We start from the raw sequence: 144,179 nt of genomic DNA on the forward strand, positions 1-144,179 counted from the left end.
TATTGTCGGTATTCAGTCTTGAGTGATACATACTGAAGAAATATTAGGGATTTCTACATTTAAAATATTAAACAAAACAGATGTTGCAGTAACTTTTAATAGTTTTTGATATAAAAAAAGAATTAAATCCTTTCATTGCGCTGAAGTCAGTGGAAATTCAGATTATCTTCTGAAACGGGAGTATGGTTCGGTTTTTTGTTTGTTGTTTTGTTGTCGTTGTTGTTTGTTTGTTTTTGTTTTGTTTGTTTGTTTGTTTGTTTGTTTCCAACAGGATTAATGACACTTCTGCTGGGGATTAATTTCCTGAATCAAATCAAATCAAATAAAAATAATTTTGATAATGGCTTTCAAAAGACATAAATAGAGAAAGAAAATATGTTCTTATCTGTTGTCTTGGCATGTTAGCTTGTGTTTTTTCAAATCAGTCTGTGTCTCTCTCAGTGGTACTCCTCTTTAGTTCTCACAGTGCTTAACAGTTTTTAAGAAGCAGCAGAGGTTACTGAAGTGTTAACAGTATTTCACAAAAAAAGAAAAAAAAAAGAAAAAAAAACCAAAACAACGTGTAGAAAGGCAGAAAAGATACCAAAAGTGAGAAAATATTGAATAATTGTCCTCTATAAACACCTGCTCAACAGTTTTTTACTTGGTCAAGTTGTAAACATTCATTAAAAATCAATTATAAGATTGCTGTAATTCCAGAAAGCACTCTTCAGTTGTAGTCTTTATCTTCATCATGTAATGTGCCACTCAGCTTCCCACTGGTGCAATTTAATTTTCGGGAGACAGCAAACATATTCTTTAGTACTTTCCCAGTCACAATGATAGTATATATCCTCCATAATATGAGTTCATAATTGCACAATTTGAAAAATGCCTTCCAGATATTTTGCTTGTGTGAGATTATGCTTTGTATCTATGACACGCTGTGATCATTTCTTACCAAAGCAAGAAGGACCTAAGATATTATGTAGGTTTTTTGCTTGTTCTTTTGTTGTTGTTTTTGTTTACTTTCAGTGAGACGTAGAGCTGTCTGAAATAAAGCTGCGTATTTTCCAAGTTAAATTTGAAATTTATATCAAAGCAGGAATTATTTGAATGTTTTAAGCTGTATATTAACAGTGTACTCTATATGTGTACCTGTCTGTGTGCATGTGCATGAAGGTTTACAGAAGTAGACCAAACCTTTCCCAAACAGAATGCATCACATCCTTTATCCAGAGCCATGGACATGCCAGTGTCAAATTATTACAGCTCTATGCAAGTGCACCATAATGCTTTCATGAAAATACCTGAAATTCTGTATGAAGATGGTGACTGCAGAGACATTTGATTTCCTTTTTCCTGCAAAATTCAACTAATAAATCTAGAATATACTTCATTTGTTTGATTGATCTAAGATATGCAGATTGTGCATATTTCGATAAGCTCTAGCATGCTAATATTCAGAGAGTATAAATTATGACATTAGCTTGTACAGCCAGAGAAATGATACAGATCCAGGAAAAAATGCTGTTTAAGACTTAAAGACCAAAATATATGTTCTTCAAAAGTGTCGTCCTAAGGGCTTATTTAGATGAAGGAATAGCATAAAAAAAAACTGTAAGAAAAACTTGATCTCTGTATGCTTACTAAGAAAGTAAATTATTGCTAAGAATTACTTTGACAGCAGTGCCTTCAACATCTAACGTGTGACAGGTGACCAGGCATACAGGGCATTTTTCCTGCAAGCACCTATGGAAATTTTCAGTGGCACATTTGCATCCCCCAGGCACAATACTCTGCATCCTGGTCTCTTGGAATTTCCTCCCAGGACATCTTCATGAACATTAAAGAAGGGGAAAAGAATTGTCTGGGCAGAGTTCAATTTTTTTGATAAGTCTAAGCAATACATATTCAAAATTTATTAAACTTACTTTGTTCTTTTCTTTGTGAGTTTGGAACCAGCATTTGAATTCAGTGAGCTGGCTGGCCTCAGTTTCTGCTTAAAGGAGTTGGAGAAAGAAGTTAAATAATGATTTAAATGCTCTCCTTACTTGTATCAGAAGCAATAGTAAAAAAATATATATTTGTGGTTTTTTTTTGCAAAATCAGAAGTTATGTCCAGATTCTGACATAAAACCAGAGAATGTCAGGCATTAGTTCTCTTTACAGGAAGTGTTTTACCACTGGTCATATAGAAATTGAAGCCAAGAAACTAATAGGAAGAGTCTAAGCTCTGTGATATAAAAAATAACACTGTTAGGTGAACCTCTCTATCTTTGCAGTAACCAGGTTCTGCTTGCATAAGTGTAAGGCAGTATGTCAGAGCAGAGTGATGGTACTACAGAGAAATTTCTTTCTAGCATCTTCTTTGAGGATGACTTTCTTCTTCCTTGTTGTCTCTTTTTGTCTGAGACACAAATAAATTTCCATCATGATTGCTGTTTCCAAACTGAAGAAAATACAGTTCAGTGGATCATAAAGACCACAATGGACCAGAAAGAAAGTGATCATCCTATTCATAAGTCAGTCCAATTTTGCTGTTTTATAGTTTTTATCAAAATCTTATTCAATTTTTCTGTTTTTAAAAGGTGTCTTGAAAATAGCAATTCTGTAGTCTCATAAATGCAGTATTATCTCTCCTTTGAACAGTTTTGAAATGCTGTGTCCTTCCATTTTACTCCACATATGGGTGGGTGTTAACTCACATATCTTTAGGATGTTTAGGTTAGATATTAGGAAGAAATTCTTTGCACAGAGGGTGGTGAAGTATTGGAACAGGCTACCCAGAGAAACAGTGAGTGCCCCATCCCTAGAGGTGGTTGAGGCCAGGTTGGCCCTGGGCAGCCTGACCCTGTGAGTGGCAGCCAGCCCACAGCAGGGGGTTGGAGCTAGATGAGCTTTAATGTCCTTTCCAACCCTTAACATTCTATTGTTCTATGATCTTCCGAGTTTAGAATTGTAGTCTGATTTTGTGAATTTCATTTTTATGTTAAAAAGTGGATGTTACGTTCTCAAGTCTACTGTTAGGTATGCTTGTTAATTATTGGACCCTTTTCCTTTCTCACTCAACTGTATCTGCTTTGGTGAAGCTCTTCTCTGTTGTGTAAGTGCCTAGTGGTTATTCCCCTGGAAATTATGGAGACTGAAACTTAATTCCCTTCTTTATTGCTTGAACATAATGCATGCATTAGCAACTTGTTGGCTCTTCTACAGATAATGATCTCTTTATACTGCTAGTACCTTCTGTCAGTATCAGAATATACACATATGACCTCTTCCACCAAAATTAACTTCCCTCAGTCCTAGCCAATGAATATTAATTGTTTTATTTAAAGTAGAACAAATCAAATTTGAGGGAGAGATCTTCATCCATTTTTCCTTTGTTCCCAGAGAACACACATCACTAATATTGTAATTTAAGGGATTTGATCATCTTTGAAAATATGTATATTTTAAACGCTTATAATTTCTTATTTCAAAGGAGATACTGAATTTATACCAACATAAGATTAGACTTGAGGAATAACTGCTCTGTTATTTATACCCAGAACCTCAGCTACTATAAATCACTACAGCTACACTTACTGTGATGAAATTATAATGATTGAATACCTCTTGAACATTCATCTCTGAAAACTGTGGAACCAAGTGTGTTTCATTTGCATAAAAGAAATTTTGTAAAGCTGAATTCCATACATATCTACTGTTGATGTTATATATGTCACTGATCAGGATGCCTGCTAGGGAGATTGTGGGAGCTTAGTCCAAAAGCCACAGATACAAAGGCTGAAGGACTAAAATATTAAAAAAAAAAAGGATTTTAATCACTCAAGCTAACATAAAGAATCAACTCACTAGGAGCAAAGAAATATAATTTATTAGTTAGGTATAACTGATTATTTCAAAACCATCTGGGATGAAGTTCAAAAACTGAATAAGTCTGTTGACATCTTCATTTCTAGAGGTAGAGAATTGATGGAAGTGATATCTGATAGCATAGAAGAATTTGCTTCTTCCTAGAAATAACATAAAGAGATTTTAAAAATATGTATGTTAATTTTTAAAAATATTTTAATAATAAAAATATAATAATAAAATAAATAATAATTAATATTATAAAATAAATATATTAAGATAAAAATAATAATAAAAATATTTTATTCTATTCTATTTTATTTTTGAAGAGATTATTTGCATAATTAGATTTTATGTATATTTATACATATAGATTTTAATTGCTGAATGTCATCATGTGAAACATAATGCTAAATAATATTTTCTGATGAGACAATGAGGGGGTCCAGAAAAGATACAAAGAAGGAACGAAAACTGTTTTAAAGGAGTCTGCATTCCTGACCAATTAGTACCAAACTAATGTATGACACATTGTAGGAAAAATGTTTTCCAGTATTTCTGCTACCTAGGTCATTTTGATACCTATCTAGGTCATTTTGATCTTGTTTTCTCATTGAGGATGTGTACTGGAGAATTATAGTCATCCACAAATCACTGAGCGTTAGCAGCTGGATCTTAAATTCATGTCTATCCAATGTTTTTATAAAGTACTTGTAAATTTTCTGTTCCCGTAATGTTCAAGAAACATTTTTCCAGTAAAGAGACAGACACTCCACATGGAACATCAGGTTTCCAAAACAGATCAGTTATTCATAGAATCATAGAATCATAGAATGATTTGCACTGGAAGGGACCTTCAAGGTCATCAAGCTCCAATCCCCCTACTGTAGGCAAGGACATCTCCCACTGGACCAGGTTGCTCAAAGACCCATCCAGCCAATTGCTAGATTGCACACATCCTCTTCCTAACAAATGCTGGTGCTGTTCTCCCTGCTAATGAGGAAGACATATGATCAGGACTCAAGTTCAGTAGATCCACCTGGTAATGCCTATCTCACAAGGAGAAGGGCTGCACCCTCTGAATGATTGCACTTCAGCCTTGCCCTTATATTTCAATTTACTTCAACTACATTTACACATAGTCTGACATCATCACACTTGAAAAAATACTGTTCCTCACTTGTGGGAATCTGCAAGTATTGAAGGTAACAACTGATTTACAGAGGATGCTGTAAGCTGGGGACTGCAGTTCAGCAGGAAAATAAGGAAGTAAAAGCAGAAACACAACAGAAGAATTCATTAGTTTCTTACTAAATAGGTCTTCAAATGAGGAATTAGTGACTTAAGAAAAACTATATTAAATTATCATGGAATCAAATCAACATTAGGAAACAAAAAATTATGGATCTTATGAGAATAGCATCCACCCCTCATGGTGCCTTCATTTTGCCAAATATCACATTTTTGGAAGAAATTTAATTTTATTTCTCAGTCAGTTGGTTTAACTGATTAGCGTTGCAGTGGCACTGAAATAAAGTTAATGAGAATTATATTTCTTTTTCTGCAGAGATGCTTGTTTTTTTTTTCCATCTTTAATGAATAAAAAGAAAAATAAGAGGGAGAAAAGAGATCAGTTTTGTGGTTACCTCATGTACTGGCTTTAAGCTGTGGGAAAAAAAAAATTGTTGGTAAGAAGCAAAAATATTTCTGAATTTTTATTTGCTGTCCGAACTCTGTTCTCACAGATGTTAGCTCTGAGTTTGTCATAGTCTTCAGGGAAAGAATGACACTGAGAGATTTTGTTAATCCTATTTATAAGATTTCTTATTTCTGAAATATACTTTTATTCACCAGTGGTGGAGTTATGTGTGAGTAATCCTATAATGTTAACTGAATCACATAAAAATGTTATTTTTCATAATTTTCTCCTTAGGTAATATATCTTGAATTGACAATTTATCAATTTTTGACAGTTTTTTGAACTTCAAACTTATCATAGAATCAGAATCCTAGAATGGCTAAGATTGGAGGAGACTTTAAAGGTCGTCTTGTTCCAATTCCACCCTGCCATGGGCAGAGTTGCCACTCACAGATCAGGTTGCCAAGAGCCTCATCTAACATGGCCTTGAACACCACCAAATACTGGGCATCCACAGCTTCTCTAGACAGCTGTGTCAATGCCTCACCACTGACTTTTCTTGTAATTTCCTTCTAGTATCTAATCTAAATCTTCTGTTGTTTTTTGTTTGTTTCTTTAGTTTAAAACCATTCCCCCTTGTCCTACAACTATCTGCCCATGTAAAAATTTGATCCTCCTCCTTGTAAGTCCCCATGAAGTATTGGGAGGCCACACTGATTTCCCCAGATCCTTTCCTTCTCCAGACTGGACAAGGTCATCTCCATCAGCTTTTCATTGTACGAGAGATACTCCAGCCTTTTGATCATCACAGCGATCCTCCTCTGGATCTGCTCCAAAGCTTCACATCTCTCCTGTACTGGGGGATCTTCTGGAAGACTAGAAATAGCCTAAAATTATCCACTAAAATCTGAGGTTTTGTCCCTTCTTGAAATCTTCAGGGCCTGTTCACATGGGTAGAATTCTGGGAAATTCGAAGTCTATGTGCAGTTGAAACTGTAGGAGAGGATTAGATTAGGAAACACTTAAACAACCTGGAGATATGTAAATCCATGGGAGCTGACAGGTTGCACCCTTGAGTGCTGAGGGAACTGGCTGGTGTCACTGCGAGACCACTCTCAATGGTCTTTGAAAGTTCATGGAGATTAGAAGACCTTTCTCAAGACTGGAAGACATCAAATGTCACATTTATCTTCAAAAAGGGCAAGAAGTAGTACCTGCAAATTTACAGTCTCATTAGACTTCAACAACAGCGCAGGTAACAGAGCAACTAACCCTGGAAGCCATTTCCAAACGCACTAAAGAGAAGAAGTTGGCTGGGATTAGCCAGCATGTCATATAAAGACAAAATTCTGCCTGACCATTCTTGATAGCTCTTCATGATGAAATGACTGCCTTCTGGATAAGTAGAAAGTATCTGATATTTTTTACCTTGACCTCCATAGATCTTTCAAGGCTGTCTCTCATTCATCTTTAAAGAATGTCAAATACTTCAGTCTGATACAGGTAAGCAGTGGTGACATGGCTTGGAAACTGGCATAAGTAATGGACTGAAATGATTGTAAGCAGTAGCACAAAATTCATGGAAATCTTTTTCCAGTGTTTTACCCCAGAGGTGGATAGCAAGTGCAATGCCATTTAACATCATTAATGACATGGATGATGTGGAAGAGTGTACTCAAACAGGTATGTAGATGACACAGAACAAGAGGGAGTCGTTGGCATGATGATTCTGCTGCCATTCAGCACAATCTCATCGGAGTGGAGAAATGGGCTGACAGCAACCTCATACTGCTCAACAAGGGAAATACAAAGCCCTGTTATAGAAAAGGGATAATCAGCTGAAAAACATTTCTGAAAAGAATCCTGGTGGACAAAAAAGCAGAAGAGAAAAACAACATTCCCCAGGGCAGAATTCTGAAGTTTTCCAGGATGGTCAAGGGAGATGATGCTTCCCCACTTCTCACCACTGGTGTAATGCACTTGAAGTTCTGCAATCAGTTTTGTGCTTGTCTTCACAAGAATTACATGAACTTATTGCAGTGTGCCCAGTGAGCAGCCGCAGAGATGATGAAGGGACTGCAGCATCTGTCCTATGAGAAGAGACTGAAAAATCTGAATCTGTTCAGTGTAGAGGAAACACATGAGGACCTTATCAATATATATATATAAATACTAACCAGAGGTCAAGTATTAATAGGCCTGGCAGTCCAGACCAGTGCAGAGGAGCTCATTAAATAGGTTATGACTGGAGACAGTTTGGGGTGTACAGGCCATGCCCTGGTTGTGTTTGTGATCTCAAGGAATTCAGGTCTGACAAAGAGCAGAGACAGGTCCCTGAATTTCAAGAGAGGGAACTTTGAGCTGTTTGAGAAATTATTGGATGAAATCACTTGGGAAGCTGTCCTTAGGGAAAGAAGAACAGAATAGAGATGGTAAAATTTTAAGGACAACTTTGTTAGAACCAAAGTGGTCTTCATACCCATGGTAAGAAATCAAGCAGAGGGGCAGAAAACCAGGATGACTCAATAATAACCTGTTGGTCAACTGAGGACTACAAAGGAAATGAACAGGCAGTGGAAATGGGGATGTGTGGCCTGAGAAGAATACAGGAATGCCATCTGAACATGCAGCACTGAGATCAGGAAAACAAAGGTGCTGATGGAAGTGGACTTGGCAAGGGATATGAAAAATGACAAGAAGGGGTTTTGTAGATAAATTAGTGAAAAAGAAAGGCCAAGGAAATTATACCTCTTCTGATAAAGAGAGAAACTGGCAACAACAAACAAGGAGAAGATTAAGGTACTCAAAAAGTTCTTTGCCTAGAGGCAATAAGCACAATCTGGAATGAAACACATTTCACTGAAATATAATTGTAAACTGTTTTACTGGCAAGTGTTTGACCATCGAATGAGGTTGCCAAGGGCAGTTGCAAAGTCTCTATTCTTGAGGATACTCAAAATCTTACTGGACACAGACCTGAGAAATCTAATGTAGAAGTCCTCATTCTGAGCCGGGGATTAGAATAGTTGACCTCCAGGTGTTCCTTCCACTGTCAGCCATTCTGTGATTCTGTGCTTTCAGAATAATCTCTGGATCTTTATCTGAAGGATTATATAAAATAAAACAACTACCTGAAGTCTGTTTTAGTTCTAAAGATGTATCCTTAGTCAGGTAGTCTGTTTACTTTACCTTCTTTCCTTCAATCAAAGTGCATAGTAAATTCATTTAACACATATCTTGTTGAAATGGATTGTAAAACACAAAGCAAGCTTGTGATATTATATTTATGTAATGTATGCCTGTTCATTTTGATAAGAATCTATGTTGTCTGTTACACAACAAAGTGTTAAAAGTTGAAGTGTTGAGGCTAGTTATACCACACCCTTTACTCTCCTTAAAAAAGCTCTGGTGAATAAATGAGTTTAAGTGAAAAAATATTTGCTTTAATTACATTCTTCAGCTTTATTTACATTTACATTTAATATTCATGTCTTTGATGTCTTTAATTTCTATGCTTCTGCCTTGTCTGTAAGACAGTTATTTTTGTCTATTTGAGGATTAAGCATTGCATTAAGCATTCAACCGATAAGGCAGAAGAACACTTGGAGAAATGGCACACGCAATCCTGAATAGCGTTGATTAAAATGGAAAACTCAGTTCAGATCTCTCTGCTTTCTATTCTATATTGATGGATTGCCTTTAGGGATGTACGTGTTGCATTGTTTTCAAATGACTGGAATACATAATGTCTTTGTTAGGTGTTCTCCAGAATTTTCAAGCCGCTAATTTTGTTGCAAAAAAAGACTCCCATAGGATGCTTCTCCTTTGATTTAGCATAACTTTATTTGTCTAATAATCCCCTGCATGGACTATGAGAGGAGTCTCCACATGCAATATATATATTATCCTTGACTGTATACTGAATATTAACAGAGGAACAGGATTTTACAGTTCATCTTGTAGTCAGGGGTTAACACAAAGACTAGATTTCTCCTGGACTTGTGTAATTTGCTCTTTTTCTATTGCTATTTTACTTCTGCTAATAAAGCAACTAGAAATGCCATTCAGACAAGTTTCTACTCCTAAAACTTAGCCCTAGTTTAATATCTGCCTCACATATCTTTTTTTTCTTTTTCATGTATTTTAGTGGTGGAAATCTAGAGAATGAAAAAGTTACCCTTAAGTGTATCAGAATTAATACTTTTTTAAAAACACTGTAACAGAATCATATAACTTTCTTCAGATATTGAATCCTGTCTTGTATGTGTACACAAGAAGCAGAACTATAAAATTTAATCTACGTAATGTCTGCCTTTTTTCATGTATTAACTGATTACCAATGTATTACCCAAGAATGGTAGAGATTGACATGTAAAGGTAACCAGAGTAGAAGATTTTAGACTTAGAAATAATAAAAGGATTGAAAGTGAGAAACTGATCTTTTTATTTTCCCTCAACTTTTATGAAAATTAACTCAATTTTTCAGCCTGAAGTACTGTTTCGTTTCAAATATACTATTTCATTAGTGTTCCAGAGCTAACCTATGTCACAACGTTCTTTTGTACATTTTTCTTTCATTCATAATAATTCTGCAAACACAATAGTCTTTTAACTAACTCTGAAATTATTTGAAATTACTGGTGTTAATGATCACTATTTGCATCTGTAAGCTATAAACTTAAGATCAGACCTGCAGGCTTTTCCATCCATGACGAAAACTACTCAGCCTGTCACAAATTCTGTTCTAATAACTGCATGGTTCTGCTGATCCTACTGCTCAATCCCTGTTATGTCTTTAAACATTACCTGCCAAGGCTACATTTCTTTACTTTCCCTTTCTTAGGAGGCCGCTGAATTGCCATAATTGCCATTGTCACAGGTTTAGTTATAATAAAATTTCTTTTTTTGTGGTAATCATGTAAAGCCAATGTGCAACTGCCTGTTCAACTGTTCTGTTCAACAGTCTACACTGATTTTTTTTTTTTTTTTTTGTCTTACCTTTGCTAATACATTTTCTCATGATTTACTTTCAGATAAACTTACCTTAGGCCTACAGTAAATTATCAATTTAGTCTCAGACTTCCAACAATTGCAAGATACCTTGTAGGCTTTCAGACCATGACTCCTGTCCTATTCATTACTGGTTTGTTTTCTTCAGCTATTGCTTTCTTTCTGTGAGCACTGAGACTTCATGTAAATTCAGCTGTGCCATTCGTGGAACCACATGCACATAATTCTTTTTGCCTTTCTTACTCATTTTTCCTATATTATTTTTAATAATATATATTTTTTTCTTTATAATCTAGAGTTTGGACAGCATATTTATTTGTCTTCTTTTAATGCTCCTTGCCAAATGAGTTTTTATAAGTTAACTCAATGGCAGCATCTCCCTTGCAGAACTCTGAGTAAGGCTTCTTCTTCTTTTATCAGATTCAGTCAGTTGTATTCACATTTGGAGGCCTTGGAGCATTTTACGCTGCAAAATGAAATTATGGCAAACCATAAAATAGTGTGATGGCCTGCCACTCAAAGAAAGGCTTGTTGTTTGATGCTTTTAATGAGTGTTGATGTGAGCATAACAGAACTAATATCACTGTGAGATAAGTGTCAGGGGTGCTGCATTTTTTCTGATTCTTACTTCATTTAATCTTGCTGTGCCTTACTACTCCCTGACCGCCTCCCTGACTGAATGTGTAGCAAATTGTAGACAATTTAGACTGCCTCAATCTGGCACCTATCTCCTCACCAAAGAAAGAAATTCAGTAGTGTTATCTTAGCATCTCACCACCCTTCCTTACAGCCATTCTGGCATGATGTGTTTTGCTGTTATTACCACTCTCTGCCTGGGCATTTGCTTTTCTCTAATCCTAGACTCACACCAGTGGCACAGTATACCACTATAGACTGATTTCTAAAAAGAATTCCCTATAAGTATATTGAGAATCAGGGCTCTGTGTCATGGAAATACAGACTGAATCTCCTGTAGAATTGAACATTCTACATTTTTTGGAAAGATACTATGTCAAGAGAAGGCATGTAAAAAACACATAATTGCCTTCCAGGAATTATAAATGCATGGGGATAGGTATCACAGTGGTGAAAGTGTCCTAGCTATTGGAACTCTCTTTTCTGTGATCATCCGATTTCCTAGCAAACTTCCTTTCCAACGAGCCACTAAAATGTAAGGGGTCAGGGAGTTTAACATTAAATACAGTAAGTGGGAATTATTTACTGTGGTGGGGGGGAAGACTGTTTGGTTTTTGCTCGTTTGTTTTGTTTTGTTTTAGTTAATATTATTTTAAATAGCTACTGTATCTTTTAGTTGTTCTTAGAATAAAATCAAAACACTTGAGAGTTAAAAATGTGTGCTAACATTGATCATATTTCGTATCATTGGAGATACTTATGACTGAAATCTATAATTGGAGACACTCTATTCTGCTTTTTTTCTGCAAGATTCAACTCTACCAGGGCAATGTAACAGAATACTTGATAATTTATTATGTTTGCAGAAATATTTAATAATTATTCCTATGCAAAATATTTAAAAATCAATAAAACATATGTTGACAGACATCAAATTAATATTATATATATATATGAAAGTAGAAAAAAAAAGAGGAACACATTCCCCCTTATAAAGCCTTTAGAGTCTTCTTAACAAACATATATGCTCCCTGGGATACCAATGAACATTCTTGTTAGGTAGTGCAGAAAAGAATGGTAACTTAGTAGAAATTTCATCCTTTTACAGGATCATACATGGAGCAGGATGAATTATGTACTTAAAGTGATAAATTTGATGTGATATCTTATGTGTATAATGTGCAGTCACATGTCCAAAGCATATCTTTCTGTGCTCCTTGCTAACAAAATAGTGTCTCGCAGGACAGAGAAGGACAAAAAGCACACTGACATGCAGTGTGATAGTAACCAATAATGTCAAAGTCTTGCATTTTCTACAAAAAAAAAAAAAAAAAGGCACAAATTAGAAATTAAGAAATCATAATTTATTGCTTAAACAATTCTGTATCTCTGTATCTCTCTTTGTTTCATATTCCCTCATGAATCACACAGAGGTATGCAACAGAAACAAAACCCATTTTTATTTGAATGGTTCAGAGCATCATAACTTATTGGATGGCACTAGTTTATTTCTTATTTAGAATTTATTTGTTTATATAAGTTCATTTATTATTAAAGAATTTATTGAATGGGCCCCTAGTTATTCTAAGAAATCTTAATAACACAGAGACAGTTAAAAAAGTGATTAGTGATGTGATGGAAAAATTCAAATTATATCAACTCAGCAATGGTAATTTGTGTCCAAGGTATAGAAAGCAAGAAGGCCTGGTCAAAAAGAAGGTAATCTTGATGGCAGCAGGGACGCAGAGACAGAAGGACTTCATATCAGGGAGTCAGGTTTTCCTTGCTGATAAGACACTGGCAGGGCTCTGACTTGTAATATGATTCAGAGGAGTTCTAAGGGATACCCTCTGGACATCAAGGTTGGGTCACAGTTGGACACAACTCTGGGATGAAGTGCCCTACATTTATGCTCACAGGAGTGGTGCTCGGGCAACTGGGCATAAGGGCATATTTTTGTAGGCTCCATGTAGAACCTGTAATGGCAGGGGGATTCTGTCAATGTGGAACTGCTGGAGTGGGACCAGAGGAGAGCCACAAAGATGATCAGAGGGCTGGAGCACCTCTCCTATGAGGACAAAATGAAGTAGTTTGGCAAAACAGGAGGGAGACTGACTTTTCACACACCTGATGGTGATAGGGCAACAGTAAGTGGCTTTAAACAAAAAAGAGGGAATTTAGATCAGACATTAAGAGGAAAATCTTTCCTCAGAGGGCTGTGAGGCCCAGGCACAGCTGCCAGAGAAGCTGTGTGTACCCCATCCCTGGAGATGTCAGTTTGGATGGGTGCCCTAGGCAGGCTGAGCTGGTGGGTGGCAACCAGCCCACAGCAGGGAGGGTGGAACTTGACCCTTAAGGTCCGTTCCAACCTAAGCCATTCAATCATACAATTCATTCATTAAATACCATTAAAATTAAGTGCAAACATAAATTTCTCAACATTGTTTAAAGTTCATAAGTTTGTAATGATCTGTTTACAATTTAAAAAAGGTTAGAAAAGCAACTGGCTTTTTCTGTGTTAAGAGAACCTTTTGAATAGACAAAAACAAGTTTTTATAACCAAAGGAAGAGGAAAGCTGAACAGGCAGGGAGAGAGCAGCAAAAATTGAACAATTATTAATTTATTATAAAAATAATCACTTTAATAAGAGGCCATCCCCAGGCTAACACATGACTTCTTGTTAAAGATATTTTAAAATCTCCAAAATTTCAAAAGAAGAACACTTTTCAGGATATCAAATTCGATGTTTAATTCATGTCAGCATATAACATGGTAGAAGGTTTTGCAATCCACAGGTCAGATTCTTCTGTATCATGAACTGACAGATTCCACTCAAATATTGGTAGATTTCATCCTATGTGCCAAGTCCAACATAAACTAAGGATTAAATCTGTGCTCATTCTATATAAACATACATTTCTATTTATTTACTGTACATTTGTTATTTATAATTATTATAACTACAGCATGCAAACAGAAAACCTGATCGCTACTCAGTGTCCTATGTTAATCCTATTTTCTTTCATGTATTGAAATTTTTGCCAAGAACATTTGAGTGGATTCATATGTAGTTTTTTAAAGTGCTTTTTTTGCAAGTGGACAAAGTGTCAGGAGACTGTGTTAACCACATGCAATATTATTCACGGGCAATTTAGTCAGAAATGCTGCAAATGTAGAGAGTAGCTGCAAGCTGTGTGTGTAGATGGTAACGGGTCTATTCTTATGGAAACAACAGAAAATTCAGTGCTGCTAAATACTGGTGTCTGAAAAGTTCCTGAAATTCACATTGTTGGTTTACTGAGAAACAGTGACTAGCCCAGTTTTCCAGAGCAACCTTTTGTCAGTGTCACGGATTTGACCAGATCAATCGATGTCCGTGACAGGGGCGACAGTCCTCTGCCCTCCCCCCCCCACCCCAGTCCCACAAAAATGGGAAGGAAGGAAGGGAGGAAAAGAGCAGCGGCAACAATCTATGGAGGAAAACTTATTTTACTATAATATTGGAATACAAGATAACACAATAGATACAATTTAATTGCAATTGAGATTAATAAATCAGACAAGATGAGAGAGAGAGAGTTCCCGGGACTGATTCAAACCTGAAAAGCTTGGAACGGCTAGGAAAGCACCCTCCAGCACCCACTGTAAGGCAGCAAGAGAGCGCCCCCCCCACCCGGAAGGGCCAGATCCCGTGACTGCTGTAATGTACAGGGATAGGTAGCTGGGATTGGGGCAGTGACACTTTAATGCCCCGTACACTACATGATGTTTTGATGTGGAATACTGAAACCCAAAAACAAACAAAAAAAAAAACAAAAAACATGGAACCATGACAGTCAGTCAGTCCCAAATGCCAGTATGCCTGCCTAAATGAACCTTGGAAGCATTTTTCTGTGCTGTCTTCAGTTTGACACCTGCTTTCTTTACATGCACAACAGGAAACAAGCCCGCAAACACTGCTGGATCTCTGCCACACAAACAGATCTATAATTTCTTACCAGTTTTCTGTTCAAATTTCTGGAGAATTGTTTATGTGGGTACCACATATTAAAGCGTACTTTTCTTCTGTGATTTTTTTTTTAATGTTATCTGGATTGGTTCCCAGGTTTGAACTACTGATTTTTACAACTCAGTAAATTCTATTACCCCTGAGTACCTGCATTGTTTTATAACATAAGAATACATTCATTTCCCTCTGAGCTCTGATGATGTAATCTCAATTTGTCAGTTGCAAGTAGTGTAATAATGTTTCTCAGCAAGCTTTTTTCTCCTACAGATACATAGGAGATATGCATTTAGCATATCAGCCTGGGAGTTAGCTGATCTGATGCTGTATCCCCAGGTGGCTTTTAAGAAAATTGTTCTCTTTACAAATCTATTTATTGATTTATCTATTTATTTGCACAGTTATTTTCAGTCTAAATGTGCAAAATCCAAAAGGCATTTATAGAGTCTGAAGAAATACTCGGATGATAAACAGCTCAAGAAGGGATACATGTTGTTTTGGATATAAAATTTGGCATGGCTTGCACGGCTCTGATAAAGACATGTCACGAATGCTACAAAAGTAAATTAATGTGCAAGAGAAATGTAGTGTGATAACAAGATTGCAGACAATTTCCAGCATGTGCTTTGCTCTCAAAAGAAAACACACAAAACAAGCAGAAAAGGAAAGCCACTGTGACTGATGATTGTTTTTTCTTTTGGAAAATAAAAGCCATGGTCAAACTTTATACTGCATTTTTAATGCACTCATACACTATCACACAACCTTTATTTTCCTCAGTTTACAAACACACCATATGTCAGTTCATTAAAAACTTCAATAGATTTTTCCACTTTCACTTCCTGTGTTGCTGAAGCGAAGACATTTATGCTGTTTTCAATGTACAATTTTTTGTTCAAAGAATTCTTAAAACAACTGTAACAGTTTTCTGCAGTGCATCTTTATTTAACTCTTTCTAGGATTTATGTTTGTAAGAACTGATGAGATGTTAAGACCTGGATACCCCATTGGACAACAGGTTGACCATGACCCATCAGGGTGCCCTTGTGACCAAAAAGGCCAATAATATCCCAGAGTGCATCAAAAGAGTAAGGTCAGCAAGATAAGGGAGGTGATCATTACCCTCCCTTCTGTTCTAATGAGGCCACACCTGGAGTACTGCATCCATTTCTAAGCTCCCAAGCACACAGAATATAGGAAATTGCTGGAAAGAGTCCAGTGGAGGGCCACAAAGGTGATCAGGTGCATTTCCCTTATGAGAAAAGGCTGAGAGAACTTGGGCTCTTCAGTCTGGAGAAAAATGAGAAGCGATCTCATAACTGCTTATATATATATATATATAATGCATTAGTCAAATGGATGGGGGTGGACTCTTTTCCATGGACTGCAGCACCAGAACAAGGGGCAATGGGCAGAAAGTGGAACATAGGAAGTTCTATACCAATACAAAGATGAACCTCTTCACTGTCAATGACAGAGCACTGGAACAGGCTGCCCAGAGAGGCTGTGGAGTTTCCTTCTTAGAAGATATTAAGATTCACATGGATACTTTCCTGTGCAACCTGCTGTAGGAACTTTCTTTAGCAGAGGCATTGTACTGGATGATCTCCAAAGATCTCTTCCAACCTCTAAAATAATGTTATTCTGTGAAAAAATCTGTAATATTCAAATACTTTTTCTACTCTAATTTTGATCAACTTTGCATTTTAAAAACTTGTAGTAAACTCTAAAAATTTTAGAAATCTTCAATACTATCAGTTTTTGTAAACACATTCTTTTCCTAGTTAATCTAGCTGCTGAGAGGTAAAGGGAGGAGGAATGGGGTCATGTTCTGTTGAATCACTTCTTTTCAGATGCAAGACCTACAAAGAAATAATGTTAATGTGTATGACCCAGCTCCGTATGCTCCAGACTTTACAGTCTTCAAAATATAGATAGCTTAATTCCAGATATTGTTCTTAAATTGCATAACTAATTTACAGTTCAGTACCAACATTATTTAGACTCTTCTACTTTGACTTCAGTAATATCTTGCTTTTAAATGGTAAACATCTGATCTTCCCATTTTGTCACTGCTTAGGGACATTTGCCATAACAAAGCTAAAAGAAAATAACTTCTTTCAGCTGTTTGGTAGAAAAGAAAAATGTTTTGAAAACTCTAGTTTTTACAAGAAGAAAGCAATTAAGATATCCCACAGAGATAAGTACAGAAGTGAACCTCTTGTACACATTGCTGAAGTACTGTGTCAATCACCATATGTCAGCAGAAGAAAGACCACTCCTGGGAAGTCTGTCTGCTTTGATTCTGACTTAATGGGCCAAAAAAAAGGGAAGAAAAGTAAAGCACAAACTTTTCACTGAACTGAACTGCATATGGAAACAGAGGAAGTGATCATGGGTAAGGAAGATAAAGTCTGTCCAATACGACCTTAGCCTGGTGCTCAGGCAGAAAAGCACTCAATTGTCAGCATCTGTTAAATTCATTAGAAGTCAGGCAGGGGGTGCACTGCGAAAGGGAAAGTCTGTGCCTTTAAAACAGGGAAAAGGAATTATCTTCCTACATAAGTAGGAAATCAACTTGTGGAACTAATTCATTAACACAAGTGATCACTTTGGCTAAGGGCTTACTGGGATCAAAACCAGGAGCTGCAAATCTTTTTTAAGATAAAAACATCAGAAGTTGCATTAGCTTAAAGGGGTAAAGAAGGAGATCAGCAGAACTGTTTCACTCCAGGGGGATAACTTCCTGTAGAGCTTGGATATCTATAGCTCTAACCAGTAATCTCATAAGCAGTGCCCTGCACTTTATTCAATCATATCCAAAATACTGTCTATTGACAGAGGCACAATACTAGATAAGAAGCATCATCCATATGATATGCTATGGCAATTTCTGTTTTTCCCAGGCCCTGATTTTGCAATTATGCTAATTAATTGCTCATTATGTAGAAATCACAGAATTCCATATGAATAATTCAGTTTCAGGTTTCAGAATTGTAACATGCCCCATGTAATTTATCAGAAAGTGAAATATTTCTCCTAGAACTTGTCTCCCCTTCTCAGTTATAACTGCAAATTATTCACATAGTCTTTAAGGGTAACAAAGAGAATCAAAATTAGGGGTTGCCTCTTTATAGTTTGTCTTCGCAAAAATATTCTTTTCAAACATTTTGGTCCTTCTTGTTCTGCTCAATAGAATTAGCCCAATGTAATGAGGTTTTTGAGTTCAATAGGATTAGGTTGACAGGCCAGCCTCAGACTTTTTTCCTTCTTTTATTCTCCTTGTATGATGTAATGCAAGCTACTGCTCTTAGGAACAATAATTTTAAAGCATTAGCACAGAAGTATGATGCTGTACTTGAACTTGCAGGACGTCAGTATTGTGAGAAATAGGGATCATCTTCATACTATTCTTTAAAATCCAGAAATAAGCTTAAAAATCAGAAGTAATTCTAAAAAATAACAGTTTGGCAGGGGTTGAGAGCCAGTTATGTCATCAAGAAGTTTTTTGACTATGAAACCCACATTTGAAATCTCGTATGCAAGAAAATATTTAATGATTGAAAGTTTCATCTGAACAAAAAGGCTACTTTTTGCTCCACCTTCAAAGTCCATAAGACTTCCCTTATGGACTTGTTTCCCATTTGAATGCTCCAGTAAAGAATTTAGCAGGGTATGCTAAAATTCTCAGAATCTCTTTTTATACAAGCCTGCAGAAATGTCATCACTAAGCACTTTTGTAGTATGATTATATCCTTTAAATAATCGTGAAGGGTTAAAGTACAGGATTGGATTGCCTTGTGATTGCTAATAAAGTTTTATCAGGAAGTTTCTGTTGGTTTCCCTAAACATAAGTTAGAGCCGTACTCCAAAGCATGACAAAAAACTTCAATTCTGTTACACTGGTATACATGGCAGCATCCACTGTTTTCATAATTCATAGTAGTAAATTTAACTACTACAGACAAAACATTTATATGGAGATTTTTTTTTTTTATATTGACCAAAGTGCTGTGTTAGATTAGTGGATTAGTATTATATGTTAAAAATGTTATTATTTTCTTCCATTTTAAAGCAATGTTCTGTCATATAATAAGAATTAATTAATTACAAAGAATTCAGAAGAGCTGTACTTGCTGATTGAGAAAAGTGTATCTTTAATGTTAATTCTAAATTGAACAGAGCCAAGTGGTAATGTAGATCATGAACGTTATTTTAGTGTATGTTTGACTTGAAATAGAAAAAACAATAAATAATTAAAACCACCCGTGATAGCATATGCATAATGAGAAACTTATCCTTAAAAGCGAGGAGAAATTGACGTTCACTTTCAAACTGAGGATCAGAGTGACTTTTCTTATACATTAATGAAGACACTAGAAGCCTGCTTAGACCAGCATTAGAGGGATTTCTCTATGAATTGTCAAATGTTGATTGAAAACGTTTTCCAAACGTTCATTCTCGAGGATTTTTTTATGGATAATCTTTTACAAGGAGCTTTGTGAAGCTTTTCTATCCTTAACTTGTGCTTAAAGTATTTGTACACTAATTGCTCCTTTTTGACTGATCTCAAATATTACCAAAAATCTGGGGGCAAAGAAAGTAATCATTTCTGATCATTTGTGTTCTTATTTTGAATAATAGCTTTATTTTTGTTTCTGCCAGTGGAAAACTTTCTCTTTTTTTATTGTTTGCTTCAATCCTCAGGCCCACACTTGGGTTTCATATAACAGCAGAACCACGGAGTTGGAAGGCACCCACAAGGATCATTGAATCCAACTCAGCTCCACTCAGCACCACTCAAACCGAATTCCTGTGCCTGAGAGCAGTGCCCAAATGCTCCATGGGTTTCTGCAGCTCAGGGCTGTGCCCACTGCCTTATGGGGTAGAGCCTTTCTCTAACTGCACACCTTCTTCCCCCCAGCCCTCCCCTGACGCAGCCCTATGCCTTTCCCTCAGGCCCTGTTGCTGTCAGCAGAGAGCAGAGCTCAGCATCTTCTCCTCACTGATACAAAACCCTTACCTCCTTGTTGTCTCCCTTTGCCTCCAGGGCTAGGTGAAAAGCTTTAAAAAAAGCTTTTAAAAAAGGAAGGGAAGGGAAGGGAAGGGAAGGGAAGGGAAGGGAAGGGAAGGGAAGGGAAGGGAAGGGAAGGGAAGGGAAGGGAAGGGAAGGGAAGGGAAGGGAAGGGAAGGGAAGGGAAGGGAAGGGAAGGGAAGGGAAGGGAAGGGAAGGGAAGGGAAGGGAAGGGAAGGGAAGGGAAGGGAAGGGAAGGGAAGGGAAGGGAAGGGAAGGGAAGGGAAGGGAAGGGAAGGGAAGGGAAGGGAAGGGAAGGGAAGGGAAGGGAAGGGAAGGGAAGGGAAGGGAAGGGAAGGGAAGGGAAGGGAAGGGAAGGGAAGGGAAGGGAAGGGAAGGGAAGGGAAGGGAAGGGAAGGGAAGGGAAGGGAAGGGAAGGGAAGGGAAGGGAAGGGAAGGGAAGGGAAGGGAAGGGAAGGGAAGGGAAGGGAAGGGAAGGGAAGGGAAGGGAAGGGAAGGGAAGGGAAGGGAAGGGAAGGGAAGGGAAGGGAAGGGAAGGGAAGGGAAGGAAGGAAAGGAAAGGAAAGGAAAGGAAAGGAAAGGAAAGGAAAGGAAAGGAAAGGAAAGGAAAGGAAAGGAAAGGAAAGGAAAGGAAAGGAAAGGAAAGGAAAGGAAGAGAAAAGCTCTTGTGATAAGTCAAGGATGCAAATTGTTGATTTCTTGGTTTAAAAAAAAACAACAATAATTCTCATTTTGATGGTTTCTGCTTAGAGATGATGCTGTGTTCTTTTCAGTTCCAAACAACAGTAGAGCATCCCCTGAGAAGGTGTAGATTCCAGCCTCAGCAGGAAGCCTACCCTTGAGAGCACAATGGGAGTATACAAAACATGAGCAGCATTTTGCTTCCAAAGCACACCCTTCAAATTGCTGAGTGTGTACAGTGATTTAATTCTTTGCTTTAAAAACACATTCTTTTCTGTAGTGGAAGTCATCTCCACTTACAGGGAATAGTTTTCCATTCTTACCAATCCATGCACTACAATTTTTCTCTAGTATTATTCACAGAAGCTCAGGATAGCGAAGTCTACCACTTTTACAACAGTGCTGGCTGGGTCAAACCAGACTTTCTCATGGTTATTCAAAAGTAAACCAGCAACCTGTGATTCAGGCTGCTTTAACAATAGAAATCAGCATATGACTTTAAGGACAAATACGTTGCATTAGCAAAAGGAATCAATGAGCTGTAGTTCTAAAACTTTCTGCTGTAGCTTTGCTTGATGTATGAACAGCTTTGTTCTTCCAGCTTCACAAAAGCACTGAAGTCACAATAGAATAATTTTATTTTTGTATATTCCATGTGCAAGGACTTTTTTCTTGGATTTCACTTTCATTGTTTTGAGTTACACTGCACTACAATAGAAGGATGCTCATTATGGCCTAACAAGCTATGGAAATTTGCCAACTTGGGGAAAAAACAACTGAAAGTTGGACAAAAGTCACTGTGATGAAGCTGATGATGGAAAAATGAGGAGGAAGTGAGTGGACTAAAACTATCATACACCCCATTCATGCCCAGATGGACATTAGCAAATATTAATTTATTCTTGGAAAACAATGAGTATATATGATATTGTATTGCATATGTATGTCTTAACTGTTTAAATGTGAACTCTGAAAGCACACACTTGATTTGTCGCACCATCTAGTAAGTATCATGAGGCATAAAGGGATGACACTTTCTAACCTTGCATTGGAGCTAGAGAGTTTTCTTCCTTGATTTTGGATAATACCTGCAATGCAATATGTTTTCTCTTAGAACCCTCCACCATAGAGAGACTGGGAAGACAGTCTCTCTATGGAAAATTTGCAGGGCCTAACTTTTCCTAATCATAGCTGGGGAGTTATTTAGTGAACACTCGAAAAACAGAATTAAATCACAAAATTACCAAGGAAAGACTCTACAGGTAGAGAACACATCTTTTGTTCTGTCACTGAACTAAATCACTCCACAGCAGGGGTTTTAAGTGTGACCAAGTTCAGTGCTTAGAGAACTGCCCATGCCAAGAAAAGCAATTTCACAGAGATGGCCTTTTCATGCCTGCACTTTGGATGCCTTTTGCTAAATCTAATCTTCTAATTAGGCTCTGCATGACAATGAGGTATCTCTGCCAGGCTCTAACACTACTTCTTTTTGATGCTGCCTGTAACACACTATTGCCTCTCACCTGCCCAAGTCAGTGGGCTTAACCAGGAAGAATAAATGTTTAAAAATCCATTAATATCAGATGGAGGAGCTAAAAGTTGCAGTAGCTTCTCCTATGCATCCTCTTTTCATTTTGAGAAAGTACATTTGAGACGCCATAATGACAAAAGCTATGCATTCTACTGTCTTATGCAACCATCAAAAGCACAAATTCATCCAAGTCTTCTTATTTAGCAAATATATTTTTTCCTCATCCTCAACCGTTGAAAATTACACACACAAAATTTTGATAAATCAAGCTTGACATCTCCATCTGATTCACTGAAAAATTCATATTTCTGATTTATTTTTTCTCCTCATGATTAATGTTTTATAATCACATAGTGCTATGAAAATTAATGAGAAAACAGATGTATCTTAGATTTATACTACATTCCTTCCTATATTTAGAATTCCTGCAAGGAAGACATGATTACCACAGATTTCACAAGGTTTCTGATCTTTTCCTGTTCTGATTATTTTGAAATACTGGCTCTCATAGAACTTTTGCAGTAAACTAGTAAAAAGTAGAAAAATTCTAAACGTTCAGACTATTATAATTGCGATCAATCTTGTTCAAAAGAACAAGAACCAAAAAAAAAAATAAAATCGTTCTTTAACTAGTTGAACATAAGAAAGACAGAATTTAGGACTCATCATAAAGTAATTAGCTGCAACTTGCTTGTTGCTTCCCCAGTTACTTCTCAAAGGCTTTAGTTTACATTATACAAACAAAAATAAAGTCCTTAAGGTACTCTGACCTTCTCTCAGGCATCCTTTCATGGCTGCTTGATTTACAGATTTTCCTGTCAACACGTTCACCATTAACAGTTTCACTGTCAAGAAGTTCATCACTAACAAGCTCTCAGTCAAAACTCTTTGCAGGACTATCTCCTCCAATAAAGTCATCAGCCATTGGCCTGTAGACTCAGTGGTGGCTTCATTTTGCAGGTATTTGAGACCACTCTGGACATACCACATATAGCATGTTTTTCATTGGTGTGCTACAAATTATAAGGCTTTGTTTGTTGTTTGTTTTGTTTCAAACTTCCAGAAGATTTTCTTTAGTGAAACATTAAAAGGATGAAATAGGATGAAGTACAATTTTAGCACATTATATTGACCATAATATTTAAGATTGTAAGAAATGCATCCAGAATTATCCTCTCTTCTATAAGCAATAAAATGTCTGTTTTCTTTAAGAAGAGGTCCCTGGCAAAAAAAAAAAAAAAAAAAAAAAAAAAAAAAAAAAAAAAGCAAGCTCACTATTGCAAGTTGTCCACTCAAACATTGTACTCTAGTTCAGATCAAAAGTGCCTTGAGGATGATGTGGCTTGCACATTATTTCCAGGTTGGGCATGTTGGAAAAGGAAGAAAGCGTTTACAGAAGCCATCAACATGGTATTGCATATGTTGGCAATAAATCAATAACTCTTTTTTTTTATATATAACTCTTATAGTAGTTATATAGAGAAAATTCCTGTAATAGTTCTTTACAATTATATATATATATATATATATATACATATATATAAAAAACAGAAAACATACACACAAGAGATAAGCTGCATTTTACTAAAAAAGGACCAGTTGGGCTGAAGTTTGGCATAGAATTATTTTATCTGTGTTAGGCTGTGTTAGAATGTGAGATGAACAGTACAGGTAAGCATAATCTGACACCTACCAAACGAACAGTGGATGAATAAGGGTATCTGTCAGTAGAGAGATGAAGTAAGTTATTAATGTCCTTGTGACCCATTAGGACTATAAAGTGTAGAGACTTCTGTTTCTGTTGTAGTACACCTACAAATCTCCAATGATTTTCACTAACTTACTGTACTTATAAGCAAAATTTAAGTCATCCATTCTAACATCAAATCTTCAAAGTAGAGAGGTTTTTTGGAATTGGTTTATTCCCACTGAACAAACTGATCTAACACAAATGAACAGTGTTCCAGTTAAACTATTTAAACAATTAACATATCGCATAATTTAGATCCTAGTGACATTACAGTGCCTTGGTACTCATTTGTATCTTCTACCACTCAAAGATCTGATTTACAGCTTATACTTTTCTGCAGGACTGTGTTGAGAGTGCTTATACTTGATTTCCACTGGAGATTCCAAATGCATTTTCATATCATAATCTTTGTCCTTCTCGGGTATATGGTTGTGTGGAAATAAAATATGAATCAATCTGTGAGTTCAAATGAACAGGACTGTATCTATGTGTTGCATGTAACTTCCACTTGACATGTTGCATCAAACATGTAAATGATGATATGTCAGTGTGCTGCAAGTCTGAATCATTGAATCATGGAATCACAGAATGGTTTGGGTTGGAAGGGACCTTTAAGATCACCTGTTGTTAACCATCCTATGATGGTTTGATCCTATGATCAAGAAAGCCAGAATATTGCCAGTGGCACCAGCTTCTGAGCTACACATTGATTAGCTAGATCTTCCTGTTCCTTTCAGCACTGGTCTGGAACCATAGGGGAAAATACTACCCTTGATGCATTAATCAATCACTCTAAAGCCCTGAAGGCCCTTTGATTGCCCTTGGACTTCTTTTTGTAACCTCATCACAATCAAACCCAGTAACCTGTACTGGATGGTGTTGCAAAAGTTCTTCCTATTGCAGGCCGATTTTTGGTGTAATAATTGCAATATAGCTGTCTGGTTGTGTTTTTGTAGTTACATCTCTCTCCCACTCTCCCATTTAGCCTCTCAAATTTAGTTCCAGCCTTTCAACATGAAAGTATAGACCTTATCTGTGTTCATGAAAAGCATCAACGAGTGTTTCGTATGTTGTTTCAATACTGACTACACTACACTGTGTTTCCCCCTGAAATGGAAATATTTGGTAACTTTGTAAAAGTCGTTCATAGACTTCCTCTAGATAATTTTCTAATATTTCATCTTTGGTAAGACCTGATTTCTATATTAATTTTTACAAGATCCAAGCTGCCCCTGTTTTTCAACTGCTTTTTTTCATCAAGATGATAGAAATACTCTCATGGAATTTAATAGTTGCAGAAAGACAAGTGTAGGAGAAAGATTATGTTTAAAGGCAAAGACAATCTTATGTAGATATGAGATTTAGAAAGAGATCTCTGACAGAGACCTTAGGAAGATTCCTTAGAAAGAGATCTCTGACAGATAATGCTACACCCAGAATAAAACTAATAATAATAATAAAAAAATTCCTCTTATGTGCATTTTTCACATACTACAGTACTATCACTTGGAATCACACATGATCAGTCACTGTCTATGTTGTGCATTACACTTTGCAATTTACTAGCAGTGCTTTAAAGAAATTACTTACTAAGATACTCAGTTCTAATACACTTTTTGCTCTGTCACACAGGATGAGAATTACACAAATTGCATATCTTCCATTTCTACTTACAACGTAAGCTCAATTTTTATACATATAAATATATATTTGTACATATTTGGGAGGTTTTCTGCAACTTTTCTGGAGTCTCTCTGTGACTAGATGTCTTAATACATCATCAGAATCTCATCATCTCTGACTTGCAGACTGCTGGTTCCCAGCAGAAAGCCACAAGGCTGCAGTTCAGACTCTACAATACTGCCATTGCTGCTAACATTAGAGACTTACGTTGATTTCTCTTATTTGAGTGAATTCCTAAAGCTCTTTGCACAGAATAGGCTGTATATTTTCAGAAGTGTATGGAAAAAAAGGAGAAGTAAATCTTCATGCCTTCCTCTCATCGCCTGGCTAAGCAAAACCATTTCTGTCAGTTCTCAGATCATCCTTGTGATTCCATTTGGACATTCTCTATCAGATTCATGTTTCTGTTGTCAAGAGATACATGCTGTATTTTAAATGAACATCATGAGATTAGGGGGGGAATCACCTCCCTTGACCTGTTACCTATACTACTTTTGTTGCAGTCCATGGTACAACTGAATTTCTGGTCTGAAAGTGCATGCTGCCAACTTACATCCAATTTCTCATCCACCTTGCACTTGACTTTCTTGAACTTCATGAAGTTCATATGGGCCTACCTCTCAAATTAGACTAGGTTTCTCTGGATTACACCCATCCCTCTATCAACTGCACTACTCAGCTTGGTGACATTTGAAAATTTGCTGTGGGTATGCTCATTCCCACTGTCTGTCATTAATGACGATATTAAATAGTTTATGTGCCTACAATCACATCTTTGCACTTCTGTGCTTCGTATAACAGTGTGCTGTTACAGAATGAGATCTGACAGTGAGTCTAGGCCAAGGACCTCTCTTGTTCCATGCCCTGTCTGCACTGTGAAGGGGCATTCTGAGATTAGGATGATAACTCAAGTGAAGCTCAATGCTCACTCCTCTGGTACGCTGATCTTTGCAGTTTAAGTAAATTCTGGAGTCTTACTTGCATCATCTACTGACTGTGCTTGTGGTTACCTTTCAGAAGTGCTACTTCATAAACATGAAATATTTTCACAATTTTGCCCCAATCCTATCTTGAAATCATGGCCTTCGTAAAAAGGGACATTCTGTATTTATGTCATATCCAAAAAGACAGTTTAGCCATTGTCAATCTCACATGCAGTTTGTGAAAGCAGAGGAATATTTGCATTTCTGGGGCTTGTGCTGGTAGGAGATGTGAAAAAATATGCAACATCATAGAATCATAGACTAGTCTGGGTTGAAAAGGACCACAATGATCATTGAGCTTCAACCCCCCTGCTATGTGCACGCTCGCCAAGTACTATACCAGGCTGCTCAGAGCCACATGCAACTTAGAAGACATCTGCAGAAGAGTTAAAATACTTGGTACTGAAAATGAAATGTTTGTAAGGTGATTATTCTTCATTACAATTTTTAAATCACAATGTCTGAGTCACTGTCTACAGGATGCTTACCTACATATAGGAGGTACTTTTCAGAGTCATCTTCTTCATTTAGCCAGAAATACATGCCTCTTTTGTAGTATCTTGATGATTTTCCAAATTGCAAAACTGAAAAAAGATAACTCCATACTAATCTGCTATCCATATTATGCCTGGCTTTCATCACTATACAAACAAAGGGGGCTTCATGTAGATGTCACATTTAAGATGACAATTGCATAAAGGTTAAAATGCGTATAATTCCTGACGTTATAGGGAGATAAATGAGCATACCTTTTAAACTATCACACAGGAAGGAATCTAAAATACACTTTCTATCATGTCTTTATCTGTATTTCATTTATCTCTGAGTGATAGACGGGAAAGGCTTCTGCAGCTAATCACAGAATCACAGAATCACAAGGTTGGAAACGACCTGCAAGATCATCTAGTCCAACCACCCTCCCATTCCTATCAGTGCCACAAGCTACTAAACCAAAGACCTAACGAAAACAAACCTAAAAGGAGGTTTCTGTTGTATATCCGTATCAATTTGTCCCCTGGGAGACAATGTATTTTAATCTCTCTTTGGGTCTCCCTCCTGATCCAAAGCCCTAGTGGTAAAGTGGAAGAAGAGGTGCAAGATCAAAAGTGTTCCAGAGTGTAAACCATATGCTTTTCGTGAACTCTTAATCCATGATCAGACATCGTTCTGTTTTGCTTAAAAAGACTGGCTTGGGAAGGAACACTACTCAGCCTTTTTCTGCAGTAGATTTTCTCACAACATCTAGAATCTGATTTTTTTCTCACTTTGAGCATTGCTAGTCAGCGGGTTTGTTCAAACATTTTTGAATGAGGGCATATGTGATCGTTTTTACAAGATGATTTATCAGATATACATTTATTTATATATATATATATATATATATTTAATATTCCTTTTGAGAAACTGTGGCAATATTAGTATATTTTTTAATCACTTTTTTAATCAATTTCTTTCTTTCTACAACCCAAAGTAAAAGCTAGTTACTGCGTTTTTACTATTTGGCTGCAGTATATTCTGTATTTATTGCCTTGCTTAGTTAAGTAGGAACAGAAACATCTACATGCAAGTGGAGGAAAAGAGAAGAAGAAAAACAAAAACCACAAAGACATAAAAGCAGTAAGGAACTACTTCTCAAAATCTTCTTTGCAGAGAAGATTTTTGTAATTTTCCTATCAACCTTTCTTCTACAACTATTTCACTTAATATATTATGTAAAAGACTCAGGAGTTCACAATCAACATTCTAGCTGTTAGCTAGATGTATAAGATTTTTCTATGAAGGTATTAATATAAATATCAGTGAAATAGTGGAAATATGCTTACTTTTAAATTCCCATGTAATTACAGTTTATAATTCTTTATAAAGAAAGTCTGTATAGGACTGTTCATTGGTTCACAAGCTCTTCCAACACCAAATAACTTGACAGGGGAGTATTTTTGAATATGAAACCTTGTTTTGCTTTTGACTATTTTTTTCTCTATTGCACAGAAGAATGGATTTGGAGGAGACCTTGAATAAGCACTGACATCTTGTCAGAAGGAAGACCTATACTATACAGAGCAGGTGGAAAGAAACATTTGCCCTATGGATATCTCCCTTTCAAGTCCACTGTTCATATCTGGTCTCCTTGTTAAAAGCTATAATTTTTAATGTCCTGTAACCCATTTCCTTTCTAAACATATTTATTGATAATTGCAGTCTTCACTCATTACTTATGACAGCTCAAAAATGGATGACCTACAATACAATGGCATATTTACAAGATGAATTGCTGAACTCTCTGTTGAATTAGTTCTGTTTTGGAAACTGTGAAACATTTCCTTTCATTTTGCTGTTTAGATCTTTCACAGGCCACATACATGAAGTGTGAGGAATGTGTTTCTCTATTTGAAATTAAGCATAATATGAACTATGTTCCAACTGTGTTCTTCCAGATTATCTAATTTCTTTTTCCTTCTGTGTTCACTTTATCTCTTTTACCTGAAGGCCAGATGGGCTGTGTTAATAGAGAGTAATAATATGATCTCTATTTTGGCTAATTTGAAGTGTTGTGTATCTATATCTGAGGTTGTAGGATAATCACTGTCTGCTTCTAAACTTTCTCTTTGACAGTTTTTGTAAAGGAGTATCCTGCATTTAACAGAAACCTACTACTGCCACTTTTTTAAGCTTTTTACACTGACCCAAGTAGGCAAACACATTTGGCTTTTCTTGGTTTTTCCATTGCAACCTTCATATATAGACATTCATTTCTACTTCACTGTCATTGAGAAATAAAATCCATAAGATATATATATAACCTTCCCTTCAGCTTAAATATTTTTGCTCTTCATCCTGATTTTTCTCATATAAAGCTCCATTGTTTCATCTGAATGTTTCATTTCTTAGTCATGTCTCCATAGACAAGTTTTGTCTGCCTTATTTGTTCCGATCTCCATCTATTTTGGGTGAATAAGCTTTACTTGTTTTTTGGCACAAAGATAGATTTATTTCGAGAACGGACACACATTGATATTTTTAGTACTCCAAAACTGCATTTGTTCAGTTCACTGTTGCAAAAGGTAATCTATATGTGACATTAATGTTGTGTGACAAGTCTAACTCCTAGCGCTTCCTTTTCTTTTTTGTCTTCCTGTTTCTTTTCCATTCTGTCTTCCTTTCCTTTCCTTTCCTTTCCTTTCCTTTCCTTTCCTTTCCTTTCCTTTCCTTTCCTTTCCTTTCCTTTCCTTTCCTTTCCTTTCCTTTCCTTTCCTTTCCTTTCCTTTCCTTTCCTTTCCTTTCCTTTCCTTCCCTTCCCTTCCCTTCCCTTCCCTTCCCTTCCCTTCCCTTCCCTTCCCTTCCCTTCCCTTCCCTTCCCTTCCCTTCCCTTCCCTTCCCTTCCCTTCCCTTCCCTTCCCTTCCCTTCCCTTCCCTTCCCTTCCCTTCCCTTCCCTTCCCTTCCCTTCCCTTCCCTTCCCTTCCCTTCCCTTCCCTTCCCTTCCCTTCCCTTCCCTTCCCTTCCCTTCCCTTCCCTTCCCTTCCCTTCCCTTCCCTTCCCTTCCCTTCCCTTCCCTTCCCTTCCCTTTCCCTTCCCTTTCCCTTTCCCTTTCCCTTTCCCTTTCCCTTTCCCTTTCCCTTTCCCTTTCCCTTTCCCTTTCCCTTTCCCTTTCCCTTTCCCTTTCCCTTTCCCTTTCCCTTTCCCTCTCCTCTCCTCTCCTCTCCTCTCCTCTCCTCTCCTCTCCTCTCCTCTCCTTTCCTCTCCTCTCCTCTCCTCTCCTCTCCTCTCCTCTCCTCTCCTCTCCTCTCCTCTCCTCTCCTCTCCTCTCCTCTCCTCTCCTCTCCTCTCCTCTCCTCTCCTCTCCTCTCCTCTCCTTTTTCTGTGGAGAGATGGGTGTTGTTAATTTTTCAATTATGTGCCCCAGAAGTAAAGTCATAAAATTGTAGTAGCTTTAGTAATATTTGGAAGATATTTTTAATTTATGTAACTAGATATTTTTAATTTATGTAACTTCAGCTTTAATACTGAAAAGCTTATCTCATTGAAGAGAATGTTATCTTCTGACAGTTAACAATTGTCTATCAATTGTAACAGTCGTTATGCTCTGTTACACTCATATCATGAATTAGAAATCATTGCCATTAATGAACTTTTAATTGCAGTACCTTCTCAGACTAGACAGGGTATTAAATATGAAACACGGCAAATGTTTTCTGTAAGTATTATTCATAAGAAAGAAGTCATTTTTCACTGTTAAAACTTTTTCATGCCTTGTCATGACAAGAAAAGCAAGTCATTCATTCTGTGCTGTGCCAGTAAGAGTGACTAGAGACAACTGCACAGTTTCATACCAGCAGAGCAAATCCCATAAATGTATTGTCTTCTAAATCCTCAACAATTGGGAAAAAAAAAAGTAAACTCCATACACACACGCACAAAATATATATATATATATATATATACACACACATATATATACACACACATATATATATACACATATATATATATGCACATATATATATCAAGTTTCTGCTGCTCAAAAGAAAACAATTGTAGTTACTCAGGCCATTTAAATCAAGGTTTTAAAATAGACCTTACATAAAAAATCTTTAAAAATTTACCATTGGATGTAAGACTTCCTTGTTTCCAGTATGTTTTTGTTTTCATTTGATGTACTTTCATATTACTGAACAACAGAAACCATGCCCATCTTGCTGGGAGGCAAAGTAAAAGTTGTCAGTGATGTGAAGTAGTCTTAAGTACATCCCTTGACATTCCTCTTTAGGTCACTGTAAGAATAAGGAAGAGAGATGCATGGTTTCATTTTATTCATTGTTTCCATTTCTGGTTGACATATTCATTGACTGATTTTACCGAAACAAAAATGGCTTTTCAATGAAGAAATATAGTTTCATTAAATATTGTTGTCGAAGTTGTCAGAGCTTGAAAGTGCACACCTTTATTTTTTTACTTCGCAGACTTTCAATCAGATTTTTATTCCACATCCCCACATTCATTCTCCAACAAAGGGAAAAAACTGGAGGGAAGGCAGCCCAGCTACAGCCTAATGTGTACTATTCTGTGCACACCAGTGCTAGGTCTGAATTAAATGAGAGGAAAAACAACTCTCAAGCCATCTGTATCTTCATTTTATCACAGACCAATTTGTATCTGAAGGGGAAGGATTTGTGTGTGGATATGGTGGAGAAATTGTCTTATAATGTGGAACACAAGAAGTGGAGCTAGCAAATTGACTGAAAAAGAAAGTGAGTGGTCACAACTCAGACAGATAAACACAGAGAAATAAACATAGGCTCCAAAACTTCAGAGGTCCTTATTAAGGTTAAAAAAATGGTTAAAAGAACCATCAGCAAAACAGTAAAAAATTAAGGTATCTCTGGAAAAGAGAGAAAGCGGAAAACCGTAGGCCTGTCTCCTCAATTCTAGTTCTCAGTATGGAACTTTCAGTTATATGCTAACACCTGCAAACAAAAAACATACTCTAAGCAGAATGGGAAAAGAAGGAACGACAGGCAAAATGGTGCCACAAAGAGCAAGCTATGTGAGATGAATCTGATTTCCTTTTGTAGATAGGAGGAAAGCAGTGGATGTCATATCTTTACTTGTGTCAGGATTTCAGCTCTTTTAGACTTTACATTCTGACAGATTGCCTTGGAGAGCACAGTACAGAATGCATTATGTATAACACTGACTACAAAACCTGTTTGCAGAGATTAATTATTAGTGGATCATAATCAAAATGGAGGAGTGTAGTGAGTACTGATATTTAATATTTTTCATTAGTGCTCTGAAAAATGGATTGCAGATTGTTTGTTAAATTCACAAATAAAGCTAAGCAGGGAGAATTTGCAATCCCAGGCAGAGCTTCAGGCTCAGGCTGTTACCAAATTAAAAAGTGTCAGTTACTTACGTGAACACTTAACTGTAGGCTGGGGGAAAAGCTAGTTATACTAGTTCTACAGAGATATCTGAGATATCTGAACACAAACCAAACCAGAGGATGTGTGTTGTTGCAAAGCAGCTGGTCCTGTAAAAGATTATAGAGATAACTAGTCACTCTAAGACAAACTAAGCTAAATTTTTGCTTTACGGTGTTTCATGGTGTGTGCTGACATACTGCATGAAATCTGTATACTACAGCCTAAGAAATATGCTAAGTAATTGTAGAGCATCCAGAGGAAACACTAAGATTTAAAAAACGAGTTTTCTTAAGAAATATGCTAATTGCCATAAATATAATGGATGGCTGCAAAAGAGCAGTTCATTGTAATTTGGGATTTCAGATGAAAAAATGCATGTTCTTTCCTCTGTCTTACATGGTTTATGCAAGAAATAAAGTAATATAAAGGCAATTAAAACTGCATATAGCTTATTTGATGAACAGGAAGAACTACAGGATTTAAATATGAACCATTTTAGATCTAAGCATGTTTTTGGAAAAAAAAACAGACATTGCTAAAATTAATATTAAATTATATATATATATATATTTTCAGATGAAAAGAGAACTAGGAATGATAAACTCACTTTCATTTTAATTAATGAGAGCTCTACTCTGATTTTCACTCTGACTTGCTTTTATTTTGACAACAGTTATAAGAAAGTATTGATTTCACAGGAATACAGTGCATTTTCACAAATGTTTAAGGAGTTGTTAATTCTGTTGTTCATAAGCATTCTCCAGTATAAAGAATATATATATATTCTACCATTGTGATCGAGTAGCATCCTAGTTTGTGTATGAAATAAAATTGTTTAAAGGAAGCAATGATCCTAAGAAAGTAGTGTCCTTCAGGCTAGAAGAGAAAATCATCCATGCCATCTCACTTTTGTTATAACCAGGATTAAGAAGAGAAAACCTGAGTGGTAAGGAACTCTACCTATTCACCAGTATTGACGAATTTTGGAAATTAAATTTCTGTGTGAGAGGAAATAAAGATATCAGTGAATAATAGAACATTATAGTCAAAGAGAAATCTCTAAAGATCTTTTAGCCTAATTCTACACTGTCTGCTTTCTCCAGTTCAGCTGAAGTTGCTCAGGATCTTGTCCCAGTAAGCATTAGATACTTTCTTCAATGGTACATGACTGATTCATGGCTGATTTGTCATCTAAGAGGATCACAGGTCCTTGACCTTGGCCAAGGTCCAAGCTATTAATTAGGTCTGTAAGCAATACTTATCACAGCAACCACCAAAGGACAACAGTAAAAATAGTGGTCCTTAGCAGTATCTGATTTTGATGATTCAACCACTTTTCCACTCTTGCCATCCATTTACTCATTCTATATCTCCCCAGTTTTAGTGTGCAGGAATGCTGTGGACACCATACCACTTACCTTGTTAAAGACAAAGTGAGCAAGATCCTGTATCTTCCCTCATCCACTAAGCAAGTAATTTCACTATGGAATTCTGCCAGTGTCTTCAGACAGTGTAATTCTGGTCATTATAAAGCTTGGATGTAGCTTCTGGGAGAATTTGCTTCACAGTCATCCCAAGCACTGAGATGAAGCAGACTGGTGGGTAGTTCCCCAGTGCTTCTTGAAAATGAGCATGACATTTGCTGTTTTCCCATCATTTTTATCCTTGTACAAATGCAGTTCTATTTTGAAGATGACAGGGATTGGCCTGGTAAAGTTCTCAGTCATTTCACTGAACATCTTTTCAGCTTCATGTCTGCATATATCTAACTTAACTATGTGGTTCCTATCTCAACTTTTCTGCAGTCTTGATAATACTTTCTAGCTTTCAAAGGTGCAAAACACTTAAAACTGTAAACAATGATAGATGGTAGATAACTAGAGGGAGAGAGAGGAATACCTTGAGTATGTTAACATTTGAACTCTGAAAGTAGAAGATTGTTGCTTGTTAGCTGTAACCAGTACAAGATGGTGGAAAATTTTGATAACATCTGGACTGAGAAATCATGGCACATTCTGAGTGATCCAAATGATAAAAAGACAAGAGGCAGAAACGGCAACTGAAAGACCTATCATGAATTTTACTTCTGCATGATGAGCAACTATACTGTGAAACAGAAAGCTTAAATAAGAGTTCCAAAAAGAAGGAGAAAGGTCTGGAAAGAAAATGAAATTGAAGAGAGGGAGTTTGGGACAGAGGAAAGTGCCCTTGGCTGGAGTAAAGATGATAAAAGTAGGATCTGCTAACTGCAGTTCTGTCCACTCCATACTTTCTGGATTCATATTTTAAATCTCTAGTATATCTTGCTATCATATGTCCTATGGCATTACAAGAAAAATTTAGAATGCATGGTACTTAAAACATGACCAAGGGAGGTAATAATACCAATAAAATTAGTTTGAATTACTCTGAGATTGAAGCTAAGTTCAAATTTCTTACGAAAATCTCACTCAGCAGCACCTTGATGTGAGGTGTATTTGGAGTAAGGTTAGCACTTTTCTCAAGGTTTCTGAAACAAAACAAAAACGTTTATTTATTTCAGTCTTTCACTCAGTTCACTCAAGGATGAACACAGTTTTTGTACAACACAAACACATCAGCCCACAGCAAATGTATGGTGAATTTGAACTGATGGAACTCCAAATACAGGTGTTGTAAATGGAGTCCTCCAAAATATCTATTTCATATATTTCAGCACATCTTGTTTGTGTGTACAAATGTGTATACGTATGTTTAAAAATGAGAAGGTGAGAAATACTTTTTATTATTATTATCGCGATCTTCTAAACTATGTAGTTTTCCTTTCATACTTCTTTACAAGTGCTTGTTGAAAATGATTAAATGTGTTCTGTGAAAACCTTCATGAATTTTCGCAGTTTTTTTTTAGGAAACTTGTAGTTAGCAAAGCTGGACTCTGAACTGTCAGACAGAAAACTATCTGGGAGAAGTAATGACTTTTGAAAGAGATTCCCTTGCAGTGTAATGAAATTTGCAGATTTCTGTCACAGGATAGCTAGGAAAAGTTTGCAGAGATAGAGGGCTATGGTTTGCAGCTGAATCAAGGCTACCTACAGTAGAACTGGTAATAAATACCACAGTTTGTATTTTATAAAAATCAGTGTATCATCCTCCAAGCATAATCTTAACATTTCCCTCTAGACTAATATTACCATAAGCTAAAGCACATCAATGCAGTACTTTCTGACTCTAAAATAAAATGTTTAATATTAAGGACATACTTTAACAGCAGCCTTAGTGTCATGGCTATTTGTACCATGCTACAACTACTGAATTTCTGACAAAAATTATATTTAATGTGAATAAGAAAAAATATTTCAGGAAGATGTACTAAGAGAAAATACAGAGTACAGACTTTGTGTGCATGAGAAGGTATTCTTTAAAGCAGAAAAACATTACTTTTTTCTACAGTTGATAATGTTTAGAAATGTTTTACTTTGTTAAAACTATTCTATAAGATGTGGACATATGGAATTAATTTAAAAGAATGCATTGCATCAACCTGTCTGTGGCCCTTTGACTAAAATATATGTTTATTGCTTTTCAATTGTGTTAACACAAAGTTTTTCAATCAATTATCATTACGTATGTAATTCAGAAAATGATTAGCTCCTTCTAGGCTCAAAAATGGGTAAATGTGTAATCTACTGTTTTCTGGAGAGTCTACTAATTCTCCTAAATTATTTTTCAGGAGTCAAAACAGAAAGTGGCCACTTTTTTTTTTTTTTTTTTTTTTTTTTTTTCCTTATGCTTTTTATGTTCTGTGGTCATTCGAATATGTAGATCTTTGACTTTCAGCTGGATGATTTAGGGAGAATATTTGCTGTGTTGCTAATTACCAGGTGAATGCCTGAGCCTGCACCAACCCAAATCCATTCATCCATTTGCTGTGTATAGCTCAGAGCAGAAAAGCAGCCTATGTTGAATAACGTCCTGGTAGATTTGTTATGTCATGAGAGCATTCTGTGTTCAAAGACCATACAATTCCCAACCAAACTGGCCAAGCAGTTCTGTTATTTCACATCCTTCCTCACTGGGTGCTGATATCTGGCCTCTACAGAAAGCTTTTAAAGATAGGTTATCAAAATTAGTAGAATGATAGGCAGTAGGCAAATAAATATTACTTTTCTTGCAGGGGAAAAAAAAAAAGAAGGGCCATGTTATGAGCCATCTGTAGAGTAGGAAGGTTCTGGGGCAGGAAAGTGCATGGAATCTGTGGTTTGCATCCTGCATGAAAGACTCTATACCAACATTGGACAGGGAGGGTTAAGTAATATCTACATGATAATTAGTTTACCGAAAAAGCTGATTTTTTGTGGAATCCTATAAAATTCTCTTAATTGCTGAATAAAAAGATAACTAAAAGCAGTATGGTAGGCTACAAGCCTTACATATTTGGCCATATGTTACTTCCTTCACAAACTAATGCAGATTATATTTTTTTAATGGATGTGGATGTTATCTCAGGAAGTTTATGATGTTATGGTAAATTTTGCAATTAAAATGAGAATAAAACTTTGGAAATAATGAATATGCAATTGTTTCTTCTGTTCTTAGTATATGAATAAGAAAATGATCAAACTGATTGGGTATGGTTAATATAAACTCTTAAAGTGGTCTTAGAATCTTGATCAGACAAAGAGTAAATCTTCGGATCAGCAAGACAAGTTATATAATAAGAGAAAATACACAAGAACCAACTAAAGCAAATGCAAAGTTTCAGAATGTTTTTTTTTTTCTTAATTTCAAAAGAGCCGTACATCTACTGATATGTTTCTACAAGTCAATTTTTCTTTTGTATTTTATTGTACTCTGAAGCACAGAATTTTTTACTCATCTATCAGCAATTTAGAAAGCAGTCTGTTCTTGTATGCTGTGGAAGTAACCAGAATGCCATTTAGATAAGGTCAGAACAAAAGCAGTCTATTACTGTTGCTACAGGAAAGAACATAGAGCAAGAGCAGCAAACAGTCTCTGTCCAAACTGGGCAATTTCAGTGTTTATATACTATCTGGTTATATGTCTGGTTGTTTACAAAACTGTGCCAGGCAAGTAGGATGTGGTAAATAAGAAAAGTAACTGGAATACTTCTGATAAGAAGACTGGAAAGCTCATCCTTTTACAATTAATCCATTCCTTGATAATTAATTTGTGTTGACTGTCAAGCCATTGACTGAAAATATTTCTTATTTTGTGAGATTAGTTAAGTAACAGCCTATGCACCCTATGAGGTGTTAAGTATTTTGCTTCCGCATATCATTTTGTTGTATCTTCAATGCATTTAAAATATGCATTTAAATTCAATTAAACTTACTAAATCACACTACTTTGTTCTACAACAGGATTTAGAACAGGAGAAGAAGGAAATTTCAGGACAGATAGGTGCTAATGAGCTATCTGAACTCGTAACTTTAATATTTGAGGGCTGCTCCAGAATAAATATCTCTTAGTTTATTATGTTTTGGCTCATGACGTCAAAGTCAGATGTCTGTGGTATGGCAGTAGAAGATGAACCTTCCCATCAATATTCCACTACATATGACAGATGACAGAGGGGCAGTGTGAAGGAATGACGTCTGTCGAGGAAGCATGGATGAAGCAAGGGATTGTAATTGAATTCTCCCATGCAGAAAAAATTTCACCCACTGACATTCACAGATGTTTGCTGAGTGTTTACGGAGACCAACAGTGGATGTGGGCACAGTGAGGTGATGGGTGCTGTGTTCCAGCACTGGTGGCAGTGATAGTAGTCATCTTCATTGATGCAGACTATTATTAGCATGGCATGCAGACTCTTGTTCATCACCGGCGAAAATGGTAATAAAAATAAGATTTCAAAGCTGAGAATTTGCTCTATTCAACAATGTCATTTTGCTTGTTGTATTTGTTGGAGTTTCCATGGAAATAAGTAGGAGGCATTAGTTCTGGAGCAACCTACATACCTTAAATTGCCATGTATCCATATGCATTCACTAGATTTTATTTGCTTATATGATTGTATGGTCACCAGACAATTAAGAACATCCAAAGAATATTATCTTCTTGGTTTTCTGGTTTTTTTTAGTGACTACCTTGTTTCTGCAGATAAATTTGAACACAGGTGATGAAAAGGTCATGATCTGCCAGGAGTTAGCACTTTTATACAGATCTGTAAAGATAATCATATTTTATCTATATTTCTGGTATTTTTAGAAGACATTTTTTCCCTTGCCTGTTTATCCAGTCTGTGTTTTTTTGATTGCTTTTCCTTTTGCTGCTCCCTCTTCCTCTATTCTGATATTGTTAAACCTTAATTTCTGAGTAGATACTCTGCTGTGGCTCATATATATGCTCATAGCTTATATATATAATCTGTATGTACATTTTTTTTTACATCTGGAAAAGCAATTAGAAACCTGCACCTACTACAGCTCCATATTAAGAAAGAACTTGAACGGCTCTCCAGTTTTGAAGTAGTTAAAGGGCTGCTTCCTTTGTACCTGACTAGCACATGTCATTGAGAGAAGAAATTAGAAAGCGTAAAATGAAAGGCAAGCTTCATATACTATTCAGCTATGAAGAGCTGAAAAGCAAAGTGCTGTAGACAAATTATATAGATGTTAATCTCAGGTATCTTTCAGTGCTGCTTTGTGGAAAATATGTTTCTCTGGATAATTTTCATCTAAGCCACTTACTGCTGCCACGGTGATGCTCTGCTTTTGTTCCAGTAAGTACATATAATAACAGTTACATTAGTTTTTGAGGACAAAACACTAACATAATAAAAAGTTGGTTTAAATAGTGGATCTGGGTTAAAGCCCCCTCAAATCTGCGTCAGCTGTACTGGGCTTTAGATTAAGTGTGGAGCCATTTAGATAAATAATATTCAGACATTGTTAACCATGAATGCTTACTGTGAAACTGATAATTGGCAGCCACAGTTATAACAAGTTTGAAGCCCTGTTCTAATATGTTCCAGTCAACATAATAATACCTGTGGGGTAACTGACCACACATTAAAGGGTAATTATTATCCTTTAAAGTCTTTGTTAGAAAAGTACATTATGTTCCTACTCATTCCTTTGGCTTTGCATTTTTTTCTTTCTCTACTTCTGTCATTTTTACATGTACATTTAGCACTTTTTGAAGGCAAACAAGAAATTTTTTTCACTCCCCAATGATAACAATTAGGAATTGAAACAAAAACTGTAAAAAGTTTAGAGGGCTTACATAAGGTCTTCTGAGTGACTGAGAGACACTTGAGGATTTCTCTACTTCCTGCTGAAATAATTCTCTTATGTCACATTGATACCTCTGATAGCAAAGCATAATAAAAATTATTTGAGAAGCCTGATGATCACTGAAATTCTAAATTTTATTCAAATCAAGGTGCTCTTTTAAATCAATTAGTGACTATAATGTTACTTTACCATCAGTGTAAAAAAATGCTCAAGATTAGAAGCATTTTCCTGTGGATAACTTTAAAGGAATCTCATTAGTTTCTTTCATATCTGCTATCTTTAACTGTATGGAAACTCTGGTATACTACTGAGGCTACTTGTTAATGTGATTAAAGTGATTGTAGGTTCAGGTGATGACTGCAGGCTGATGAGAGATGACAACTTCTGATTTGAATATTTCCTTTCATTGAATTTTAAGTTTATTCTCTCTAATACATTCAAGTAAACACAGAAAATGATCTCTTAGAATCAGCCCCATTGTCTTTTCATTATTTAAAAAAAACAACAACACATTCTTCTTAGTCTTTCAGGATTGTTACACATGCACAGTCTTTCTTAAAGCCATGAAGTTTTTAAAAATACATGTCTGATAATCCACATACTCTGTAAAATAAAACAGAGTAATATTTGGTCTGCATCAGTATAACTCGTCCTCTTTATTTTAATTGGTGTCATTAGTATATCTGTCTGGTAGCAGGATTACCCCCACAGAAAGGTGTGACTGTCTAAACATGGTGAATTGATCAATGGCTCATGTGTTGTTTCCAGTACTAGATAGCAGAGAGTATTAGAGAAAAATCATGAAGTCTGGGGTGTGCAGAGAGCAATTTTGGTATTGGCATAGCCCGCCTCAGCTTTGTCAGACTAAGGCTTAGGGATTCCTTCCTATCAACTCCATCAAGACAATTGTATATAATGATTCTGCCCCTCATGATCATGCCTAATTCCTTTTCTGAAATATATATATACTTTTGGCTACATCATTGTATTACAGTTGGCTTTACAGTGTATGTATGTGTTACAGGCAAATATTCTCATCCTTTTTCTCAGCGAATACATAGAATGATTTCAACTTCTTATTTTGCCTTCTGATCAGGAAGAGTAAGAGGGATTTTTTGTTATTAAGATGGTATTCATCAGCAATGAGGACAAACTAATAAAGACATGGTATAGTATTGCTTGTCTGAAAATAAGACATATGAGCTGTTAACGATTTTAAAGGCAGAGTGGTAGAAGCACTATAGGAGAGTTTGTTAAGGCACAGTCTGATATACTGCCACCTAAACACGAAGCTTAATTTTATAACATACAGTCATATGATATCTGACTACAGTTTTTTGGAGATACCACAGTCAGCACACTTGTCTTCAGATTAGCTAAAATTAGATTTTAGATTTTCAGATTTTTGCAAAGATTTTCATTAATGTAACTTATGCATCTTCTAACCTACACAGTTTGTACTCAGAAACAAATAGAAAACTCAAAAGTCGAATATGGAAAAATGAATAGTACGACTGGATGTGTAAGATTTTTTGTGATTCATGATAAAACAATTACCGGTCCTTTTGTTATTTTTACAGAAAACACATTCTAACTTTTAGAAGTGATTTCAATTCTCATGCAGAGTCCACTGAGGACTACTTGTCTCTTCACTCAATAAATGGCTCAGTCAGGCATCATAGCTAATAAGCTGGCACTAAGTAATGGCCATGTTGCTATTAGATAAACACCAAATCAAATGCCCTCTTTTTTTTTTTTTTTCCTTTTTTTTTTTTTTTTTTGGGTGTGTGTGTTTTCAAGCTTCAATCTCTTCAGACATTTCATTTCACAAAGTGCAACAGAGGAACTGCCATATCTATCTATGAATCCCAGCTAGAGAAATTAAATAGTACTCTTTTCAGATATTTGTAACTGATTAGCCATCCTTCTCCTCTAAAAAAAAAAAAAAGTAAATAAAATCCAAGAACATTTGCTCTATTTTAAGATTTATACTTTTCATCTGGGAACATCTGTGAGTTGCACGAAACAGTTTCTTCAAGATGATATACTACCTGTAAATATTGTAAAGGAAAATTTACTCAGACTGCCAAAAGAAAGAAATTCAAAATTCCTACATGGAACAAATCTATCATGAAGACACTGTAAGGTGAAAACTGTAGAAGTTATTTTAATTAATGTATGACCTTTCTGTTTTCCTAAGTTGACTAGAAAAACTCATTAGGGGTTGGCTTGGCAACACTCTGAATATATAAAGCAATGCAGTAATAAATTATCACATAAATCAGGACTCTATAATTAACAGTTTAATAATTAAACCATTATTATTATTATATCTTCTTTTTTCTTTTCCTTTGTTTCTCCTTGGATGCTCAGCTCCTTTTGTAGGAATAATGGACAATTACCTGTATGTTCTAGTGATATTGTAAAAGTAATTTTTGAAGTTCTTTGTTAATATTTATCCAACTAAGTAATGACAAAATTATTACAACATATTGATGGCAGTTATCAATATTTAGAGGACGTAATTTTAAGGAATAAATAATTGCCAACTGTGCAACTGCCCAAAATGCACATCTGATGAATGCTTTCCAATCATGTAGAAAAAACAAACCTCTATGCTTCAAAAGCTTTCCTCTAAGCCTTGGCCATTGGTAAAAAAAAACACAGAAATCAATATTAATTCCATCTGCAGCTAAGTGGGAAGTAAACTTGCTGCTTATTTTCATCTATCTGAACTACACCCATATCTCTTTGCAGGTATAGAAGAAACTTTTAAAGGTGAGAATTGGACAGCACAGAGTTGCTGGGAAGTATATAGTGAATGGCAACTTCCTTCTGCATTCACTTTTGATATTTGAAATTGATGCTCAGGTAAATGCAAATTGAAATGGCAGCAGGTGGGGAGACAGTGAAAGGAAATTCCTCCTACTTTCTTCTATGGGAATTGGAATTGCGCTACTTGCAAACTGGGTGTTTTTTTGTTTGTTTGTTTGTTTGTTTCAAATATATAACCTAATGAACCTATGTAATCAGAAGTATTGGATCACTGATACTTGAAGGAATTTGGTATGCAGAGAGAAAGAGCAATAAGGATTGTTTTAAGTAAATATATGTGGTTCAAATGTGGAGCACACATAGGTTTCAGGCTCTGTATTGATACTTTTTATTATGTTTCTCAAATGTATGTTGCCAGATGACTAAAAAATAACCAGAAGATCTTTATAGTAATTTATATTCTCAAATCCTCCTCTCTCTTCATTTCACACTTTAATTGCAGAATATTACAATTAGTCAAGTAGTTATCATCGCTTTATTTTTGTAATAATGTTCTCATTGAACGATTACGTAGAAATTTTCAAGATGTAAATTATGTCATATATTACTTAGCTTGCCACTACTATTTTAGATTAAAACTCAAATAATTTAAAAGAACATTTATTATAACTATTAGTGCTGTTTGGTAACATGTTGTGTCTCACTCATTCTGGCTTTTGAGGCTGTGATTCATTGTCACGATATGCTAAAACACACATGTTCAAGGTTTCTGTTCTACAAGCTCTGCATAAACATATTATCCCAAAGCCTAATGTGTCTGTCTGAGTCAAGCATACACATGATTATGAGGTGATTGTGAAATTAATGAGCAGATTTTTAGAAAAGATGAATGATCAGTTGCTCAGCAGCTTAATTTTACATTTATTTCAATATATATGTATCTGCTTTATATATAAGTACATACAAACTTACATTTTAAATTGGATTTCTTGGCCATGCCAATTTCAAAATTTCTAGACATATATTATGCTGATAGTCTTCATGACTTTTCAAACTGCCAGTGCATCCAAAATGTAAAAATATTTACTAAAATTTTACACTCCTGTGATTGCAAAGTCACTCTATTAGATAGTCAAGGAAGTATCTGAGGAAAAAACTTATGCAGATCATTTGCACAGTTATAACTATATAAATTTCTCTTACAAAAATAGCAAATACTGCTCAGAATATCAAAGTGACCATCTGGTTTTCAAGAAAAAAGTAACATTTTAAACATCGAAGAGAAAAGTACTGAGCTAGTTGGAGAAGAAAGTGCAGTTTAGTAGTTTAGTGTCCTATTATAAAAATACACCCAGGGTCAGGTTTGCTACATAAAAAAAATATACAAGGTACAAAATATTTTTATTTAATAGCATAGAAGACTATCAATGTCTCTTGAAGGATACTATATGATTATTGGAAGGTAGCCACAAGAGAGGGATAGAACTGCATTCTTTCTTCATGGTTCCTACTGCTACGAAAATACACTTTTCTCAATACAAAAGCAAATCCAGAATTTTAAGTCTACATAAAGCAAATGGTATCTATGTACCAAAACTATTGTCAATATTCTCTATTCCAACTTCTCTAAGAATTTAACCAAACCTGTAACTGCCCAGCTCTAGAACAGATCCTCAAATAGTTGAACAGTAGGTTGCATGAAATACTCTTACAGTCATCTTTTGATCCACAATACTCTTTCTCCTTCTTTTTGTATTTTTAAAAGAATATTCTCAAAAAGGAAAAATGAACAAAAAAGAAAAATATCAAGAGAAAGAGCAGGAGAAAGAGCAGATAAAAAGGGTCTACAGGATTTTAAAAATTGAGTTTAAAAATCATGTGAATTAGGGGATATTTTTCATGAATCAACAATATTTAGAAATAAAAATGGACATTTTCCTAAAGAAATATTACAAGCTATCATTTTCATTTCTTTATTTCCCTGCATAAGCTGGCTTCCAAGACCAAATAATGTGCCTCACGTCTGTTTAGCATTAATCCTGTTGAAGTTATATAGTTAATAGCATCTTATGCAAATAAGCTTCTTTGTATTCTAGCAAACTACAGCAGGAGTGAAAGAATCATATAATGGAGACTGACAGCAAAGACTGCAACTACATCCTGGATGTACAAACTGAAAGACTGTATTCCTTTTATTTGTGGATTTAGTATCACACAGTGTAATTTTCACTTTTACAGCCCTATTTTAGATATGTAATACATAATTCCCTAATATGGCATGTAAGATATGTCACTAAATCCTTTATGGAAAGATAAAATGTATATGTATCATTTATAAAGTATATGAAGTTTATAAAAATGCAAATGCATATGCACAGTTTCATAACAGTTGGGTGAAAGATCTAAGTTTGTTTTGAGTAGAGCAGTAGAAACAACATCACTCTTCACATAAGCTAAACAAATATATACCACTCACTTTGGATCAAGAGTGCATATTTAACTGAATATCCTAATCATTCAGCTTGCTTTTCTGCAGGTCATATTATGCAGAGGTCTTGGAAAGAACATACTGGGGTATTGTAACTGGACTTGAGAAGGTTATTTTATTCACTCCAAAAGATGTTAGATGGAAGACCAGTTCCAAAGATTCCCCTGTTCCTCATTGTTCAGAAATGTGAAATTAACTTCTCTTCTTTGGAACAGGGGTTATTTTCTGTGACTACTCGACAGTGCGTGTCTTGTTCATAATGTTACAGACAGGAAATACTGCACCACATTTAGTGAAATGATGAAAAATGATGAAAAGAAATGATGGTCTCTGAGCAACATATGAATGTGAGATACATTTGGCTATCAGACTGCTGGACAATCTGTTGCTTATAAACAGGGGAAGGGTATTCAAATTGAATAAATAAGTTGTCCACCTGCCTTCCCCTTCTGAACTGTTCTGACTACTCATGGTTAATGGCACAATCTCTTTCATTCTGGAAGCTCAGTGTTAATGGATATTGAAGAAATGCACATGTTCTTCTTCACCAGGAACCTCCATTATTTATATTTTTTAGAGGTTTGGATGCGACAGATGACAGTTGACTCTTTTTTATAAGCTCTGTTTCCTGCATACAGGTTGAAATTGATTTATTGCAATCTTTGAAATTACTAGCACAGTACCACAAGGATGTTAATAATCAAGGAAATTTCTGAATAATTTGAATGCATTGAGCAGAGATAAAGATGTTAAAGTGCTTTATCCTTCTTTCTCTGGAAAGTTATTTATTTACGCCTTGTTCTGTTTTGTGCATTCATGTTTTATATGTTTAATAAGGTTTATCTAAGTGGTATCATAATGAAAACTCACATAACATTCTGGTCTGCTTAACGTGATAAAACATTACTGCAACTTTTGTCTTTCCTATTACAACTGTGACATGGTCAGGATCATTTTGAGATCTACTTGGCCTTACTTTGTGATCAAAGCCACAGAAAATGGCTTACCCAATATAAGAAATGATGAGATTCAAAGAGAGAGGAAGTACTAATAAATATTGCATGGTTTATGTGTATGAACATATAAATATGTATGTAGCCCTTGTTATGGAAAAAAATGCTACCATGAGCAATGGTACCAAATGACCACAGAAATGTTCATTTGACAGAGCTCTGAAAAATCTTGGTAGGTATACTGAAAGTCAAGAGTAAAGAGGGAAAGAGGGGAAAAAAAGAAAGTGGGCAAAACTAAATCCAGATTTTGCATAAATTAAGTCACAGCAGACAAGTCTGATGCTCTTCTAAAACGGTGACTAAATCCTTAGACACAGTTAATGGAGCTGAGGAAAATACCTCACATGAAACAATGTTTAGTTGTTCTAGAAGAAATTTCATTTTGGAACTGTAAGGAGAAATCAAGCTATCGCAAGAACTATTACAATGGGTTAAAATGTATCAGAATTCAAGAAGGTTAGGAATTGTCAGAGAAATAGTTATTAAAACAATCTTGTTTAATGCTTTTGTTAAATCTGGTGCTAGTGAAATTCATAATGATGCAACGTGTTGGAAGATAGCCAACATACCCAAGAAGACCAAATCAAACACAAAAAGACAGAATATTTTGCCAATTTCATTATTATTTCCTATTTTTCAGAGTTACTTCAACAGAAAATGTCACATAGAAGAGACTAAGAAGAGGAATTCACCAAAGAGCTTGGAATTCCTTAGATGGAGTACAAGATAAAGACAGGAACTCACATGCAAGTATCAGTAATGGGATGATTTCCCCAAGGAGAAGGAGATGATTTCCACAAGGAGGAAAAAGTGCCTTTTCTATGAAAAAGACAGTTAGTATTGTGCATATGTCTTCCTCCCTCCCTCCCTCCCTCCCTCCCTCCCTCCCTCCCTCCCTCCCTCCCTCCCTCCCTCCCTCCCTCCCTCCCTCCCTCCCTCCCTCCCTCCCTCTCTCCCTCTCTCCCTCTCTCCCTTCCTTCCTTCCTTCCTTCCTTCCTTCCTTCCTTCCTTCCTTCCTTCCTTCCTTCCTTCCTTCCTTCCTTCCTTCCTTCCTTCCTTCCTTCCTTCCTTCCTTCCTTCCTTCCTTCCTTCCTTCCTTCCTTCCTTCCTTCCTTCCTTCCTTCCTTCCTTCCTTCCTTCCTTCCTTCCTTCCTTCCTTCCTTCTTTCCATCCATCCATCCATCCATCCATCCATCCATCCATCCAAATGCCCCATGTATGAGGAGGCAAAGTAGTAACACAGTAGATGTGCAACTGACTTAAAACTGTTTGAATGTGTGTACAGCGTTTCAGGTAAAGTCTTCTGTTCTTTGATATTATCATTTATCATAATCACATCATGCATTTCCCCCCTTTTTTGTTGTTGTTTGATTCAGGAAAAATAAAACTACTATTAAATGAAAAGTTTTTCAGAGAAGGAAATAGTGTAATAATACAGGCTGACATCTGTTTTGGGAAGTTACATTTATTTATTTTTCTTTTGTCAGATTGCAGTCTATTCTGCACAAACACTCAATGGTATTAACTTTGGAAACTAGCTACATTTAGGTTCTGCAAGCTTTCAGTGATAACAAAAGCTGAAGATTGATAACTTGTTTCAGATGACTAACCTTTCTACTTTCAGTGTCTGGCCAATTTGTGTATTTTCTACTGGAGATAAGTATCAGCAGCCCATTCTGATTCATTTTCCTTGCTAGAAATCCAAATCCATAAATTCGCCTTGGACGCAGTCTGAGCAATTTCAGAGTACATCCTGAGCACAAGGAGTTACTTTTTTATTCCAGCAGAAGTTAGTGTGCAATAAAGAGAAACACAAAAATAATTAAACCATATGGTTCTTCCTGAAATGACAGTCTTCAAACATATTGTTGCAATCTTTTGATTTCTTTTCCTGAGCTTCTGTCTTCTGTAGTTTGACTAAAACTTTTTATGAGAATTTCTTTTTTATAGCAAAAGTTTTTATTTTATGTGGTATGGAATGTCTTAGCTACAAAGACCTATTGTGTGGTTTTCATGAGTTAAATTGTATGATAATGAAGAGTGAATCTGCAGCTCTATTGGAGTACATGTAAAACTTATTAGCAAGTGTGTTATGCAATAACATACATGTAGGGCCATTTTATTCACTCAAGCTCTGCAAATGCAACCATTAAATACTATAAGTATACATACGAATTCATACTGAAAGAATGGAAAACACTAAATGAGGAAAATTATATAAAAACAAATAATAAGCAGAGGAAAATTATGAGAGGGAGAAAAAAAAAAAACAGGCATGCTTCATGCAGCATGAAGCATGCTGCGTACATGCTTCAGAAATAACTCATAACAGTTCAGAGCTCTGAGGTATGAAAAAGATGACTAATGACACTGATAACATTGTTGAATCTTGCATTACTAAAAGTTAAGTTGCTGTTTTCTCACTCTGCTTTTGCTGTCAATTTATGAATACAACTGAATGCTTATTTAAGAGTTAAGAAACCAGGATCCCAGAATTGTCTCCTTTTCTCTAGTTTCAGTAGATTTTCTGACGTTTCAATGTCTTTACTTTTATTGTGAGTTACAGTTAATATCTCTACAACAGTTGTTTACAATGGTGGATAGTGATAGGACAGAGGAAAATGGTTTTAAACTAAGATAGGAGAGGTTTAGATTAGATACAAGGAGGAATTTTTTCATACAGAAGGTGGTGATGCACTGGCACAGGTTGCCCAACGAGGCTGTGGATGCCCCATCCCTGGAGGCATTCAAGGCCAGGCTGGATGTGGCTCTGGGCAGCCTGGTCTGCTGGTTGGTGATTCTGCACACAGCAGGGGGTTTGAAACTAGATGATCATTGTGATCCCTTTCACCCCAGGCCATTTTATGATTCTATTATTTCGAGCATTTTCAAGCTTTTTTTTAATAAAAAATACATTTATAGTATTCGATATAGAATCATAGAATCATATAACAACTTAGGTTGGAAAAGACCTTAAAGATTATCAAGTCCAACCACAGCCTAACCCTCCACTGAATCATGTCCCTGAACACCACATCCAAAAGGTTTTTAAACACATCCAGGGTTTCTAAACGCATGCAATATTAGCACACATCCTATTGAATGTATCTACATAAACAATCCAGAAAACCAAAAGATTACCAGAATTGTAGAATGCAGAATAGAATGATTTTGGCTGGAAGAGACCATGAAGATCTTCTAGTTCCCCATCTCCTGCAAGGGGCAGGATACCTGACTCTGGAAGATTATCATGCATTACCTAGCTATGATTGTAAGCTGTTTTCTTTTGGAAACAGAAATTTTGATTTTATTTTGATAAAACTATCTGTATGCAATCTTCCCATAGAAGTGCTCTTGGTTGGCATAATCCAGTTGCCATGGTTGTGATTCGTATTATATCTTGTTTATACTGTAAGTACTGAGCTTACATCTGGTTAGATTGGAAATGATTATTTTCTTTTATTTCAATGTATCAAAGCAAAAGGATTTTTCGCTCTAGTGTGTCACTCCATTTCAGATAAATAATTTCACAGCTAGAAGCGGTGCTAACATGAGCCAATTATGAGTTCATTGACCTGCCTTGGCACTAATTTACTTCATACAATGTGAACCACAAAAACAGTTTTCCTGCACATCTCATTTAGGGAAGTAATTCCTGCATAAATCTTTGAGCAGTGATCAATCAGATGTGATGATCTATCAAGAGGCAGAAGGGAGAACGAGTTTCCCCAATCAATCTTTTTAACATAATATCATTATGCTATTTTAGCTTATTTTCTGAGGGAAATAAAGAAAGAAAAAACAAATACAAAATATTAATAACAGAAAATTATAAATGAAAATTATCAGTTCAATTTAAACATATAGTGCCATTCCTGCAGTTGTATTCAGACACTTCCTTCTGCCTGTACACATGTCTATCAATGGGAGTGAAAAAAACATGATAAGACTAATGGAAGATAATAACTGAATGGAAAGGTTGGATACACTGCAGTATTGGTTTTATTGTTTTTATGATCCATGTGTTCTTTACGTTCTTCTTATAGTCTTTGTGACAGGAAAGGTTATTACCAGAAATAATCCAAATACTTAATTTGGAGACAAAAGAATAAAATATTTCTTATTCTCTTTTGCTTGTTTAATAAGAATCTGGACACATATGAATCAGCTTGCAGAAAGTAACTTGAAAGTACTTGTTCGGAAGGCTACTTTTTCAGTAGGTTTAATTTGAATTACAAATAAATATTAACCATTTTTCAGACTAAGCTCATAATTATTTATTCAAAAGCTCATTTTCTGCATATTTTTTTCTAAAATCTGTTATGTACAGCCACTACACACAGAAATTCTGACTAACACAATTCTCAAAAGGCAGCAAAATGAAGGATTTTGAATAAAATGATTTTGTGAATATAAAGTATTCAACATAAAGTACTTAATCTACGCCATAAATTTTGTTTTATTTGTTGTATGTGCTCATAAGGGAGCAGTTTTTTATAACTAAAATAAGACATTACCGTGTTTTCATGTATAAACCTGGACTTATTAGTTTCTTCTGGTTATGAAGAATAGCTTGAAATTTCAGTCTTTGAAATTTCTTCAATATTAAGAGACCTATCTAATAGCTTCCCTTAAAGCCTAAATAAAACAGCTGTCATATTGTTTTGTGAAACAGAACAAAACAAAAAAATTAGACTGCAGAGCAGCTGACTTTGTGTTCAGAAAGCTAATAGTTTATTTTACACTGGTAATATTGACAGTATGATAAGTGGAAAGCCTATGTGTAAGATTTCATTTTTAGACCAGAATTTTAGATAAATTCCCAAATTAGTCTACTATCCTGAATGGCATGAGAGAATGTATAAAAGATCAATTTGAAGCAAAACTGGGTCTGTTCTAAACTTTCATCTCTCTTCTTACTTCTGACTACAAGCTTTTCCTCTTGTTTTATTGATTTTAAGCAGAATCTGGCTTTTGTTTCCTAAAAGGGTTGCTTCAACTAAAACACTTTTGGCTTAAGTATCCATAATATCTAGATAAAATATTCTGCTTATGGATGCTAACCAGAGATCTGCTAGTGAGATGATTCCTCCAAAAGAATAGGTACATTTATGCTGTACTTTTCCCCTGTTTTCTCATTGACAGTAAACATTAAGCAATCTTCAGTTTTAGGACAAGGCTCTATTCTTTTCTCCTTCTCTGACATCATTGGCATATTCTTTTCTCCTTCTCTGAGAATGATATGATATGAGAGCTTTCATACCATAGAGACCACAAAAAAATGTAAGTATATAGAGAAAATAATTCAGTACATGTTTCTAGTTTGTGTTCCTTGTTTGTTTTTATTGTTGTTTTCCTTTTCAAAGCGAAGCTTCCCAGCTTATGTGTATATATTTATCAGAAGATAAGTATATAAGTTTTAAAAATTAATGTTCTTTTATTTTAGCCTTTGCAATATTATTTCAAGTTCAGCAGACAGGAATTTGAAAACAGCCGTGCTGAAACAGCCCTTCAGATAATAAGAACTGCACTGTCCCAGCTACATCAATGTAATGACCTGCATAATGACAGCTGCTTTTCTAGATCATAGTATCTCTTTCATAGAAGTTTTGTTGAAAGGACTCTAATATGATCCACCACCAGAAACTTCATGTTGCATAAAAAATTAATCAGAGTTAGTAATTGTATTCAAAGGCCCAAGATAGCTCTTGATTTTTAAACACTGCCAAGAATATACAATGTAAAGGATATTAAGGATATACATTCTATGAAAACAGAAAAAAATAATTAACAAAAAGTTTAAAGAATCATCAAATAACAATTTAAGAGATTTTATCTTCTATGGTGAATGAATATATTTGCCACATTCAATTCTTACTCATAGTATCACCTTTTCAACTACTTTCTATTGCTGATGCTGCATTAAAAATGTCTGCTTTGAAATACTGTGATTTTAAACTGTGCATACAGACCGATGAAACAGAGCTAGTAAAGTTTAGTCCCTTTTTGTGTTTTAATAACGAAATTTAAGAGACAGCATAAAAACAAACAAGTAGAGAAAGGTGCTCTGGACTTTGTGAATGAAATTAAATGACTTTTCAGTACAAACTGTACTTAACATCTGATACAGAAATGCGAACTGAGAGAATGTTTTGTCTAGTTGATGATTTAATCTTTTGTGGATGTCTCCAGGTTTGTCTGTTAGAAATCTGGATAAAATAAGTTCAAATCAGTTCTACTGACTACAGTAGATTTTGAATCGGTTGCACAATTTACATCTGCAGATGAAATGATGGCACATTAGCTGCCAGTGATATGAACAATACTGTGCTTGTGAGGATGTTTTGGTCTGGTTGAGAATGAGGTTCTGTCTGTGATGCAGTAGAATATAGCTGGCAACACCAGTTCTGTTTTCTATCCTACACAAGCACATCTTAGTTACTTCTGCACTGCACAGTGAAGTACCTGCACACTGTATAACAACTGTAAATGATGCTTGGTTCCTCATCACTGTCTTTCTACTGCCAGCAAACATTTTTTTTAAGAAAGTTGTTTTGTTTAAGAAAGTTGCTCTTTGCTAATAGTTACCTACCTTTTCTTTTTTTCTTCTTCATAGAACTATAGAACCATATAATGGCTTGGGTTGGAGGGGATCTCAAGGATCATCAAGCTCCAAACCCCCTGCCTCATCCAGGGCCACCAACCTCCATAACTCATACAAGAACAAGGCCTCTTCCAGATTTACATTTTCCAAAATTCTTAGTACCTTTGAGTATACCTGTCTTCTCTGCCAAATAGATTAACTTAGCTTTTTCTAAACCTTTTTTTAACCTGAAGCTGCAGAAGAATGTATCTTACCAAAAGCTATTAAAATGTGTTTAGGTTTAGGTGGATATACATATGGTGAATTTTATTGTATATATTTGTATACATATGTTGTAAAAATTGGGAAGCTATTCCAGAACCACTGCTTATGATTTGCTGTATGGATGTCTTGCCCTCGTGCCTTTAGGGAGCTTTCCATACACAGGAATATTGTAAGCAGGAGTAAATCTACTTGAGCTGATCTTTAATGTAATTGTTTGGCATTTGTTTTGGCAGACATCCTTTGGAGAAGAAAATTTTGAAAATCCACTCTTGGCACCCTAAGTTTACAAAGCATCAGTTGGGTATCTGGCCTTCTAAAAACTGTCTTGTATAGAGGAAACTATAACGTTTATAGTAGGAGGGCTCTCAGGATCTACAGTGTTGTAGTAACTATATTATTAGTGCACAAGCATGCATAATATGATGGACTCCGACCCAAAAAATTGATTCTTCTTTCCATATTTTACTTTTCTCAGCAAACATAACCTGAGGCAACACGTAAATATAACTCTCTGGAGAAACGTTTTCAAGACTTCCCCTGCTTCAAGATATGACTGGTCAAACCCGCACATCGCTCTCTGATGTGAGTGTGCTCCATGCAGGAGGCAGCACTGCAGACCTCCACAGCCTCTTCCAACCACAGCAACTTGATTATTTTATTTCCTATGGGCTAATCTCTGTATGGTAGGGAGTGGATCCAGTCTCCTGCTGCTATTATTTTAAGCTTGGTGCTGTCTGCTTGAGTGAGGGAGCATGTTAAAGACTGCTTCTTCACATGCAGGAGACCATGAAGGCAGCACAGCTTGAGGGCTGCTTGGGATGAACACAGCTTATTTCATGATTTAAGTAGAATAGTGACAAATGTGTAAGTTAAAATTTAAAATAAGTAGTTTCTTGTAAACATGTAGAATTATACTTAAATTTGTGAATTAACATGATGATTTTTAAATACTTCTGCTGGGATATAAAGACAACAAGAAGAAAAACAAGAACTATTTGCAACAGTGTGGTAACTGTGATAATTGTTACTGTGCAGGACAAAAATTTCAATTTTTTATGATTACTGTATAATGATTTGTAAAATTTTATAGTCTTCTTTTGTCTGATAATATCAAAATAGGAATCGAGATACATATTTGGTAAAAATATGGCTTTAATTTATATTTATTAATGAAGAAAGTGATTGCATATGTCATGAGGAAAAAAAAAATCTGATTTCAACATATTAAAAAGAATCTTGTAATTTTTCCCACTTCAGTTCCATTTTGATGTTATTTCCACGGAAGTGTTTCTTAATAATGAAATTTCCTATTGGAGCACAAATATGTCAGCAAATATGGTCAGAAGAGTTTTATAAGTTTTATTGCACTTTAAATTTTTTTTAAAAAAATCTTCCTTTTGTACTTCACCCTGTCTTTCAATCTACATTCAGATAACGTTAGACTTTAAAGCCATCCACACAAATTCTGTTCATGTATCATGACCACGAATACCTTTTCAGTGTAAATGTAACTATTTTCTGATGAATTACACCACTTTGGAATGATTTTTATAATTCTATCATTAGGATATGAGGCTAGTGACAGTAGCTGAATAGTATTTACATTTTTTTGTTTAGTCTTTTTCACAATCCTACACTGCAACAGTAGAAATTCAGAATGTTCTACAGTAATTTGCAAAGGCAGTAAAAGCAAATTCTGCATTTTCTTGCAAAAAGAAGTGGTAATTGGTGAGATGATTCTGAAAACAAATGTCTCAAATTAAAACTGAATATTCTTCCTTTGCATTTCATTTTTGCCTTCCTTTTGGAACTTTTGAACAATTGCATGTAACAAAGAAACTAAAGTAGAAGTATTACAGTTTACCAGTATGTGATGAGACAAAGAATATTAAAACATTAATTACCTTGTTGAAATTTTTACAGATTTATTGGGATGAATCAAGAAACACACTGAAATACAAGATTCTGTATCAAATACTTCAGAGTTTTTTCAACTCCTGTAGTAAAGTCATATGTTGCTTTTGCTCTGAAACAAAGATTAGGCACAATCTCCAGAATCCCAGAAGTCAATGAATAGACTTCACACTCCTGCAGAGGAATTGATCATACTTCCCCCTGATGGTTCCAGCTTACCTGATATTGCAGCCAAAGCCAGAGAGTTTACGTCAATGTAGGACGTTCTCTTCCTGCTCCCTGCCCATCAGCATAAGCCATCTGCTGTGCACAGCTACCTGGTGTTTGCTGCTCCACACAAGCTTCAGAAAAGATACACAGATACCATTCTGCTCTCATCAAAACAGCCATGGACAGAAATCTGAGACAGTGTGGTGCGAGGAACAGGAAAATGGCAAGGTGTTCAGAACTGTGCCCTACAGAAGAATTCAATTTATCCACTACCTTTTGCCATGGGGCAACATTTTGTAGTAAAGTTTTAAAATATAAAAGCAACAACAAAAAAATTGTTATGGTGAAAGGGCCATTAAAATCATTGCTGATCCTAAAAGAGCACATTCAGCTTCTTTTGGAGCCTCAACAAGTTCTTTATTGTCACAAGGTTTTCTACTGCTTTATCAATATTGCTCTCGCTGGTTTAAAACTACTTTATGTATACACCTGTCATCCTCATTACTTTTTTCTGTAAGGATGCTTTTGTGTAAGGAATTAGAAACATCTATGAATTTTCACACTATAGAATTAACTTTGTGTAGCCACAGAATAACTTCAGACTGTAGGAACCCCCAGTGGCTCCTGGTCAACAAGGCCATAATGCATCAAGTTGCTCAGGCCAGTCAAGTTTCCTATCTCTCTGAGGATGTAGAACACATAGCCTCTCTGAGAAACCTATTCATTACTTCCTACTCAATTTTCTTCCTCACTGAAAAGTAAAAGAGATAGAGCTGTTGTTATTTGTTTTCTTGATATCTTTTTTTCCTGAACACACAGTGCATCTTTCCAGTGACCTGGCTACCTGATTAGCAATCACTCTTGAAATACAAGAGAGACAGTAGAGTATTTCCTCCTCTTTTCCCTGAAGAGAAATACTCTGGTTTTTTTTTTGCATCTGAGCTTTTCGTTACAACAGCAACCTCAAATGTCACATTCCAGGTCATAATCCCTAAGCTAGTAATTATTTTTTTCCAGATGAAACCTCACACTCAAAATATACATAGGCCTAGGCCTCATGCAGTGAGATGTTGAAACACCTGAATTTTTTCCTACAGAAAGACTGGCTTTATGCTGAAGGAATATTAATACTCGTTTAAATAGAATAACACTGAACGTCTGATAAGTCTGATGATGCTGAAAGAAAATAATGTGTCCATGCCTTTTAATGTTCTGCTAGAGGAAGATGTAGTCAGCTTTGTGAAGGGGCACATGCCACTGCTTCTGTGTGTATGATAACCACTCACTTGATTTAAAGAAGTGTGTCTGGCCTCTTTCTTCCTCTAATCTTCCTCTCACCTCCCTTCTATTTTCTTTTCACTTATATATATATATCTATATATATAATCAACATCAAGTAACTATATATAATTTTTAGTATTTCTGTTTCTTGGCACTCCTTCTTTACACAAATCTTTGCATTTAAATATCACCAGCAAATTGATTTTGCATTACTATTCTCATCACTACATAACGGTTTTGGCGTGGTTAATTTTCTTCATAAAGGCTTACACAATATTGTGATCTGATTTAAGATTGTACATAGTTGTGATAACACTGCTTTGGTTGTTGCAGAGCAGTGCTTGCACAGAATGAAGAACCCTTCCACTTGTCATACGGCCTGAGGAGGCTGGAGGTGTACTAGAACCTGGCAAAGGACACAGCCAAGACAGTTGGTACAAATGAACCAAAGGGATATTACATACCAAATGGCATCATAATGAACAATAAAAGCTGGATGAAAGAAGGAGAGGCGGAATGTTCAGAGAGATAGTGCTTTATCTTCCCACGCTACATATGATAAAGCTTGCTTTCCTAGAAATGGATTAACACCTGCCTGCTGTTGAGAAGCAGAGAATGATTTCCTTGACTGGATTTGTTTGCATGCATAGTCTCTGCTTTACCTGTTTAACTGTCTTCATCTCATCCCATGAATTCTTGCATTTTGACCTTTCCAGTCCTCTCCTCTGCCCCACTTGGGGTCAGTGACCAGGTGGCCGTGTAGTGTTGAGCGGCTTTCTGGGGTTAAATCACAGCACACTTTAACACTTTTCCATGTGAAGTTTTAACTAAAGTATTTTAAGCCTCATTTTTCACATTTCTTTGTAACAATCACTCAGTAATTCGGTCTTGTCTTCTTGCTCCTGGAATTACTTCATACAATCTATCATTTATTTCTCGACTTACACCACTGAACTTCTCTTCTTGAACTCAAAGTTTTTCTTGTGCTTGCTATGACGCATATCACAATTCTTTTATTCTACTTCCCTTCAGTTCTGTCTTTCAGATACTTTTCCTCAGGATTTCTTCATTTATTTTCTTCTTTAGGTTTTCTATTTTCTCTTTTAGATTTGGTCTATTTTCTATTTTAGGTTTGGTTAGCATGCCTAATGTTTTACTGCCTTTGAACGTTGCATATAGGGTTGTTTGGCTTACAACAATTTTGTTTTCCAGTTCAAAATACATTTTGATAGGATGTGTGTGCTATTCATCCTTTGCTTTTTAGAAGTTATTTCATAAACTAACGTTATGTAATTTAGATTTTAGATGTCTAGAAAGATTTAAATTTATCACTTGAAAGTATATATATTCCTTTGATGAGGATGTTTTCAAAATCATAGCATTAGCCTTTCCTCTTTATGTGTCCTCTCAGATAGTTTTCAGTTCATTTTTGAAACGAGGCTTATATACAGCCTTTGCATTTACTACATAAACAGCTGCTATCATTTTAGCTGTGTCTACATTTCATTTTGTTCCTTAATCACCCACAAAAACTATCAATTGCCTTGAACAGGCGAATGCCATGACTTTCTAATGTTTTACCTTTGTCTCCTGGAATCTAGAGAATCTTTCAAGATGCACATGGAAGTGTAATTTCCTTTCAGACAGCAACAGTTTTTTCTGTCCAAAAATACATCAAATGCTTTTCACTAATGAAAGGGTGGAACAAAAAAACTGAGATAAATTCCTTGAAGTTCCACTTCCTTAAAGTGTACAGAGAACCTATGTTTACAGCAGCATGAAAAATTATTATAAAAAATTGGAAGTCCCTGATGATTGTCAGACAAACAAAATCAAACTGTGTGGCATTGGTGGTGCTATCAAAAGATCTCACTGAATATAAATCCTTACTCTGTCTCTAAAAACCTCTGACAGAGGGACATCCTTTTAATATCTGGATGGAAATTCTATTTCTTGATAGAGCCTTTTGGGTTTTTATAAAGTATTTTGATTCCAAAAGGGAAGCAGAAATTCAAAGCCCCTTTTGTATTTTGAGGCAAAATCAAAAACAAATAGTTCACAAGCAATACATTTTAAGCAAAGGGATGTCTGGGAGCTTAAAGTGTTACCATTGCTCTCAGCTTTTTTGTTCCACTTGCAGCTCTCCTGACAAGCTATGCTATGATTTTTGTAACCTCTGATTTTCTCATCTAACCATATTTTTGAAGCACTGTACCATTTTTAACGTTGCTTTCTAAATCTGTCATTGAATTTCTGATTAAGACACTTCCTTCCTTAGATGTTTATTTCATTTTCTCAACACTGTGATCTTGAATTATTTGACCTATATAATCACATAATCCAAAAAATCACATAACTTATAATCATCAGCAGGATAAATGGCAGTCTTTACTCTAAATGAAAGAATTAATTTTATATTTACACAGTATATATATCATAAATTATATTTTTACTTTCATGTCTCTTATCACACTAATTACTTTTAATCATTCATATTTATACGTTATGGCATGTATGTTTTTATCAAGTCATAAAAGCATTCTCTAATAGCTAGTGATGAAAACAGAATTCTGAATTTTTAGCCTTGAGGCAGAAAACAAACAACCCACTTCCACTGAAAGTTTGTTTGTGATAATTGCACTGCGGAAGCATACCTGATTTGAGATTTATAATCAGTTAGCTTCTGCCTAAATTGCTTCCTGAGTCTTGACTTATAACCTGTCAACGAGACAGCTAGTTAGGCTGCTTGTTTTAAGGACTGAAGAAGTGTGAAGAGTAAAGAAGGTATTTAGAATCCAGAATATTCCTGAAAATGACCTCCTTCTCTTGGGCAAGAGCTGAGTTGATAAGGATGCTGGTCTAAGATACTTGCATCCAAACACAAAATTCAAGCTCATTCTATGTCTGTGCATTAAAGAGTTGAGAAGTTCCCAGTGAGGACATAAGATTAAACCAAAAATGTGCAGGCTCCTCATTTCATCATCCATGACACTAAATATTTTTAAAGGTTGAATGAAAAAGATTTCCAAGCATATAGTTAGGGTACTGATTTCTTAAAGCTTAAATGCAATTAAACTTTCCTATTCAGACTCAGAATTTTTAAAGTGGAACTGCGAGAGATAAGATAATGAATTTTTGCAGTGTAGCTATTCTTTTAAACTTTTAAGCAGGATTTTTAAAAGGAAAAGAGTTCAATGTCCTGTATGACCCAGCAGAATCTCTAAATCTGTGACAATAAGAGTTTTAGTATGTATAAGTTTCATGCGAAAGCCTTTGACAAAATTACTGATATATGCTTGTTTTAAGAACAGAAGTCTCTTATCAGTGTTAGAGAAGCTGTGAAGAACAATTGTGTGTGTCTGAGGACACTGAACAGATACATATATATCTTTACAAATAAAATAGGGTTTCAGAGTATCACTCCATCTTTCTTTCTTTTGGAATGAGAAACTTTCACCAAATACAGATTCCTATAATGGTGGGATCTCTGAATAAGTCGGGACCTCAGGAAACCATACGGTGAAGAAGAGTCACAAAGGAGAAATAGGCAGGGTTTAGATGTCAGTGCTGACAGGGAAATGTGTGGAGAACAGAGCTGAGACAAATGATCTTAGCTACAGTTTTTCTTCTGCAGTTTTCTTAATTAGGAAGGCATAAATGACAACATGGGGTAAAAAAATGTATGATATATAAAACTACATTAAACCAGGTTTAATATGTGCAAGCATGACAACCTTCCATAGTTAGTTGGCCTTGATGAATGATGAATTGTGCTTACAATGGAAAGTGATAAGATCAACTGTTGAAAAAAAGAGGCGTAACTGTCTAGCAGTGTGAACTGCTATGATATGAAATGCCTTGCTGCTTGGTAACTAGGAGGCAAGTATCGTACCTGAAAGAGTAACAAAGCTCCAATTTCTTGTGTATTTACAGGAAAGAAAGGTCTTTTTCCATAACATGGAGAAAATTGTTACATAATAAACAGCAGGAAATAATTTTCCAACTATCTTGGAATACTTAGTACTTAAGTGAACATTAAAAAACACATCTAAAGGACTGTTCCAGACAGTTAAGCTGTAGGGCAGCTCAGTGTGATGTGTGCGTACACACATCCCTGCATATAGAACTTGACTGCCATCCTGAAAAGCTTTTTTGTCATACAAATGGGTTTGCTAAGGCAGTGTATTGATCTGACCACAAGTATAAATTAATTAAAGCAACCAAAGCAGATTTTACCTCTCTGTGTGTGTATATGGGGTTTTTACAGGCATCTTCATTCATGAGTTGCTGTTGTCTGCTATGGTGTGTAAATTATGTCTTACTACCTAGAAACACACATTACAACATGAAGGCAGAAATCACCATAGAAAAAGATTTGTGTAAATACAGCAGATTTTTCTTAATCATGTTTTGCCACAGACTCTTCTGAACCCAAACCAATCGTTTTTTATTTCCTGAAGAAACCTGAGTGAAATAATATCTCATGTTCTTATGAAAATTCAAATGCATTTTACTTCCTGTGATATTTATAGGAAACTGTGAAAAACTAGTTTCAAGCAAGCTGGGTTATCTTAGATATAAATTAAATTTGGACAGCTGACAAAATATCCTTGGAGAGCTCAGACATTTGCCAATAGGATTAAAGAAAATCTGCTTTCCATAGAAACTTAGCAAAGGAGATAAACTGATAAACAGGAGAAAAACTGTAAGTCTGAAAATGAAAAATAGATTCTGCTATAAGGAAAAAAAAAAAAAAAAGTCTGTTAACTTCCATTATTTCATTCCACATATTACAGTAATAGTGACTTATTTCAAGAAATAATGTCATTATTTTCACGTTGTGAAATTGATGAGCTATTAAAAGTGACATGGTTCTAAGTGAAAAATGTTCAGACTGCATGTCAGAACCTGAAATATCCCCAGTCCAGAGGCAATCTGCTTTGAAGTTTAGATACTGAGTACTCATATAATGAGTTATTGAAAGATGACTTTTTTTTTCATCTGTCTGTGACATTTGAAATCAGTTTTTAAACTGTTTCCTAGAGTTGTCAACTTGAATTATTTTATCTCCGATTTTTATTAATTTATTTTTTTATTTTTTTACGCAGGTAGATTAACCTTAATGATATCACTGTTACTAGCATTAGCTGAAAGTCAATAGCATTGAGAGCCACATTGCTGTGTACATACATTCTGAATAAAAATCTCTTGTCATATATGTAGCCCTCTCTCTTTACCCTTTCTCTGTTACTTATAGAAAACCCATATGCTGGAAAGACTAAGAGAAATAAAACAAGAACAAAAAGCTGCTGGTTTGAACTAGCCTCTGTTTTCTTTCCATGCATTGTATTTTCTCATAGGTAAGTGATAAACTGACTGTTTACTTTTTCACTGGGGTGTCCAGAGTTTAAAGGTGGATGCATACATCTGGTGATTCAAATAAGGCTGTGAAGATAAGAGTGCTGTAGGAAACAAGATTCAGTTTAGCCAGCTGCACAACACAGTTCAAAAGAAGAGGGGAAAACCAGGTCTACTCCTACACACAGATTGGGAAGAAAATTACAAGTCTTTGCTCCAGTACTCTTCCCTGGTGAAGGTATTTAAAGGAACGATGTTATGTACTTGTTTTTCCTAGGTTCTCCTGTAACTCCTAGGTCTGACCCAAAACACACACAGTCTGCTGACCTCTCTGAATATTTGTTTTACTTAGTGGAAACAGATATGTATAAAACATTTTCTCATGAAAATGCATAACCTCATTTTCAGCAACTCAAAATCAAAATGACTCCTAAAGCTGATGAAAATGCAAGCATCTAACATGAAAATAAGATAAAAATTAACTTTATTTTTTGTTTATTAATCTCTCACAAGGGAGGAAAGTCAGAAATAAGAAGAAATACGAATTGATCTGTTATGTATTAAAAATATACTTCAACATTTTCATATCGCCATCGTTTGATGTTAAAGGCAATCTGATGGCCTTTGTGTGTGGCAGGGGCAATAGCTCTGCTCATAGACCAAGTGAAAAAGAAGGGGGGAGATACATTAAATAGGAGAAATACAAACATCATCAGCTATTCATAAAGTAATTTATCCGTTTCATTATTTCTTAAAGACAGATAAAAGTGAAGATACAGAGCAATTATTTCAATACTAGGTATATAAGAGAGGTATTCAAGTTCAGAAAAATTACCATCTAGACTAAAGTCCTCTCCCTGCGTGTGCAGTGAAGAACATAAGAACAAGGGAAAAATTTCCTCACAGTGCTCTCCAATCTGCCGAGTGGTTTTCACTGATTTTATGAGACAAACTCAGGAGAGGGACTTTTACTCTGTAAGTCATCCACATGTTTTCCAAACCAATAACGTTTTCAGAATCACAGCCATCCTGGAGTCAACAGTTCAATAGATCAACATATTCTTATTGCAAGAACCACTTTATCAAATTTATTTTGAACGTGGAACCTGCAAAGACTCTCAGCTATGCACTCTGTTCAGGCATTGAAAATGGCAATGAGCAATCCTTCACTGACTGTCATCTGAATGCTGCGTTGCATTTTATTAGAAAGTATATTCTCTTGCTTACAATTTTAGAGGCTAGAGAGTCTTAATATTTTTAATTATATCTTTTCCTGACTGTCCTTCTGTACTTTGATCATTCTTTCCACCTCTCTTATGTTCCTCTTCCAAATATATGATATCCATTTAAGAGAGTGCAAGGCATGAAAGTACATGGAATTCTGCTTCAAGATAAAGGTACCCCCTATTTTTTGTTAGTTTTTGTTGATGTTGCCGTTGTTTTTCCTGTCTTCTTTCCATAGTAAACCCTAATATTTGTCAATGCTACTGAACAGGAAATGTAGGGTGTTTTTTTTCCTCAGAATTATCAATTCTAATGACAAGATCTCATTCTTGAGTAGTGATGAAGATCTTATCATTACGTGAAGTTTGAAGTTTTATTGTGGGGACAAGCCAGATGAACAGTGTGATTCAGTGTTAATTAATTTATAACGAATTTCAGTTCCCTTTTACTAGACTGCCACAACTTTGTGAGTTCTTTCTATTATATTTCACAGCAAATCCTACTCCTTGTTAATTTGAATTTCAGAAGTAAGCAAAGTTTGCTCCTTCATTTCCTTACCCTCTTTTCCAAATAATTTATGAATATCTAAGATACCCAAATCCACTCACAGATTCTTATACGATGCAGGTCTTAATTTCCTATTAAGGAACAAGAAGGAAGAAAAAAAAAAAAAAGGAATGTAGTCCAAGGAGAATGAAGTTAGTTCAAGAAATACAATTCCCAATATAGGACAGAAGTAAGTGATCATTTTTGTTGATTGATCTGAGTATGGAGAAATTATAGGCTTAGATTTTTTTTAGGCATTTGGTTTAATACAATGTAGTAGTCTATTTTTAAGCATCAATAGTTGAATGTAAATGTATTAAAACATGTAAGCAATATATATCAGCATAGTTCACTTGCTCTAGCAAACACTGCAGGGTTCAGTGCTAGATTTTGGCAGCGTAGCTTATTTATCAGTGGTCTTGGAGTAAATGTAAGCCTGAAACATCTACAATGATGCAAAATTTCACAGAATCACAAATACTTAACAAAACTGTATGATGCAATCCATCTAGCAAAGCAGGAGCATATAGAATCAAAGGCATTATTTGCTACTGCTGTTGTGATTAAGGATGATAGTGGTTGAAGTTAGGTATGGCATGACAGGGCTGGAACAGAAAATGAGTACCCATACTTGGCAACCACAACTTTAAAAAGTGTGTGGAGCCCCCAGTACAAAAAAGACAGGGAGTTGTTGGAGAGGGTCCAGAGGAGAGCCACGAAGATGATCAGGGAACGGGAGCACCTCCCCTATAAAGACAGGCTGAGGGAGCTGGGCTTGTTCAGTCTGGAGAAAAGAAGGCTGCGGGGTGACCTCATTGCAGCCTTTCAGTACCTAAAGGGAGCCTACAAACAGGAGGGGAATCAACTCTTTGAAAGGGTTGATAACTGCAGGACAAGGGGAAATGATTTTAAGCTTAGGGAGGTTAGATATAGGTTGGATGTCAGGGGAAAGTTCTTTACAGAGAGAGTGGTGAGGTGCTGGAACAGGCTGCCCAGAGAGGCTGTGGATGCCCCATCCCTGGAGGTGTTCAAGGCAGATTGGATGGGGCTCTGGACAGCCTGGTCTAGCATTAAATGGGGAGGTTGTTGGACTTGCATGTGGCAGGGGGGTTGGAGATCCATGATCCTTGAGATCCCTTCCAACCCTGGCCATTTTGTGATTCTGTGATTTGAAAAGGTGGTGGAAAATTAAGGAGATTGCCATGAAAGTCTACAAAATGATATGAAAACTGGAGAAAGAAAGAAAATAAGGGTCTGTAGTAAGACACTCAGAGCTTGTCCGCAGACTCTCTCTAGCAATGCTCTAGGCAGGAAGAGATTTATTTACTTTGTCAGTACTCCAAGCCCAGTAGCAGCAGTTGGCCTGATGATTAGCCAAGATAATAAGCCCTGCTGAGAAAAAAAATATATTCCCTGGCACTCTGTGCTATATTAATGCAGCCATATGTCTGCGGGTATTTCATTTTGTGTGCCTATCTTTTATTTACAATACTATGAACAGTTTGTAAAAGAGCATCTCAGAAATCAGAGCTTAAAATTCCTGAATGTGCATCCTATATCCTGCTTGTTTTATGAAATCTTGGTGTGAAGATTGGTATACAAGCTAGTCTACAAGTGGGTCATTAACTACTCATAAAACATTTTTTCTCCAAATGTGAAGGCCAGCATTGTTTTGATCTCTGCGTTTCTGTTTTTTGTATTTCACATCAGTTTTAAGTGTGTTTTAGTAAGTAAATAAAACTCAAATGAGTGCTGGAGATTAAAGGATTATGTTTTCATCATGTTAATTAATTTGATTCCCAATATATAATTGTTTCCTGTAATCATTCTTTTCTTGTGGTCTGTGTTCATTAAAAAAAAAGCTTTATTAATAAAAAGATTATCTTCAAATCCATGCATATTTTTCTAAGATTCTGAGAAAGTCCCTGAAGGTACATGTATTATAAGCTCAGGGAGAGAAATTCTGAAATAAGTGGCCCATATGGTACGAACAATCAGCTGCTGTGAGCCACTAGATGTTTCCTAAACCTCTGCGTAGCAATTCTTTAATTGACAGATTAGAGAGATTATTTCATTAATTGTTTTTCACAAGCTTTCCTAATTCTGTAATTTGGAGCTTAGGGACTTGCAACTTGCATTCTGGATTTTATATTCTGAAGTTTATATTCAGTCATTGCTGAGTTTGTTTCTATAAGATTTTCTAAAGGAAAGAGAAACTTAAGAGAAACATGGGAAAAACAAATAAACAAACAAAAAAAACCTCATTTCACATTCACATGTGCAATCCAGATACTTGAAAAGAATAAGCTGAAATGTAAGCAAATATGCATATTTGTACTTGAACATCAATTATGTTGGGTTTTTTGTTTGTTTGTTTTCTCTTGTATTGTAATGTGTTCTTCAAATAATAAAGGTAGTTGGAAATTATGCAAGCAAAGTTCAAACCCTCTCACAAAGTTATGTGAATGAGAAACCTCTGGGAATAATTTACAGAACTAGTCAAGAATGTCTTCTTAGGTGATGCTACTCCTTCCTGCTGTATCCCACCACAAAAACAATAGAAACTCTATTCTCTAATGACAGAGGTCAATTTCAAACTCCTTCAGTTGGACTCAGAAGCTTCTATGAAAAATTGTTAATATAAATGCATAATTACCTACCTAAATATCCTTTGACCAGTTGAATGGTTCAGGAAAGTGGTTGTCACCCTCTACTCCCCACTGGAGAATCTTCACTTTGAGCACCATGTGCACATTTGGGTGTCACAGTATAAACAGGATATAAAAATGCCCAAAGGATGGCCATGCAGATGGTGAAGAGTTGAGGGGCAAGGCTCCAATACTTCCCTTTGCCGGTGAAAAATTTAAATAGAACAAGTTTTCCTGCATCCTCAGATGTTTCCTACCATCTTATTGTAATAATTGATTCAAATATATCCTCAGGAGCAGCAGTAACAGCAGATGAGAAAAAAAATTTCCTCCCATCTATAGAAATTTCTAAGCAACCTTAATTCATGAAGCTGTGAAGAGATATTAAAACCAAAGACATGGTGACTCAGAGAAAATAATAATCCATATGAAGCCATGTTCCACTCAAGAGTACGTTCAAATTCTAGAGCAATATCAAGTTTCAAATGAAATGGCTCATTATATAGCAGTGCAAATTTAAACAATTAAAAAGGAGTAAATTTGCAGTACTGATCTGAAAACAATGATATTAGTTGAGGAAGCACTGAACAAAATCATCTAAAATATGTGTGTGTATTAAAGTTTGCTGTACATTTCTTACCGGTATCCTTAAAGCAGAAACAGTCTACTGACTGTTCATGTAATATAGTCATGAATTCCTCCTATTTAAGCTGGATAAGAGTTCATCATCAGTGAAAGGGCAGGCTTTGAGAGGGCAGGTAAACCCTTCCGCCATGGGCTTGTGCTACACTTCACAGTTGTTATCATTGCTCAAGTTTTAACTCTAACATTTGTTACAAACCTAGCAAAATGCTATTTTGAAGGTAATTTCAAACACCTTTTATTTGCACACATCTCAGCTGGTCTGAAAGTGTTCTTTATTGCAAAGGACTGCCATCATCTTCTTCTCTACCAAATGTCATCTGCAGCAGGGATGGAGAAAACACCTGAGTGAATATATATATATGCCTGTAGGGAATCAACAGGTTTTCTGTTTACATATTTCCATTTTCTGGAATATAATTTAAAGCTAAGAGAAATTGTTCTTTTGGGAATTGAGAAAATACTATTTGTTGTTTGAAAGAGGCTTAAAACAATAATGTTTACTAGGAATGTATCTGCCAGTTCATCCTCATTATCAGCTGTGCTATTTATGCTATTTGAAGTCTTAAGAACAGATTTAGACAGACATTAAAATCTGTTCATGCAGTAGCACTGAAAAGTAGGAAAATCTTTTTATTGTGACTCAAATCACCAGTGGAGCTCATGCCTCCGTTGGTGAAAAGCTACTTTCCAGACTGTTCAGTGATTAAGGAACACACTAGTTTCTAGTTAGGCAGTAAAAGTGATATGCATATTATGTGGACATATGCCAAGTAAACCCAAACAAACAGCTCAAAACTTAGTACAGCTGTTATTTTTTAGATGAGTTTATCTTGCAAACACAGTTAGTAATGCATTTTGTATACCTCCTAACTGTTTGGTTTTTGTGTGTTTTTGCAATTATGATATTTTTCAAGGACATGACATCTGGAAGCAAATGCAGAAGGTAGTCTGTTCTTTTAGGAAGAAGTTATGAGGCCTACGTGAGGTCTTGATAGAAACAAAACAAACTAAGGAATCTATGCTTAGGAAGCTGTAAACAGTGATAATGGCATCCCCATAAACAGTCAGGTGAACGGGGGGAAGGGAGATGATTATTTTCATTGAAAAACTGAATGCTCTAATAATGAAATGAAATTCAAAGTTTGAGCAATCTTGTTCAATCAATGGATTTTTCTGTCTATCGGAAATTTTTATAAGTAAATAAAATGAACTGGAATACAGTTATTTATGCTAAACAATGTTTTTTTTAATTTTCATCAGATTTCTTGGCAAGTTCTTTCTTTCTACTAAAAGGTTAATCAGTGTAGATTAAGAGTACTAAATGTTCTTTATAAGCCATTCTGTTGGATTTTCAGATAGCTCTTTCATTTGTTTGTTTAAATAAACACTCCAGGGTCAGGAGATTCTGTTCTGAATATTGTAACTCCAATTAGGAATGTACCAAACTGTTATCACAAATCTTAGAAACAGATCAGGAAAAAACTCATCTCTTTCTAGCTTGTTATGCTGAAGGGTTAAGTGATTAAATATGTTTAATATCTGGAAATGTTTATCTCTCAGTCAGCTATTACTAAATCTAAGGCAGTCCTTTTCCCTCATTATTTTTGCCAACAAAATCTGTAGATTTTATTCATTTGTTTTTCTTAAAATCTTGAACTGAATGGTTAGAAAGTGCTCATTTCAATGGTGTTATTCTCAGAAATTACCAAATCTCTGCTTGTACACATAGAATGTAAATCTAGAACAGAACAGCTTGAACTATTTGATGACGATGAAGGGTTTGGCCTATAATTTACAGATTTGAACTAAATGAAAAGCAGATATCTGCTATGGTCTAGAAAAAAACAAAACAAAACAAACAAACAAACAAAAAAACAAATCTAGCTAGTGAGAAAAGTTTATTCTTCAAACATTTTCTGATGTTTAAAATTACATTTGCATCATAGCTCTGATACTTGTTTTACAGTGATTGTAAAGGACCTCAAGATGAAAACAAATCCCTGCTAAATCATGGATTTGTACCCTAGATTTACTGAAGCCAATAATGTAATACTCTAAAAACAAATAATAAAATATACCCATATTTCAGTTTTGCTATCTTGTATACCTTATCTGTTATGATATCAGTTATATCAGTTGCTAAATTATAAGTTAACTATTCCATTCAACAAACAAAAAAGCAAACAAAAAAACAGAAACTCAATAAGCCTTTCTTGTTTGCAATATATACATGAATGCAATAATCTCAAGGGAATCATTTTACAGTGGTTCATTGAGCTCAGATTTTGTTAATAATGTTACAGACATTAGATACCAGCAAGACTCTCATACAAGATAGGCCACTTTTCTACTGTCAATAAATGGCTATAAATAAATAAATAAAAATCTCTAATCGTAGCAACAGGTTGTTTTGTGTTGTCTTTTTTGCCCCATGTAGATATAACTAAAGAAAAGAAAATATTTTCTCACACTTACAAATTCTAAGAATTTAAGAAATTTTCTGAATCTTTTTAGACATAAATTTCATATCTTTAGGAAAAACAATTTCACTGCCAAATAATTGCAACTCATTTGATAGTACTGTTACAGTAAAAACATTTCCCTGTAAGATTGGCATAGAAATTTCCCACGTGTATTTTTTCTTTTAATTGATATCTAAGAAATGTGTTCACAACACTGATCAATGTGTGAACTTTTCTAACCAAAAACTCAGCAAGTTTAACTTCAGATCTGCAAATCAAGCTGAGATTTTCTACCTATCATGGTTCTATATCATAGAACCATGACACTACCTTTTAAGTAATCATTTGTGAGGAATGTATTTGAATGTATCTAAATAGAACACATGAAAAATCAGGAGTCTGCAAAAACAGCACTACTGTTTCATTAAAGATCATTTATTTACTAGGAAATAAATGTTCTTCTTTATTAGAAAATTTCTCTTGGAAATACCTGGGTTTGCTCGTGTTGCTCTTCTCCCATTGTGACATCAGAATAATGAAATACTATCTCCCTGCAAGAGCTAGAAATATGGAAGCACTCTAACCACTAGTTTTCAAATGGAGGACTGGCTTGTAGAAAAGAGATCTGGATGTCATGGATTAGATTCATAAAGGAATTTGGGGCTCTCACAATAATTCAGGTATAAGTAGGTTTTCTTTTTGCTTAAAGCATTTGGTTAGTTGAGGAAGGATGTAGATTTGGTAAGGACACACATGTGGAAGCCCACAAATGGCACTGACAGGGACATTATGGTTTAAAAGGCCAATATTATGATTTGTATAAGTCTATGCTCTTACTAATTGAAAAGTTTTTCTTCCCATAAAAAGCTACTGAGCAGAAATAAATATCTTTGACAAAATGTATTAAGTGTGCTCATAAACACGCTCGTTAGTTTTGTTAGAGAAGCTGGAGACACATTGATGGGGCATGAAGGGCAGAAAGAAGGACAAAGGGTGCTAAGGCGTCCAGGGGATGGTATGCCATATGTGACCAAAGGGGGTTCTGACTTTTCACCTGCAAAAGCAGCACAGCTTAGGATCCATCTCAAACACTCAAGTGCAATTGCTGTGGATAGAAGGAAGAATTGGTAAAAGATGTGAATGTTGAGGGCAGACATGGCTGCAGTAACAGTGAGACTCCTGATCTTAAGATCCTGAGATACATGATCAAGACCAACAGCAGAATTTCACAAAGACACATGCTGTGAATTTTAGAAGAGCAGAGTCTGCTCAAGGCCTCGATTGCCAAGATCTATATAAAACTGGCTGTCAGAGGTAAAGGTAGAGGAGAAAGCTGAACTCATGCCCAGAGCAGGACAAGTCGGGGCCAGTGATCAGCATCAGCTCTGCAGAAGTTTCCTGGGAATTATGATGAACAGCATGCCATGAGGTACACCTCACTGCTTTATTGCAATGTTGGGTGTTTACAGAGAAATTGATGCCATAATTTTCTCAGTGATGTGTGGCAGTAGGACAAGAGTCAACATGTGTAAGTCGGAACATGAGAAGCTCTGATCCTTTCTCATTGTAGCAGATCAAGAACATCAGATGAACCTGAATGTGCAATGGGACCAGAGAAGTGAGGGAATGATGCAGGCCTGAGTGACAGGCCCATACAAATCTTATGAAGTTCAGCAAGGCCACGTGCAAGGTCCTGCACATGGCTCAGGGCAATCTCAAATATCAGTACATGCAAAGGGGGGAATGGACTGAAAGCAGCCTTTAAAAATGAGTTAAAGGTACTGGTGGATGAAAATTTGACATAAGGTGGCAATGTGCACTTGTACTCTTGTGTGATGGTTCTATGTTTTTGTGTTTTTTTTTTTTTGCTTGTATGAAACTATATACAGGTTTAATTAAAAAACTAAACTGTGTGATTACGTGACTCTCTATGGCTTTCAGTCAGGAATACATCATTTCAGCCATGGGAGACATTTTCTTTGGAATACATAAATAATGTTCAAGGTATCCTGTTACGTTTTCAACGTTGCTATCATCTGTGTAACTGTGGGCCTCCTCAGAGTAGAATGCAGGTGAAATCCAGGAGGCTGTCCCACACACGGATCTGTTAGGCATGGATAAGGAAAGGAAATACGAGGTTTGGCTGGTGTGTGTTAGAGTGAAGTGATGAAGGCAGAGCGAGGCAGTTCTCCTGTGATTTCCCCAACGGCCCTTCAGCGGTGGAAGCTTGCAGAGGTTCAGTTGTGGCTCTTCTGTCACGGCTGGCCTCAAAGAGAGAATTCTATCTGTGCTCTGTGCCGTGTTCTGCTGTAGCACAAACACTGGAACAGATGGGAGTCTTTGCTGTGTCTGACTGGGTTTTGTGTTTTGTGCTGCAGTGTATAACCATGGGAGGATACAGGACAGGAGACCTGGAACGTCTCTGCCATGAGAGACTGGCTGATCCTCCGGAGGTCCTCTCACACCTGCAGGGTCAGAAGAGGTGAACTGGTAGGTAAATATGGAATCTGTGCCATTGCTCACAAAGCTCTGTAGCATAGCCAGTGACATCTCATGTGGCTTTTGGTTTGTTTTTCTTCGCTCAGAGAAACAAGATGACTGCTGGTGTACAGTCTGTGCCAGGAACGGTGTAAGAGCCTGAAGAAAAACAGGGGTCTCCCAAAGGAGAGATAAGTGCGAGCACTCCTATTCTAAAAGCGCTTCCCCCCGGATCTTTGGTGATTACTAAATTGTCCTTTACTGAAGGTGCTTTGTCTTGGCCACCGTCATTCCATACTGAACTGCAGCGCACAGCGTGGATATCAGAGCTGGTGGCAGCACAGCACTGAATATCCAGGTACTCTGCAGCACGCGAGAAGGTGGGAAGGGGAGGGTGCGAAGGTGTGAGACTTGAAGGGAGAAGGTTTACGGTAGAGGGGCGAGGAAAACGCACTCTGAACCACTTGTGTGAGAACTGTCACTGGCAACAGCAAGCAAGTTTTAAGTAACCGAAAGCAGAATAAATGTGGGGTGCAGCTGACAGTGTGCTTTACCCATTCTGTGCTTCCTGGCAGATGGACGGTTGCTGGGTTCCATCTGCATCTCTTCTCGGCGCCGTGAGAACCATCCCGTCGCCCACAGGCTGCGCCGCGATCCATCGCGCCTCGTCCAGCCGCAGCTTCTTGAAGGCCGTCCGCAGGCTCCGCTCGGCCTCGTCGTCGTCGTCATCATCGTCGTCGACCCGCTCCTTCTCCTCGTGCCGCCTCTCCACCGCGACGGGGCGAGCGGGGCCGGCCGTTAGCAGCGATCGCGCGGCCCGCACCCGGGCGGCCCAGGGCCCGGGGCTTTCCGGCCCCGCACAGCCGGCCCCGCATGGCCCCAGAACCCGGAACCATGACATCTTGAAATCCAATTATATCTTTCATAAGGAAGATATCATAGTAACCTCTCAATGCTTAAATGGTCCCTGCAGAAAAGTGGGGGACATACCTTCTTTCATGGAGTGTAGTGGCAGGACAAGAGGTAATGGTTTTGAAGTAAATGAGAATAGATCAAATTAGGCAACTTCTGTAGTGAGCTGCCAGAAGGTCTGTAGAATCCATACTTGAAGGTTCACAGGACTCAGACAAACACTGCACTAAGCAGTCTGGTATAATTAAAATTGTTTTGAGAAAAGTTTAATTATTCCACAGTGTTGTGATTCTATGATGTTGTTCAAAAAAAGCAGTTAACAAACAGAGCAATTCGTATAAAAATTACTGAGATACAGTTGAATTAAAAATTGCACAGCTGCAAATTAGGCAGATTTTATATTATCCTTTAATTAATGTAAAGTGAATATAACAATGACCAAGTAACAAATCCCTTGATTGAAAATGGCTAAATTCTGATTTAGAAAAATGAACTGAAGGAGATACATTACCAGTATAAAAAGAATCAGATATCTCTTTGTTTCTACCTGGTTTGATTTTTAGTATAAATGTTTATATTGCTTGCAATTCAGCTGTCTTCAGAGCTACAGGCATTTTGAATGTACAGACACGTTGGCTTGTTGAAGCCCCAACAGCAATGAAATTCTGGACAATCGCTACAGCTATTTGGTTTTCCTTCTGAGGACTCTAAAATTGCAGTGTCTGTAGGCATTCAATAATAGAAGCTCACAAGACTGCTTTCCTACTATACATCACCACACAGCTCTGCTGACTCAGCTGGCTCTCTGATCTCGCTTTGATATTAAATTTTTGCAACTATCAACAGTGTGAGGCTACATCACCAATCTGATACAAAGAACAAGCCCTCGCAGCCAGGAAACATCATTTGGACGTTACAATAAAAGTGTTATTTTTTTCCCCTCTTCTCTCTTCTCATATATGAAACAGAAAGAAAATAAGAACAGGAAAGTGTGCTTGGTTTGCCCAGCTGACAAATAATCTGTAATAGTGTCTGCACTAGAAAAATCCTGCCTTGCATGCACACGCTCTGATCCCACATTCTTCAGTCCCTGTGCACTGAACATCAAAGTAGACTGTAATAATTTCATGAAACATTGCCAGAGCAATTTCTGTTCTTGCTGATAAGTATATGCAGGTACATCAGAGGACATAATCAGAAGACAGAGAAATTGCTACCTGTGTTATCAGTGGTATAGTTGCTTAGTCAGTTCCTTTAAAGTTTGCATTAAACCTCAATTCTCCTATTTTTATTTTTATTTTTTTCTTCTAGTAAAGTTGTGATTCTCAAAGGATCAGGCAAACTTCCTGGATATGTGGCAATTCCAGAGTGCCTCCTCATAAAATATTGAGGGTGGGTTCACCACAGTTCTTCTCAATCAGAAATTATAAATTTCTGATGAATGAGAATAACCTTTCATTATAAAAACTAGCCAGGAGTTTACAAAGCACTTTCTTTGTGGTGTTTTCTGTTTATTATTTGCTTTGGCATCTTGAAATATGAAAAGCATATCAGAGGGAATCTGTGCATTCAGGATAGAAATTTTTATGTGCAGGTGAATTCAGTCAACAAGAGGAAGAGATGATTTCTCCTGCGCTGACTGGATTTTATTTGTTCAGATGTTCAGGCTGGAAAATAACAGCCTCAATCTTCATGTCAGTATTATCTCAGTGTATGTGGTTCTGAAGCTGTGGAGTAAAGCTGGATCGAGGAACAGCTGAGATGCCTCTACTGAGAAGCTGACAGCAGTAGCAATAACTTTGTCAAGAGTGAGTTTGGAAGATAATTGTTGCTCTCCATCAACACTTACAAATGTGTATTCAAAAGGAGAAGCTGAATCTTCTTTAGATTCACACCCTAGGTTCTGAGAATAGTTTTGTGTTGTTTTTTGTTGAAAATAAAAAATATTACTGTGATGTAGGTTTTGAAAAAGATCTGAGACTTTCTGGAAGAGATTTTCTTCACTTTCCTTTAGAAAGAAAAAAAGATAATATTTCAGTTTAAAAGGACATGCGAAACACAAAATATACATACAAATGTGATATTTATTGGCTTTACTTGAGTGCTTCATAATAATCAATTAAATAATAAATTAACGGTAATATTTTCAATAAGGCAGCATGGAATTCCAGGGGAAAAAAAACTTCAAACCTATCTTCTTTTAGTGCGATTTTTAGAAATTATTTATTTGAAAAGATTAAGTTGCTCTGGGCCCTGTCTTCCTCCATGTGACAGCTCATTTCTCATATGGTAGATCTACACAAACATTTGAAACTATTAAAAATCTGTATCAATATTAAAATGGAAAAAGATAACATCATAAAGACTGTCTTGAAACAAAGTTCTCTCCCAAAACCTTATTTTTATGTATCTCTAATGGTGTTTATTGGTTTAGGGATTTTATTTATTTATTTATTTATCTTCCTGGAGGAGAGAAGTTTATATTTACAGTGTTTATAAAATAATTTGCACATTGTTTCATGAAATACTGACTCAAGTTGCAAGACTATTCCTACTTTTAGAGGAGTAATTGTTTTAAGAAACTGAAAACAGAAATTATATGGCTACTGCAGACAGTGACTCTCTAAAGATTCCTAAAGTTTAAGATCAATCACATGCAACATCACATAATATAGCCTGATAGTCTGTATAACTTGCATACAGGTATTTTTTAGCTGAGTCTTAGGCAGAAATTGATACATTTTGTAGAGTTCTGTAGTCAAGAAGGGCACTACTTTTAACAGCAGTTTCACAGAATCACAGAATCACAGAATCACAGAATTGTAGGGGTTGGAAGGGACCTCCAGAGATCATCGAGTCCAACCCCCCTGCCAAAGCAGGTTCCCTACACCAGGTAGCACAGGTAGGCATCCAGGCAGGTCTTGAACATCTCCAGAGAAGGAGACTCCACCACCTCCCTGGGCAGCCTGTTCCAGTGCTCCGTCACCCTCACTGTAAAGAAGTTCTTGCGCATGTTTGTGCGGAACTTCCTATGCTCCAGTTTCCAGCCATTTCCCCTTGTCCTGTCTCCACTCACCACTGAAAAGAGTCCGGCCTCGCCATTCTGCCCCCCACACCTTAGATATTTATAGACCTGGATCAGGTCCCCTCTCAGTCTCCTTTTCTCAAGGCTGAACAGACCCATTTCACTCAGCCTTTCCTCATAGGGGAGATGCTCCAGGCCCTTCACCATCTTCGTGGCCCTCCGCTGGACTCTTTCCAAGAGATCCCTGTCTTTTTTGTACTGGGGAGCCCAGAACTGGACGCAGTACTCCAGATGAGGCCTTACCAGGGCAGAGTAGAGGGGGAGGATCACCTCCTTTGACCTGCTGGCCACGCTCTTTTTAATGCACCCCAGTAAGCCATTGGCCTTTTTGGCCACAAGGGCACACTGCTGGCTCATGGCCAACCTGTCGTCCACCAGGACACCCAGGTCCCTTTCTGCAGAGCTCCCCTCCAGCAGGTCATCCCCCAACCTGTACTGGTGCATGCAATTATTCCTCCCCAGATGCAAGACTCTACACTTGCTTTTGTTAAACCTCATCCGGTTTCTTTCTGCCCAGCTCTCCAGCCTATCCAGGTCTTGCTGAATGGCAGCACAGCCCTCAGGCGTGTCAGCCAATCCTCCCAACTTCGTATCATCAGCAAACTTGCTGAGGGTGGCCATTATCCCCTCATCAAGGTCACTGATGAAGATGTTGAACAAGACCGGACCCAGCACAGACCCCTGAGGAACACCGCTGGTTACAGGCCTCCAACCGGACTCTGCAGCACCAACAACGACCCTCTGCGCTCTGCCAGTCAGCCAGTTCTCAACCCACCTCACTGTCCACTCATTTATCCCACACTTCCTCAGCTTTGTTATAAGGACGTCATGGGGAACAGTATCAAATGCCTTGCTGAAATCAAGGTAGACTACATCCACTGCTCTCCCCCTATCCACCCAGCCAGAGACAACATCATAGAAGGCTACCAGGTTGGTCAAGCACGACCTCCCCCTTGTGAACCCGTGCTGACTACTCCTGATAGCCTTTTCTTACAGTTGTCTGGAGATGACATCCAGTACAAGCTGTTCCATCACCTTTCCAGGGACAGAGGTGAGGCTGACTGGCCTATAATTGCCTGGGTCTTCCTTCTTGCCTTTTTTGAAGACCGGGGTGACGTTGGCTATCTTCCAGTCTTCAGGCACCTTCCCCGTCTTCCAAGACTTCTCAAAGATGACCGAAAGCGGTTCAGCAATCACCTCTGCGTGATCTCTGTTCTCATTCAGAAAGAATTTTAAAGATTTTAAATCTTTAAAATCTGTTTCCCATTAAATTTGTCCTTAATAAATTATTATTTCTCTCTGAAAAAAAAAAAAAAACAACACCACAAAAACCTATGTTCATTATCTTTCTCTAAAAATACTGTCTTATGGTTCCACAGCTTTGTTGATAGGGAGAAAGAGCTATAGAAAATGATGAAAACATTATCTCTGATTTCAGAATGGTCTGGCTTTGGCTTCTGTGGGTTATTATAAATAATTTTCATTGTATAATTGGTTCTTAGGAAATGAACTATAATAGAAAATTGACTTTCATTCTCTTGTGAAGTACTTGAGAAATTGCAATATTATGTATTTGAAGGTATTTTTAAGATTGATAGTCTAATGTTTTGACACTCTTGAGACTGACAGCTGTCATAACATTTCATCTTTCACTAAACTTTCAGAAAGAAGCTGTTATGAGTATGTTTAATAAATTATACCTATGATTTGAATAATTATACTGCTTGATATGTTTATTTTAACTCCGTTTTACAAGGACTAACAATAGACAATCCATTGCATGAAGTACATTACTCATTTGTAGAAGACACTGAAATAAAACAGAATTACGATTACTATTCTAAAGTGATAGAATATGTTTGTAAATGTATGCATGTGTGTATGTATATTTATATAATGAACATCAATATTTATGTTCATAAATTATCAGAGTCAGAAATTACAGAAATTACACTAGGAGTGTTTAAAAGACAAGTTTGTTCAGTTTAAGCTTTAAAATTGATTCATTAACAGATCAGTTTTTGCTGAAACTTCAGTATTAATCATCATCACTAAATGTACAAAGCTATTAGGGTAGAGGCAATCCCAACCACAGACACAGGCTGGGAGGAGAACGACTTGAGAACAGCCCTGAGGAGAAGGATTTGGGAGCGTATGTTGACAAAAGATTCAACAGCCTCCCAGTACCTGAATGGGGCCTACAGGAAAGCAAGGGCATGTAGCAACAGGATGAGGGGAAGTTGTTTTGAACTGGAAGAGGGCTGATTTACACTAGATATTAGGAAAAAATTCTTTACTGTGAGGGGGGTGAGACGCTGGAACAGGTTGCCCATTGAGGCTGTGGATTACCCTTCCCTGGAAGCATTCCAGGCTGGGCTGAATGGGGCTGTGAGCAACCTGGTCTAGAGGTTGGTGTCCCTGCCTATAGCAAGGCATTGGAACTAGGTGATCTTAAAGGTTCCTTCCAACCCAAACCATTCTATGATTCTTTAATTCCATGATTAGTCTTTACTACACATATCATAAATGAGCTATAAAGATGCCGACACCTGATGAGATACAGCTGATGCTGTATAGTTAGGGTGGATATCTGGGATCCTTGGTGGTAATTAGTTGTGGAGAGTATGATGATCAAGCCTGTGAACTATTGGACAGAAGTCAGAGCTGAAGTGGGTTTCTCCTGCTTTTTCTTTCCGGGGCTTTATGGTTTTATGCTTTTTCCCTTCATAGAAAGAAAATGTCAGTTATTTCTTACTTTATCTTGCCTGTCACTTTTTGATATATTGAGCAGGATGCCTTTATTTATTTATTTATTTTCAGTTTCTTGTGTCTACCATCACGTCCATATGGCAATTTTTCTCCTCAGCTGCCTCTCAAATGCTAGTATATCCATCTTCATTCCTGAACTTATGCAAAATGCAGTGCTCAAATACAACATCACAGTATTACAGAATACTTGCATACTGCTGTTAGCTGCACAGTTTAAACACATTTGAATTCATTTTCAAGAAAAGTTAATATTGACTGTATTTTGAGTGGTATGTTTGTGACATTTGTAATTTATAGCTTTCACAAGTCTCCACTTTGGCTGCAGATTTTGTATTAGAGTTGCATGACAAAACAGACATTTTTTCTTATTTCTCAAAAATTCTAAGACTACTAAGGTCTGAATGTTCTTAAAATAGATTAGCTTTTCAGCCTCTGATCAATCTTAGAGGTATAGGAAAGATGTTTTCCATGCATGTAGTAGACATCTGCTATTCTCAGATACCTACCCTCTTTATTGCAGAATTGTTCAGAAAGGATTATTAATTGACTGCTACTACATGTGTAGTAGCTGAGTACAATACAAGGATTTTTAACTGACCACTCTCCATGCTGCATTGACTCAGATCTCAGTTGACAAAAGGTTTTAAGCATTCTGCTACAGCTTTAATTTCTACTTCAAGGTGGAAATTAAGCATTGAACAACTTGAATTATATCCATTTTGTCTTGCACTTGAGCAATACTCTTAGATTACACTTTCCAGTGATTAATTAAGTAGTTACAATGAATTATGACTGACCATACACCACATTCGCAACATAAAGTGAAGAAATAATGAAGATGTATACCTTAAGACAGGTTGAGGAAGCCGGGCTTGTTCAGCCTGGAAAAGATAAGACTGCAGGAAGACCTCATTGTGGCCTTTAAGTTTTTAAAGGAAGATTATAAGCAGAAAGGAAGTCAACTTTTTACACTGATAGGACAAGGGAGAATTAAATTAAACTGAAGGAGGGAAGATCTAGAGTAGATGTCATTGAGAGGTTTTTCACTGTGAACCTGGTGAGGCTGCCCAGAGAGGCTGTGGGTGTCCCAGTCCTGAAGGTGTTTAAGGCCAGGTTGGATTTGGCCCTGTGCAATCTGCCCCAATATTTGATCTAGTTGTTGGCAACCTTGCTTGTGGCAGAATGGTTGGAACTTGATGATCCCTTCCAACCCAAGCCATTCTATGATTCTGAGATTCTGTAATCCCACTGTTCTCTAGGAGATTAAATCTGATTCAGCACAAGAAACTTAGGATATTTCAGGTTCACATTAAAGGAGACAGTTCTTCGCTAGTATTTAAAATTGCAGCTCTAGGGCATGTTTCAAATCTCCCTATGGCACCTTTCCGATAACTTGAAAAAGCACAGAGGAGTACTTATTTTCACACTTTTTTTTTTTTTTTTTTTTGTTAGAAAAATAATTTTTTTTTGAAACGAACTTACACTTTTTGAAACACCAAAGTGTTTGCCAGTGTTAAGGAGTCTACCCAAACTCCACAAAAGTTTTAACGTATAAACTATCACCACTTTTTTTTTTTTTCATTTGCTTTTAAAGATGAAAAATTATTTTCCATAAAATCTTGCAAAGATCTTGGTATCTTATTACTTACTTTTCATATGCCTAAAACATGTTCTGAAATTTGCATTTTGATCAGACCTTGTAGGTGATGACTCAAAGATTATTTTTAAAACATTTTACAACATTTTTAAGCAGTTAGAAAAATAAAATTCTTCTTCAAAGATTTGTGTTGTGGAGAAGCACTATACCATTAATTCTTGCTGTTTTTCAAATGATTCTATTTCAGTAAAAACAAAGTGCTAGCTACAATACAAAAAGTAAACACTTCTTTCTGGAGTAGACTTTCATGGACTTCCCATTTCTCAGTAGTTTCAGTTTATGCAAAGTCTTTATTTGAGTTGTTCTGGTAAAATGCAGATTGTGCTCCTTCAGATTTATTACCTTGATCAGGCTGAAGTTCATTCACAAGTTTGATTCTGTGTATCATCTTAAACATTTGCTTTCTTCCCCTGAGCTGAAGTTAGAAATTGGCATGTGATACAATACAAAATAAGATTTAGTTTGGAGCAGAATGTGTTATTTGGTGTTCAAAATGATTAGGGGAAAAAAAACACACAAAAAATCCCTCATATTCCATATTCTGATAACAGAAATACACGCCTAGATGAAGCTGAAGATCTTCTGACTAAGAAATATTTGTGAATGCTTCTTAGAATGAATTTTCACCAGTCAGACATATCCAGCATTTCAGGATAACACATAACAATCAAAAGCTTCATCTAATTCTCATCCTTTGTCTCTCTCTAGGAAGACAATGTTAAAATTGCAATGGACTTATTCTTGATTTACATCAAGCTGTTTGTAACTAAGTTACAAAGCAAGAAAAAACTCAAACCTTAAGGCTTTTATATATTTTCTTTAATGATATATAGAAGCTGATGTATAAATCTGGAAGAAGATGAGGTTAGAATAAATAACCAAAGAAGATATGAAATAGAAGGTCAAAAAAAGAAATCTCCCCAGAAATAGATTAAATGTGATATGCGTCAATAAACAGAGCCTAAAATTGGAGCTATTTCTATAATGTATCAAGTCTACGTTATTAAAAAATGTATCAAGGAAGAAGCAGAATTTATGAAAAAAAAAAGAGTCATGATAATATTTACTTTGTAAATTGAATAGGAAATTGGAATCTCTGCTCTCTCCATTTTTTTGGTGTTTTTCTTGGAATGTATTGCTCATATAAACTTCTAAGCAGTTTTCAGTGAGAACATATTCTTAAATAGTGAAAAAAATAAGAAAAAAGTGTTAATACATGTTGTGTTATTTCATATATGTATAATAACAGCTCTTGAACTTACTTGACTAGTCCTGAAATCTTAATGGGAATGTACATCGCAAGCAGAAGCTTGGAGTCAATTTGTGTATCTATTGGGACCAACTGGGACCCAGGCTTCCACTTGTAACTTCTCTGACATAGGCATGGATTGATGTATTGGCAAGGGCAAGAAGAGGAGAGAAAGACTTTTGATAGGATAGATAAAACAAACAAACAAACAAACAAACAAACAAATGTTTCTAAATTATTAGAGGTCTGCTTGTACTTCATTTTGACATAATTTCCATCTGGTAAGAGAGTTTTCATGAGCAGTGACACTCATGTAGCAACACTGAGAAGAAATAAAATTATACCTGTTTGTAACACCTGTCCTCATTTGCCAAGGCCCCAGGTTGCTCTGGGAAAACAGGAAGATACAACTACAACAGCATCTGGAGTTTTCATTTTCCATTGCAAGTTGAAGATGCCAATTCAGTATATACATCTGTAGGCACTTAAAATACTGAAAGAGAGCACAAGTTTTCCAAAGAGCTATGGCCTTTTTATTGTTCCTTCAATAAGCTGCTGAAAACATCTGCACTGCCAGGTGCAGGGAGGTTGCAAAGGGCTGCTATGGTGGTTTACACTCCTGCATTAGCTTTATTTTGGCAACGTTCAGAAGTTTGCAGAAGATTCTCTTTGCAAAGTCATGTAGCTTTCCATATTAACATAAATCTTGACTGAAGATGCAAGTCAACATTTGGATGCAAAATTGCTGTAAACGTATTTCTCCTAAAGTAGGAAGTTCTCCAGCCATGGTCTGTGATAGAGGCACTTTTGCTTAGTGCCTGAAACACAGATGATCCTTAGTGCACAACATGTAAACAAAACTTTCTAATGGGTTTCAATTTTCAAAAAGATGATATTTACCTCTTCTGAGAGCTCTGTGAAAACCAACAGTGAGTGTGCAAATCAAAAATATTAATGGTTTTGTAAAGGATTTCAGAAGACTTTATTGAAGAACAGACTGGAGGAAAGTGAGAGGGATCAAGTTCTTGTTACAGTAAGCTGCAACAATATATGACACATGACAGATTTACGAGTCAACTCTTGAAATAAATTGAATATCTGAGTTTCATTTAAGTTTCAGGTGTTATCTCCTGGCAGAATGCATAGGAAGAGTTGTGCTTTCCACAACAGGAAATCTGATGGTGTGAGTACTCTTACATTTTTATTACAGAATTTAGATAATTAAAGAGGCAGCTTTCCAGAACCCCGAATTCCACTACATTAAAATCTACTTAGGCCAGTCAGAAAGGCAATGTAAATATCTGACTGTCTCTGTAAGACTATTTTTCAGCTAAACCAGCAAAAGAAGCAACATAATGTTTCACACTATCAAATATGTATAGATTTCTGTATAGATCTCTCTACACTTTTTTTCTTTTTTTGCTAAACACTACAATAAGAAAAGACGTTTGATTTTGTTTTCAAAAAGACCTTTTATATTGCTATGTAGAAAAATGTAAATGAGTTCCACAAAGCATTTATGCAGATAAATAGTTATACAGTGGTTAAATGATAATGTTTTCTCATGTTGTAATTGCGCAATACTACTTGGATCTCTAAGCCTTTCCAGAGGAGCAGCTTAGCACTTTAATTCATCTCTAAAATAAACAGTTTACTTGGAACAATGTTATTGCATTGAGGTGCTTTCATTGCATTTTGTAACTTACTCAGGTAATAACTAAACACTTCATCCTGCTGCTCACACTCAGCCTCCCAGCTGTTATTATTGTCGCTCTGCTTAGGTTTGTATTACTCTTAGGAACAGTTTGACAGGAAGAATATTGACATTCCTTACAGCAAGACAGAATATCTTCTATGAAGTGGTGTCTGCAATTAATTTATATTATATGATGGTTTACACACAGTAGCAGATACTTTCTTCACCTATTATAATAAAATCTGTGAACTAGAAAAAGGAAGGATAAATTGTAACTCTGACGTACTACTTAGTATAATTTCTTTATCTTTTCTTATCATAAAGTGCATAAAGCCTGGCTATAAATACTGAAATAGCTATGGCTGCTAACTGCAATGCTTCAACTTTGAAAACTGTAAAAAAGTCTACTACGTCAAGAACAGTAAAAATTTAACAGTGTTTGATTTTAGTTTTCATTTGCCTTTCACATTTGAAGCACCAGAACCCTGACTGGAAAAAGTCCATTTTGGGAAGTTTGTGGGAAATTTATCAAAGTGGTCTTAATTGCAAAGTGACAAAAAAAAAAAAAAGCTTCTTGATTTTTATTTTTATTGCATAGCTTAACGAAATATATGCATAAATAATGTATATACATGTACCTATTTGTCATAAACATATACATACCTCATCTACAAAAGCATATGCGAGGGTTGCTCCAAAAGTATTTTCTGATGTTGGCCCACAATGTCAGAGGTGGATGGTTGTGGTGTGACAGTAGAGGTGCAACTTTCCAGCCACAGTCTGTTACATTCTGTTGCTGTGTAATAGATGTCAGCAGAGAGGCAGTCTGACAGAACGGTGTCTAACATGGAAGTGCAGATGGAATACAGGTGTGTCACTGAATTTCTCTGCATAGAAAAAATGGCACCCAGTGACATGCATCAACACTTGGCAAATGTTTATGGAGACCAACCAGTGGATGTGAGCACCGTGAGGTAGTGGGTGGTGCGTTAGCAGTGGTGACAGGCACAGTGATCACCCTCGATGGTGCAGATTTTTGTGAGCACAGCATGCAAGCTCTAGTTCATTACTGGCAATAATGCAGAGCTAATGGTGGTTAATATGTTGAAAATAGTGTTCTGTAGCTGAGAATTTGCTCTATCAAATAGTGTTACTGGTAACTGCCATGGAAATAAATACAAGGCATTACATTTGGAACGATCTATGCCACATATTGACACAGACATGCACACAGACACAAAATGTACATGTACATGTATGCATACATACATATTCTTAAGCCATTTGGTCTACATTCCTGAGAAATAAACTCTCCATCCTGAGGCATCTTTATAATTAAGCTGGTAATACACAGAGGTCAGAAGAAGTTAATCACACAACAGAGCTCTGTGATTAAAGTATCTGTGATATGCAGATGCAGCAGACATGATGCAGCAGAGATTATATCCTTACTCCAGTGCTCATGAAAGGAAGCTCCATGGGGTGGAGTCTGCTTTGTTGCCCTCTACCCTCATGTGCCTTAGAATATTTCTTTGGAAACAGCGGTGGGACTGTAGCTCAATTCATTTTGTTGGCAGATCATTTCAGCGTTTTCAGTGATTGCAAATTTGAAAGCCTGCCAAGTGGAGAGGACAAGTTCAAAGATATTTTCTAGTGTAAAATGCAGATGTTATGACACCTGTCATCTTGAAGCAAAACTACAATAAAGTCACTGTGTGGAAAAGTTGGCTACCTTTTAGTTTTCTTTCTCTTTAAGGGAGGAAGAGGGCACAGAGCATTTTGACCCAGGTAGGGGAAACATAGACACAAAGACACTGGCAAGCATTATTACAAGAGTCCTCTATGAGTCCTTACCTCTTCATATTGTGTCTTTGCCTTTGCATATGTGCTGTACTGTTTGAGTAGCAGCACATCTCTGGGAGGTTTTCTGAGTCATTTGGCTACTGGAGAAGATATTTCATTTTGTAATACTTTATCCAACTTAAGGTGTTTTTCTCTTTTCCCGTGGGTATGGCATGAAAAGGAAAAAGCAAGAAATGGGAGATAATTCTGATTTTAGCTTTGATAACAGAAATAGACATCTATGGAAATTGTTTGGAGTACATTATTATAGTGAGATCAAAGAGTGTGGGCGTATTGATTGTAGAATATAAATTGTAATTTCTCATTTAGGCACAGGAGATTACGTTTTGTATTTGTTCAGCAAAACCGAAGCAATTCCAAGGTTTTTCTCTATGTACTATACAAATAAGTCTGGAGCCACAAAAATAATTAGCACTGGACTGCTTAGAATTACAAAGAAAATTATCTTTGTGGGCAGCTGATGACTAATTTGGGGCATTTCTGCTTCTGATCCTCCTATTATGTACACCTTTTATGTTGTTTATTGTTAGAAATAAGATCTAGCACTTCAGTGATCTAAGAAAAATCTTTTACAAGATTACTTGTGTAAATTGACATCTCACGTCTTTACTAAGGATAAATATAATAAAGCCATAGCTCACATTAAGAACAATATTACAGTGAAAAAGGAAACTCATTATCTACAAAAATCAATATATCCAAGGACTCAGATTAAAAAGATGAAAAGTAGTAAGAAGTACTCTTTTGTATGTTACATCAGAAAATTATGGAATCATTAAGGTTGGAAAAGAACTCTAAGATTATCTAGTCCAACTGTCCACCTACCACCAACACTGCGCACTAAACCCTATCCCTAAGTACCACATCTACATGTTTCTTGAACCTCCCCAGGGACAGTGGACAACCTGGGCAGCCTGTTCCAAAGCCCAACCATTCTTTCAGAGAAGTTTTTCTTAATATCCAACATGAATGTCCCTTATATTTTCTACACACAGCTTTCAATTTACAAAGTCATGTTGGCTATGACTAATAACCGGTGTTTTGCTTTGTTTTGTTTTGTTTTACTGTTCATGATATTGTGAGTGTCTACACTTGATTCTATGAACTCCATAGCTTTTAGGAATATCACAGAAAGGAAGCGCTTCAGAATATATATTTTGACAATTCCATTGTATTGAATGAGACGTTCCACATGGAAGTCAAAATTTATTTAAACATGGTTAAGAAAGAGTACGGATGAAGTAATTAATTTTATGTTTACCATCAAATGATCTTATAGTCTCTTCATGATTTATGATACAGGGTAGCCTGAAAATGGCAAAATAGTTGCCTCTAACTAATTCCTAAAGACATACTGCATTAGTGACAGCTCTGAATTTAGACAATAGTTCAATAGTTTAGAAAGCTTAAGTACATAATCAAAGATGCCAAATGTCAGTTTATGCTTCATGAAGCTGAAATAATTCTCTAAATATCTTTACATGATTAACAAGAACCTGATTTGTTGAGCTTTTGTGCTCTTCAGATGCTTTTTTTATTTTTTATTTTTATTTTTTTATTTTTTTTCAAGAAAAGAGCATGGGATCTTTATTTGGCACATATTCTTTGATAATAGCAATGTTTTTAAATACTGATAGTGGAGCTATTTGAGAATCAGATTATTAGAAGAAGAATATGCTATTGCCTGTTTGACAGTGTCCACAGGGGTCTTACACACACTGGCATGTTTATGGATCGCTGATGCTATAAGCATTCTTTCTTCAATTCATTATCTTCAAGTTGTAGAAAATGCATTTCAGTGAATGAGAAGATGCTGACAGGAATTAATCTGCTAAATTTAATCATAGGTAGGATGTAGGTGCATGTCTATGGTGAGTTTAGTCTATGACTGTTTCTATATTTCTAACACAAAAATCTTGGAAGCTTCAAAAGCAAAGTCTTATACTGGGCTGCAACATCTTTGCCAGTTAAAAGTATTGAACTGCTTGATGGCACTACCTAAAACACACATACAAGGCATGTGTGGTATGTAATGGTATATGGTACACAATTATAGTGACAAATCCAAGCTCTTAGCAGTTAGTTATACTTAGCAGTTGTCCATAAATCTGGAGGTTGACATTGTTTTATTTTTCTGTAGAAAAATTGAGTACCTAAATGTTCAAAATATTTGCAAATTATTTTATTATTTCTATGACTCTAAAACTTTTGAATAGTTTTATTACTATTATTATTATTATTACTATTATTATTATTATTATGTACAGATAATGACTAAAATTAATATAAAATACAAAAATAAATATTTGATTTGTTCTCCTGCTTTTCTCCACTTAAAAGAGCAGAGTACAGTGAAAAGAAAAAAAAGGCTCAAAAACATATTTTCCTATTTATAAAATTCAATAAAACTAGTTCCTCTTGGGTTTAAATGAGGTTTATGTAGCACAGATTCCAGTCTGGTTGTTTTAGTGTCTTTGGAAATCTCCTGTGGCTGACTAGCTGCTTATTATTGCTATCATACTATTTTATCCCTTGTGCTGAAACATATACAAATCTTCCCCTTGTTTTGATAACAAAACACTTAAATGTCAAATGTTAGGATATACTGAAATTAACCATTCTATAACACTTGGCTTTCAGATTAGAAACCTTGGAGAAACAGGCACCTTCTTCAGTGTATTATATTTCCATGCACTGGATATAGACACTATTTTCTTAGATCAACTCTGAAGGAAAGGATTTACAAGTGTTTACCCTGCCATGCAGGTATCTCAGAGATTACATAAACACTGCATAAAAAACAGGCTGAGTGAGACCTTGGCCACAACTTGCTACTTCCCCTAAGAGTACATTTTTGAAAGCACGCAGACTTTTCATAATTGTTAGTGCTCTCTTACACATCTCCACCAAACACAAAATGATTGTACCAGTAGTGCACTAGGTTCTGTTGGTTTCTAGTAACGCCATATTCTTGGTTGCCAAGTTCCTATTTTTAATTAATTAACCCAAAAGAATGTTTACATTTTTCTGACTTCATACAGGTCAAGCAGTTGTACAATTAAAGCAATTTCTTCATAAATATGTTGAACCACAGCATCCACAATCAACAGGAATCCAGTCTTCCTGGCAAATTTTCACAGCATGCTAACCATTTGAATTGAGTTACTAACACCAGTGCCGGGTGTTGGTAAAACTGGGGAGAGCAGGTGCCTTTTGCCAATAAAAGGCAAGATACCAGAACCTTGGAAGGGAGATACTCCAAAGTTTTCTTTGAATCAAGAATACCAATGCAGATAAAAATCTTAGGTTTCTAATTCACGTTACATTAAAAACAGATGAGGAAAAGCACTTGATACAGGTTGGAGTGAATACAAGCAAATAAAAGAAGAAAAGCTGTTTTTGCCCTCAGTCTCATTGCACAGAGAGAAAAATGGATAGAGAAAGGAGGAAATAAAGATTTGTTCTTTCTCCCTTCTGCCCTTCCTGATAAGTAAGTTTCTATAGCTTCCTGACATAGAAATACCCTCTGTGTAAACATCAGGAAAGTTTCCTTTTCACAACTCCAGGACAGCAATTTGAGCTTACTCTGCTACAGACACATTTGTAAGAGCTTCCTCTTCCTGCTCACTGCGGCATGCTGTGTGTCTGCTTGCTTTCCAGCCTTGCAAGTGCACCTCATGCTCCAGAAGGTACTCCCAGCCCAGCATTTTTGGTTGACCCAGAGATATTTAGATGTCATTAATCCCTCCTGGATGGCTGAGTCTGATTTTCATGCAAAGTTATTACGTAATATACGTTTCTTTTTTACTTATGCACTGTGATCCAATCCCATTTCAAGTGAAAGGAAACCAAAGAGCTGGTGTTTGTTACACTTCGCTGTGTCATGTTACAGTTACATGATACAAAGCCTTTAAATACTATTGCCCAAATCCCAGTGCAGGCAGCAGCAAGGCTTGAAAATCTTTCAGGGGAAAAAAAAAAAAAAAAAGATATCCGGAAGAATGGAAATGAAGTGATTTTGACTTTTGAAACCTGAAACTTAACTATTTTCTGAATTAAAATAAAACAACCTTCATTCCTTCCGCTGTACAACAGGGCAGGAAATATTTGTTTTTTAAAAAAAACACTTCATGGAGCTGTCACTGCTTCATGTGTCATTGGGTATGAGCTGAAATGTGGTACCAGTTCACATCAGTACTCTCAGCTTGTGGCACAGGTGAGGAAATACAGACTGGCCTACCTCCCTTTCATGTCTTAGACAACCATCTAAACCTCAAGTCACCCAGTTCTTTCAGCTAAAGAACAAAAAAAAGAAAGCCATTGTATAAGAAACAGGGAAAAAGAGATGCAATTCTATCATGTTTAAATATTAAACGCAAATATCAGCTACTGCAAAGCAAGGCTACTTTGTTCAAATACTTCATTATTACTAAGTGTTTTCAGCATGTTCATATATCCAGAATCCAGCCACCTAAAAGACATAGAAATTTTTTAATTTTTCTATATGATTTGCTGCCTCAAACTGCTTGTTTGAGTGAAACAAGCAGTGAGCATCTTTAAACAATAGACTGAATTTTTAGGGGCTTGAAATTAAAGACTCCACATTGCACAAAGTAAAATGGAGAGGAAATCCTCCAGAAACAACCAGTTTGGTAATTGCTGCATTGGTAAGATTTTTTTTTTTTTAAATATAAAAGCAGAGAATCAAGTTCCTGCCCATAGAACAAAGGAGAAAATTGGTTCACAAAATAGACTGCATTCCACATTTTTTCCACAGATTTTCACTTGTTGCTCCAAAAATGCAGTCTAAAATGGAAGTGCTCAGTCTCTTTGTCCTTAGCAATATTCCACAGACAAATTCACAGTAATCCAAACTACACTGTACAGTCTCAGTCATCGATGTAACCAGAATGGGAGGTACAGGTTCAGAAAATTTAATGGTGGTATCCTGCTGTACCATGAGGCTTCTGACTGCCTGGCATGGACTACAAAGCAAGGAGGAAGAAACTTTGCTGGGCTTGTCCCTACTTGCATGGGGGATTTAACTAAACTTCCTTACTGACTTTCCTCAGCTGAACACTCCTTACACAAAAATAATGACAAAGGAAAGCAAGTTAGGAAAGTGAAACTGATGAAGTGAAATCTGTACTGAGCCATGCCACAAAAATGCAGAAGCAATGTTCATCCCTGGAGACAACTTCCATAAGTGGAACTAATTGTTTTAAGTAATGGTTAGGGCTTTGGAAAACAAGGCATGAATTGTTTTCTCTGCAAGAATATGAAACCACATATAGCTCAGCACAAGGACAGCAGCTTAGCTGACACCATTGTGCCTGCCAGGCAAATAACAAAGGGAAGGCAACTCATGTTGCCTTGGACTTCAGAAAAGTCTTTGACATGGTCCCCCAGCACACTCTTATACCTAAATCAAACAGATATGGATTAGAAGTGTGGACTATTCAGTGAATAAGGAATTGGTTGGAAGGTCACAGTCAGAGGATTGTGGTCAGTCTGTGTCTGGGTGGAGGTCAGTAACAAGCACGGTACCCAGAGATCTGTCTTAGATCCAGTGCTCTTTAACATCTTTATCAGTGACATAGATGATGGGATTGAGTGCACCCTCAGCAAGTTTGCTGACAGCATGAAGCTGAGAGTTGTGGTTGATATAATAGAAGGAAAGGATGCGATCCAGGGGGACCTTGATAAACTTGAAAGGTGGGCCCTTGTGAACCTAATGAGGTTCAGCCAAGCAAAGTGTAATATTTTGCACTTGAATCGAGGTAATTCCAGATATGCATGCAAACTGGGAGAACTCCTTGAGAAAAAACCCTTCTGAGAATGACTTAGGGGTTCTTGTTGATGAACTTGACATCAGCCAGCAGTGTACACTTGCTGCCCAGAAAGCTAATGGTATCTTGGGTTCCATCAGAAGAGGGATGGCCAATAGGGTGAGACAGGGGATTGTCTCCCTCTGTTTTCCCCTCATGAGGACCCAGATAGAGGACTGATTCCAACTCTGGGGTCTGCAACACAAGAAAGATGTGGAACTTTGGGTGAGCGTCCAGAAGAGGGCCATGACAATCATCAGAAGGCTGAAGTATCTCTTCTACAAAGGTATACTGGAGGAACTGGCCTTGTTCAGCCTGGAAAAGAGAAGTCTGTGGGGAGTCATTGCAGCCTTCCAATATTTAAAATGAGTTTATAAACATAAGTGGATCAACTTTTTACAGGGGTAGATTGTGATAGGACAAGGGGAAATTGTTTTAAACTAAAGGAGGGGAGATTTAAATTAGACGTCAGGGAAAGCTTTTACTGAGAGTGGTGAGGCGCTGGCACAGGTTTCACAGAGAGATTGTGCATGGCCTTTCCCTGGAACTGTTTAAGACCAGGTTGGATGGAGCCCTGCACAATCTGATCTTGCACTTCAACTAGGGCCTGTCAACCCTGCTTGTGGCAATGGGGTTGGAACCTGATGATCCTTGAGGTCCTTTCTAACCCAAGCAATTCTGTGATTTTACAATTCTATGATTTTTGCAGGATAGAAATTTGTGTTTCTGTATCATTCTGTACCTCTGTTCCCTGCTGTATCTACAGTGCTATGTACGGAGAGATCTAATCAAAATCCAGACTGCCAAAAAACTTTACCACATAGTTATGAAATGTATTGCAATTTTTTTATATCTTCAACCAACTCTAAAGCAAAACAGTGGAAAAAAATGGATGCTTCAGTCAGTATGGCTTACTTCAGTTCTCAAGAAATGAATTTTGCTCAAACGATTGCAAGATTACTAAAGAAAAAAAACAGTACTAATAATAGAAAATTATATTAATATTCATGATCTCAGGTGAAGTGGAAAATATTTTGGTATGGGTATTCTTTTCAAACAAAGTACAGCTTATAATAAAATTCATACACACATAATTAAGGCAGCTGTCTACTTAGGATCCTATATAAATTGCAAGAAGAAATAAAAAAAATGAATCAAATTGTTATACCATTTTTGTCCAATGTCTAGTAAGCTTATTTGCTCTCTTTATTTCCTTTTCTCCCCTCTGGCTACAGCTATTTTTAATTTAAGCTCAAACTTTTTGGTCTAAAATAACTCATGATAATGTGCTACAATTGCTGGCAATGTCACAGGCATCTTTTGGATATGTATATGAAGTACTAATTTTAATTCAATTTTTTTTGTTTTGTCCGCTGTTTGCTGGAGGGAGGGATTGAGGGAGACATGCTCATATACCAAGTTAAATAGCAGGTATTTTTCTTTTTAAACTTTGAATGTATAATGATCAAATGTTTCTGAAAGAAAACAGTACAGCATATTTTGCTGTTGCTTGACTTTGAAACAAGTAATAACCTGTCATTTTTTTTCTTATCCATTTATAATGATTTCACTACTAAAAGAGTATAATTTGTTATTGACTTGAAATTAGTTCCTGCCCACTGTTAAGTTCCTGCTTCGTCACACTTTCCAGCACTGTGCAGCAGCTGTAAAGTTAAGTCAGCCCAGATAAGGCATGGCAAGCAACTTGAGTGACCTAATTACATCATCACATCTCTGTTTCTCTTCCTCAACTGACAAGCACAGCTACAAACTTGGAAAGTTCCTAGCTCATAGAAATTCATGTTTGAGCAGTCTCACTGTTGACCAACACAGAGAAGGAAGAAAACCACAGCTGTGTTTCAAGGACAGAAAAAAGAAGGCTTTTCCTCTTTGTTTTCAAGTCATTGTAAAGGTGATTCAGCCACATTCTCAGTTTTATCTTTTTTGCTTGATGAATTATAAACATAATGGGCCCTTGAGTAATTAAATCAGAACCCACATACTATGTGTTCCTTTGAAACTAGATTGTACTAACTGCAGTTTGAACTCTGACTTTATATATTTACAATTGAGTTATGTATATTTCAGAAAGAGTTGCAGTTTCTTTTCTGAGACTAGGAATCTGTATTCAAAGTAAATTTGAATGTTCATTCCCTTACCTACGAGAAAACACTGTGTCTAATCAATAAATCTACTTTAGAATTGACTTTTTTGCCCCATCAATATTGAAGACCATTATAAGACAATGTAACTTTTGCTTTACATGTTATAGAAAGATAACTTGTAGTCAGACTCAATGGATGCAAAAATCTTGACTGGACTCAATATATCTGAAGATTGCTTTTTAACACATACTTTTGTACTGCAATAGCAGTGATTACATTCATAGCTGGATCTGCTGTTGTAAGGGTAAATGTTCTGAAGTAGAATTTTATAATCTAGATTTGCTGACTTAAGTTTCAAGGTACTCTATATCTCAAGTGCTGTCACATTTCGTGTGTTAAAGAATAAATGCTTATAATAGCTGGCTTTTGTTAACATCTTTTCTAAATACTTCATCATATTTGATTACATTAAATACTTCTTCCTAAATTTATTAGTGTGCATTCAAGGACCATAATCACTTTAGCTCCAGTAAAATACAGAACAATATAAGGTACGATTGCATTCCTGCTGAATTTTCATTTTTTGTACCTACAGATATCGAATAAAATATTCGTGCTGAATAAATTAATTTGTGAACTAGTATGTAGAATGTAGAATGACATTACTAGAAGAACATGAATTGCATGAATTATACAGCTATGAATATAAATTCATAGCTTCAAAATAATTGTATTATTGAAAGCTGCATTTTGGAGACTGATACAAAAAAGCATATTTTATTATCACAATAAAACATGAGTGTCATCTCTGCACTTAGGAAAATATTCCAATCAGAGTCACTGCTTATGAAATGCAGCATCTTCTGTGATAAAAAAAAAATTATATGACCAACAAAATCCATTTCCCCTAATGAAACTGTACATATAATTAAAAAAAAAGATATAAGTAGGACTGTAGAAAAATGCACCGTCTGGTGAATGACAACAGATTTCATTTGCCTTTCATTTATTAACCAATCCAGGAGAGATAAGTTATTTCCACATAGTCTTGCTGTCTTCTTTGCAAAAGTCACTAAAGGTCAGAGTTAACAGTGTCGTGCTAATTCAGCCTCTGGTGCTAAGCTCTACATCCTCAAAAAAAAAAAAAAAAAAAAAAAAAAAAAAAAAAAGTCACAAAATCTGGGTCAGAAATAAACACAAACCTAGGAAGACAGCAAACATTAGAACATGATTGAAATTTTCTTCTTAAACCAAAGTTTTCTCTATAGAATATGAGCTACCCAGTTTAAGTAAGCACTATAAGAGCTTTAACATTAATGTCAGACCTAATAATATTTGAGTTGTTTACAGTGTGATCTTTTAATGTAGATCAGAGTCAGCTGTACTGGTAGGTGCACGTGATGTGTTGAGACACAATACTTTTGCCTGGAGTAGCTTCTAATTTAAGAGTTCAAAAGCCTGCATACAACGTGGGAAGAAAATTCTAATTTGCTTTTCCAGGGCACAGAAAAAGTAAGTTTTCTTTAATATTGTGAAATTCCTTGGCATAAAGGGAAAATTTCAAATACATTTTATCATATAGAATCACAGAATTTTAGGAGATAAAAGGGCTAGAGATCACTCAGTCCAACCTTTCTGCTAAAGCAGGTTTCCTACAGAAGGCAACACAGGAAGGCATGCAGACAGGTCCTCATACCTCCAGAAAAAGAGACTTCACATTCTCCCTGTTCCAGTGCTTCATCACACTTAAATAACTTTTTCCACATGTCAGTATGCAACTGCCTGAGTTCTTATTCTTGTTGCTTGTTGTTCTACTGCTGCATACCACTAACAAGAGTCCACTCAGGTCAACTTGACACTGACATTTTAGATATTTATAAACAGTTTTCCCTCAGCCTCCTCTTCTCCAGAATGAACAGCCCCAGCTCTCTCAGCCTTTCCCTCGTACAGGAGATACTCCAGGCCTCTGTGGCCCTCCACTATAATCCAGCAGTTCCTTGCCTTTTGTGAACTGAGGAGCACAGAATTAGAGTGTGGCCTCCCTACGGTAGAGTAGGGGAATGATTACCTCCCTCAACATGCTGGCCATGCTCTTTTATTGCACCTCAGGATACCATTGGCCTTATCCTCAAGGGCATCCTGCTGGGTTGTGGTCAACCTGTTGTCCACCAAGCCTCACAGGTCCTTCTCCTCACAGCTCCCTTTTAGCAGGTCAGTTGCTGGCCTGTACTGATGTATACTTATCCAGTATTCTAATCTCAAAACAAATTTTGCAGTTTACATTGACTTAAACTTCATTCAGGAGCTCTCAAAGCCCTCTGCCTTCTATAGCTTGGTGCACCTTGAAAAAATTGTGTTGCTCACAACACTAGCTCACTAGGAGGCTTCACAGAAGCTCCATATAGATATCCATGGAGTCATAGAATCACACAATCATAGAATGGTTTGAGTTGGAAGGGACCTTAAAGATCATCTAGATCCAATTATTCTGCCTTGGGCATGGACACTTTTCACTAGACCAAGTTGTCCAAAGTCCCATCCAATCTGGCCTTGAAATTCTGACTTCTAGGCAGCCATTATCATATGTTTGGAGATTCATCTGTTATTAATATAACTGTTGTTCAGCAGTTGAACTAAACAGTAAAGAGTTCCAAGGTTTGGGGTTTGATTTGTTTTGTTGTTTTTTGCTTGTTTGTTTGTTTGTTTCTGAAAAATACCTGTGGTAGTAGAGAAAACCTTAGAAAAATGTTTAGGTGGTAAGACAACTGACACAAATTTATGATGGTTTGAAATCCTGCAACAATGCAATGACAAGCACAGACTGAGGGACAGTCAAAATTGGACTATTCGTTTTAGATAATTTGAATGCAAGTGGATTGGACTTGTTCAGTCATGTGCAAATTTATTCTCATAACTAGCATCCCATTTTGTGACAGTATCTCAGCTGTAAGTGCATTTGCTAGCATAAAATCTAGAGACTTCTATGTGAAACTATCAGCGAAGAAATGAAATGCTTGCTTATGGGTGATAGTTTTTTTCCCTGCTGTTTGCAATCTGGCCATGTACAAAAACAGAAGCAGTTGAAGATACTGAATGTTTTACACTGAAATATAAATCAAAGTTAAACAAAATGATAAGTACATTCCAGAGCTGTGACAAAATTCCAGATTACTCTGTTGTTGACAATGTTGTAAGCAGTAATGCTGATATCTGGCCCCTGTGGCAACATATAATTCCAAGCAAAATGGTACTAGGGAGCATTTCCAGGCATTGAACTCAACTGGTGCAAAAAGGCCAGAATCTGTATTATTAAATTGTCCTTGCTTCTGAGAAAGGGTCCCACTTAGCCAGGGATGGCCTCAAACCTCTGAGAAGTGCCGAGGGAGGGCCTGACAGATTCTTTTTTGACCTAGACAGAGTATCTGCCAGAAAGCATATTAACAACTGAGAAATAGGATGCTTGGATTACTTCCTGGCATGGCCTAATTTACTAGTGCAGGCATTGCACTAGATCAGGCATATATACATGTAGGCTAGACTTTTAAACGAACTTTTCGCAAGGGTCTCAAATTTGGCAGATTGTCGCATCAGAAATTATGAATCACGAATTCATATTAATTGTCAATCTGGGGCATTTTCCAGGACTGTATTGCCCACATTAAAAATAACATTAATAATTTAACATATGTACTACAGTATGATTCTGGAAGATCAATGTTTTGTTTTCCTCAAAGTTAAGCAAGCTCATAGTCAGAGACAGTTTTTCTATTGAAGATGTTGCAGTTTTTCACTAAAGAAACTGAAAGTCATCAACTTCTACTATGAAAGGATATATGATAATTGTTGTCTTTAATTATAGCATGTTCAGTACTTGTGAGACACAAACTATGAATGCATGGAGAGAAACATATAGGATACATCTCTGATTTTCAAAAATAAAATAAAAACATAAAATGAATACAATAAAATAATATCTCTGGCAACGACATTCTATGTTAAGATGTACAATTAGGACTCCTATATAGAAGAATGTGCATGATGTGCAAAGTTTTTAGCTGAAGTTCCATTGCTAGATGATTTGATTTCAAAAAATATTTTGTAAATATCAAAGACAGAAGGAGAGAACTGAAAGCATTCTCTATTTTTATGTTGTGCAGATAAAAATTATTTTCATGAATAGGGTTTTTCTTCTAAGAACAAGTTTTCTCTCATGGCAGTATCACAGGAGGACAGTCCTAGTGACTGATGTCTTTACTTTGCCAACTTATCACTGCATATTCTGTACATGAAAGCACAGGCATTGAAGATTTGCATATTTTCCCAAACTGTTCCTCCAAACTGAGATTTTCCCATCAGTATTCACTTAGTCCCATGAAGGGGGAAACCTTTCTATCCACATCGGTGTTACAGATGCATTTTGAAATACTCAACAAGCATGAAAATTAAATTATACTTTTTTTTAACACTGACTTTCAGCACATTATTGTTCACTCATAAGGAGAAGATATTCTTTAAATCTTTAAGGAATTTTCCAGGTGCATTTTAAAGGTATCAGGTAATTTTTCCTTATATGCCCTTTCCACCGAGTAGAGTTACAGATCAAGAGAGAGTCAGAAAGGCAGATAAATGAGAATGCCTTCATGTGATCAGGGATTATAGGAGAGGGGAAGCACTCCTTTGAAGGCATAAGCCACCCTCAAAATGGATCCAGGTGCTTTTCTACTAGGGAGTCCTGAGCACCTTCATGCCTCTTCTGTGGAAATTTGCTCAAGACGTACTAATCATCAGAAGTGTGAGTTAAAATAGGGCTTATCTCATACCTGATACTAATGCAATAAAAATGAGAGATTTTACAGAAATAAGCAGAAAAAATATATATGCATATGCAAAGGTGAGCCTATATCATTTGCTTCGATGTAGTTCTCACTGCAGGGAGAAATAAAATTGAAAAAAAAAAAAAAAAGCAAGTTTGTAAAAATTAATTTCATAGCTGAAAGGTCAGCATTTTTTTTGAATAAGCTATGAGTTTGCACCGTATTCATTTTGAGAAGCAGGTATCAGGTTTTATGAAATCAAGCTGAGACATCATAATAGAAATTTATGAAAGGATTAAGCCACAACGGCAGCAATCAGAAAAGAGACACAAAACCAGAAGAAAGCATCTGGTTAAGGAAGGAAAAGGAGCAGCCTGTTACTTTCCAAATCACTGAGTGCTTTAGAACTAATATAACATTCTTGGTACCAATCATAGCAGGGACTTGATAAGAAATATTTTCTCTTTGATACTGACATGGGATCAAAAATCTAATTTCACTGTGCTTGACTTCGATAGCATTTTCTCAGCTTCTCAACATAAATATCCTGGTATCTTTTCCACTGGAAATGAGTAGCAGAACAGCAGTGTTTCAGAAGTAGAAACAAATAGAAAAAGTCATCTTGACTCTCTTCTCTATTTTAGACAGTTACACCTGAACTCTAAACTACCAGATTTTCAAATCTGGGAAACTTGTTCTATCTGATGTCTTAGCCTTATCCACTGCAGAGAGAAAGTGTAATTTTTCATAACTGTCTGCAAAAGTTCTGCAGTTCTGTGGGCTGAGCACAGCATGCAGCTCTGTGACACAGGGTTAAAAAGGTGAGGAAAAGTCTGAGGAAGATGTGGGTAGTTGGCTGTTGGGTGACTCCAAAAAGTAATACATGCAGAAACAACATTGATTTCCTTTGCTAGCAATTGGTGATTTTTTTTTTTTTTTAATGCAAAAGGTACTGCTGTTAAAAAGAAAAAAAAATCTTGCTAAATCAGAGAGTTCTGTTTGCACACAGATTTTCCCAGAATCTGAAGTTATCTAAAAAACATTTGGCAATTGTTGTTTTTGTTTCTTATCGCATGGGAGATAAGAACAATCTTAGAAAAAGAGTGAGAAAGGAAAAAAAAAAAGCAATGTTAGTGTATGCATTCTTGTATATAACTGTGAGACACTAAATGACAAACAGCACACTTACATGCATATGAATCATATAGACTTTATTAAGCTCCTGCTTTAAAAATTTATGTGTGGCACAGCTTGATGTACTGTAGAAATGAAATACATATTTGTGTTGAATAAAATGTGTTTAATGAGTGAATGAATGGAATCTGGGCTCACAAAAATTACTAATATATTCAGCAATAGCCATTATTTTTCACAGTCCTGTAGCTTCATGTTCTAAATGATGAATACCAAATGCTAAAAATGATCTATTTCATTCTTTTCTTGCAAGGAAGTTAAGCTAATAGATAAGTTACTACAATAGATGCTGATAAAGTATGGTCTCAAGACCACATTTCTTATGCCCGTGGTACAGAATAAATTTTGCATTCATGTCTCAAGTAACTTTAGTTTTCCTTGGGGCAAACTGTCCCTTCATATTACTAAGGCATATTTCTTTAAAGCAACTGACCTTATAGCTTCTGAAATAATTAGAATGGATGACTCATGCTGTTGAAGTGGTGCAGCTTGACAATAAAAATAAATGTTGCATACCCTTTGTAGCATGAGAACATACCAAAAATAATGTTTGAAGGGCCGTTACAGGTAGCAGAAATCAAGCTCTGTTCTAAACAACATTTAGTATGAGCTGTGTCATTGCTGTGCTTGAATATATGAGGGCTGACCCAGGAGTAATGCCTCCTATATTATGATGTCAGCCCACAGCATCAGAGGTGGATGTTGGTGTTCTAGAAATAGCGGCTCATCCTTGCCAACAATATTCAGTCACATTTTCCCTGGGCAGCCTGGTCTAGTATTAAATGGGCATTTTGGTGGCCCTGCATGTGGCAGGGGGATTGGAGATTCATGATCCTTGAGATCCCTTCCAACCCTGGCCAATCGGTGATTCTGTGATTTTGTTGCTGCACAACAGATGGCAGCGGAGAGGCAGTTTGACAGAATGGTGTCTGACATGGAAGTGTGTATGGAGAAAAGCATGGAAATTCCTCTGTGTGGAAAAAATGGCACCCTTTTGCATTCACTGACACTTGATGAACATTTATGGAGATCAACTAGTGGATGTGAGCACAGTGAGGCAGTGGGTGCTGCATTTCAGCACTGGTGACAGCAACAGTGGTCAGCTCCACTGGTATAGATTTTTATGAGTGCGGCATGCAGGCTCTTGTGCATCTCTGATGAAGATGCTGAGCTAATGGTAGTGACTGTATGGAAAGAAGAGCGTTTTGTAGATGAGAATTTGCTTTATCAGTGTTACTGTGCTCTCTCTATCTGTCGTTGTTTCCGTGGAAATAAATAAAAGGCATTACTTTTGGAGCAACCTGCATAGCAGGGAGTTAGATGACATATCTGATACTGTGTGGCATTTGAAAGGAAGGAGTCCAGTATTTATCACAACAAAACAGCTATAAATCTTGATATTATGCATGGTTTTTCCTGTAAATTAGAGGTACAATGATTTATAAATAAAAAAAATAAATATTCAATATTTTGTTCTGTAAAAGGCAAAACCAGTAATAATGTACCTCAAACCACCAGTTTTATTGACATCTATACCATAGGTTTAATCTAAAATTTAACTGAGTAAAATACTTGAATTTGTATTTCCACAACTAAACTTGCCTGTGCAAAGAAATTGATGAGTTGAATTGTAATGTATAACAAGATGTTATTGCATATACCTTGCAAATCTTTCATCCCATTTTTTTCTGATGCAATATATTATTGTGTTGTTTTGATTCTAAAAAAGAAATAGACAACATCGCATTTATTGCTACATTTTAAATAGACAATTGCAATCACAACAGTTAATCAAACTCAGATGCTTCCCAATCCATTTTTAAGTTAAAATAAGTAATTGCATTTATGATTAACAGAGAAATGTATTGCCAAAGCTGTCATTTTCTAAATACCACTACGCAGAAAAAAACATTACCACAGATTCCTTCAGATTTTTACCTACTGCAGGTTTATGATGTTTTTTTTTTTTTTTTTTTTAAAAAAAAAAAGCTTTAAAAATGTATGTTTAAGCTTTCTTTTCATTTAATTAAGCATTTATAATAAAAGGCTGAATTCTGAAAACAGCCATAAAATTTTCATCCTTTTTTATTTTGTAGAATAAAACTGTTCTTAATACTAGTTTATTAAAATCAAATACATATTGATTAAACTAAAATATGTCTTTCTGATTTATTGAGTTGATAGCAATCCGCTTCTTCTCAATCACTGCTAACCACATTTTATGCAAAGCATAGATGTATAACAGACCAAACACTGGAAGAGATATGGTTGCACGTGAGAAGAGCTGTTCTGCAGTGAAAATTCCTGTACTTTTTATGTAAAAATGCAACTTTGATGAAATGATACCTGTGTCTAACACACTATCACTAGCAGCCAACAGAGGATGGTTAAAGAAATAAATCAGAAAAAGAAAAAAAGAAAAAATACTAATATTGTGATGAATGCTAGAGCAATTTCATTTTTCAACTAGAAATTACTTGTCCATTCAGTAAGGAAAAAGGGAAATTTCAGATTCCAGAGTATTGCTATTTATCTTTCATTCAATGTGACTGAAATAACATATTTAGGAAATTCTGGTCTTAATAACACATTTCTGAACTCAGTTATTTTGGACACCTTTTTCAGATAATATCTGATATGGTCTAAAAGCACCTGAAGTCACTTCATTCCAATAAATAAATGGACAAGTTTATCTCCTCATCTGCTTCTCTCACTTTTGTATTATTGGATGTTATCCATCTGATTTCTTAACCTATGAAATTGCAAATGAAACCATTTTCTGAAAGAGAAGTATTGGATTACATTCGCCTTAAATATCTATCTCAAAGATATAAATCAATGGGATTGGCCTGAAGTTGTACCAGGGGATGTTCAGATTGGATATAAGAAAAAATTTATTCTCCAAGAGTGGTCAGGCAGTAAAACGGCCTCCCCATGGAGCTGGTTGAGTCACTGTCCGTGGAGGTGTTCAAGAAAGTTATGGATGTGGCACTGAAAGACATGATTTGGTGGGGGAATATTGGTGGTAGGTTGATGGATGGTTGGACTGCATGATGTTGGAGGTCTTTTCCAACCTTGGTGATTCTATTAATTCTATGCAATAAAAAGTAACCTCAAACTTCAGGTGAATCACTGCCTCTACAAGGCAGCATAAAATACACGTCCATGAAGTGTTTATTTCTAATTTGATTTAACTGTGAATATTTCTAATAAATTTGAAGTATTTTTTGTTGAGTTACTGAAAAATATAAGTGATTTCAAAGAGGAGTTGTGAAACTTTTCTTATGAAAAAAGGCTGAAGCAGCTGGGGATGTTTAGTCTTGAGAAAAGAAGACTTTGAGGAGACCTCACTGTGGACTTTCAGTGCTCAAGAGCAAAACAGATTTTTTTAATACCACAGAATCAAAGAACATTTTGAGTTGGGTGTTACCTTTTAAAGGTCATGTAATCCAGCTCCCAGGAATGAGCAGGGACACCTACAGCTAGAACAGGGTGCTCAGGGCTCAATACTGTCTGACCTTGAATGTCTCCAGGGACGAGGCAGCTACCATATCTCTGAGGAACCTGTGCCAGTGCTTCACGACCCCCTTCATAATGAACTTTTTTCTTATATCCAATTAATTTCCCTTCTTCTTATTTGAAACCATTTCCCCTTGTCCTAACACAACAGAGCCAGATAAAGAGTTCATTCCCTTCTTTCTCCATGTCTCCCTTTAGATACCGAAAAGTCACTGTCAGGACTCCTTGGAGTCCTCTTTAGGCTGAAGAGCCCCAGCTCTCTCACCTGACTTCATAAAGGAGGTGTTCCATCCCTGGGATCATTTTTGTGGCCTGCTTCTGGAGAGGATCATCTCCCTTGCCCTGCTGGGTATGCTGTGTTTGATGCAGCCCAGGATACGGTTGGCTTTTTGGGCTGTAAGAGCAATTGCTGGCCCATGTCCAGCTTCTCATCCACCAATACTCCAACACTTTTTGGCAGTGATATGCTTCATCCTTACATCCCCCAGCTTGCATTGATAGTGGGGGTTCCCTTCACCGATGTCTCGCTCCAATTTATAGGAGGGAGAGGAGGTTCTTTTATTATCTATATACCCGGCGTGAGATTAAGAAGCAACGGTTCAAATGTTGGTCCGACCAGTTTATTACAAATCTTAATCAGGGAAATGGGGAAGGGGAGGACGGACACTATTATGAATTAGAGTAATGGGGAAGGGAAGGAGGGCGATAGAAAAGATAGGAAAGAAGAAGAGGCAAGGAGTCTTTATAGGCAGCAAGAGGGACATAGTCACCACCATGGATCCAGCGAGGTTCGTAGTTCAGTCTTTGATCTTCAGTAGCAGTGGGTCGTCAGGCAGAGTTGTCCTGTTGACAACGACGACGGTGAGAAGGACAACGAGAGACGACCATGGTGATGATGGCCCCTTTTCAATGGTTTCAAAGTGGTGAAGTCAGCTGTTTTTGGAGTGACAGCTCAAATCCAAAGTGGTTGAGTCAGCTCTCCTTTGAGTGACAGCTCAAACCCAAGGTGGTTGAGTCAGTTCTCCTTGCGGTGGCAGCTTCTGGCTCTGGGATCTCAGCAGGAACCTCCTTTGTTCTTATCTTTCTGGCCTTGCCAGCAGATAAGAGGAAGCAGGGAGGCACCAACTTGCATCTTGCCTTCGCAAGATACAATGGTATCATCCCCCAACCTTCCATACTTAGCTGGAGCGGTTTGGCCACAGGCCAGATCTTCCGCCAGTGAACACTGCTGACCACTCTCTTCCGCTCTTCTACAGAGCAAGCAGCTCTGGGGGAAGGGGCTTGCAAATGTTCCCAAAGCGATATCGATTGTCACACAGTTAGCACCCATCAGCTGCCTCCTTGACAAGTCACTCAGAGTCTTATCAAAGAAAAACCTCAAGAAGCAAGCTTTGAGCCAAAAAAAAACTAAGAAGGATTCTCACAACCGACATGCAAGACCTTGCACTTGGCTTTGTTAAACCTCAGAGGTTCTCCTGGGCCCATTGCTGTCCCCATACAGGTGAGTCTAACAGGTTGGTAGTTCCCTGTATCATTCTTACTATCCTTCTTAAGAAGAGATGTAACATGGTGCAGATAGGACAAGGAGGGAATGGTTTTAAACTAAAATAGGGGATATTCAGATTAAACCAAAAAAATCACTCAGAGAGTGCTGAGGCACTCCAACAGATTTCCCAGAAAAGCTGCAGATGCCCTGGAGGAGTTCAAGATCAGGATGATAGGACCTGGGGCAACCTGATTTTCTGTTGACAACCCTGTCCACAGGAGGAGAACTGAAAGTAGAGGCTCTTTGAGGACAAAGCTATTCTATAACCTGAGATGGGATTAACATTATTGCTCCCAGACAAGTCTCCTACAAAATGGAAGTTCAACTTGCTTGTCCTCCACATTATAGAAGAGCCATGATCTAGTATAAACTACACAATTCCCATAGCCTTTTTATTTGTAATCAGTCTTCATCAACAACAATACCATAGTTTTCATCATATAAGCATCCACTGTAGAATCCTAGCTGACTACAACATGCTAATTTTAAGCTACTGAATACTTCTAGCTAACATTGTAGATTTTCCAATGGTTATAAACTGTGAAAGACAAGCAATGAAGATTTCATGGGCTGCAGTGGTGTGACCCACACCACAATCTTCTCTGGTGTTACTGGAGATAACTTATAGTGTCAGAGGAAGAGCGGAAGGAGATCTAGGAGACTCTGAATATTGTAATTCTCTCATAGAGAATTCCTTTATAGCAGTTAAACTATCAAAAGCTTTGCTTGAGGCTCACAGAGCTCAACTCGAGCGTGGGTAGTTCAAAGCTTACTAAATTCCAATTATGATATTACACAGCTGTAAACTTATTTAGCATGCATGATACTAACACAGCTGCTTTAGAGTGAAGAACTATAATTAAACCCTCTATCCACTGTCAACGGAAAAAAAAGGAAAAAAAACCAGAATCATTTAATATTTTTGCTTTCATCTCAGGAAAAAAAAAAAAAAGAAGAAGAAAGCCATTGTTTTTCTTTAAGCCACAGCTAATACACAGTGTGTCTGGGAAGTCTTTTGTGTTTGGTTTTCTTACAGTTAGTGCAAAGGGAAAAAAAAAAAACAGTTGCAAATCAAAATTTCTCCAATACTTTCAGACTCAGAAATGATTACAAGGGAAAGTGACATTTTTCATATATGCACTACATAAAATCATTGGTCAAATTACTTAAAATCACATTACCTTTACATTCATTTACTGCATCAATGCAGAACTGTCCAAGTGGTTTTGAGGTTGTTTGCGCTTCAGTTGTGATCCCAAATTTTGTGCCAGTAATACACAAAAAGATCTGGTGGTAGAAAAATGACAGAATGACAGGCAGATTTTATAATTTAATAGAACTAGTCTGGACCTGACTCAAGCACCAGTTTGATGAGGATAAACAAGCATGGCACAGTCTTATTTGATAACTGTAACAAGGATCAAAACATGGCCTCGTATTTATAGCAATGAGAAAAAGACACTGCCTGCTTCTCTTTGATTTCTACACTGAGTCCAAGGGCAGTCATAATAGCCAGCTCAAAAATTAATTCTCCATGGTAATTGCTTTGTCACTAATGTTTGATACACAATAATCCAAGCTCAAAGATTTTAATATGTATCTTCTGCTATCTCTGTGCTAAACATATATGTTTGTGCTTTTGGTACTCTGTTCAGAAAGTGAGATCCATCCACAGAGACTCACCATCATGGCTCAGATGTTTTGACAGACTGAGCTTCAAGGGCAGAACCACATCGCACACAGTGTGAGTTTTTCCTAAACAGGATAGGAACAGCTTTATGGATTGAGACTTCTACTGAAAGATTTTGCTCTGAAATTGTTGTGCTATGTGTTACGAGTGCTACCAGTCTCTCTCATCCCCTCAGCTCTCCCCTCCCAAATGTGTTACCAGCTTGAGAAAATTAACTTCATCACTCCAAGCCAAGTGGATTCTGATCTGCCTCTTCTGGGCGAACTTCACTCAGCGCTGCTGAACAGCACGAGTGCCAGGCTATATTTGAAGGAAGACTTAGGCTTCAGAAAATGCTAGAAAGAAAAAGGAGATGTCTTCCTGAGTACACAGGATGCCACACCTCCTACCTTGTTCTGTTGGATTTCTTTTTATGTTCTATAATTTTATTTATTTATTCATTCATTTATTTATTTTGGAAAGGCACATCTGGCTCCCCCAGACTGTAGCAAATGAATGTTAAGTATTACACTGTATTTCAATCTAGCTGTAGTGAATATTTCAAAGAAAAATACCTACATCTATTGTACCTCAAAATGTCTCTGCTAATTATCTGGCATTTTGTAGGCAATTGTGTCTAGCATACATTTCCACCTGAGTTATAGTCCTCGTGCTTGTAACACATCACATTAGACCACAGAATAGCCCATCATTGGAAATACAGAGTCTTTCCCTATGTTGGAAAACAAAACAAAACAAAAACAACTCAGAGAAGTATTCAACTTGAAATTAGACGTCAGAATTTTTCTAACTGTTCTTTGCTGGTATTCAGGATCAAAGCTGTTTTTGTCTGTTTTTCTTTGCTTCCTTTGTCCAATGTTTTCATAGTTATATTAATATTTCTAATAAAGCATATTCCCTTTTCTTACTGATGTTTTCTCACTCATATCCCTGTCACAGCTACAAACATCCACTATCATATGAAGTATAACCAAAGAAAACTGGTCAATTTTCAGCCCATCACAGAAACAACAAACTCATTACCTCTTTTCTGTCAATATGGAGCACCACATCATTGCTGGAGGACTCAGCGAAGAGGCAGATGTACATCACGTCCTGGGTAGGGGCAAACAGGGGAGGAGCTCTCTGCTCCCACTTGGAAAGCACACGTCCCTTTCTGCTAGAGGCAGAGTGACTCTCTTGAGCTTAACGCATCAGATGTAAGTACACTACAGATCTCAAAACTTTCCCTTTTTTCACTCATATAATGACACTTTATTTTGCCTGGTCTGTTAGAATAGCTTGTTTACTGTATTACCAAAAGGGGATGAATGAGGCATTATAGAACAGTTACATCACAAGCATTTAACACTGTTATCAGTGCATCATTTCTCCCTTGATGATTATAACCTTCCAGTTATTGAACTTTATTTAACATTGCTAGCAATAAATTTTGGAATGTGAACAGTGCTGAGGTTATCATAAAAATAACAGAATATGTCCATTTTAAATGACTCGTAAGTGGAGACCAATAGCAATGAAAAACAAAACCAGCAATATGTGAGTTTAATAGCATGCACAAGGGAGTATTATGTATTTCATCCTTCCACTGGATTTTCCCCAGTTCCTTTCAATATTGCAACAAACGTGAAACAGAACAACTCTGAATTGAAGACGTTTTTAAATCACAGGTGGGAAAATGAAGAAGGGTAAAGGGGAGGAAAAGGGAAAGGGGAAAGGGGAAAATGAAGAAGAGGTAAGGGAAAAGGGAAAGGGGCAAGAGGAGAGGGGAAAGGGGAAGGGGAAGAAGAGGAAGGAGAAGGGAAGTGGAAGGAGGAAGAAGAAGCGGAAGGGGAAGGGAAGTGGAAGGGGGAAGCGGAGGAGAGGAGGAAGGGGGAAAGGGAGGGAGGTTTTCTGTCCCAAAGAAGTAGCCACAAAAGAAAGAGAAAACAAAGTTTTACGAAAAACTTCCGGACTGAAGAAATGAAAGAAATTAAAGAGTATTGTTATTTTAAAACTGATTTTAAGGAAGAATTATGGGCAGCTTATTATCATTAGCCTAATAATACAGAAAATCGGAAATGTGTTTTAACGTTGAAAATTAAATTGTATTGACCTGTGCCAATTTCATACCTATCTCAAACTCTCATACAATTTTATTGAGCTGCTGAATAGGACTGTTTTGCTACAATCCATTTGTTTCCATGGATACAATCAAATATGTTGGTAGCATCATGTTGTATTCCAGTGATGAAATTAACTAATGTCTGTAAATCAGTTTTGCTTATAAGTGACCTCTAAATAAAAGGAGAAAACTTCTGGTATATATGGATGTATGGAATACTTGTGTCAGAAAATATTAGTGTGACAGTTGTTACTCAGATGCAAAGAGATTTCTCTTGTGCTTACAACTGAAGAGATATTTAAAGACTAATAAAAAGAAGAGAGGAGGAGAGGAGAGGAAAAGGGGAGAGGAGATACAAGGATTTATAAAGGAACCATCTTCACTGAAGTACCACATTTCCTCTGACAGTACGCAAGAAAGAACAACAGCATTCATCAAGAGAACAGCCTGCACATGTTATACATGTTCCTGATGAGCCAGGAACAACCAGAAAGATATATATGTGTTAAGAAGGAGCCTATCACAGCTTCTTCATTTGAAGTTTCTTCTTCTAAACCTAGAACACTGTTTACATGTTTCCAGATACAAAGGCTTGAATTTCAACCAAAAGTACTCCGAAGGTCAAATTACCTGGTAATTTTTTTCAAATTATATGCGGAATAATATGTTTTCCCAGCTCTTCTTACTTCATCTTTAATGAAATGTACAGAAGAGAAAGATAAAGATCATAGTTTTTTCTAAAAATCTTTATTCTTCACATTTTCATCACTAGCTCCAAGTTCCATGTAAGACTGTTTTGCAGATGTTTCAGTGTGATATATAAACATTGATTCTCTTTCTCTTTGCTCAGTTTAGAAAGAGCAATAATAGCACAAATGCATTCACTAGGACTTCCTCCAAAATACCTGCTAATAACAATAATAACAACAGTTGTAGCAGCTAAAAGCCTTCTGAGAAGTAGGAAACTTTCAAGTGTTTTTGATGCTACTGGGGAAATATGCTTGCTTTTTCATACAATCATGTTAAACATTATTCCTAAATATATATTAAATAAACTTTTTCTTCACTTACTCTTGAAAACTGATAAACACTCTTTCCACAACTTTGTTTCCTAGCTTCCTGTGAACGTTAATGGCCAATTATAAAAAACAACAGCAAAAAAAATTAAAAAAATCATAATTCAGAAGACAGTGTTTCCAAAGATTTCAAATTTTAATATTTTGCAGCAATGAATCATAATTCCATGGAGACAATTTTGTCTGGGTAAGCAAAATTCTCCTCACATTTTAAATGTTAATTTCACACCTTCTTTTCAAACCCATTCTAGAGAAATGTTTATTAAGAAAAACAGATTAGAAAAATATATAGAAAAATATTTAGAAAAATAAATAGAAAAAAAATCTGAAATTCTGCTATCTAACTGTGCATTGCACTTTTAAAAATATTTTTCTCAAAATATTACTCAACTTATGCTTATATGCAGTAGATATTGTACACTGCATATTTGAAGTAGAAAATAAGATGGAATAGTTTGAGCAAACAGAAAACATTTTTTTTCCTACCAATTTATTTCCATTTCTAATTATTTCATTTTACTGATGATCAACTTGAGTGCAATTTTATAAAAGAGCTCTGGAAAAAACAAAACAAAACAAAACAAAACAAAACAAAACAAAACAAACAACCCTGGTTGCTTATAAAATATCTTTGGAAAACAAACAAAGAAAACAACTGGTGTGCCTCTGACACTTATCACATTTATCTAAACAAAAATAAAATACAGCCACTAGAAAAACATAAAGCTTCTCCTACTATAGGACATGGTGGTTTTTGTATGTATTTTGCAGAGCTCATGTCTGGCTTGAAAATCTGTAAGACGATCAGACGCCAAAACCGTATGTGAATGTTTAGTTCTAGTTGTGTTCTGTGGTTATTTTTTCTCCCCATTATATTAACTACAATTTAGTTGTTACTGAATTTTCAGCTGGAAACTTCAATCTCCTTTCCCTGGCTTTTAATTACCATTAAAAAAAAAAAAAGAAAAAAAAAAAAAAGAAAAACAAAAAAACGTGATTTTATTGGAGTTAATTGTAATTTTGCTTCAAATCCAGGAGTTTTCTTATTTACATTCATCACAAGCAGGTAAGTTGCACGGCTGTCCACCCAGAATAACACAGGAGTTAACCTGGAATGGCCACAGCATGTTTCAATGTGTTACATCCTGGAATAGAATACAAATTTTGGCAAGTTGGAGACCAGACATCTTTGAATATCCTCACAGGTTATCTTCATTCTCTATGTTTTCTCTATTTTTTTGGCCTGCTATGTATGTTATCTCATGATCTGAGATAGCTTTTTTTTTAATTTAATGTACTCCCTTCCTCAAGGAAGACTTTTTTTTTTCCCATCAAACATATTTATACAAAAATTTTTGTTCACCTGACTGCATAACAGGAACATTCTATGATTGACAATTACGTAATTTTTAATCGAAATTGTAACAAATCCAACAAATTGCTAAGGAAGTCTGAAGACCTGATGCTGAGTACTGTTAATTTGATTCTTTCCAGTCATATAACCAGTACAGTGAGAACCTCAAAATTCTGGTGATGGACTCCAAGGAATTAATTTATGGAAATAAGAACTCACTTTTCTTTTTGCTTCTCCCATAATTTTGTGGGTTTTGAAAACAATCGTTGAGCGTTAGCTCTCTCATATCAATTCTTTCGAGAAGCCTTAAATTCTCCTGAAATACAGTGTTGTGCTTTTCTTCCAACAGTATTCAAACCTCAGAAACTAGGAAGATCTCCACCTCTTTTCTTTACAAATAAGAGTATTGATTACTCACTAGGACACATTAATCTGGGTATTTCTCCTCTTGCTGGTAATATACTCCCTCCTAAGCATGGAGTAAATCATCCATCTGTACCGCATTACCTTTTCTCAAAGTATGTCTGAGGTATTTCCTTATTGTGTAAACTAGTTATCTAGAAAATTGCCATTATTTTAGCAGAGAGTGATTTTTTTCAAATTATCTAAGGCTTACATGCTCTTAAGGGTACTTTGAAAATGACAGCTTTTCCAAAATAGTCTTAAAAGCATTTACAGGAGTAAAAAGAAAAAAAGAAAAGAAAAGAAAAAAAAAAAAAAACAAAAAAACAGAAGGTAGGAATGCTTTCAGTAAAATAAATAAATAAATAAACAAAAAACAAAAATCACTCTTTGATCATATTAAATATGTATCAGAAATTACTGCCTTTGCAGCTTCTCTCTGTAACCGTATTTTTGTTGGTCCTTTTCATTTCCATTCCCATGAACAACCTTCGTTAGATTATTATATATAATGTAATTTTATTGCTGTAATCGAGTGCGTTACGAGACTAATTAGAAACAGTAAAAGAATGTGTGAAGGAAAAAAGAGAAAACTGTATAGGAAGGAAAAATCGAAGTCTCAATAGGAATTTGAATCAAAGATGCCTTTAATAATCTGCTATGATTAAAACATTGCAACCACATTATCTATGAAAGCACCTTCAGAAAAGAGGATAAAATTGCTACATTACAAAGAGCTAACTGTTTCTATGTGAAATGAATAGGTTTGCTTTCTCAAACCTTATTTCTGTATCCAAACACAAATCAGGAAATCCAAGCACGTAATGACATGGAGTCATAAATGAAAATTAAAAGGTTCTGAAGGTTCCTGTGAGTCCTTCAGTATGGCTACACTCACCAAGTACTGGAAGAAACAAAGCTGATTTTCTCTCCCAAAACCCTTTCAAAATGATATTAATAATTAGGTCTCAGGTCTCGGCAGTGGGTTTGTATGGGTTTAGTTTTTATTCCTGGGTCTCTGTCGACTTAAAGCAGATGGTGAGCATTACCAATAAACCATGATTTGTTAATTTATTTTATTTTAAAAAAAATCTGAAGAGACATTTTAGAATCACTGTGTCATTTTTTTTAAACTGCTGCTTTTCATACACAATCTCCACATACAACCCTGCATTACAGCAATTTAGCTGGTTGTTGAATGGGAGTAAAATGATGATTAAACTACTTATTAAATGGAGGAATGCATTTCTGTATCCACAGGGTAAACAGAAAAGTAACCCATAGCAGGAAAGGGGCTTTGGATAAGTTGTTTTTATCTCAGCTCTGTATTTTACAAATGCTTAAGCAGAAATCACTAATGTATTTTGAGATGAGGATGTAAGAGCTCCATATCATTTTATGTAATGTCTCCAAATGAGTGCCTGCCATAAAATGATGAGTACTGAGTACTTTTAAATTACTATTAAAATTGCCTGAAGGCAGTTTAAACATGGCTGATGCTAGTGAAGCTATGCCATCCAACTCAGGTAATCACTATTTTTTTTTTTAAGTGTGCTTATTCCATCATAAATATTTAATCCAGTCTTAGCAAACATACATATTACTTGAGCTTTTGTTATTTTTCCTTTCTGAGAATCAATTCTCTCCTTTCTCCATCTCCCCCACTGTTTTTATTACAGGCAAATTCTATGTAGTCATTTTCCCTGAGAAAATAAGCGACTATGCCAGCCATATTCATGATGGAGCTCATAGTACATTTGTGAGAAAAAAACAAGATTCTTACGGTATCCAATGAATTAGATTTAATTAATTAATAAAAAGCCTGAAGTGCCTGAAATCTTTTAAAAATACTGTGCTTAAACATTGAAACTTGAAGAGGATGCTTTAAAACAGTAGTGTTTTCAGCTAAATATGGAAGATCAGATTCTAAATATTTTAGAAATAAGAGTGTATTCTAAGAGATTAGCAGATTTACTGATTTCTTTTCCTTGGATTAATGTCTTTATTTTGTTCTGTGATCTGTCATTTCATCTACTTAAACCTTTCAATAGTATCAGATAGAATACTCATTTAACCATAAATTCTAGAGGTCTGAACTCCTTAGGAATCTATTGAAATAATATGCTATTATGCTAATCTGAGTTAAATATAAATCTATGTTGGTAAGGTTCAACAACTCTTTCTTGTTATTTCAAGAGTCAAGTGCTTGTTGTAACTATTCAGAAAGTAGTCTACTATACACATCAACTAAGTGAATCAATAGAAGACTAGTATTATTTAATTCTAATCCTTCTAAGTCCACTAAATTCTCCAAGCGTATCTTTATGAGAAAGGGCTTTGCATGTATATAAAGGGGTTCTAGATTCAGGTCCATTGTACATGAGCTCTTCAGTAGACTTTCTCTGCTACGCTGCAAATAAATAATTAAATAAATAAGTGGGATTATCAGTATTTAAGGACTCAAAATCTTTTGCAGACCTTTAAATATGCTAATATCATAGAATCATGGAATCATAGAATCACAGAATGGGCTGGGTTGAAAAGGACCACAGAGCTCATCGAGTTTCAACCCCCTGCTCTGTGCAGGGTTGCCAGCCACCAGACCAGGCTGTCCAGAGCCACATCCAGCCTGGCCTTGAATGCCTCCAGGGATGGGACATCCACAACTTCCTTGGACAACCTGTTCCAGTGAGTCACCACCCTCTGTGTGAAAAACTCCCTCCTAATATCTAACCTAAACTTCCCGTCTCAGTTTAAAACCCTTCCCCCTTGTCCTATCCCTATCCACCCTCATAAACAGCTGTTCCCCCTTCTGTTCATATGCTCCCTTCAAATACTGAAAGGCCACAATGAAGTCTCCCTGGAGCCTTCTCTTCTCCAAGCTAAAAAAGGAAAATACCTTTTTCTGAAGTGGTTTGATAATCTGAAACTGATTTTATGTTTGAAAGCAACAAAGTCTTATTTTTTCAAGATGAGCTAGAACATCTCTTTCAGATAGTACTGTCAAAAGAAAATCAGAAGATCACTGCAAAATGAAATGCTGATTGCAATATATAAAATGATGGAGTTAGTTTCAGTAGTGATAAACAATTAAGGACAAGTGTTTATTTTTGATCTTCATTAAAGTTAAATTTTTAATTATATCTTTAATTAATAGATCTTTACCTGCAAAATACAGATAAATTTATATATCTAAACATGACATTTATTGTGTAATATCTGCCACATTACAATTTCCCTTCAGAACAGCTAATAAAATTTCCCTTTAAAGCAACACAGACCTGAGATGTACACCACAATCCTGCTCCTCAAATGTACCTTGGCCTTGCTCTGCCTCCAGCTATCTTAACAGCGTTAAGACACTACAGTCCCACATCAAAATGACAAGCAGATCTCCTGCAGTATAAATGGCTTTCCATTTACACTTCTTTCCATCTTTGTGCATGTAAGTCTTCCCTCTCATGAACAAATGAAATCTTCTTGTAATATTTTATTTCGGGGCATTTTTTTTTATCTCTTATTAAGCCAGTTTTGAGTTCCATCTCCATACATTCCTACAGCCACTTGCTTTCAGTTCCTCAGAATTTCTGTGTCACCCACAAATTTTATTAGCACACAGTACATTCAGTCACTCAAGTTGTAATGAAGACATTAAATATTACAGAATAATTGTGAGATAGAAGACAAAGGTTTGAAGGGTTCACCTTACATTCTTTCATCGTCCTCTGCTGAATTATTGATACTCACTGTCTGAAAAGCACCAGTTTTGTGCCATTTTTCAGAAACTTTTACTGTATTTCTTGATCAGTTTTATCTGCAACATAAGGTAGATAACACAGATGTCAAAATTTGTAGCTCAAGTAAAAGGCATGATAAAATTAATATGATTTTTTAATGGTAATAGAATAAATTCTGTTAACTTCAAGCAGCGTTGTCCATAACTCTTACCTGCAACTTCAAGTATCTAGCATGTATTGATTTAACATTTCTGCTTTGCTGTTCAAGTAAAAGGAGGAACTGATGTGCAGCTGTGACTCTTGTGCAACAATAAGAGGACTGTGTCTGGAATAGTGTCCTAAAATAGAAGAAAATGAGATTTCTGAATGACCCAGCTGAAGCAGCACCTTTTTATGATTCACTAACAGTAATACTGCTCTGTTAGTTTTACAGTTAATTTAGTGCTGGACTCTTTTGTAACTCTTAAATGGAGGTGCACATCTAAGTTCTTGACTCAATGGTTAAGAGTAATCTTTACTTATGATTATCAGTACCTAAAAATTGAGCAGTGAAATAATATTCCCTACTGCTGCAGTGATTAGTGATTGTGTAACGTTCCATAGCACTGGTATCTTATAGATCCAAAATGCAGTCTACATACTCATTCAACAGTGAAACTTCTTATGTGACTGATGTTTAAACCATTTTACGTGGTTCTATGGGAACACATAGTATCTTAAAATTATTGACTTGTGAAACATAAGGATCAATTGCTCAAAAGAAAGTCAAGGTTTAATACATAAACGGAAATCAGGGAATAAAACGATAAACTGTAGAAACATTAAATTTTACAACATATTTAACTATGCGACATTGGATGTGCCAAAAACAGTCCTTCTTAGGAGATAAAGATTAGCCATAATAACCAATACTCTACTAATATTTGCTGCTCTATTACTGAAAGTCTGAATATGAGGTCATAATAGACTACACCTATTAAGAAAAAAAACAAAGGACTGACAAAACTGATTATATTTCAGTAGAAGTCGTAGATACCTTCCTTCTCCATGGGGAATGTGTGAACTCATCCAATTTATTTTTCTTTCAAATTTAAAGCCTTTTAATCCATAGCAGTCACACAGAGTTACATCTAATTTCTTACTTTCATCCAGTAGTGAGGTTCCCACAGACTCCCTGGTAATTCTAGCTTCTCACTTACTGGCAAGACAAATGGACATGGATGGAATAAAGTCATCTTCCCTTACAGAGAGGATGCCACCTTTTTAAAAATAAAGGGTGAATATGTAAAAATATATTGAATATATTAATTAACTTTTTAGCTTCTCATAGCTGTCTAATAGTCATCCTCCTCCTAACAGAAGTTCCCCAGGCATCAGACCTGGCTTGAAGTTCTACAGTCCCTCTGTTCACAAAGAGACTCGAGAACTCAGTCTGGCCTCCAGCCACCTTGCTTATTAAAGACATAAATCTGCCTCACCCCTTCCTGGTGAGCAAAGTTACTAGACAGCCCTCAAACAAATCTGATGCTTAACATTACAAATGAAAACAGGAAAAGAAATAACAAATATCCTTTCCATGTTTATCTAAACTTGCTTCTGGTTTCAGAAAGGCTGTCTGGCTTTGATGTCCTATTGTAGTCACCTTCCTCTGACCCACATTCTTCAGACTCCTGTGTTGTCAGTCTGAACTGCTTTTCCGGTGAGTGAGACTGAGCTCATCCCTGACTCATCTTCTGAGCATTCTTGAGTGTGCTTCTAAGTCTATTTCTATTTTTCCTTTTAAACCCACTTAGCAGCTTCCTCAGAAAATCTGAAGGTGAGATGGTATTTCTGTTCTGTGATATGGGCTACTCAGCTCTCTGAGAAGTGTCCCTTCTGGAATCACTGCTTTGCTTTCTGCTCTTTTTTTTTTTTTTTTTTTTTTTGCAGTCCTTTTGCTTAAAATCAGCCAGCTTTGACATTCATTTGTAACAAGGTCCCAGAGGTTTTGCAGGACAGATCTTATTCTCTTAGTGTCACTACAGTTTAAGTTTGTTGTTGATTCCAGAAGTTTCCCAAAGTGCTCCCTGTGCCAAGGAGATTTTAGGTTGTTCATAGATCCTCCTATCCCCGTCAATACAAGATGTAATGCATGGGATGTACAGGAGTAGTGTGTAATCTTACCTCCATCTCTATTCATAGGTGCTTTTGGATAGGAAGGTACTGGATCCAGATTTCCATCAGAGGCCCCACATCCTCAGGTCCAACCAACAATGAGGCTGAGTATGCATTCCAGTAGGCACACAGACAACTGCATGTACAAAGTAGACATATACACATGTAGATGCATATGTACACATAGCTATCCACATACACTAACACGAGCAGGAACTATCACAGACTGTCACAGAGCACTATCACAAATGCAAACAGCACCAACAACCTCATCCTATTCCCATCTCTTTCTGAGCAGGATGGATGTCTTCTAGTGGGGCTCATATTAATGAACAGAATCACAGAATGCCCACAGCCCCATCCAGACTGGCCTTGAATGCTTCCAGGGAGGGAGAATTCATAAACTCTCAGGCAACTGTTCCAATGTCTTACTGCCCCCACAGTAAATAACTGATTCCTGATATCTAGTTTAAATTGACCCTCTTCCAGTTTAAAGCCATTTTCCCTTGTCCTGTTACTAAAAAATAAAAAATAAAAGGTCTTCCACATAGTTTCCCTGGTGTACTTCAACTATGACCACAGTGTACTGTGATTAAGGCTCACAGAGCTTTCTTCTGTGAAACCTCAATTTGCTGAATTCATAGAAAAATATTTTCAGAGTAGAGTTTGTTGACATGATGGAATAGCAAATAACTTTCAGACAGGTGTGGACAGCTTGTATTGCACAGCACCCTTCTGAGTGACATACTTCTTCTTTTTTTTTTTTTTTTAAATATGGTATCAAAGCTAGAACGTTCACATTTACATCATTCTGGCACCACTCACAGTGCTCTTTAAAAGAAATGGAAAATTCTGACTACTTTAGTTCCTGTCCTATGATACAAACCCTACTAACTGAGCTGAGAAAGTTCAGCCAGGTTTGAACTACAAATTTTCACATAAAAATTACTTCACATTAATTGTGTTTTGTTTTTCAGAAACAGCAATATAGTTGACTTCCAGCCTTGTTAGGCAAAATGGTTTCTGCTTCAAAAGGCAGGACGTTGTTGTAAATGTTACTTCCATTAAATCAATAACAAAACCAGTTGGAGTGAACATAATAATAGGAAATAGTGTCTCAGTTTAGCAGTGAAATAACGTTTTTTTAGGAAATTAATGTGTGCCTTTGTAAACTTGTGTTAATACAAAAGCCTTTAAAAAAAAAAAAAAAAAGCCAAACCAAAAAAGTTGCCCTTAATAAAATGAGGAGGTACTTTCACAATTAAGATGAGAGAGGGAGGGAGAGAAAGATATTACAAGAATGCACATTGTCCTTGAATTGATGAGTTGTTAATATTCTTTAGTAGACATTAAGTTTACTCTATAAAGACTGATGAAATTTATATCAGAGTTAAAAGAATGAGGAAAAAATCAATTCCCTTGTCATATGGTTAATTTAAGGCAAACATTATGGCATATTTTTGTAATGTGACTGATTACTAAGATGGTGGATGAATTTTACTTTATTATTTTATCTCTAAATACCTCACTCTATAAACCTCTAATGCAAACCTGAAATTAAAGGCTAGGGTTGTATTACTATTTTCATGAGATCTACACTGTTTGATTCCAATGGATTGTTCCCTAATTAAGAGACTAGAAAACAGAATTGATTTTTAAATTGTTACCTAATTCAAATCAGAAATAATCATCAACTTCTCTTTCTCTTTCATTAGAGCAATTAATGTTTAGTGGGTTTCTGCTCATGAAACAAGGGTACAATTGTTCCCTGATCACAGTCTTTCCCTGCTCCTTCCCCCAGGCTACTTCTCACACTGCAACACAGAATCTGCTGTTGGTTATCTATCTTGTCCTAAGCCTGAAATAATAATGGTTTAAAAGAATATCCCACATATTTCCCTTTTCCAACTGTTCTCACATCTTTGCATTAAGAAATGGTAACTTTCCACTCAGTATACTGAAGAAAAAACGTAAACTCTTTCTTGTTCTGTATTTTATTGCATTTTTTTTTTTTACTCCATCTCTAGACATCAGCCTTCTAGCTCACACTGATAAGGGTTTCCAGACTTAAAGTAATGGCTGAGTATTTAATCTGCATCTCACATCCAATCAATAGCTTTAACTGTAGATATTTTACATGAAGGATGATTTTCAGTGGCTTTCAGGCACATTCTACCTGTAAATCTGCTGTTCAAATTTTATTTCTAAATTATAAAAACATGACAATAAGTAATATTCAAGAAATTTTGATTGTGGAAATAACAAATTATTATTAAAACCATAACTACGCAGTCAAGAGTAATAATCAAATTATGCATTCAGCAACTAATCTGGCTTTGAAGAATTTAACTCTCAGTAAGATGACAGGAGCAAAATAACTAGTCATCACTTTCTTCCCAAATTTCCTGAGGAAGTCTAGTATATCCCAAATGAATTATTTAATTTGTGCTTTGAAGATATTTGAGCAGTTGTGATGAGAAGTGGATGAGGAAGTTTGTATTTTTTCTGCTTGAAATCAGAAAAGTATGTTGTAATGCTTTACACTAGAGTACAAGAAGTGACAACAGGCAACCGGCTGTTTTATCAAGGAGGGTAACCATACTTTCCTTATTATATGGATCCAACATATACTTATTTCTTTGAATTTTAGAGAATTGTTCTAAAATCTTTTTTAAAAATATATTCAGATCAGTAAATGCCTGAGCTACTAATATTTTTTTCATTTGTATAAGAAACTTCTCTGGGCTCTCTGAACTGGGATCTCTTAGGTGTCCTGTTAGAGAATGAGAAGACAACTGAGGAGTTATGGGCCAGGTTTAAGAGGGGAAAATGACGTGAGTGATGTTATCTGCAATACCCTTCTTAGTGGGGAAGAAGAAGTTTTCTTCAGACAACTGGAATAAGCATACTCTGACTCTGGTCTGTGTTGGATTGGTTATAGCCTCCCCATATCTTCTGGACAGACAATACAACAGAGCACAAGACATCAAGGAGTTTTCTGGAAAAGCACTACGGGCAATTCTAAACATAGGTGATTGAAGAATCCACAAATTCTCTACAAAATATGATACTTACAAACAAATGACTGGCAGGTGAAGACTGAGGCCTCAACTGCAGTGATGACAATAGAGCTCAGGATTCTGAGGAAGAATCTTTAAGCAGGCCAAGAAATAGGAACACAAATCCAGGTTTCAGAGGAGCGCACTTTGGCTTCTTTTGGGCTGTGCTTAGAAGAATCCCATGGAATACATCCCTAGAGCAAAAAGTAGTCAAAGTAAAATGTTTTATTTTTCAAGGATCATCTCTTTCTTCCTCAAGAATCATCCACTTTTAACACAGAAAGGAACTGTATAATAACTAGAAGCTGAATAAACATGAGCCATCAATATGTGCTTACAATAAATACGGCCAATAAGTGAATTAGATGCATTAAGAGGGGTGTTTCCAGCAGGCTGACAAATGTGATCCTTCTCCTCTACTCACTCCTGGCCACATCAGCAGTGTTGGGTCCAGTTCTAGGCACCTCAGACATACTGGGGAGTGTTCAGTGAAAGACCACAAAGATGATAAAGGAATTAGAGAACTTCTGATATGAAGAGGATGGACTGGAAAAGAGGGCACGAATAATAGAAAGGAGGACATATAAAACACATTCAGTCTTCTCAGAAGTTAAGGATCAGAACTAATAGGCACAAATTAGAATATGAGGGATTTCACTTAAACATTAAAACTTCTTTTCTGTAGGGTTGACTGATGATTAACACAGGCTGATCAGAGATGTTGTACTGTCTCTCTTTGGAAGTATTTAGAACCTGACTGGAAAACTGTTGGAAATCATTTCATAGTCAACACATCTGGCCTGAAAATTGAAATACATGATTTGCGTAGGTACCTCTTATCCTCACTTATTCTGCAGCTCTTTGCAGTCATAAATTCTTCATGCAAATCTCACATTACAGCAAGATAAGACCTAGTATTTAACTGGAATAGGTTAGCTTCTACTGCAACTTAGATTTTTCAGTTTATTTTAATCGTGCATGTAGGTCAAGCCCTATACAGAATTCATGGACAGTCACAACAGAGATGCTGTCAACAGAGTAGAGGAGCTGATGTTACAGGCATGTATGGGGGAAGAAAAGAAAAACTTAAAAACTCTTTCAGCGAAGGATCTGTTTCCAATCTCCAATATTTGAGATTTTTGAAATAGTATTCATCATTAAATCATGCTGCAAAAGGTATTATTCTTTTCAGGTTTTTCTTGTTGTTGTTATTAGTGATGATGGTGGTTTTGTTATTGCCGTTTTTGTTTTCTCTGGGAATTCTCTTCTTTTTTGGCTACTTTCCATCTGCAGATTGCATAAAATTTCAACTTTGGCTTTGCCAGAGCTTGTGTAACCTCTGCACTTCTAGGCCAGATTTTTAAAAATGAGAAGTTCTTTGTGTCTGCTTCCCTGAATTCTACTATAAAATAATGAAAGGACAAATGCCAACACACACACGAAAAAAAAAAAAAGAAAAAAAAGAAAAAAAAGAAAAAAAAGAAAAGAAAAGAAAAGAAAAGAAAAGAAAAGAAAAGAAAAGAAAAGAAAAGAAAAGAAAAGAAAAGAAAAGAAAAGAAAAGAAAAGAAAGAAAAGAAAAGAAAAGGATGCATTCTCACATAGTTAGCAAGCTAAAATGACTACAGGTAGAAGACAAGAATCTGAGGTATAATAAAATTTCCAGACCCTGGTAGTAATATAATAGTAACATAAGATTTTTCAAACTTTTTAATAAAGTGTAAATGGATTCAAATTTTCTGATATGTCAAATATCAGGGATTCATTTTCAGTTTATTAAGAAAAATTTCACCTACATCCTTTCTAAAAATAGAGAAATTGGCTAAGAACATAGGATTTGTTGATTCTGGAACTGATTATTCTGGTGCATTAACTAATAATCGGTGACTAGTGCTGGAACTAATTAATGTGGCTTTTGATAAAGTTTCTACATCATACTATTCTTATATGAGTCTAAAGCATAACAGATTTTTGCAAAAATAATATTGCAGAGAAGATTCTCTCACTGCCGTGAGCTTGTAAATATCAGCTCAATATTTCACTCTTTCTTTTAATGAATTGTGTAGAATTTTTTACAAAAGGTCACTCTGTTCTGAACAGGTAGAAAATATTTTTACCCCATTAACAAATTTTAGACTGGAAATATCATTCTCCAATCAATGAAAAATATTTCTATTCAGAATATGTTATGTGAATTATCAATATTAATATACTTGCAGTACTGAAATTTTTGACATCATACAAGGATTTGTATTTCTTACTATGCAGATAATTCCAAAAGTAATGTCTCCTATTTATTTTCATGGAAACTACAACAGATAAAAACAGCACAATAACTCTGTTTGGTAGAGCAAATCCTCAGCTAAGAAAGCACTATTTTTCAGCATAGTAACCACCATTAACTATGCATTTTTGCCAGTGATGAACAAGAATGACGTGCCTACAAAAAGTGCATCAGCAGTGGTGATCAGTGGTTGCTGTCACCACTGATGAAATGCACCACCCGGCACCTCACTGTGTTCACATCCACTGTCTGGTTTTCAGAAACACTTAACAAGCATCACTGAATATCAATGGGTGACATTTTTTCCACAGGGAGGAATTATATAATACACTTCTGCTCCGTTTGCACCTCCAGGTACCATGCTGTCAGACTGCCCCTATGCTTCCATCTGTTACATGGCAAAAAAATGTAACGGGGTATGACTGAGAAGGTTCAGCTTCTACTGCCATACCACCAACATCTGCCTCTGACATCCTGGGCCAACATTATAAAATAAAAGGTACTACTTTTGATGCTGCAATCATAGTTCTAATGTAGATATGTTCTGAGAGTATTAAATCACAGATGCACACCTTAGAGAACACTGAATCACAGTAAAAACTAAGTAAAATTCACACATTAATACTTGTCCCATACTCATGAACAAAATTCCTAATGCGTGTTATCCCATCAGAGATCTATACACTGTGAAAATGTTAGATGTCTAAGATGCAGAGGTTTGTTACTTGTCAGAATCTTAACTGTTGTGTTGTTTTTTGTTTGTTTGTTTTGTTCTTTTTCCAGTTCTGTTGTTGAGACACCAGATAATGATTATTTATTATTAAAAAATAAATAAATAAAGTCTGTACCTGCATGCTGTGATTACGTCTAGGCTGTGTTGTGTAACTTCTACAGGAAAACACGTAGGCGACAGAAAGTTTTATGAAATTTAATAAGATATTGTAGCTCACTGCTGTGATTGTTTTCATGATATTGTTCCTATGTGACTAGACACTATCGCTTATTGAGCAATTGTATGAGAAAAGCACTGAAAGAAGAGCATGTCTCAAGCTATTTCTTAGGCACTTAGGACTTAGAAGCAATTAAACCTGGAAATGATTATGCTTTTTTTTTTAACTAAATGGCAAGGAATGAATTAATTGAAATTATAACTACCAAACATGTAAGCTCAGGTAAGAGTAATTCAGGCTTACTGCACTAAGAAAGAAGCGAATATGAATGCATTCTTTTTCAGTGATCAGTGATCTTCTAGCTTTAACTGTTATTATCAAATATGTTTAGCATATTTTTGCAATCAACAAACAGGGAGAAGCCCTTTAAGGTGTGTGTCTGATATTTGGATAAATGTCAGGGAGAGACTCGCTAAGACCCTGCCCTCACTGAATACCTTGTCTTCCCTTAGCAAGCAGATGGTTCTGACCATGAGACGTTTCCACATTTGTCACTTCCAACTCCCTGCACTCACTTCTTTTTTCATGGAGTTGAAGGCTGCTGACGTCACTGGGAACGATCAGCGTTGATCCAGCTTGCTAATTGTTGCAGAGCTGCTTGTAATTGTGTACCTCCACAGAGTCATCTTAAAATACTTCACAAAACTCTGCATGCTTTAGAAATGTACTTTATCATAGACTCTGGTAAATGACGTTATTTTAAAAATAGGAAAAACATATACTTACATTATTTGAAAGCTAGAAGGCAGCAATATTTCTATCTGTATATCATTCTTCAAAAGCAAATACTAATGTAATAAACTGATAAGAATCTTATCTAGCAGTGCAGCATAGGCTTAGGAACCAGACTGTCCTCAGTCCCAGAATAGTTTGACAAATGACACTGAGGTTGTTGTTATCTCAGTTTATCAAAATATATAATGCAAATAGTAGGGAAAGCAAGCTGACTATTAATGCTAAGTCACTGCAATATAGACCTAGTGTTTTGCTGGTAGTAATGCATAATTGTGCTTTGACAGAGAAACTGAAGTAACTAGAGTGATCTGGAGGGCCTGAAAACATTGCCAATTACTTTGTTTGCCATTAAACTCAGTTTTCGTGAAGAAAAGCAAATATAAAAGTAAACTTTGGTTTAATATGCACTGAATATTTTTTATCAATTAGAAAAATATGTATATATACAAATGAGGATTCCTAAAGCAAACATAATGATGTCTGCTGATTGATTTTTTGTGGTTGTTTTTTTCTCGGGGGGTAGGAGGGGGAGGGAGGCTGCCATTTCCTTCACTCAAGTAGCAGTCATTCCTAGTCTTTACTTGTGCCATAAAGCTTTTCCATGAAAGAGACAAAACTAACTGTTAACTTGAACTGGAAAACTGCAAAGTGCCTTGAAGTTTTGGGTTTAAGTACAAGTATTTTCATGCCTGAATTTTCTCTCATGCCATTGAAGAAATCAACAATGGAAATTGTAGTTCCCTTCTGAACAAGCTGGTACCAGCCACATGGATTTGAACTTTTATTATCAGCTGCATTTAGGACCAACAATGCAGAAATATAGGCACTGTCACATCTAAAAACACTCAGAAGCTCAAGAGTAAAATTTTCTGTCACACTTTCCTTTATAAATAAGAATGGTGGATGGGCAGTATAAAGAAGCAGGATAAATTCCTTTAGAAATGCACTCTATTCCAAATGATTTTTGTTTCTCCAGACCATGCAGTCACCCCCCGGTGCCTAGTTTGATTTTCAGCAGATATTTATCTCTCTGCTGTCACTGAGATTTTTTCTTGTATGTGAACTTTTTTTTTTTTTGCAATGACAAGATAGACAGTTGTCAATCTTTGGGACTTAGCATATGTAAGTTAATAAATATTTTAAGAGTGAAAAAGTCTAAGCTTTTTCTTCATTCTCAAAGCACAAAATTATGTCAACAAAAATGATAGGTGAAACAACTAGGATGTTCTGACCATTAATCACTTCTGACGTGAGTTTTACACTTAATTTTCCCTAATATTCCTGTTGGACTGAAAAATAGATACAAATAGTATTCATGCTTTGTAATCTGGAGATAGGTCGGGTTTTTTTGTTTGTTTGTTTTACAAAAACAAAATTGTTGTGACCTAAACAAAAAGCAACTGATAGGATGAAACAACCAACGTGACAGTCGTTCGGAATAATTTGCATTTAAACCTAAGCTTGTTAGACCACTTCATTTACAAATCTGCTTTTTCTCTTCTCACTACCACTTTACAAATTTATAGAGGCACTTTTAGAAACACACAAACTTGCCAGGAGATATCTAATTTTTGTAAATGAAGCACCTGCTTGCAGCAGAATTTTTTTTCTAACACATAGCTGATATGTTAGAGCTCACCACATTCCAACTCCTACAAGTGGACAGTGGTTGCTGCCCACAAGATCAGCCATCCTATCTGGCCTTAAACACCTCCATGGACGGAGCACCCACAGATTCTCTGGGCAACTTGTGGCAATGCCTCACCACCCTCTATGAATTTCCTCCTCAAATGTATTGTAACTTTTCCATGTTAGTTCAAAACCATTCCCCTTTGTCTTGTCTGTGTAAAAAACAAAACAAAAAAACACCTGGTCACTTACCATGTTTATTAGCTCCCTGCAAGTACTAGAAGGAAAAAAAATTAGTAATCTCTTTTCCTTATCTCCTATACATCTTTTTAGTTAAATTATTAGTACTAAGATATTCTTACTGGCTTACTATGTTAAAAAATGATGCAGATGTAGCGTGAGATCAGCAAGACCTGTAACAGAAATAACATATCTTCTTAAATCATTTGTTTCTCTCATTGATTTTAGCAGTAACTTACTTTGTTTTTTTTCAGACTGATATCTTAAGATCTCAAAATATGTTTATGTGCTGCTACAATGCCATGCCTATTTCTTCAAGTGTGGATAGGTAAATAATAAAATCATTGCTACTTTTCTTGTGTTTCTAGAATGCTGCTCATTATCTCATTAAGCACTTCACAAAGAAGGAGGATCTGAAAAGCATTTTCAAAAGAAGTCACCCAGTTCAAAGGTAAGCTGTGACAGTACCCTGGAGATCATAAGGAGTCTGTTCATCTTGAAAATGAGGTCAGCAGCTTAGTTTCACTGAAACACAGTCCATTGCTTGTAAGAACTTCCTTCCAAATGTATTTTGTACTCATTCACATGCTGTAGTGACCATATGTGATTTCAGAAGAGACTGAAGTTTTCCAGAAAATAAGAATATATCCTCAAAAGTGAATGCTATATACTGAAGTTGAATTTCCCTTTCAAAAAGTGTGGTCATGGCATCTTCATATACTATTTTTAAGTCTTGAAATATTATCTGTCTGTTAATAAACTGTTAAAAAGACTGAGGAGACCAATAAGGGGAAGAGAAAATTATGTAGTGCATATCCCCACTCGTTTTCAAATAAATAATCAGCTAAATAGAATTCCTACATTGGCATTCTTGTCTATAATTTCAAAAGATATGGATTTGAAGAATGGACTAGTCAGTGGATATAGAACTGGTAAGATAGTCACAGACAGAGAATTCAGGTCAGTAGATATATGTTCAGGTAGAGGCTGATGACAAATCATGTCCACCAGGGGTTCATCTTGGGACTGATGCTCTTCAACATCTTTATCAATGAAGTGGAGAGTGGGATTGAGTGCACCTTTAACAAGTTTGCTGATGACAGTAAGTTGACTGGTGCAGCTGATACAGTAGGAGAAAGGAATGCCATCCAAAGGACTTTCACAAGCTTGAGAAATGACAATTTAATGAGGTTCAGCGTGGCCAAATACAAGGTGTTCTCATTTTCTTCAAAAGGCTCAAAATAATTTTGGTTTATTGACTTCTTGAGATAGGTGAACATTTTGGCTGCCCACACTTGTTCAAGAGACACTGAATTTCTGCATTAGACATTGCTTATGTATTTCCCATGAAGTGTTTACAGAGGCTGAGAAAGAAGAGCAAAGTAAGCCACTAAAATAAAATTTTAAAAAATCATAAATTAAAGTACTGATTTTTCATCTCCAAATAGTAGCATCATATCAACATTATCTGCAAAGAGCACACTTATTCTTCATCATGTGACAACTTTGTGCTGTCATTCACAAATATTCAGGCTGTAAACAGAAATACATCAGAATAGACTATAGTGGTCCTCTTGTAAAATATAAACTGTAGGGTTTTCAAACAAGAAAAATCCTCTTTTAATAAAGGGGAATTACAAAATATTTCTATATACTACCTTCCTAGCTTTGCTTTTTCATTTCTCTTTAAAATATGAAGAGAAGCCATTAGCTGTACTTACAGAAACTGAAAAGTAAAAATCTGCAACATTTCTTCAATGTAACACAGAAAAGAAAGAACAGTAAGATATAAGTTATAGAATCTTAGAATTTTTTTCTACTGGAAGGGACCTATAAAAGTCATCTGATTCAACTCTCTTACAATAAATAGGTCATCTACAGCTACATCAAGTTGCTCAAAGCCCAATCCAGTCTAACAGTGACTGACTCCAGAGACTGCCAAAAAAGCTGCAGCCAGCAAAGCACAGACAAGAACCATTTGCTCACTCTGTGGCTCTCGCTGAGGCTACTTACAGCTTGGTAGCCTGTGGCTCAAGCCTGCCTACAAGCTGCCAGCAGGCTTAGAACTTTTGCTGGCTTCAAAAAGCCCCCAAAAGAGCTTTCTGTCGTCCCTTTTTGCTTCAGATCCCTTCCCCAGTGCAGTCTTACCTGCTCTGAAGCTGGTCTCTGCAAAAACACAGCTTGGTGTCATCCACAAACTTGCTGAGGGTACACTCGATCCCACTATCAGTGTCACTGATGAAGATATCAAATGGCACCAGGCCCCTAATGATCACCTTTGTGTTCTTCCACTGCACTCCCTCCAGCAGTTCTCTGTCTTCTGTGAACGGGGGAGCCCAGAAACAGACACAGTTCTCCACGTGTGACCTCACCAGGGCAGACTAGAAGGGGAGGGATCCTCCCTCAACCTGCTGGCCACACACTTTTAATGCACTCCGGGATACCATTCACCTTCTTCAGGGGCAGTCTGCTGGGTTTTGGTCAACCTGTTGTCCACAGGGGCACCCAGGACCTTCTCGTCACAGATTATTTCCAGCAGGACAGCCCCTAACCTGCACCAGTGTGTCTGATTATTTTTCCCCGGTTATAAAACTCCATCCTTGCCCTTGTAGAGCCTCCTGTACTCCAGCCTGTACAGTCTTGCTGAATGGTAAGCCTTCCTCCAACTTCATATCATCAACAAACTCGCTGAGGGTGCATTCTCTCCCTTCATCCAGGTTGCTGATGAAGATACTGAACAAGACATTCCTGTTACAATTGGGGAATTACACTTTGTCAACCTCCTATGCTAAGCAATTTCCCTATGACTGGAATTGTTGAGCGATATCCATGTCCTTATCTCTCCAACAATGAGTTTTTCATTAGATGTTCTCTCCTTATCCTTTTGAGGAGGGGGATATTGGGATATCCACCTCGTGCTCTGATGCCGTTAGCTGCAGTCAGAGCACAAACACACATGAGCACACATGTGATCAGACACACTCAGCGAGGACAGAATTAAGAAAAGGTTTATTCAGAACTCTTCATCCTCAGGTTGGAAGCTGCTATCTGCAGGAAGAAGCTTGCTGCTGGCAACCTCGTGTCTCTGTTTCTTTGACGATGCAGCTGCAGGTGAAAGCCCCGTGCAGCGCAGAGCTCAAAGCACCAACCTCACAAGGGTATGACACAAGTGGCCTTGGCACCCAGCACGTCCAGAAAAGTGCCAGAAGCTTTGGCAGCATCTTCTGCTGACTGCTCTGCTGCCAGGTAATGTGACACAGAGCAGCTCCCAGCATAGAGGGCCAGCACCTGGGCTGGTCCTGTTGGAGTTCCCAGATCACTTGTGGGTGCTCATCACCTTGGATTTACCATTTTCTAGACTTCTACAGGTCTTGTGGCTACCAGATGCCTCCAAACAAAAAATTGTGACTCCATCAATCAGTCTCCCTCTCACAATCCCAAATGATCCTCAACCTTTCTATTTAGAATCATAGAATCATAGAACACCAAGGTTGGAGAGAACCTACAAGATCATCTACTCCAACCATCCTCCCATTACCATTACTACTACAAGCCTCTAAACCATATCTCGCAGCTCCTCATCCAGATGCCTCTTGAACACTGCGAAGGATGGCGACTCCACCACCTCCCTGAGCAGCCATTCCAGTGCGTGATCACTCTCTGAGAGAAAACGTTCTTCATTACACCTAATCTAAAACTCCTCCAGTAAAACTTATGGCCATTTCCTTGGGTCCTGTCCTTCCTCCTTAAGGTCTACCACCATACTGAAAAGATCAACCACCTGCTCACACTACACACAACTTGTATCCCTGCTGCCTACTTGTATTCTCTGCAACCTGGGACCTGAACTGCAGCATGGACATACACGCTTTCAGTATTAATCTCCACATCTTTTTCAGCAGCAATTCACTGCCATGGGAAGACTATGGTTGCATATGAGTGCATCCAGAGAGCAACAACCTCTCAAGCAACACTGCACGATCCTCACTAAGTCCACATGCATCAGAACCAACGCAACTGCAAAAAGGGGGGAAGTGGAGGAGGAAGGCTGATTTGCTCTCCATCAGTTTCATAGGGCTTCTTGGAGCTTCTTAGTTTTTTGCCTTGATTTCCCACAAAAATAGGAAACGACAGCAATACTTAGATGCATTCATCTGAAATCTAGAGAGGATGCCTGCGTTCCTCAAGATCACAAACTTCACCAGGGCATGGTCGCTACAGCCCAGGCCGCCTCCAGTCCTAAGCTCTCCAATGCTCTCGTCCGCACTGCTGAGCACCAGGTCCAGTAAGGCTTCACTTCTGGTCGGTCCACCTAATGCCTGGACTAGGGAGTTACCATCAGTGGACTCCAGCAATGGCCTGGATTGTCTGATCAGGCGGCGTGTCCAATAGGTGTTCGGATCCTTGATTTTATCCCCCAGTCTCTCAACCTGATTGTGACTGTTCCTCAGATACAGCTCGTTGCAATCTCTCCACTACCTAACGCGGAGGACAACTTCCCCACCCCTCCTACCCTGTCTATCCCTCCTGAAAAGCCTGTAGCCCTCAATCACAGTATTCCAGCGGTGGGTTTCGTCCCACCACGTTTCCGTGATAGCAATTAGCTCATGCTTTCCCAATTATGTCATGGTTTCTCATTCCTCCTGTTTATTTCCCATGCTGCGTGCGTTGGTATAAAGGCACTTCAGCTTGGCTATCGACCTCTTTGCTTTCTTGGAGAGCCTTCCCTAATACCTCCAGGACAAGTCTGGGGTTTTCTCCTAACACCTCCCACGGTGACAGCGTTCCCACACTCTTCTCTGTCACCCAGTACACTCCTTTCCCCCATCATATCTAGTTTGAAGCCCTGCTAACCAGCCCAGAATGTCTGTGGCTCTTCTAGTCAGTTGTCTCCAGTCTGCTGTCCGCATTCCCCCTTTCTCAAGGCTGCATCCCAAACCAAAGTACCCAAATCCCTGAGTACAACACCATTCGCAAAGCCATTCCTTCAGCATGTCCATCCTCCTCCTTTCACACAGATCCCAGACTCCAACGCAGAGGGCAGAGAACACTACTCGTGCTCCCGATCCCTTTGGCACTCTTCCCTGAAGTCCCTTTAGATCACCCACGAACTTCTTGTGCCTACCTCTTCATTTCCAGTGTGGAAAACTAAAGGACAACAATCAGAGGGCTGGGCCAGGCGAGGGATGTTCTTAGCAACATCTGTCACCCGGGCTTCAGGCAGGCAATGCACCTCCCTGTGGGACCGTTCCAAGCAGCTTGTCTGGCCCTCGGTTTCTCAGCAGAAGGGAGTCCCCTATGATGACAGCCCTTCTTTTCATAATTGATGTTGTAGCGGTATGGGGAGCAGCCTGACTAGCCCCGGGCAACCTCTCTTGCATGGGTGGACCTTCAGCCGCATCCACATCCCCCTCTTCCTCCAGCTCCAGAGCCTCCTACGAGCTATGTAAGGGCACCAGGGAAGGTTGGACAGGCTGAAGGGCAGTTCGCTTGCGGCCCCGAAGAGGGACCTGTTTTCATCCCTCGCTGTGTCTGAGGTCACCCCATAAGGCACTCTCCGCAGCCCGTTTCCACCCGGTTCTGTGACTAAGGGGGCAGGGGACCCACGGCCCCAGAACACAAGAATGGGGGGTAAAAAAAGAAAAAGGGTGGTAACCACTCTGATCATTGGAATAATCGTAGGATGTGTTTTCCCACACAAATAGGAAATGACAGCAATACTTAGATGCATTCATATGAAATCTAGTGAGGAGGATAAGCCATGTGTTGCTGTTATAAGAATGCTGACGCTTTTGAAAAAGGCAAAAAGTTTATCACATCAGACAGAAAAAGGAAAATGAAATTTAGTAGTTTTATTATATTTTTTCTTCAGTTCCAAATTAAAAAGCCAAATTTAGCCAAATGAGGAATCCGTGTACAAAATGGAAAGCCAAGCATCTCATCCCGTGCCGATACCTTTCCTACCACCTTGCTGACGGTAGAGGCGATGAAGTGATGCTGTGGTGAAGAAGGAAGAGCTGCTTGGCAGAACTGGCACTTGAGATGATAAACACTTGTGTAGAACAGGAAATGTGCATGGGTATGGAATCATGAGAACGGCTCTTCTGCATCACGAGAACAGCCTCTCGCACGACTTCAGCAGATAGAAGCTGAAGGACGGAGCTCAAGAACAGAGAGCAGAGGAGGCCACGGATCTTGTTGCCTCTGGTATCTGAGTGACCAAGGGTGTTTCATTCGCAGACTGAGAGGGACTGCAGGGAGGGACGTGCAGGGCTGGTGCACAGGTTGGCAGAGGCTGTCTCAACCTGCCAGGCGTCCCCCCGCTGCGCACAGTCCAGACCCAGTCATCTTCTTGTGCCTGGTGCCAACACTTGTGTCCAGAAGCTGAAGGCTTGTCTTCTGCTTCCCCAGAGGGCGGGGACTCCAGACAGTCACCGTGGTGTTGGCTACTTCTGTGTATTCCTTTGCTCAGGCTTGTCTGCCCAGTAGTCACGCAGAAAAAAGCTTTCAGTGTCCCAAGAAAGATCATCCTTTGGCGTGGTAGCTATAAATTGCCGCTCACGCCTGGGAACTGCAGACTCAGCGGAGGCTGGAGGCAAGGATTGTGCCTGCCCAGATGGTGTGCTCGCTGGGCCTTCAGCAGCCTCTGCCACAGCGCTGTCTTCCCCCTCTTTCTGCTCATCCATCAGAAGATCGCTGCAGACAGAAGTGCAAAGACAGCACGGCAGGAACATGGCCCTTCTCCTGCCGGACCGTGGCCTTTCTTCAGCATCCTTGGCACCCCACACTGCCTGAGAAGTGCCAGCAACTGTGGCACCAGTGTCTGCTGCCTGCTCTGCTGCCAGGGAACGTGACATAGAGACTCTGTCAGCATCTCTGGTGCCCTCCTGAGCGCTGGGAGCAGGTTGTGCCTCATCCTCGGGCTGCTTCCCAGCCTTGGGAGCCGGCACCTGGGTTGGTCGTGCCGGTGTTCTCACAGTGCTGGTGGGTGCACGTTTCGTAGGCCATGCTGGTTTCTGGCCGGGTCCCGGTTGTGTGGCTACCAGACTCCTTTGGTATGCCAAATTGAAGAATTTGCGTGTGGGATGTGCAGGCTTGAGAGGGGGTGCAGGGACATGTAGGAATGGCCCACCGCTTGGTGTAGGCTGTGTCCCTTCCCCAGGGGCTCTGCTGTGGGTTGATGCGTCCCTGAGCACCAGCCTGTCCACCTGCAAGAGAAGCAGAGGAGAAATGCTAAGTCAGTGGAGTCCTTCCCCCCTCACGACCCATGCTGAAATGTGTCCCTCAAGGCCTTGCAGGGAGCCTGAGGGCAGCATTCAGTTCACTGATTGCTGCAGCCCTGTTCCCTTGCGCCAGTGTCAGAGAGCTGCCCGCCATGAGGCACCCTCATGCCCCAGCTGTCCCCTGCAACAGTCCCTGACACACTCTGGCAGCCGTCTGGCCGTGGCAGGGCTCAACCTTCCAGGCGCAGTGTGCGCACTCCTGACCCTGCGTCCACCTCCTGCCTGCTGCCAACCACTCGCATTTTGCTCACCCCACTCTGAAGTTGCCAAGGCACTGGAGACACTGGAGGTCGGGCCTCTGCCTCACCAAACCATGTGCTCACAGGGTCTTTGGCTGCCACTGCCACAGCATCTCTCTCAGTGATGCCATCCCTCTCTTTCTGCTCATCCGTCAGAAGATCGCTGCAGACAGAAGTGCAAAGACAGCACGGCAGGAACATGGCCCTTCTCCTGCCGGACCGTGGCCTTTCTTCAACATCCTTGGCACCCCACACTGCCTGAGAAGTGACAGCAACTGTGGCACCAGTGTCTGCTGCCTGCTCTGCTGCCAGGGAACGTGACGTAGAGACCCTGTCAGCATCTCTGGTGCTCTCCTGAGCGCTGGGAGCAGGTTGTGCCTCATCCTCGGGCTGCTTCCCAGCCTTGGGAGCCGGCACCTGGGTTGGTCGTGCCGGAGTTCTCACAGTGCTGGTGGGTGCACGTTTCGTAGGCCGTGCTGGTTTCTGGCCGGGTCCCGGTCGTGTGGGTCTCGGACGCCTGCGGTACGCCAACCTCAGGGACTTGGGCGTTTTCTCTGCAGGCTTGAGAGGGGGTGCAGGGACATGCAGATCTGCCTGCCAGCCCTCGGCCCTCGCTGCTGTGTCGTGGTGCTGAGGGTTGTTGCCCTGTAGAGATAGGGCAGGCAGTCCACCACTGGTAGCTCCCACAGCACCTGCCCTGCCTCTTGGAGCACTCCAGGAGGCTATAGGTGGCAGGGTGGACAATGTGGGAACTTGTCCTTGAGCAGTGGCTGCATTCTGGGGTGCAGCTGCCAGTGGCATTGCCTGCCGTCGGAGAGGCGGCAAGGCTGGCAGAGTCTGTCTCCCTGCTCCAGAGTCATTGCTGCGGGGCACGGCCTGTCTGAGCTCTGGTCTGTCCGCCTGCAAGAGAAGCCAGGGAAAGCCTAAGTTAGCGGGGTCCCTTCCTCTCACGCTCCACCTGCTGGTCCATGTTGGAACGGCTCCCGCAAGGCCCTGAGGAGCTCCCGAAGGGCAGCACCCAGCTCACGGCCACTGCCACCCCGTTCCCTAAAGCAGAACTGTCACAGTGCGCCTCCACCCCCAGCAGTCCCCAACACACCCCCGCAGGCAAGCCGCTGCAGCAGGCCCATCCTGCTAGGAGCAGTCCCCACCAGCAGCTGCCACCTGCTCGATGGCTGCTCCCCGCACTCGGGAAGACGTTCCCATTTCCCTTGGGCTCACTACCTGGGCACGGCGGCTTCCAGAGGCTTGTGCGCTCTCCAGGTGGGGTAGCGGTGGCAGATGGATTTCACGGAGGGACAAATCCCGGCTCCGGCTGCCTTCCTGCACAGCTTGCCACGGCCTGCGGCCCACCTGTGGAGGGAGAAGAAGGCATGGGATGAAGGTGGCTGCGTTACCACCAGCGTCCCTGGCAAGGCCTCCATTAGGAGGCCGCTCCTGCACATGGACGGACGGCCCGGCTGCGCTCAGTCCTACTGCTCTCTGCCTCTGGGCGCAGAGCTGCTGGGCCCGCCGCGTGGGCCTGGGCTGGTGTGGAAGTCGGCTCATCCCCAGGACATGCCCCGGGGAAGGAGGAGCGGTGCCCTCGCCAGAGGTGCTCAGGCCCCGCCATGGCACCCCACCCTCTGCTGTGCCCCGCGCCTCGGTGCTTCGGATGCCATGGCATCCTTCTTCCTCCCACCACATCCCGCACCTGGCATTGATCCTGCACGCTCAGCAGCCCTTTGCTGCGCTGGGAGCGGGCCTTCTTCTCCTGCTCCTTGGACATCTCTGTATCCTCTCACAGAGACAAAGCTACAGGCACCCAGGAGACTGCTACCTCCTCACAGAGATGCTCTCCTGAAAGTGAGCAGCACGGGGACTCTGGCCCCTGAAGGCACTGGAACTCGCCCGTGTCACAATGGCCTTTGGGTGTGGTTGCCCCGCGCATCACAAAGTCCTGGCAGTTGCCATGGAGGCCCCGTGCCCCTCTCCTGGCAGCCCCCCACATGGCTAACATGGCGAGGCTCCCCTCTTCACACAATCACAGAATCACTGGGGTTGGAAGGGACCTCTGGAGACCGGGGAGTCCAACCCTTCTGCTAAAGCAGTGTGATGCTTGAAGAAGGAAGAACTGCTTGGTAGAACTGGTACCTTTAATGATAAACAGCTGTGTAGAACAGGAATTCTGCATGGATACGGAAGCTTTTATTTGGTTTCATTTTCAACATTCAGATTGTGCATATCTTGTCTGGGTGCAGCAATGCAGTCACATCTCTGGTCATTAACTTGGGCTCTCAGAAGGGTTTCCTTACAGAGCTGCCAGCTCTGTTCTGTGCCCATGCCCTTAACGACAGTCTCCCAGGGGATCCCATCCAGCAATTCCTTGAGCAGCCAGAACCTCAGCGCAGACTGAGAGGGACTGCAGGGAGGGATGTGCATGGCTGGTGCACAGGTTGGCAGAGGCTGTCTCAACCGGCCTGGCGTCCCCCCCACTGAGCACCACGTCCAGACCCAGCTGTGTTCTTGTGCTTGGGGCCTGGCTTGTGCCTTGCTCACCTCTCTCTGAGTGCCCAGAGCCTCACCAGAAGCTGTAGCCTTATCTTCCCCAGAGGGCGGGGACTCCAAGCAGTCACTGTGGTGTTGGCTACTTCTGTGTATGCCTTTGCTCAGGCTTGTCTGGCTTGTCTGGGTGCAGCAATGCAGTCACATCTCTGGTCATTAACTTGGGCTCTCAGAAGGGTTTCCTTACAGAGCTGCCAGCTCTGTTCTGTGCCCATGCCCTTAAGGACAGTCTCCCAGGGGATCCCATCCAGCAATTCCTTGAGCAGCCAGAACCTTGCCCTCCAGAAGCTCAGGGTCCTGAGTCTGCTTTTTGCCATGCCTGCGTTCTTCAAGATCACAAACTTCACCAGGGCATGGTCGCTACAGCCCAGGCCGCCTCCAGTCCTAAGCTCTCCAATGCTCTCGTCCGCACTGCTGAGCACCAGGTCCAGTAAGGCTTCACTTCTGGTCGGTCCACCTAATGCCTGGACTAGGGAGTTACCATCAGTGGACTCCAGCAATGGCCTGGATTGTCTGATCAGGCGGCGTGTCTAATAGGTGTTCGGATCCTTGATTTTATCCCCCAGTCTCTCAACCTGATTGTGACTGTTCCTCAGATACAGCTCGTTGCAATCTCTCCACTACCTAACGCGGAGGACAACTTCCCCACCCCTCCTACCCTGTCTATCCCTCCTGAAAAGCCTGTAGCCCTCAATCACAGTATTCCAGCGGTGGGTTTCGTCCCACCACGTTTCCGTGATAGCAATTAGCTCATGCTTTCCCAATTATGTCATGGTTTCTCATTCCTCCTGTTTATTTCCCATGCTGCGTGCGTTGGTATAAAGGCACTTCAGCTTGGCTATCGACCTCTTTGCTTTCTTGGAGAGCCTTCCCTAATACCTCCAGGACAAGTCTGGGGTTTTCTCCTAACACCTCCCACGGTGACAGCGTTCCCACACTCTTCTCTGTCACCCAGTACACTCCTTTCCCCCATCATATCTAGTTTGAAGCCCTGCTAACCAGCCCAGAATGTCTGTGGCTCTTCTAGTCAGTTGTCTCCAGTCTGCTGTCCGCATTCCCCCTTTCTCAAGGCTGCATCCCAAACCAAAGTACCCAAATCCCTGAGTACAACACCATTCGCAAAGCCATTCCTTCAGCATGTCCATCCTCCTCCTTTCACACAGATCCCAGACTCCAACGCAGAGGGCAGAGAACACTACTCGTGCTCCCGATCCCTTTGGCACTCTTCCCTGAAGTCCCTTTAGATCACCCAAGAACTTCTTGTGCCTACCTCTTCATTTCCAGTGTGGAAAACTAAAGGACAACAATCAGAGGGCTGGGCCAGGCGAGGGATGTTCTTAGCAACATCTGTCACCCGGGCTTCAGGCAGGCAACGCACCTCCCTGTGGGACCGTTCCAAGCAGCTTGTCTGGCCCTCGGTTTCTCAGCAGAAGGGAGTCCCCTATGATGACAGCCCTTCTTCTTTTCATAATTGATGGTGTAGCGGTATGGGGAGCAGCCTGACTAGCCCCGGGCAACCTCTCTTGCATGGGTGGACCTTCAGCCGCATCCACCTCCCCCTCTTCCTCCAGCTCCAGAGCCTCCTACGAGCTATGTAAGGGCACCAGGGAAGGCTGGACAGGCTGAAGGGCAGTTCACTTGCGGCCCCGAAGAGGGACCTGTTTTCATCCCTCGCTGTGTCTGAGGTCACCCCATAAGGCACTTTCCGCAGCCCGTTTCCACCCGGTTCTGTGACTAAGGGGGCAGGGGACCCACGGCCCCAGAACACAAGAATGGGGGGTAAAAAAAGAAAAAGGGTGGTAACCACTCTGATCATTGGAATAATCGTAGGATGTGTTTTCCCACACAAATAGGAAATGACAGCAATACTTAGATGCATTCATATGAAATCTAGTGAGGAGGATAAGCCATGTGTTGCTGTTATAAGAATGCTGACGCTTTTGAAAAAGGCAAAAAGTTTATCACATCAGACAGAAAAAGGAAAATGAAATTTAGTAGTTTTATTATATTTTTTCTTCAGTTCCAAATTAAAAAGCCAAATTTAGCCAAATGAGGAAACCGTGTACAAAATGGAAAGCCAAGCATCTCATCCCGTGCCGATACCTTTCCTACCACCTTGCTGACGGTAGAGGCGATGAAGTGATGCTGTGGTGAAGAAGGAAGAGCTGCTTGGCAGAACTGGCACTTGAGATGATAAACACTTGTGTAGAACAGGAAATGTGCATGGGTATGGAATCATGAGAACGGCTCTTCTGCATCACGAGAACAGCCTCTCGCATGACTTCAGCAGATAGAAGCTGAAGGACGGAGCTCAAGAACAGAGAGCAGAGGAGGCCACGGATCTTGCTGCCTCTGGTATCTGAGTGACCAAGGGTGTTTCATTCGCAGACTGAGAGGGACTGCAGGGAGGGACGTGCAGGGCTGGTGCACAGGTTGGCAGAGGCTGTCTCAACCTGCCAGGCGTCCCCCCGCTGCGCACAGTCCAGACACAGTCATCTTCTTGTGCCTGGTGCCAACACTTGTGTCCAGAAGCTGAAGGCTTGTCTTCTGCTTCCCCAGAGGGCGGGGACTCCAGACAGTCACCGTGGTGTTGGCTACTTCTGTGTATTCCTTTGCTCAGGCTTGTCTGCCCAGTAGTCACGCAGAAAAAAGCTTTCAGTGTCCCAAGAAAGATCATCCTTTGGCGTGGTAGCTATAAATTGCCGCTCACGCCTGGGAACTGCAGACTCAGCGGAGGCTGGAGGCAAGGATTGTGCCTGCCCAGATGGTGTGCTCGCTGGGCCTTCAGCAGCCTCTGCCACAGCGCTGTCTTCCCCCTCTTTCTGCTCATCCATCAGAAGATCGCTGCAGACAGAAGTGCAAAGACAGCACGGCAGGAACATGGCCCTTCTCCTGCCGGACCGTGGCCTTTCTTCAGCATCCTTGGCACCCCACACTGCCTGAGAAGTGCCAGCAACTGTGGCACCAGTGTCTGCTGCCTGCTCTGCTGCCAGGGAACGTGCCGTAGAGACCCTGTCAGCATCTCTGGCGCCCTCCTGAGCGCTGGGAGCAGGTTGTGCCTCATCCTTGGGCAGCTTCCCAGCCTTGGGAGCCGGCACCTGGGTTGGTCGTGCCGGTGTTCTCACAGTGCTGGTGGGTGCACGTTTCGTAGGCCATGCTGGTTTCTGGCCGGGTCCCGGTTGTGTGGCTACCAGACTCCTTTGGTATGCCAAATTGAAGAATTTGCGTGTGGGATGTGCAGGCTTGAGAGGGGGTGCAGGGACATGTAGGAATGGCCCACCGCTTGGTGTAGGCTGTGTCCCTTCCCCAGGGGTTCTGCTGTGGGTTGATGCGTCCCTGAGCACCAGCCTGTCCACCTGCAAGAGAAGCAGAGGAGAAATGCTAAGTCAGTGGAGTCCTTCCCCCCTCACGACCCATGCTGAAATGTGTCCCTCAAGGCCTTGCAGGGAGCCTGAGGGCAGCATTCAGTTCACTGATTGCTGCAGCCCTGTTCCCTTGCGCCAGTGTCAGAGAGCTGCCCGCCATGAGGCACCCTCATGCCCCAGCTGTCCCCTGCAACAGTCCCTGACACACTCTGGCAGCCGTCTGGCCGTGGCAGGGCTCAACCTTCCAGGCGCAGTGTGCACACTCCTGACCCTGCGTCCACCTCCTGCCTACTGCCAACCACTCGCATTTTGCTCACCCCATTCTGAAGTTGCCAAGGCACTGGAGACACTGGAGGTCGGGCCTCTGCCTCACCAAACCATGTGCTCACAGGGTCTTTGGCTGCCACTGCCACAGCGTCTCTCTCAGTGATGCCATCCCTCTCTTTCTGCTCATCCATCAGAAGATCGCTGCAGACAGAAGTGCAAAGACAGCACGGCAGGAACATGGCCCTTCTCCTGCCGGACCGTGGCCTTTCTTCAACATCCTTGGCACCCCACACTGCCTGAGAAGTGCCAGCAACTGTGGCACCAGTGTCTGCTGCCTGCTCTGCTGCCAGGGAACGTGACGTAGAGACCCTGTCAGCATCTCTGGTGCCCTCCTGAGCGCTGGGAGCAGGTTGTGCCTCATCCTCGGGCTGCTTCCCAGCCTTGGGAGCCGGCACCTGGGTTGGTCGTGCCGGAGTTCTCACAGTGCTGGTGGGTGCACGTTTCGTAGGCCGTGCTGGTTTCTGGCCGGGTCCCGGTCGTGTGGGTCTCGGACGCCTGCGGTACGCCAACCTCAGGGACTTGGGCGTTTTCTCTGCAGGCTTGAGAGGGGGTGCAGGGACATGCAGATCTGCCTGCCAGCCCTCGGCCCTCGCTGCTGTGTCGTGGTGCTGAGGGTTGTTGCCCTGTAGAGATAGGGCAGGCAGTCCACCACTGGTAGCTCCCACAGCACCTGCCCTGCCTCTTGGAGCACTCCAGGAGGCTATAGGTGGCAGGGTGGACAATGTGGGAACTTGTCCTTGAGCAGTGGCTGCATTCTGGGGTGCAGCTGCCAGTGGCATTGCCTGCCGTCGGAGAGGCGGCAAGGCTGGCAGAGTCTGTCTCCCTGCTCCAGAGTCATTGCTGCGGGGCACGGCCTGTCTGAGCTCTGGTCTGTCTGCCTGCAAGAGAAGCCAGGGAAAGCCTAAGTTAGCGGGGTCCCTTCCTCTCACGCTCCACCTGCTGGTCCATGTTGGAACGGCTCCCGCAAGGCCCTGAGGAGCTCCCGAAGGGCAGCACCCAGCTCACGGCCACTGCCACCCCGTTCCCTAAAGCAGAACTGTCACAGTGCGCCTCCACCCCCAGCAGTCCCCAACACACCCCCGCAGGCAAGCCGCTGCAGCAGGCCCATCCTGCTACAAGCAGTCCCCACCAGCAGCTGCCACCTGCTCGATGGCTGCTCCCCGCACTCGGGAAGACGTTCCCATTTCCCTTGGGCTCACTACCTGGGCATGGCGGCTTCCAGAGGCTTGTGCGCTCTCCAGGTGGGGTAGCGGTGGCAGATGGATTTCACGGAGGGACAAATCCCGGCTCCTGCTGCCTTCCTGCACAGCTTGCCACGGCCTGCGGCCCACCTGTGGAGGGAGAAGAAGGCATGGGATGAAGGTGGCTGCGTTACCACCAGCGTCCCTGGCAAGGCCTCCATTAGGAGGCCGCTCCTGCACATGGACGGACGGCCCGGCTGCGCTCAGTCCTACTGCTCTCTGCCTCTGGGCGCAGAGCTGCTGGGCCCGCCGCGTGGGCCTGGGCTGGTGTGGAAGTCGGCTCATCCCCAGGACATGCCCCGGGGAAGGAGGAGCGGTGCCCTCGCCAGAGGTGCTCAGGCCCCGCCATGGCACCCCACCCTCTGCTGTGCCCCGCGCCTCGGTGCTTCGGATGCCATGGCATCCTTCTTCCTCCCACCACATCCCGCACCTGGCATTGATCCTGCACGCTCAGCAGCCCTTTGCTGCGCTGGGAGCGGGCCTTCTTCTCCTGCTCCTTGGACATCTCTGTATCCTCTCACAGAGACAAAGCTACAGGCACCCAGGAGACTGCTACCTCCTCACAGAGATGCTCTCCTGAAAGTGAGCAGCACGGGGACTCTGGCCCCTGAAGGCACTGGAACTCGCCCGTGTCACAATGGCCTTTGGGTGTGGTTGCCCCGCGCATCACAAAGTCCTGGCAGTTGCCATGGAGGCCCCGTGCCCCTCTCCTGGCAGCCCCCCACATGGCTAACATGGCGAGGCTCCCCTCTTCACACAATCACAGAATCACTGGGGTTGGAAGGGACCTCTGGAGACCGGGGAGTCCAACCCTTCTGCTAAAGCAGTGTGATGCTTGAAGAAGGAAGAACTGCTTGGTAGAACTGGTACCTTTAATGATAAACAGCTGTGTAGAACAGGAATTCTGCATGGATACGGAAGCTTTTATTTGGTTTCATTTTCAACATTCAGATTGTGCATATCTTGTCTGGGTGCAGCAATGCAGTCACATCTCTGGTCATTAACTTGGGCTCTCAGAAGGGTTTCCTTACAGAGCTGCCAGCTCTGTTCTGTGCCCATGCCCTTAAGGACAGTCTCCCAGGGGATCCCATCCAGCAATTCCTTGAGCAGCCAGAACCTTGCCCTCCAGAAGCTCAGGGTCCTGAGTCTGCTTTTTGCCATGCCTGCGTTCTTCAAGATCACAAACTTCACCAGGGCATGGTCGCTACAGCCCAGGCCGCCTCCAGTCCTAAGCTCTCCAATGCTCTCGTCCGCACTGCTGAGCACCAGGTCCAGTAAGGCTTCACTTCTGGTCGGTCCACCTAATGCCTGGACTAGGGAGTTACCATCAGTGGACTCCAGCAATGGCCTGGATTGTCTGATCAGGCGGCGTGTCCAATAGGTGTTCGGATCCTTGATTTTATCCCCCAGTCTCTCAACCTGATTGTGACTGTTCCTCAGATACAGCTCGTTGCAATCTCTCCACTACCTAACGCGGAGGACAACTTCCCCACCCCTCCTACCCTGTCTATCCCTCCTGAAAAGCCTGTAGCCCTCAATCACAGTATTCCAGCGGTGGGTTTCGTCCCACCACGTTTCCGTGATAGCAATTAGCTCATGCTTTCCCAATTATGTCATGGTTTCTCATTCCTCCTGTTTATTTCCCATGCTGCGTGCGTTGGTATAAAGGCACTTCAGCTTGGCTATCGACCTCTTTGCTTTCTTGGAGAGCCTTCCCTAATACCTCCAGGACAAGTCTGGGGTTTTCTCCTAACACCTCCCACGGTGACAGCGTTCCCACACTCTTCTCTGTCACCCAGTACACTCCTTTCCCCCATCATATCTAGTTTGAAGCCCTGCTAACCAGCCCAGAATGTCTGTGGCTCTTCTAGTCAGTCGTCTCCAGTCTGCTGTCCGCATTCCCCCTTTCTCAAGGCTGCATCCCAAACCAAAGTACCCAAATCCCTGAGTACAACACCATTCGCAAAGCCATTCCTTCAGCATGTCCATCCTCCTCCTTTCACACAGATCCCAGACTCCAACGCAGAGGGCAGAGAACACTACTCGTGCTCCCGATCCCTTTGGCACTCTTCCCTGAAGTCCCTTTAGATCACCCAAGAACTTCTTGTGCCTACCTCTTCATTTCCAGTGTGGAAAACTAAAGGACAACAATTAGAGGGCTGGGCCAGGCGAGGGATGTTCTTAGCAACATCTGTCACCCGGGCTTCAGGCAGGCAACGCACCTCCCTGTGGGACCGTTCCAAGCAGCTTGTCTGGCCCTCGGTTTCTCAGCAGAAGGGAGTCCCCTATGATGACAGCCCTTCTTCTTTTCATAATTGATGGTGTAGCGGTATGGGGAGCAGCCTGACTAGCCCCGGGCAACCTCTCTTGCATGGGTGGACCTTCAGCCACATCCACATCCCCCTCTTCCTCCAGCTCCAGAGCCTCCTACGAGCTATGTAAGGGCACCAGGGAAGGCTGGACAGGCTGAAGGGCAGTTCGCTTGCGGCCCCGAAGAGGGACCTGTTTTCATCCCTCGCTGTGTCTGAGGTCACCCCATAAGGCACTCTCCGCAGCCCGTTTCCACCCGGTTCTGTGACTAAGGGGGCAGGGGACCCACGGCCCCAGAACACAAGAATGGGGGGTAAAAAAAGAAAAAGGGTGGTAACCACTCTGATCATTGGAATAATCGTAGGATGTGTTTTCCCACACAAATAGGAAATGACAGCAATACTTAGATGCATTCATATGAAATCTAGTGAGGAGGATAAGCCATGTGTTGCTGTTATAAGAATGCTGACGCTTTTGAAAAAGGCAAAAAGTTTATCACATCAGACAGAAAAAGGAAAATGAAATTTAGTAGTTTTATTATATTTTTTCTTCAGTTCCAAATTAAAAAGCCAAATTTAGCCAAATGAGGAATCCGTGTACAAAATGGAAAGCCAAGCATCTCATCCCGTGCCGATACCTTTCCTACCACCTTGCTGACGGTAGAGGCGATGAAGTGATGCTGTGGTGAAGAAGGAAGAGCTGCTTGGCAGAACTGGCACTTGAGATGATAAACACTTGTGTAGAACAGGAAATGTGCATGGGTATGGAATCATGAGAACGGCTCTTCTGCATCATGAGAATAGCCTCTCGCACGACTTCAGCAGATAGAAGCTGAAGGACGGAGCTCAAGAACAGAGAGCAGAGGAGGCCACGGATCTTGTTGCCTCTGGTATCTGAGTGACCAAGGGTGTTTCATTCGCAAACTGAGAGGGACTGCAGGGAGGGACGTGCAGGGCTGGTGCACAGGTTGGCAGAGGCTGTCTCAACCTGCCAGGCGTCCCCCCACTGCGCACAGTCCAGACCCAGTCATCTTCTTGTGCCTGGTGCCAACACTTGTGTCCAGAAGCTGAAGGCTTGTCTTCTGCTTCCCCAGAGGGCGGGGACTCCAGACAGTCACCGTGGTGTTGGCTACTTCTGTGTATTCCTTTGCTCAGGCTTGTCTGCCCAGTAGTCACGCAGAAAAAAGCTTTCAGTGTCCCAAGAAAGATCATCCTTTGGCGTGGTAGCTATAAATTGCCGCTCACGCCTGGGAACTGCAGACTCAGCGGAGGCTGGAGGCAAGGATTGTGCCTGCCCAGATGGTGTGCTCGCTGGGCCTTCAGCAGCCTCTGCCACAGCGCTGTCTTCCCCCTCTTTCTG

This window comes from Lagopus muta, chromosome Z (genome assembly GCF_023343835.1).
Source record: "Lagopus muta isolate bLagMut1 chromosome Z, bLagMut1 primary, whole genome shotgun sequence".
NCBI lineage: Eukaryota > Metazoa > Chordata > Aves > Galliformes > Phasianidae > Lagopus > Lagopus muta.